Source organism: Mixophyes fleayi, chromosome 1 (assembly GCF_038048845.1).
Source record: "Mixophyes fleayi isolate aMixFle1 chromosome 1, aMixFle1.hap1, whole genome shotgun sequence".
Classification (NCBI taxonomy): domain Eukaryota; kingdom Metazoa; phylum Chordata; class Amphibia; order Anura; family Limnodynastidae; genus Mixophyes; species Mixophyes fleayi.
In genome coordinates this window covers 224,936,385-225,080,563 of record NC_134402.1, presented here as the reverse complement: position 1 = coordinate 225,080,563, position 144,179 = coordinate 224,936,385, and positions in this window count along the sequence as shown.

Here is a 144,179-nt window from a genome sequence, read left to right as displayed (position 1 = left end):
ATATGGAAATGCCACAAGTCCCTTTCCTCTTTGGGGGTAGATTGCACCCTACACTTACATAGAAATTTTTAAAAAGATGTTATCGGCATCATCTTCAGCTTCATCCTCACCCTCATCAGTGTGTACGTCATCATCACAGACTATCAATTCATCGCCGCTTGAATCCGCCATTAGAGAACAGTCAGTGCTTGGATGTCTTGGATGGTGAAGGCCTTCCTCGTGGAAGATGTAGTTCATTTTTATAAACATCATTTTCTCCACATTTTTGGGAAGTAACCTTCTACGGCGATCACTGACTAAGTTCCCTGCTGTGCTGAACACTCGTTCAGAGTACACACTGGAGGATGGGTAGCTTAAGTATTGCAAAGCAAGTTTGTACATGGGTTTCCAAATGGCCTGCTTTTCTTCCCAGTAAGGAAAGGGACTGTCTGACATTTCCATATCAACTACCTCTTGAAAGTAATCCTCCACCATCCTTTGCATGTTTATACTCATATTGGATGGAGTTATGGGCAAAGTGACACATTTTTTTGAAAAATCCTTCAAACCAGCCCAGATGTTAAATTGTTCTGGTCTGCCCCCTGTGTCTTCCCTGCTTCTTTTTTGGAAATTTAATTTTTTACGAGCAACAGCTTGAGAAAGTGAAGGAGGACACGTCGTCAAGCCGAGGCCCAGTTCAGCGGCCAACTTGCTGAGCAATAGCTCCTTGCAAAAGTTCACATCTCGTTCATTTACAAGTAAAGACTCAATGTAGGTTTTAAACCTTGGATCAAGCACAGTGGCCAAAACGTACTGATCCGAGTTCAAGATCTTAATAACTCGAGGATCATTGTGAAGCGAATTAAGTACTTGATCGACAAGGCCAACATACTTTGCTGAATTGCTTGCTTTCAGCTCCTCCTTCATTTCCTCAAGCTGCTTTTCCAATAGTCTAATTAAAGGAATGACTTGGCTCAAACTAGCAGAGTCTGCACTGACCTCACATGTCACAACTTCAAAAGGTTTCAGCACCTTGCACAGCACTGAAAGGATTCCCCACTGTGCAAGAGTGAAATACATCCCCCCTCCTTTCCCAATGTCATGACTTGTGCAATATGCTTGGATGGCTTTGCGCTGTTCCTCCATCCTCTGAAGCATGTACAGGGTGGAATTCCACCGAGTTACCACCTCTTGCTTAAGTTGGTGGCAGGGCAAGTTAAACTGCTCTTGGAGCTGTTGTAATCTCCTATATGCTGTGGTTGAATGCCTGAAATGGCCTGAAATTTTACGGGCCACCGAAAGCATCTCCTGCACCTCACGGTTATTTCGTAGGAAGCTCTGCACCACCAAGTTGATGGTGTGAGCAAAACAGGGAATATGTTGGAAATCACCCAGCTGTAATGCTCGCACTATATTGTTGGCGTTATCTGAAATGACATACCCTGGGGAGAGTCCGAGTGGTATAAGCCATGCATCAATCACATCTCTCAGTTTGCGTAACAAATTGTCAGCCGTATGCCTGTTAGTGAAGCCGGTGATACAAAGAGTGGCCTGCCTGTGACAAATGTTACGTAGTGGTATACATGCTGCTGCTGTTCCTGCTGGTGAAGGTGAATGACCAACCCAGTGGGCTGTCACAGTCATATAGTCTTTGGTTTGGCCACTTCCACTTGTCCACATATCTGTGGTTAAGTGAACAGTGGGCAGAATGGCATTTTTCAGCGCAATCTCTACATTTTTACACACTTTTTGGTATAGTTGTGGAATAGCTTTACGGGAGAAATGGTGTCGCGATGGAATTCTGTAACGCGGAGACAAAACCTCAATTAACTGTGAAAAACCAGCTGCATTTATTGTGGAGATTGGACGCAGATCTAACACTAACATTGCAGCCATGGCGTCTGTGATTCGCTTGGCGACTGGGTGACTGCTGTCATATTTGCTTCCCCTCGCAAATGATTGTTTCACAGTTAATTGCTGAAATGTAGGACTGCTCATTTTATTAACCTGCCTCTGGGATGACGATTCACCCCCAGCAGCAGCAACAGCAGCAGCAGGACTAACGCTTTCTTCAGAGGAATCAATAATAGTGCAGGAGTCATCCAACCTTAAGTGGGATGCCGGGCTAACTCCGAGCGCTACTGAGGATATTGATGAGGATGGTGTGGTGGGTGTATTTTGTAGCCGTCGGTATGTCGGTGAGCGGAGGGTCTTAGCTGATGAGGGAGTGCTTGTATTCTTTTGGGAAGAACTTTCAGCTTTTCCCAACACTTTGCCATGAATTCTCGCTAAATGGCGTAACATAGACGAGGTTCCAAGATGGTTAAGGTCCCTCCCTCGACTGACTGTGGCTTGACATACACTACAAATGGCTATACAATTGTTGTCTGGATTTGGGTAGAAATAATTCCACACATAAGAAGTGGATTTTTTTGTTTTATGCCCAGGCATGACAATGGCCTTTTTCTTGTCACGTGCCAGAACTGCTGCCACTGGTGCAGGACTTACACAAACAACCTCATCCTCATCAACATCCTTATTAGCGCCCTCGTCGCCTACACAAATCTCCCCCTCATCCTCTTCTAATTCCAAAGTGGCATCCTCAATTTGGGTATCACCGGCTACACTCGGGCTATTAAGGCACACATCAGCAGAATGCTCACGATTAGACATCCCACTGTTGGATGGACTCTCCACAGGGATTGTTGTCATTTGTGAATCAGAGCAAATATTCTCCTGTAATGCCTCACTGTTATCTTGCAGCTCGGCTTTGACGCGTAACAGTAGTTGTGCACCAATTGTAGGCTGGGTAACTTTTTGGAATCTGCCACTAATAGCCAAAGGTGAAGGCCTCATTCTCTCTTTGCCACTGCGTGTGTAGAATGGCATGTTTGCAATTTTTTTTTTATCGGCACTTAAGATTTGCTCAGTAACACTTTTTCGCTCCAACACAGTAAATCTTTTTTTGTTTTTTGTTTTTTGCACTGATTTGAAAACACTCTGTTGTTTGACATTGCCTTGGCCAGATGATGTACTGGGAACACTAACATCAGGACTGGTGACAGAACCTGGTTGCTCATTCTGATCACATGTGGACTGCTTTGAATCCATTCTGAGCGCAAAGCACTTGTAGTGGTAAAAATTATTTAGTAGATACTGCTGACAGATATGACTTTTGACAGCCAGAAATATTAATGCACAATTAGGGAGGACACCCCAAAAGCACTGAGGAGTGCTAAAAATTATTTAGTAGATACTGCTGACAGATATGACTTTTGACAGCCAGAAATATTAATGCACAATTAGGGAGGACACCCCAAAAGCACTGAGGAGTGCTAAAAATTATTTAGTAGATACTGCTGACAGATATGACTTTTGACAGCCAGAAATATTAATGCACAATTAGGGAGGACACCCCAAAAGCACTGAGGAGTGCTAAAAATTATTTAGTAGATACTGCTGACAGATATGACTTTTGACAGCCAGAAATATTAATGCACAATTAGGGAGGACACCCCAAAAGCACTGAGGAGTGCTAAAAATTATTTAGTAGATACTGCTGACAGTTATGACTTTTGACAGCCAGAAATATTAATGCACAATTAGGGAGGACACCCCAAAAGCACCGAGGAGTGCTAAAAATTATTTAGTAGATACTGCTGACAGATATGACTTTTGACAGCCAGAAATATTAATGCACAATTAGGGAGGACACCCCAAAAGCACTGAGGAGTGCTAAAAATTATTTAGTAGATACTGCTGACAGATATGACTTTTGACAGCCAGAAATATTAATGCACAATTAGGGAGGACACCCCAAAAGCACTGAGGAGTGCTAAAAATTATTTAGTAGATACTGCTGACAGTTATGACTTTTGACAGCCAGAAATATTTATGCACAATTATGGGGGACACCCCAAAAGCGCTGGGGAGTGCCAAATATGAAGAAAAAATAATAAACCTCTATCCTCCTCTCTGCACTAGCGATTTTGGTTAGAGCAATTGCAAGAACAATATTGTATTCTCTGTCCCTGCTCTAATTAGCCTATGACTACACCCTGCTCTCTCCCTCTGTCAAATGGCGATGGATTGCTGTGGAGGCGTGTATTTATAAAGTTGAAGTATCGCGAGAACCGAGCCCCGAGATCCGACGACGTCACAATGACGTTCAGCCTCGATTTGGATTCGGAACGGGCGGGAGAGTACCGAGCTGCTCAGCTCGGTACTTGGATACCCAAAGTTCGGGTGGGTTCGGTTCTCGGAGAACCGGACCCGCCCATCTCTAGTTTAAGCCATGGCAGTTTTGGTGGCACTTGCTTGCTTGGTTACTTTGAGGATACTGGGTTTATCTGGCCCAATTCTACCCACTTCACACTGGCTGGTCACCCAGAGGAGCCTTACCATTCCAGGGAAGCCTACCCAGTACCTTTTAAAGTTCCTATATTCACTCAGGAAAATGCAGTTAGAAAAGTAAAACGGTACATTTATTGTAATAAAACATTCACTAGAATATCAAATACAACAGTAAATAAATACCAGGCAGGTTTACCACATCATCTGTCCCTTAACCCACTAGCTTAAAGAGTTAGAGCCACCTGGCTGTCCTGAATTGCACAGTCCATGACCCATGGATTTCTCTCAGCTGCAGATTTATTCTACTGGTAGAGAACATAAACTCAACACCAGCCACCCTGCACCTTCAGGATCAATTGTCAGATTGAATATTCCCCCCAAACTTACCCCCTCCTGGAGTGGCTCCTAATATCCAGGGTCAAATTTATTTTCCTCTTCCCGGGCAAGCCCCTTGCTCTCTCCTTGAATATTGGTGGGTGCTGGACACTTACACAAGACCTGCAGCTGGAGCAAGAGAGACATGGCTGAAAATCGCGTACCGCTGAGATGCCCAAAGCTTGAATCTGACACTGCTGCATGCGCTTGAGCTTGCCTTGCCCTTACTGTACATTGACTATGTGCATCCGCCCCTTCCCCAACCTGTTTCACCCCTGAAATTATAAGCTGACATAAGTGTGATTTGCACATGAAGATGGGGACTAGGGGGTTGGAGGGGGAGTGGAGATGAGCTATAATTCCACAGTGGTTTCCCTGCTGGGCTCCAGACAAATGTCTGGACTAGCTGTTCCATGCTTCCTGTAGAGAAAGGAGGGGAAGAATGAATGTAGCTACTGCCCCCTCACCTAAATCCTACAACTGAATCCCACCCAATCCTTACCCACAACCCACCAGGCTTCAATTTGAGAACAATGCATAATGGCATCATTGCAATGACAACAAACACATGTTTACATTGGGTAACATGGAATGAGGAAGTCTCTTATCTAGGCATGGCTACAATGTCCACTTATCCACATATAATTAGACACTGCATTTATATTCTGGCAAGCTGGGGAACATTAACAGGGCTATAAAAAGTACAGGCTGTTAAACTCCACATTTTGTGATTAAGGAGGGACAGGCTGGTTGACGTGGTTTAAAACTCGTTTCGTTACAGTTAATCCCCTCCTCATAAGAATATGGTGAATAATAAATAAAAAGGTTGTGGCCATATCCTCTCCACCCTTTGGTCATTTATTATGGATGTGATTATGGTGTGAGGTGCAGGATGGAGGGACAAATAAGGAGTCAGGTGACGGATCATAACAGCCGCTGGGAGCCTGGAGTCAATCCCCTTTAGAAGCTCTGCTAGCAGTGGAAATCTCATTGGTTAAGGTGAAGGAGACAAGATTTACCCTGTAGTGGGAACTAGAGTACTATACAGGACCTATAAGCCCGATATAGGCGGGTTAAGGTAAAGAAGTTGAGAGAAGAGTGAGATATGTCATATCCAGGGCAGCTGCAGTAGCTTCCACAGCTTCTTAGCTGGTAATATGTTCTCCTAAAACAACTACAGCAAATTTTACAGAAATTCTGCTTGTAATAATGTTTATTCAAGCATCTCTTGTAAATTAGAGTACCATAATTTAAATAAACAAATTATATTTACTTCATACTTATTTCAGAAAAAATGTTACAGTCCATGTTTGAACAATTCACATTTTGTAAAATGAGTTTTACATTCCTTTTACCGTCTTTTACTGTAAAATCACAACAGTTCTTTAGCTTATCCAGGAAATCTACTTTATCTGCTGTCATATGCTTCATGTGCATTAAATATTTGACGTCAATGTCAATGATTTGCCAGATGTGTATAATTTAGCCAATTTTCATCAACATTTGAATGTGTCATTTGGAAAAATTACCTTTGTACTTATTTTAGTCTGGCATCAATCACTAAATTGGTCACTTTACTATTGTTCCACATAACTAATGTAAAAGAATGACTTCGACATTTATGATTTAAAGTTCTTGTTCAATTGAATATAACAAAATCCAATTAAGAGGGCCACTATAACTGCTGAATAAAAGATGATCATTTAATGAAGCAAATCTTGAAAAAAAATTTTTAAAATTAAATAAAAAATAAATTCATTACTATCTTCTTATTTATACATTTTTATGGAATAAATGTACTAAATGTACATTTAAAAATATGCCTAAAATCTACTTTTTAAAAAATAAATTATAATAGTGATGTGTACAATAAAATAAAGTTGTGTATGTGTTACGGATGAGAAATACGGTGGTATACCGACAACCATTATTCCTTAAAAAAAAAAAAACGAATAGTAAAATAACCACATGATTAAAAAATATACACTTACCTTCACAGTGGCAGCGTTGATTTTCAAAGAGGCTGGCATGCGACGGCTGGTAATTCCGAAGATGCTCCTGTAACAGTTATGTAATGTGTGCAACAATGCAGTAATGTAGGTAATAAAATATGGAGTACTTGCCTTACTCTAGATCAGCGCTGGCCGGCCGGTGGTGTGGAATCTAACGAACCCCCTGGTGTTCGCCAAGAACCGCCACAAGGCGGGATGGGCTTCGTTGCGGAGGATCGCAGGTCGCGGTCCACTGGTCTGCCTCTAGAGGTAAGGATGCGGGAGGTAGCTCACGATCACACTGGAACTGGAAGGTAAGTATGAACCACTCCGTGGTCGGGATAGCCGAGGTCTGGTACACTGGATACAGATAATGCGTGGTACAACAAGCCTGGGTCTGGTACACTGGAGTGGAGATATACACGTAGTCAGCAAGCCTAGGTCTGGTACACTGGAGCGGACATATATACGTGGTCAGCAAGCCTGGGTCTGGTACACTGGAGCAGAGAGTAATACATGGTCAGCAAGCCTGGGTCTGGTACACTGGAGCAGAGAGTCTGGGAAGTCAGCAAAGCAGGTCTGGTACACAAGGAATCCACACAGAAATGCCAAGTCAGGGAACAGATGAAGTTGCTCTGACGCTGCCCAGGCATCAGAGCAGAGGTTTCATAGCTTGCAGATTTGAATTCTGCGCCCTGTGCTGTCATGTGACAACGCTGCCGAGACCTGGAAGAGAGAGAGAATCGCGGCGCTGGAGCGGGGACAGGTAAGTTGTAACAGCTGCATGCCGGCTCTGGATTGTGATGTCACCGAAGACATTTAAAGAGGTATGTTAATTATATGGTTAGGGTTAGGCTTAGGCTGCACCAAACGTCCATTACTTACCTGACGTCACAATCCAGCGCCAACATGCAGCATCTTCAGAATTACCAGCCGTCGCATACCAGATTCTTCGGCAATCAACGCCGTCGCTGTTAAGGTAAGTGTATATTTTAATCATGTGGTTATTTTACTATTCATTTTTGTTTTAAGGAATAATGGATGTCGGTATCCCAAACGTCGGGATACTGTACCCCACCCGAGAAATAAGCTTCCTTACTACTAATGATGTATCAGTGCTACTGTATAGTTTAAAATATTTTTAGTTTAAAATATTTTTTTCCCAATGTGATCATTTCGACCAAGTTAGCGCACTCTGAATCAGTACGAAAGGTTTATATTGCCACAACACACAAAGAGCACCATGAGTAGCAGGTCATTTATATTAGTGTAGATCAAAATTGTAAAAAGAATAATTTTATTTCTGACTGTGGAGTTCAAAGAAGCGTAAGCAAGAGTATTTGAAAAGGAATCTACAACCGAGAAAAAAAAGTGCTTAATTGAAATGTACCCTATACAGAATACAGCTTGCTTTGGAGGAGAATATCAGATTTATAGAGACATATAGGACCTGATTCATTAACAAATACAAAATGAACGTAATGTGCGTTTCTTTAAAAGCACACGTACAACTGGAATATTCGCGTCCATATTCAGGAGCGTATCTGAAGATATGTTAATGAATACAGGTCTAGGTCCCCTCTGCTCTAACAGACAAGACACTGCAGGAAACATCCAATACAAATGTGGAATATCAAGTCTCAAAAGAACAAACAGAAAAAAAATATTCAACTAATGTCACCTGTTAATAATAAAGTCATTACCTCTACAAAACACTAAAAAAATAAAAAAAGGTTGTTTTTTTCTCTCCATAAAATACTTTTATTAGGATGTTCATACTATTTTCTGTACATAAGATACATTCTACAGTTGCTTCTGTTGGCAAAAACATGTTCTTGCATGCATACACAACTGTCATCACTAGTAATCGACTCTTACACCAGACCTGCAGCTGGAGCAAGAGAGACATAGCTGAAAATCACGTACCGCTGAGATGCCCAAAGCTTGAATCTGAAACTGCTGCGTTCCGCCCCTGAAATCGTAAGCTGACGTAATTGTGATTTGCACATGATGATGAATTGGAAGCTGATGCGTTCTGTGGCGTGTGGTTTGGTTCTGGGCATGCGCAGAGTAATTGTACGCATTATATGCAACATATCACCATTTACACTCCTTAGTGAATCAGGCCAAGAGAGAGTGATTTTAGGTATACTCTTGACTAAACTGTGTGCTTGCAATCTGACCTTTTTTCTGATTTTATTTTTACCTTTGCACAGCGCTGCCACCATAATTATAATATACCAGTGCCACCTTTATTTCTTTATATTGTATCTGCTGATAACTTTTGGAATTCCCACACTTATTCAGAATAAGGATATTCCATGAATAATTTACCATTTATATCGGTTGTTTCCCTGAGCTCAAGTGTTATTGTGTGGTTTCTATGACATATATTAGTTTTAAATAAATGTGTTCTTTATTGACATCACGGGCCTTGACAAGTAAGATTTTTTATATACATCGAACATATTAGCTACCAGTGCTGTTATTTGGATTATTGTTTGCAAAAAGGATATGCTTAGTACATAGCAGGGTGCATGCTATACTGTATATACCTACAGGAAATGCCTTGACGTTGGCCTGTGAGTTTATCCCAATATAGCTATATTTTGCACAAAATTCTCCTATTTATATATACTGACACATAGTGATTTATATATGGTTTGTTTTAGAGTGCCGGACTATTTTTTCTTTTGTTTTCATGTACACAGTGGTCTTGGTTGTCCTGGCTGCACTTTTCAAATGATTTTATTAATTTGTACACATTTAATTCATTTATAGAAGCACACTTGTTTTCATTATTATGTATATCATTTTTATTATAATATATACTGTCTATACTCTGAACTTCGTGCTTGACGTGGCAAAAAAGGATATACTTATTGCGGACTAAAAGTGGATTCATGACATACATGTTACAGTATTCTTATGTGTCATGTGCAGAGTATGACAATACCCTCATAAATAACCCATTATCATAATAAATAATTCAAAATAATCATTAACCAAAATCATCATAATAACCTCTTCATCAACATCAACCTCCCCACCATAAATTAAACTTCAACAATACAAATTAACCCCTCCTTATAATCATTAAATCCTTTAGCCATATCATAGCAACCACTTCAACATCATTAACCCTTTTATAATCATTAACTCCCTTGTCACCAAAATTAATTAAGCGTAACATCATTAATAAATCCCATTTATATTCATTAGCACACTTAATCAATACTGCCTCAGCTTCATCAAAAGTACCCCATTAAGATCATTAACACCCTCACAATCAACTCACAATCATCACACCTAACCCTCTCAACATTAACTTCCTACCAATTATAATAATTCTTTCCTCCATCCCCACTTACCTGTTCTTATCCCTGTAATTGTCAGAGGGGAAATGATCACATGTCAGTTCCCTTCTATGTATTTTCCCTTGCACACAGCACATCCTGTAGTCTGGAGCTGGGGGAAGTCCCACAGCTGCCTGTCAGAGGGGAGGTAGGGTCCATGTGCCGCAGCATTAGGCCACTTGGCCCCACCTTAAAAAACGAGATGTGAAAGGATTAAGCTGCAGCTTCTTCTCTTTGGGCCTTCATATAGCCGATACCAAAAGCCTGTGACCAGCCCTCAGTGGCACTCCCAAACGCCTGCCACACTAGGCAGCTGCCTAAAACTGCCTAATGGATGCATCGGCCTTTGTTTGTCCCTTTGCATTAGCAGTAACCATCCAGGCTATAAGCTGGTTGTTATTTTGGGAGAAGGGACGCTGTGAATGTAATTTGTTTATCTTCAATGGGTAATTGAATTTTATGATACAATGATTTTTGCAATGCTGTGAGAGTACAAGCAGCCACTACTGGTATTACATGCCAATCCGTAATTCTAATTTAGACAGGTTATACTATTGCAGTTGTAAGATCTAAAATTCTGACTCAAGTTTGCCTGTGGTGTCAAGTATATCTGGAAGCGCTTCAATCAGCTGGAGAGAATTGACACAGACCAAGTTCTGTATACAAGGAATATTCTCTAATTTATTGATACAAAGATACAAGTTTTTATAGCCTACTGGATAAATGAATCCTACGTCATATGCATACAATAGTTTATACCATTAGTCTATGAGAAGTGCTACTGATTAACTTTCTCACGTATTCTTGAGGTGTTTACTTTCTCCCATACTACTAGCTGAACATGAAGCTACTTATTGTTTTCATATCTTGATACATTCTTCAGGTGTTCTCTATGTCAGCTTAACCTCAAGGCTATAGGCTCACATCTTGTACGACTGCAAATCAGCAGAAAAATGAATAATCTCTTTTAGCAAATAATATTTCTATGCAAGTTACAATAAATGACTGAACAAACGTCTTATGAGGCCTTAACAAAAAATCATATTTAACATTTTCCATCTTTTCTTCAATTTTTGGCCCTTTCTCCTCCTACCTACCTAACCTATCTATAGAACCACATTCTTATTAATCAGGTGCGTATACACATGTAGAAGGCCACATGCATAGAGTTGTTCCCCTAGGAATCTGTAAACTCATCCCCCACTAATGATAAGCCTGTGATCCTCCCTGTCCTAACATGATTTATGAGGAGATGCAATTTGGCAAATGTCCATGTCTAGAAAAGATGGTTTCTTAGTAGGTAGTTAATGAGTCTATAGTAGTTCTGCAGGCCTTGCATGTTCTTTGTTCAGTCTTTAGTAGTTTCGTGTTGCAAACTGTGCAGTTCTTTGGCTTTGTAAGTCCAAATAATTCATGACGCTCATAGTCAGGTCTGGTTTCAGCAGTAATTTCTGTGATCATCAGAGGTTCAGGATTTTCAGTGGTTCCCTTTTTGGAGAGACAACAATCATGTGTCAGTAACTTCTTAATCAGCCATATATTTAGTTTCATTATCACATAAACGATCAACAGGATTGCAAAACCCTTTTCTACTAATGCCAATATTTCCAATATCCAACATCAATCATTACTGACAACTTGATCAATGAGGTTATGCATCTGCACAAAGGCATTTTCAGAGTTTACTCTACTATGAGTGCAAATTGTTGAGCACTCCTTCCCATATGTTTCTCACAGTGGCATAGGCAATTTGTCACTTATCTGTCTATTTCATACTGGGTTAGGGAGGCTTTGATCCCTACTTCAGTCACAATTATTCTGGCAAGACATATCAATACCATAAGACAGTCATTTCTATTTATCAGAACAAGACTCTCCTGATTTGAAGACTTTGCAGTGTGATGCGTGAATCAAGGTGTCTCTTTCCTGTACTTTTACTGCCATGGGAGTCGTCAACAGGACTTGATAAGGACCCTTGTATCTGGGTTTAAGACAGGTTGCAGTTTATGGGTACATGTATAAAAATTAGGGTCTGGAATGGAGGAGAACATTTGAACATTTATTTTAGTTAGTTGTTTCTATAACATAATTCAAAAAATCACTATGTACATGCTGTAGCTGCTATGGAAAATAACAGCCTGTTCTGTTTGCTGTGCCAAACAGTATCTCATATGGTGTTAAACCTGTGTCTTTCCTAGCAGTGTTTTTTACTGAGTGCAGGTAAACATGAGATCCATGGCAGACCTGTTTCAGCCATTATTTTCTGCATTTTCAATTGTAGAGTACCATTAAGGCGCTCCACACATCCCGAACTTTGGGGTCTGTGAGGGGTGTAAAGGGCAGATATGATTCCCATGTCTTTTACTGAGTTTCTAAAATCCTTGCCCCATAAAGTGTATCCCTCTGTCACTTACAATGACCTCTGGTACCCCATATCAGCATATTGCCTCATCCACAATTTTCTTGGCTACTGCTTTAGCATTTGCTTTTCTATACAGCCATGTCTCCAGACAGTGACTAAAGAAGTCGACACAGACTCGCACATTCTCAAAGCCCGAGCATTTGGGAAGTTGTATAAAGTCTATCTGTATCCTCTTATAGGGATATTATGTCTGGGGTGTGGTTTTCCATAGGACAGACTTACCCAGGTTATTCTGTGCACAGATTTAGGGATCCTGCCACTAACGACTGTGCTGCTTGGGCGAACCCTGGTGCTATCCATAACCTGTTAGTGAGTGCAACCATTGCATCTTTTCCCAGATGCACTTTCCCATGTGCTATATTAGCCGTAAAGGGCTTTTGGCAGACACAAACACTGACCTTTACACCACTCTCCTTGCACTTCTTGTGCTCCATGTTTTGCCCAAGTCTTTTTCTCATTCTCTGTTGCTTGTCTCTGCATAAGTTGAAGTGTGATACGGTCAACCTTGGGGTCAGGGGGTCACCATGTAAATAGACTCCCCTTGGAGTACTGGGGCTATGGCGGCTTCTCGTGCGGCCTGGTCTACCAGTCTATTTTACTTAGCTTCGGGGGTAGTATCTCTGTGTGTGTCTTCACCTTCATCACTGTTTGGAGGACAGCTGGAATGCAGTGAACAGTGCCCTGGTATGTTCATCATATTGACTGGTTTGCTTGCTGAACCCATAAGGTCCCTACTTCTCCATATAGGGCAATAATCATGCACAATTACAAACGCATAACTTGAATCAGTGTAAATATTTACTCTTTGTCCTTTTGCATATATGCATGCAAGTGTCAGGGCCTTTAGTTCAGCTTCTTGTGCTGACATGTGACTCGGTAGAGTCTGTTGAATCACTATTTCTGTGTGTGTGGTTACAGCACACCCTGTATAAGGGACAGGATCTATGTAATAGTGTGAACCAGCTACAAAAAGAGTGATGTCTGCATCTGGTAATGGTTTATCTTTAATGTCAGATAAAACCAGAGATTCTTGTTTCATTAGTTCTATACAATCATGTTCAGAAAAATTTTGTGTTTGCATTTTGTTTTCTTCCTGTTCAAGCTGGGATGGAATTCCCTCAAATCCCTAGGGTAACCCCAATATATACAGGTACTTCTCCCATTTTTTGAAACTTGCTGCAATAAGGCAGCAGGATTCAACATTGTGCACTGCTTAAATGTAATGTTACTGGGAGTTAATAGTGCTACTTCATAAGGATAGGCTTCACTAAGAAGCATGTGGAATCCAAGAAAAAGGTTCTTGGTTTCTGAGTTCCACAAGGTTCATACTCATTAGTTGGGGTGTACAGTACAGTGGTTAAGACAGATGTGGTCAGTGGAGCACGCAGGGGGGGTTTCTGGGTCTCCAGAACCCCCCCCCCCCGCTAAAAAAGTTCCCTACATATCGGCACTGTACTATACAGCAGTCGCAGTGCTGTCTAAGAAGCATCCACGGCGGTGCTGTATACAATACAGCACCGCTGTGGACGCTTCTTTGACAGCGCCGCGGCTGCTGTATAGTACAATGCAGCCGAAACGGAGCTGCCGCGCATGTGCAGCAGCTCTCTAGGGGTTGTTGTTTTTTTCAGGGGTGGAGGAAACCCCCCCTGAAAAATTCTCCGTGCGCCCCTGGTGGTAACTTTAATTTTTCTGGAAGAGAAACACTTAGCTTTAATACACTTCTTAACAATCCACATCATCAGTCTTATTAGTGTATATAATAATAATAATAATAATAATAATTAGGATTAGTAACAGTCCTTGAAGTACAACATGTGTAAGACCTGATAACCATCCTCCTATACCCTTGACCCAATCGGCCAGGTACAGCCATGAAAATTATCCTTCTAGATAAGCATCTCCAGTGTGCTCCTTTAAAAATGTATATTTCATGTTTTAATTTTTGTAAGTGTTCATCAAACATTTTCTCTGGATCATCTGCGTCACTAGTTAAAAAGGTGCAACCCTGGGCTTCAATTTACATATTTACGATCAGGCAGTACCCTCCAGACTAAGCTGTCAGATAGTCCAATATTAACCTACTGTCTTGTGTAAATGTAATAATGTGTTGGGCCACAATACTCACAAATACATTTCTGTATTGGGTGTAAACCCCTACAGTCATGTGTTGCTTTTTTCTTAATTTGGTTTGGTTAAACTTTCATATTAGAATTTTCTAATTATGTATAATGATCTTTACATTACTATTGGCGTAAGTCTGGTTCTTCCAGACCTGGCTTTCCTTTCTAGACTAGTACACATCTACAGCCTACAGCAAAGGAAAATAACTTGCAATCTATATTTCTCCTGCTAATATCAATGAACTCCACTCTCTGGTGTCCCTTGGACCTTTAAAAAACTTGTAAAATACATTTTCAGACTCTCCTTGTCTGAAGATCTTAACATATATCCGTGAACACGAGAGGCTCTGGGGCCTCTCGTGCTTCCTTTTTGTCTTCTAACTATGGATTTCTTAGGGAAGGATAAAAGGAAAAGGAGGAAGAAAATACACAATGCGCTCAGAAAGTGTTATATGTCACTTATTTCACAATAGAAGGGATGTCCATTGTGCTGTATATCTTCATATTTAGTAAATCTGGTTGGTAACAAATGTTTTGTTTGTGCTTGGTTTCTGTCACAGCGTGGCACAATATCTATACTCTTATCAAGCACTAAAGCAGCTGCAGCTTATTGCTTTTACGCAGGTGGGTGCTGCTGGTAGTACTGGGTCTAATTGTGCAGAGTAGTATGCAAGTGACCTTAGCTTGCGACCATGTATCTGTGTCAGTACCCCTTGTACATGTACACTGTCTTCATAACAAAATAACGTGAAAGGCTTGTCATAATTTGACAAAGCCAGTGTTGGTGCTGAAGTTACTTCAGCTTAAAATTGGTTAAACATTTGGTTCTGCTCAGAGGAGAGTGTAAATGGCTTACTATCATCCAGAAGTGCTATTGCAGGAGCGCAGATAATAGCTCTTAAAGTCTTAAATCTTTTTCATTTCTGTACAAATATTGAATTCCCATCAATGCATTACTATACCCACGATACAAAGAATTATTTACAGTATATGATGATTATAGCACAGTAAATAAGGGCAGTGAATGTCTTTGCAACACTGATTGACTCAAAACTGTAATGACGATACAAATAAAAAACTTTTGCTTTCTGCACATACAGAAAAACCATCTAGATCATGCATTTGCTATGCGAATAGCACATAAACTCTAATATCTCTTTCCAAAACAAGGTAATCATTACTAAGCAGAGTCTACGTTCTTTAAATCCTTCATTAGTTTATACTTATGTTTGTTGTGGCTGTAGACCAAAACATATTGCAAACTCCTATTCATTGGAAGTTGGATCAATGCAATCTGGATTGACTAAAGGGTCTTTAGCTGGACCTTCTGTTAAGAAAAAACAAAAACTTTTGCATAGAGATTAAAATGTATTCACTAGGAATTACTGTAACTGTAATATGTGTGTACACTGTTATCAGGTAACCAGTGAACAGCTGCTAAAAGCTTAACTGTGACTCTATGCGCTCCATGCCTTGATTTCCTCAAAGGAGCAGTCCCTAATCTCACAAACAGGGAATGTCAAAGTGACGAGACATGGGCGAGTGTTCAAAGCCACTCTTTTCTTTACCTAGTACAGCCTCCTTGAATGACTCCATTGAAATTCAGGAAGAAAAAATCATTCACCACCAACAGCCCCCGAAAATTTCTAAGCATTCAGCCATTTTAAAAGCAACACTGTCTCATAAATCAGAGTACTCTCATTAGACACCACACATTGTGTCTGTAAATCACTCAACATTTTCTCAACAAAATCTCCCGTGACTAAATATTCACACACATTTCCAGATTCTGTGATTTCCATGTTTAAAGTACAAATATATATTCACAATTCTCGCTCACAGATGACATTTTATCTCGTAACATTTCTTTATGGGCACAACAAACCCTCTTGATTTCTGTGAACATTCATCAGCACCATTTTAACACAGATAAAAACATCTTTTAATATCTCTGCATGTAAAAGCTCACTCCTACAATTCTCAACTTCATTAAAGAGAAAGCTATTTTTCTTAACTTCAGAAACTAAATTATTTTGTTCAAATACAGAAACGGCTTGCTGGATCCCAGCCAGCTTTGTTCTGACACTAGATTGTAAGCTTTCGAGCAGGGTTCTCTTACCTCTCTGTCTGTATGTATTACCCAGTATTGTCTTATAAATGTTTGTTCCCAATTGTAAAGCGCTGCGGAATTTGTTGGCGCTATATAAATAAATGTTGATGATGATGATAGTAATAATAGTGATAATGTACATTATTTACCATCTTGTGACGGACCAAAGATTTTAAACTTCTATTGCATCTCTTAAAAAGCCTATCATTAAGCAATGAATGTACAACTTTTTCAACCTTGAAACATGTCTCTTGTAAAACGGTCAAGACAGACAAACACGGATCTCCCTCACACGCAGTAAGACGGAGATAAAACTCACATACAGAGAAAGAAAAATGAACTGCTATCTTCCAGCCTACTGCTGTGGAACTACAAACCCCAGCATTAGACTAAATACAAGTTAGCTTCAACATGTTGTTATCACTCAGCACTCAACATATTTTATCAATTTAACATACATTGTCAGATAACAAAAAAAACAGAGTGCTTCTTATCTCAACACACTGAAATCTTTTACACAGAATATAGGAGGGGCACATTTCACTCACTCAGCTGCGCAGGATCAAACATACATTTTATAATATACAACCTCCTTGATTCATTATATCATTTATATCAGTTTTTGAACAGTTGATTCCTCATTCAGCTTCTAATGCATTTAGCATATCCACATATATTGCAACTTTCCAGATCTCTTAACTTTTCTGTGCCACCTCAAATAATCTCTTGGGGTTTGATCTTAATATACCCCTTTGTTCTTGTCACATTACCACTTGCAACACCTTTGTTTCTCCATTAACACATATCAATTCCTTCTTTGGCTATCCCCACTTTCTTGAAAAATTCCCTGCAGACCTTCTACTCCCCCATTTCTCTAAAGTCCTTGTACATCATATCTATGAGGGAGCTGCTGTCATCTATCTGTTTACTATCTATATTCCCATATTGACAGTATTCTGTTGAGTCCACATCAGGACTCTTATCTAGTTTCTGTGGGTTGTCCTTGCAGTGGACGTCCCGTTCTGTGGACTTCTTGTACTGGATGTCCGTGCTAAATAGCTTCTTTGACAGTATCTGGGACAAAGGTCTTTTGGAAATCTCTCTTACACAATTTGGGCAGATTACCGAATCTCCCTTCTTTGATATATCTCTGGGGATGATGTCTAAAATGTTCACTCAATGTTCAGAACAGTAACTCTCTAAATCCCTCTATTCCATTACATGCTTATTTGATCAATGTCTTATGTGACTTTTATGCTTTATACATCATACAATAGACACAAACAGATGCACTCAAAATTCCCTCATCTTTCAAAATTCTAATCAACAATACAATTACAGTAAACAAATTGGGTTAGTACTGTATTATATTAATCAGATGATACTTGAGACTCACAAATTTGCGTGTCAGGTGCCTCAGACAGACATGAGGTGAATCAGAATAGGAAGACCAACAAGTAGAAATCTGCTGACCACGGATGTTGGGGTTCAATGTCCTGTGAAACCTCCTTTGTCTGTGTTGTAGCCTGCTGGACAGCGAATCTCTGTGGTGACCTCCAAGTTGTAAGATATAAAATTCTGACCCAAGTTTGGCTGTGGTGTCAAGTATATCTGGAAGCGCTTCAATCAGCTGGAGAGAATTGACACAGACCAAGTTCTGTATACATGGAATATTCTCTAATATATTGATACAAAGATACACGTTTTTATAGCCTACTGGATAAATGAATCCTACGTCATATGCATACAATAGTTTATACCATTAGTCTATGAGAAGCACTACTTATTAATTTTCTCACGTATTCTTGAGGTGTTTACTTTCTCCCCCTTCTAAGGACAGATGAGCCTATTATTTTTATCTCAAGGGGAGCTGGAGGTTTTATCTCTTGTGCTATGTCCAACATCAAGGGCACAGCTCCCATACTACGAGCTGAACATGAAGCTACTTATTGTTTTCATATCTTGATACATTCTTCAAGTGTTCTCTATGTCAACTTTACCTCAAGGCTATAGGCTCACATCTTGTAAGACTGCAAATCAGCAGAAAAATGAATAATCTCTTTTAGCAAATAATATTTCTATGCAAGTTACAATAAATGACTGAACAAAGGTCTTATGAAACCTTAACAAAAATTCATATTTAACACAATGCAACACTGTAACTCTGGAATGGCACGACGTAACATTGTTATGTGCTAGGTGTTTTATTAATACTTACTACATCTGTAATTTTTATGCATCTACAAGGTCATTAATAACAATAGCTTAGTCTGAATATATTTTTATAACTACCCTTTGTCTGCTATCCGTCACTCAGTTCTCTATCAGTGTACATACTTTTTGCTCTAATCTTATGTACCCGATTGTTAAATGGAACAGTATTTAATGCTTTCAGAAAATACAAATATATTACATTATTTGCACTACAAAGATCCAGTTTGAAACTTTCCTTCTGATAAAAATTATTCAAAACTAAACCTCGCTAAACCATACACTGTGTTATGAAAATATTTTCAGAATTGCATTCCTCAGAATCTCTTCAAATACTTTACGCACAATTAAAGTAAACCACACAGGTCTGTAATTTTCTGGTTGCAAATTTGTTCCCTTTATAAAGATTAGTTCTACATCTGCTTACTGCTAATTTTGTGACATGACCCATATATGAGAGAGTCCTGAGATGTAAATATAAGAAATAATGGTTCATTTAGCACATGTGAGTGCCATCTGGTCCACATACTTTACCTGTTTTTATCTTACTTGTGCATAACTAAACCAATTCCTGTGTTAGCCAATAAACATTATGTGGTGTGCATAGGCTATTGCTACACAGCTTATTTCCTGATATTTTTTTCTACCTCTATGGGGCGTATTCAATTGTTAGCGTTAACGCTAACAAACGAGCGCTCAAAAGATCTTAGCGTTAATACGGTAATTACTCGCGGAAATTCAGCTCGCTGCTCCCTGAGCTGCGAGCTGAAATTTCGCGAGTAAACTACCATATTAACGCTTTTCGCGCGCAATATTACCGTATAAACGGTAATATTTTTTGAGCGCTCGTTTTTCAGCGTTAACGCCAACAATTGAATACGCCCCAATGAATACAGACTGAAAAAAAATCATATTTAAAAAGATCAGCTTTCTATTTATCCTCTACAATTATTTTTCTTGCTCTATCATTTATTCGCCTAAATTACAAGTTTTATTTGTGTTGCTGTTTACTTTCTTGAAAAAATGGTTTTAATTTACAATTGCCCATTTTTTCCATCTGTTTTTCATTGTCAGCGTTTGCTTAACTGATTTCCAGAGCAATAAAGCCACAGAAGTAGTCAGCCAAAACCCAGAAAGTAAAAGCCAGAGAAGTAATCAGCCAAAACCCAGAAAGTAAAAGCCAGAGAAGTAATCAGTCACAATCCAGAAAGCAAATCCCTGAGAAGTAATCAGCCACAATCTAGAGTGTAAAAGCCAGAAAAGTAGTCAGTCACAATACAGAGTGTAAAAGCCAGAGTCTGTATACATGGAATATGCTCTAATATATTGATACAAAGATACATGTTTTTATAGCCTACTGGATAAATGAATCCTACGTCATATGCATACAATAGTTTATACCATTAGTCTATGAGAAGCTCATACTAAAGTCAGTCACAATACAGAGTGTAAAAGCCAGAGAAGTAATCAGTCACAATCCAGAAAGCAAATCCCTGAGAAGTAATCAGCCACAATCCAGAGTGTAAAAGCCAGAGAAGTAATCAGCCACAATCCAGAGTGTAAAAGCCAGAGAAGTAGTCAGTTACAATTAGTGATGAGCGGGCTCGGATTTCGCTAATCCGAGCCCACCCGAACAGTGTGGATCCGACGGGATCCGAGCACTGTTCGGGTACTTCCGGCCGCCAAAGCAATCCAAAACGAGGCTATGACATCCAAGTCTCGCGTCGGATCTCGTGAGACTCGGATGTCATAAATTCACCGCTCGCGGGCGCCATCTTCATTCTGGCTGCGATCACTCGTGAGGGAGGTTGTAATTAGGGAGCTCCTGTCCTGCTTTTAAGTGGTTTTCTTTGAGATCCTGTGCTCTGTCCTGCTGATCAGTTTAGTGGTGATTTGTCCAGTTCTCTGTCCTGCTGAGTCCAGTGGTGCTTTGTCCTGTGCTCTGTTCTGCTGAGTCCAGTGGTGCTGCCTGTGTCCTGTGCTCTGTTCTGCTAAGGGCAGGGCCTGATTAGCCAACAGGTCCCGGGGGGCGCAGCGCTGGTAAAGTAAAAAAAAAAATAACTTTTTTTTTTTTTTTTTTTTCGTGGCTGATTCAACCCGTCCGCGTCCCCCCCGAAATTCCTACCTTATGGGGTTTGCTTCTGTGTATGGAGTCCACCTATGACTCCATACACAGTCAGTGACAGGCTGAGCATGAATAAGCAAGCGGCAGCTGACAGCTTCTGCTTAGCTGTTAGTGCGGGCGCGGTGCGCCGTTTAGTGTGGTTGCGTGAGGTAACATCTCACGTGACCACACTAAGCAGACAGATCACGCCCGCATTGCTAGAAGGAAGGAGCACCGGAGCGTCGCACAAGACAGAAGAGGACCAGTCCAGCAATCTTCAAGGTAAATTAAAGTCAAAAGCAGGCTGCGGGGGCATCATTATTATTAATTCTCCAAGGGGGGGGATCATGACTCAGGGGGAGGGGGAATAGGCTGCAGGGGCATCATTATTATTAATTCTCCAAGGGGGGGGGGGATAGGCTGCGGTGGCATTGTTATTATTAATTGTCTATGTGGGGGGGGGATCATGACTCAGGGGGAGGGGGAATAGGCTGCGGGGGCATCATTATTATTAACTGTCTATTGGGGGGGGAGATCATGACTCGGGGGGGGGCAGGCTGCAGGGCATCGTTATTATTGTTTATGTGGGGGGGGATCATGATTCAGGGAGGGGGAATAGGTTGCAGGGGCATCATTATTATTGTCTATGTGGGGGGGATCATGACTCAGGGAGGGGGAATAGGCTGCGGGGGCATCATTATTATTTTATGTCTATGAGGGGGGAGATCATGACTCATGTTGGGGTGGAAAATAGACTGTAGGGGCAACAATATTATTAATTGTCTAGGAAGGGGGGGAATCATGACTCAGGGGTGGGGGGGGGATAGGCTGCAGGGGACATCAACATTATTAATTGGCTAAGGGGGGGTTAATTAGCTGACTCTCAGGTGTTAGTAGATGTCAGTATATGACTGTAAATAATTTTCTTATATTTTATTGCCTATATGTGCCTGTACTAGGGGGTAGTTTTATTTCGTCATAATGGAGTGTTGTGTTGGAATTATTCAGGGTTAGTTAACATTTTGCATCATAATTAAATTTTTCACATTTTCAATACAGGACCCCAAGGTTCCAGAAGGCAACTGACAACAACGCTTCAAGAGCAAGCAAGGGCGAACATCAGGTAGTCTACGCTGCAAGATCAGGTAAGAGAGAACAGCATAATTTGTCTATCTTTGAATGTGTAATTTTACTGTAGTGACATTTTAATGTGTTTGCAGAGATTCATTAAAGAAAGTAAGTCAAAACAATTAGTAAGTTTTCTCCTGGACAAAGCCATGTTCCAATGCAAGGGATGCATATTAGTTTATTATTTTGCACATAAGTTAAATACTGGCTGGTTTTACATGTAGCACACGGATACTTGTTAGCTTTATGTTTACACAGCACTTTGAAGTTGATCTAGGACATGCCCTACCCTAACTATAAGCCTGTCCCCACAGTTTAACTTACATCCCCCTCCAATGCAACATGGTTTTGCTGACATGCAAAGTTACAATTTTTTTGGGATTTCCTTTCCTCAATTAATTAATATTTTACAATTTTGTGCATATATATATATATATATATATATATATATATATAAATAAATAAATAAAACACACACATGTATGTACACGCACACACAGTGGTGAAGTGGGCTGAATCCATACCTCCACTTCTACTGCCTTAAGTGTAAAACTGTTCTAAGTTTCCACTTTGAACACTGTGTATAAACATAGAAATATAGGTATGGGTTGGGGCGGGAGGCGTGCGCATGCTGGGGGGGGCGGGGGGGGGGGGCAATCGATGTGTTAGCCTGGGGTGGCTGGAACCCTTAATCAGGCCCTGGCTAAGGGCATTGTTATTTCAAAATTATTAAAAAGTTATAAAAAAAAAACAAAAAAACTTATACAAAAATAATTAAAAAAAAATATAAAAAAGTCTCTAAATTTTTTTACTGCAATATATGAATAGGTACACTGTTCCTGCAATCAAGAAATATTAGTACTGCAATATATAAAAATACGTTATATAGTTTATATAAACTACGTTCACTGTTGCTGCTGTACCAAAAAATAGGTACTGCTATTTCAAAGTCAAACTACGTTCACTGTTGCTGCTGTACCAAAAAATAGGTAATGCTATTTCAAAGTCAAACTACGTTCACTGTTGCTGCTGTACTAAAAAATAGGTACTGCTATTTCAAAGTCAAACTACGTTCACTGTTGCTGCTGTACCCAAAAATAGCTACTGCTATTTCAAAGTCAAACTACGTTCACTGTTGCTGCTGTACCAAAAAATAGGTACTGCTATTTCAAAGTCAAACTACGTTCACTGTTGCTGCTGTACCAAAAAATAGGTACTGCTATTTCAAAGTCAAACTACGTTCACTGTTGCTGCTGTACCAAAAAATAGGTACTGCTATTTCAAAGTCAAACTACGTTCACTGTTACTGCTGTACCAAAAAATAGGTACTGCTATTTCAAAGTCAAACTATGTTCACTGTTGCTGCTGTACCAAGAAATAGGTACTGCTATTTCAAAGTCAAACTATGTTCACTGTTGCTGCTGTACCAAAAAATAGGTACTGCTGTATAACTCCAGTCCAGTGGTACTCTCCTGTGCCGCAGATAATTTGTAAAGGCTTTGCCGAGTGTGTGGTTTAGGGGTACGCTCTCTTGTGCTGCATATAATGGAGTACCAAAATTTGGAGGATAAAGTCGGGAAAGATCAAGAACCACTTCCTCCTAATGCTGAAGCTGCTGCCACTAGCCATGACATAGACGATGAAATGCCATCAACGTCGTCTGCCAAGGTCGATGCCCAATCTCCTAGTAGAGGGCATGTAAAATCCAAAAAGCCAAAGTTCACTAAAATTAGCAAAAAAAGAAAATTGAAATCATCTGAGGAGAAACGTAAACTTGCCAATATGCCATTAACGACACGGAGTGGCAAGGAACGGCTTAGGCCCTGGCCCGTGTTCATGACTAGTGGTTCAGCTTCACCCAAGGATCTAAACCCTCCTCCTCCCCCCCTCTAAAAAATTTAAGAGACTTAAGCTGTCATCAACAACACAGCAAACAACTCTGCCTTCTAAAGAGATGGCATCACAAATCCCCAAGGCGAGACCAAGGGTGTTGGTGGTTGCGAAGCCTGACCTTCCCATCACTGTACGGGAAGAGGTGGCTCCTTCCACCATTTGCAGCACGCCCTCTGCATATGCTGGAAGGATCACCCACAGTCCAGTTACAGATTTGGCTAATGAAGGTGTCAATGTTGTACACCGGGAGGAGGATATTGATGTAGCTGGCGCTGAGGAGGAACTTGACGAGGAGGATGCTGATGTGGTTATCTTAAATGAGGCACCAGGGGGGAAACAGTTGTTGTCCATGGGATGAAAAAGCCCATCGTCATGCCTGGTCGGAAGACCAAAAAATCCACCTCTTCGGTCTGGAGTTATTTTTATCCCAATCCGGACAACAAATGTATGACCATATGTACCTTATGTAAAGCTCAAATAAGCAGGGGTAAGGATCTTGGCCACCGAGGGACATCCTCCCTTATATGTCACCAGAAGAACCTTCATAATTCAGTGTTTAGTTCAGGACCTGTGGCTAGGACTGTCAGCAGTCCAGGGACACCTAAATCCCTTGGTCCTGTTGTATACACACCACCAACACCCTCCTCGTCAACTTCCTCCACGATCTCCATCAGAGATAGTCCTGCAGGCCATGTCACCAGCATGACTGAGTCCTCTTCAATCCGGGATTCTTCCGGGGAATCCTGCAGCGGTACGCCTACTACTGCCGCTGCTGCTGTTGCTGCTGGTAGTCGGTCATCTTCCCAGAGGGGAAGTCGTAAGAACGCTACGTCTTTCACCAAACAGTTGACCGTCCAACAGTCGTTTGCCATGAGCACGAAGTACGACAGTAGTCACCCTATTGCAAAGTGGATAACTGCGGCCATAACAGCTATGTTGGTGTTAGACGTGCGTCCGGTGTCCGCCATCAGTGGAGTGGGATTTAGACGGTTGATGGAGGTATTGTGTCCCTGGTACCAAATCCCGTCGAGATTCCACTTCACTAGGCAGGTGATACCCGGGATGTACAGAGAAGTACGAACAAGTGTCCTCAGTGCTCTGAAAAATGCGGTTGTACCCACTGTCCACTTAACCACGGACATGTGGACAAGTGGTTCAGGGCAAACGAAGGACTATATGACTGTGACAGCCCACTGTGTAGATGCATCGCCTTCCGCAGCAACAGCAGCAGCTTCATCAGTAGCAGCATCTCCACAACGGCTGCTCATTCCAAGGCAGGCAACGTTGTGTATCACCGGTTTTAATAAGAGGCACAATGCTGACAACCTCTTAGAGAAACTGAGGGAAATAATCTCGCAGTGGCTTACCCCACTTAGACTCTCCTTGGGATTTGTGGTGTCAGACAACGCCAGTAACATTGTGCGGGCATTACATATGGGCAATTTCCAGCACGTCCCATGTTTTGCCCACACCATAAATTTGGTGGTGCAGCTATACCTGAAGAGTGACAGGAGTGTGCAGCAGATGCTTGCGGTGGCACGCAAAATTGCTGGACACTTTCGGCATTCTGCCAGTGCCTACCGCAGACTCGAGCAACATCAAAAAAGGCTGAACCTGCCTTGCCATCACCTCAAACAAGAGGTTGTGATGCGCTTGAACTCCACCCTCTATATGCTGCAGAGGATGGAGGAGCAGCAAAAGGCCATTAAAGCCTACACAGCCACCTACGACATAGGCAAAGGAGTGGGGATGCGCCTGAGTCAAGCGCAGTGGAGACTGATTTCGGTGTTGTGCAAGGTTCACACTGGTACACACTGAAGGGGGCGAGGAATCAGAGGATGAGGATGAGGACGACATCTTGCCTCAGTAGAGCCAGTTTAGTTTTTACAGGGAGAGAAGAATTGCTTTTTTGGTGTGGGGACCCAAACAAACCAATCATTTGAGCAACAGTGATTTGGTAGGCCCTGTCGCTGAAATGATTGGTTTGTTAAAGTGCGCATGTCCTATTTCAACAACATCAGGGTGGGTGGGAGGGCCCAAGGACAATTCCATCTTGCACCTCTAGCAAACTCTTGCAAACTGCCATCCTGTCTGCCACTGCACTGCCACTCCTAGATGGGCCACGTGTTTGTGCCGCCCACTTGTGTCGCTTAGCTTAGACATCCAGCTACCTCGGTGCAACCTTTTGGCCTAAAAACAATATTGTGAGGTGTGAGGTGTTTAGAATAGACTGATAAATTAGTGGAAATGAATGTTATTGAGGTTAATAATAGTGTAGGAGTGAAAAAAACCAAAAATATGGGTTTTAGCACTTTTTATGCTTTTTTTAAAAAAAATCAGAACCCAAAACCCAAAATCAGAACCAAAACCTTTCGTGGGGTGTTTTGGCAAAACAAATCAGAACCCAAAACCTCAAGCTAATCAGAACCCAAAACACCAAAAGTGGCCCGTGCACACCCCTAGTTACGATACAGAAAGTAAGAACCAGAGAAGGAGTCAGCTAAAGACTGGGAGTAACAGCCAGAGAAGTAGACAAGCAAAACCTGGATCAAACATAGTTGTCTGTCAGGTGAAACTTGAGTTGCTTGGTCAAAGTTGCTGAGACACGATCAGGGCTGGACTGGCCACCTGGCACTGCTGGCATTTGCCAGAAGGGCCGATAGTCAGTTGGTCCAGTCCGGTCCCATGCGCAGCGATCATGTGAGTATTTGTATACTCACATGATCGCGTCCAGGGCAGTCAGAGTCGTACAGCCTGTCACTAACAGACTTCCTGGTGGCTGGCTCCTCCCCAGAAACCAGCCGCCAGATGAAATGTGCCGCGCGCAGCGCTGCATGTCCTGGCCGGGTCCTGCAGCTGTCAGAGGAGCGGACAGCAGAAAAAGGCAAAGACAACGGAAATGAGTAGAGACATGAAGGTGAGTACACTAAGGGAGGGGGGGGGGAGGAGAATTGTACATAGAAAACGGGGAGAAGTGAAAGGATGCCACTGGGGGGGGAGTTAGTGTTCCCTTTGGGCCATTTCTGTGTGTACCATCAAATATCTTTGTCCGATGTATCTTCTATCCTTGCTAGTCCCAGTATATGTTTATATGGTTGACTGCAGCCATGCAAATATATGCATATTGAATATGTGTAATATATTAATATTTTATTGTGAATATATAATGAATTTATGAGGATTTTACAACCTATGATTATTTTATGTTCAATTTACAATACAGTTTGAAATAACCTATGTAAGTGACTTATGAAACTGAACATGTTTGTCTTTTGCTGTTTAATTAGATGTCCCCTGAAGTTATATATTTGTTTTTAGTTAATTGATCTATTATTTCTGCTGGACACAGTGCATTGTGGCTGTTCCCCTTGAGATCATGGTAAGTCTACATCCTCTAACATGCCAATGCGAACCCTCGCTATGTAAGTTTTCACAACCTGCCCAATCTGTATTAATCAGAACGATCTTTGGTGATTATCTGTCGCCCGCAAACACTGCAAAGTTGAAAATCCAAATATTGGAGTAAAGAGAAACTTTTTTTTTTGAGACACAATGGACCTTTAGGCCATGCTGGGTAGTGCCAACCTGTCTGCATGTCTAAGTATAAGAGACTATACCACTCAGGGGATGGGGGGAATAAGAGACGGGATGCCACTTGGGGGGGGGGGGGGGTGAGAAGAGCCAGGATGCCACACGGGAGGAAGAGAAAGGATGCCACACAGAGAACGAGGGGGGGATGCTGTATAGTCCATAATTATTCCTAATGAATATATAAACTCACAGTGTATACAAATATAATTTAGTGGTGTTAATATGTTCACTCTCATAATATGATTTGGGGACACTACTGTATGGCATAATATGATTTGGGGGCACTTTTGTGGCATAATATCAACTGGGGGCAGTATTGTGGTATAATATCATTTGGGCGTACTATTGTACGAACTGGGGCACTATTGTGGCATAATATGATTTGGGGGCTATTAATTGAAAGTGGGGCTGTTTGGGAAAAAAATAACGTCTATTTATTAAATGTGAATAGGAATTATTTAATGGCAGTGATGGTCGTGGGAAATAGGTATATTTCTTAAACATAAATGCGATTTAATTTATTGTTGTGGTTGTTTGGAGGGAAGTATATAGGTTTATTAAACGTGAATACTAGTATTTTAATTTTTAGACTGGAGGGAGGCCTAATTATAAAACATGGGTTGCATTGATTAAACACCAGGTCTGGTTGGAGGTTTCTAAATTACATGTACCCATTTTTTTTTTCAAAATAGGGCCTCCAGCATTCAAGGATCCAGACAAGCAGCTACTAAAGACACCAGCAGCCACAGGTGGTGAAAGTGACAAAATCACTGGTGGGGAATTCCCGAATTTTGGTGACTGTCTCATTTAGTGAGATTTGGTCCGACTACAAGGACAGTTGGGAGGTAAGTACCACTTCACACTGTACTGCTTGTGAAGGCAGAGCTGCGTGCAACTAACAGTATTGCACACAGTATTGCTTGTGTATTTGTCTAACATTTTGTCTAATATGAAAACCATGTTACATAATAGGGGCTCCCTGTCTTAAATACCCCGTGCCCCCCAGGCATTAATCCAGCTCTGGTTAGGAGGAGGGAGCGGATAGCTGCTCCCAGTCCCTGGATAGGACACAGCCTGCAGAGCAAGCCGAGGAGCTCTAAGTCTCACAAGATGTGGTAATCTCGTGAGACTAAGAATTTCCCTGCTCACTCTATAGGAAGTTCCCACCCTGATGGATGTCAGCAGCACCAGAAGTATAGATAAGTACAGTGGGCTGGGGGTGTCATAATGTGCCTGGGGGGATGGCGTGATGTGGATGGGAGGGCGTGATGAATGTAATGTTTTATTATAATGTATGTATCAATGTCCCATGTTGGCCACACCCACAACACAATGTGGCCACTCCCTTTTCGGCGCCGCTGAGCACCCAATTTCTTTCCTACTGTGCCTCAGGTGGGCCTGTGTAATTTAAATGCCAGGGCTGATTTTTAGTCCCAGTCCGGCCATGGACACGATAATATTGCAATAACAAAAGTGAAGTGCGAGGAGTTTGCACTGAGTATTCTTGAGACTTACTTAGCCAATTACAATGATTTCCATGGGATAAACAAAGAGAAAGATATCCAGCTTTAACAATTCCAATAAAATATAGATACACAGTATAACCAATAAACACAATGAAATGTATTATTTATTTATAATCCATCTCTCTTGCTGGTGCTGAAGGACGCCCCCATAAGTGCAGAAACATGCAAATCTGCATGGGTTCATATGCATGTTCGCTCTTTCTGGACATGTGTAGATTTAACGCAATATACTGTTTACAAACTGGCATTGTAATCACTCCGTAGCACCCATTTTAATACAATGTCAATGAACCAAAGGACTCTATGCTGGATTGGAGAAATACATTTTTAGTAAATTCACGGTTTCCTTTTAAGAGTGGACAAATTGTTAACTCCATAAACAGGAGTCTGGTTAACTCCATATTCATGCAGCTAATATGGGCTATAACACCATTCCCACTAGCAGCACAGACCAATTATTCATTTCTATTCATTTTAAGAGCACATTTGGCCTCTTTCAGCATGGAATGCAACTGTAAGTGTAACTTGAGATTCAAAAGAACACACGCAGGTGTATGTGTATGTACGCCGTATTCAGGAGATGCGTCCAGGTCTGAATAAGTAGCAGTTATGTCTGCTTGACAATAGACACACCCATCATACACTTATGTCTAACTTGTGAACATGTAGAAAAAAACTCTTATTTTATTTGTTACAAAAGGAATTGCATGAATATGAAGCATCATTTAAATTTGAATAACAGCTAATACAGCAGGAGCAACTTTTCGACATGCATACAAAAAAAAAGATTTTTTTCTAACTTTGCAACAACATGCTCATCAAATCCTAATCAACAAGAGAACAAATACTAAAGTCTCAAATCTCTATTTGCAAGAGGTACGCTGGTTCGGGTGTTCGTCATCATCATTATCTGCTACTTACAACTACCACTGATCCCCTACAAATAAAAACTCCTTTTCAGACTCATCTACGACTACATCCCAGTCTGAAGCTGTACTCAATTGACCGAGCATGCCTTTCATCATCATCACCATTTATTTATATAGCGCCACTAATTCCGCAGCACTGTACAGGGAACTCACTCACATCAGTCACTGCCCCATTGGGGCTTACAGTCTAAATTCCCTAACACACACACAGACAGACACACACACAGACTAGGGTCAATTTGTTAACAGCCAATTAACCTACCAGTATGCCCTTTGGTGTGTGGGAGGAAACCCACGCAAACACAGGGAGAACATACAAACTACTGACAGATAAGGCCATGGTCGGGAATTGAACTCATGACCCCAGTGCTGTAAGGCAAAAGTGCTAACCACTTAGCCACCATGCCAGGCAAAGTTTATTGCTGAAATAACAATCTGATGGTGTAATACTGAATATACAGGAAAATGCAGAAATAAATACCGGGTAGAAGGCTGATGTAGGTAAGGGGTAATATGGAGAGATCCTGGCAGCATGAAACCACAAGCACAGCAGAGGGAAGGAACAACAGGATGGGATAACAATAACCAGCAAAGACTGCTGGGAGAGACAGGTTTAAGAAGGGACACACCCAGGTGCAAGTAATAATTGCAGGGCAGGTTAGCCCCTGATACAACCAAGTAAGGCACAATAGCAGCACCTCTGGTGATCAGAGGTACTGCTGCAACATATAAAATGGAATACAAATAATAAAGTCCAAAAGTCCAGGAGGCAGGTCGTTACACTATGTCACTATGTTACTATGTCTGTATATTAGGATTGTGTATACTAACTTCTAAGAGATTTGGCTGCATTGGTTTATGTGTGGATCGCTGCTAGTGGTTATTACTATTTATAGTATAAGTCTGACTTTGTACACATTATAATCCCTGTTGACTACACCATGTTTTCCCATCACATCTGTAGAACAGATTTGATTTCAGAAGACTTCAATAATGAGGACACGTTGGTAGAATTGATGGATGAGGATTTAGAGTCAGTATTTCACAAACTGGAGAAGATCCTTATCAAGGAAAATAAACTTTGGTGGGAAATAGTAACTTTAGAGCACTATATGGCTAGTCACAGTATTCCTAAAGAACTTAAAATAAATCAACAACTGTGACTGGATCACTTATAAATAACTTCTGGTATAAATTTATTTAAAGGAAATAGCACAGGGCGCTTATTTATATAATTGTACATGCACTTATTTTTTATTTTCTGTATATTTTGGTTAGGGAAATCTTTAATTTCTGAGACATGGGGAATAAATTTGTTTCTTGTTTAGCCTTGCCTTTCTGGAGCTATAAATATGATACAATAAGCCTTTGTGGATGGAGGTATTTTGTGTATTGTGATGTGAGGAAATGGCTTGTTTGGGGTTTGTACCTTTCTTTGGGAATGTGTACTCTGCATCTGTCTGAAGAAAGTATTCAGGTTAATTAGACCCTTTGACTTGCTAGCAGATTTCCTGGCTCTGAATTTAAGATGCAGTACATCATAGCAAGGTTTTAAGATATCACAGATAAGTGTAAATATTGTTACCTTTGCAATGGATGTAAATCCATGTTTGTGTAAACACATTGCATCCTGATTCTAAAAAAGGCCTGTGTCCAAATCAGTATAAAAAGCATTGTCTAGTACAATTTCATCTGATTTTATCTGACCTGATCACTGGTACCTTTAACCAGTGTAAGTGCAAATAAACATAATTTGCTTCTAAGACCTGCTTGAAAATATTTTCCATGCTGAAAATCCTGTGACCTACAGATTAGACCCAAAATCTAATCCGTTTTTGGCTGTTTCTGAGGTTTGGACCCAGCTTTTCCGGTACCACCACTCTTCCTGTTACCCTGCAGCCCTGGTCAGTGTGATAGACCAGGGAGGATCCATCCACAGCAACCCTGATCCATAGTAAGAGGTCAGGAGTTCTAGCCCAGGTACACCAGTAACTGGATACACTCGCATCGTCAGTTACCCGGAAGACACCCGGTACTGGATGACGTTAAGAAGTCCAGTGGTGGCAGCATTTGTAAGCCCCTCCTACTGAGGCAAAAGAGCACATTTGGGATAACGAAAGGGAATGGTGGCAAAGTAAGCCCAGCCGGTTCCCAGCAACAACAGACAGGGTGGCATAAGCGGTCCATCCTGTCACAACAACCCTGTTTTGATATTATTATTATTATCCTTTATTTGTTAGGCGCCACAAGGTTTCCGCAGCGCCGTACACAGTACAAAACAGTCGACTATACAGGGTGAAACAGTACAAAACAATAAACAAAAATACCAATACTTCAGAAACTCCAGGCTGGCTGATGCAAAAAACAGAGCAGAAGAACAGGTAGGGAGACATGAGGGAAGAGGGCCCTGCTCAAGTGAGCTTACATCCTAAGGGAGGGAGAACAGAACAGGCACAGGGGGAGCCAGATAAGGTAAGGGGGAGAGCGTGTTGAGAGCGAGAGGCGGGGTTATGTGGATGGTTGGTATGCTTTGAGGAAGAGGTGGGTTTTCAGCGCACGTCTGACGGAGCACAGAGTAGGAGAGAGGCGGATGGAACGAGGGAGTTCATTCCAGTGAAGGGGGCAGCGCGGGAAAAGTCTTGGATTCTGGAGTGGGAAAAGGGTGATAAGAGTTGAGGAGAGGCGTCGATCGTTGGCCGAGCGCAGGGAGCGGGCAGGAGTGTGAATGGAGAGGAGGCTAGAGATATAAGGGGCAATAGAGTTGGAGAGAGCCTTGTAAGTGGTGGTGAGGAGTTTGAAAAATAATTCTGTAGGGGAAGGGGAGCCAGTGTAAGGCAAGGCAGAAAGGGGAGGCAGAGGAGGAGCGGCGTGAGAGGAAGATGAGTCTTGTGGCTGCATTGAGTATAGAGCGGAGGGGGGAGAGATGGGAGTGGAGGAGGCCGGTGAGGAGGAGGTTGCAGTAATCCAGGCGGGAGATGATGAGTGCGTGGATGATAGTCTTAGTGGCATCCTGAGAGAGAAAGGGACGGATGCAGGTGATACATCATCTATAGAATTTAAAAGGAAATGGGCATCTATTTTACAACAATATTCTTTCTCACGTATAGAGCTAGATGAAGAAATTCTTAGTTTACAGAGTCTCATTTGTCCATTTAAGGATTTAAATAATGTTCAGAATAATATCAGAGCTAAAGTCAAACATTCACATAAAGAAATAAAAAAATTGGATATGTAGAATAGTGTTGGACATTTTTTTTTGTCAAGAGAAAAGAGATTATAGAGATATAGACCCTCTTAGATCTACTTACAGTACAAATTACAACTGTTATAAAAATATTGGACCTCAAGAATGCCTACTTGTTATAACTTGATCCCTCTTTTCCCAAAGCCAACAATAGATATGAAATACTGAATGATTTGGAAGACTCCTCCCCTTTTTTTAGAGCAGGAGAGGAGGAACAAAAGGAATCCACAATATTGGAAATGGAGAAAACACTGATTCCAATATGACAGTTAAATGCTAAGCATCAGGTTCCTATTGAAAAGAGTAGATCTAATAAGGTTCTAATAAAGAAAAAGAGAAAAGAGGTAAAAAAGGTGAGAATAAAATCAGGAAAGCTATTAAAAGAAAGGAAAAAAAGAGAAAGAAAACAAAGTATATTAATAAGGAATCTAGCGAAACATTTGAAAATGAACAGAGATTTTCAATCTGAGTTCCAAAGTATTGACTGAAAGCGAAACATCTTTATTAAAAAGAGGCCTGAAATTCTCACCTACCTCTACTGTAGATCATTTTGAGATCTTTATTGATCCTCACAAATTTATTAGAAAACTCTCATTGAAAAGATATTTCAGGATAATGGAAAAATAAAAATCTATAATGAAATCTCCCTCTGAGGAACCTACTGTTGCTGAAAATTCCACCTTTAGAAAAAAAAGTCCAATTTCTACTCAACACATATTAAGGGCCCCTACATAGAAACATTTAGTAGATTGGTTCTAGATGTTTTAGAAAAATGTCTATTGGGAAGAAAAAGTCTATTGCCCATAATATTTCTCTAAAAGAAAGAAAAGTTCTGAGAGATCTTCAACAAGATCTAAGCATAATTATTAAGCAGGCAAATAAGGGCGGAGGTTTAGTAATCATGGACTATGAGGCTTATACATCATAAATAGACAATTAAATGACAAAAACATATCAAATTAAGACATGATGCCACATTTAAAATCAAAGGGGAATTTCATAATTTTGTTTATAAATATTCAAAAAATGCTCTGAACGATGATGAACTGATGTTTTTAAAGGTAGAGAATCCTACTACTCCTTATATTTATGTATTACAGAAAATTCATAAAAGTGTTTCAAAACCACCCGCTTGACCCATTATCTCCAGGGTAAATAGTATCACATCAAATCTTTCTGCTATTATAGATCATTATCTACAACCATTGGTCATTGAGAATCCATTATATCTAACGGACACCAAATATGTATTAAAATATTTAGATACTAAAAGGTGGCAGGAAGGATGGATTATGGAAACAGCGGATTTTACCTTGCTGTACACCTTTATTGAACATAATAAAGGAGTAGAAGCTGTCAAGCATTTTTTGAGTAGCAAACAAATGAAGAAAAAAATATATAAGAGAGCGCTGTATCCACCAGTATAGTGTTTATTATTTTAAAAAACAATTATTCTAAAAAACTCAGAGAATTATCTGAATATACAACAATTACACAAATATTAGACACAGTGTAACTTGGACTTACACTAAACAAATATGAACAATAGATCAGTGGAAGTCAATCACCTGACTAGCAAAGAGCACCACCGTTCACTTGGAAGAAATTTAACATGCAAGCATAACAACTGCAGCAGTATTGATTAAATTGCACTTAACTCTAGAAGAGAGCAATAATAAAACAATGGTGCAATAAACACATGTCCCAGTGGTGATCCGTTTGGTAAACACTCCCCTCGCTAATAGTGGACACTGTTAATAAATAGGTGTATTAACATGCAAAAGTGTGTGCCACGGAGAAACGCGTCAGGTGATTTTTTTTGACACATTTTATCTTAGGACTACTTACAATCCTAGAACCCCGGGTTTTAGTTTTTTTTTGTATTTGTATGCTGATTGAGTGGATCGTTATCGGAACTTTCACCTTTCATTCCCCTCTATGCACATTGGACATCAAGTGGAACAAATGCCTGTGAGTTATACTGCCCATTGTTAGAGCTGCAGACATTTTTGCATGACAATTTATGTTTATGTTTACTAAATGAGTGAATCGTTATTGGAGCTTTCATCTATTATTTCTCTCTATGCATATTGACTGATAAGTGGAACAAACAGCTGTGAGTCACAATGCTCATTGCTAGTGCTGCAGACACTTTTGCATGCTAATACACCTATTTATTCACAGAATCCACTATCAGCAAGGGGAATGTTTACCAAACAGATCATATTTGTTTAGTGTATGTCCAAGTCATACTGTGTCTAATATTTGTGCAATTGTTGCATATTCAGATAATTCTCTGAGTTTTTTAGAATAATTATTTTTTAAAATAATAAACCCTATACTGGTGGATACAGTGCTCTCTTATATATTTTTTCTTCATTTGTGTGCTACCAGATACAGATATCTGTGTATAGGGAGCTGTGGTCCACTATTTACTGTTATAATATCTAAGGTTCTTTAGTGCCTGATAATTTGTATATATTTTTTGAGTAAGTCCGATTATTCAGAAAATTTACAATCATTCATCTTGAAAGGGATCCAATTTATCCTCAATAATATTTATTTTTACTTTCAAAAAAAGACGGGGATAGCTATGGGTACCAGGTGTGCCCCAAGCTATGCCACTTTGTTTATGGCATATTGGGAACATCTACATATTAGCTTGGGGGCAAACATGGTATCCTGGCAAAGATATATTGACATATCCTTGTTATTTGGAATGAGAATCTAGAATCTCTGGTTGTCTTTTGTTCCTAATTGAACGAAAATAATTGGAATATCAAACTAACATACAATATTAGCAAGTCCACAGTGTGCTTTTTGGATCTTGAAATATATATACATCAAGGTAGCATTTATTCTAAATGTTACAAAAGCCTACAGGTATAAACACACATATATATAAGGATAGGCAACATCATAAAAATTGGTTTTTAAGACTTAGGGCTGGATTTACTAAGCTGCGGGTTTGAAAAAGTGGGGATGTTGCCTATAGCAACCAATTAGATTCTAGCTATCATTTATTTAGTACTTTATACAAAATGACAGCTAGAATCTGATTGGTTGCTATAGGCAACATCCCCACTTTTTCAAACCCGCAGCTTAGTAAATCTAGCCCTTAGAAGAAATTGTACGTAACAAGAAATGTTTATGAAACAAATAGAAGAAATTAAACAAAATTTTCTTATAAGAGGATATGATATCAAAGCCTTAGAGGAAGTTAAAACAAACGTTCTTGAGAAAAAAAGAGAGGAATTATTGCATTCAGAGAAAAAGTTTAAATAGTTACACAAGGGTTTCCGTTTATTACTAAATATAATAACAACTACAGAAGTGTAGAAAAAATATTTCAGAAACATTGGGACACTTTATTAAAGAATCATATTTTAGCGGAGATCCTTCCTAGTAACCCTAAATTAATTTATAGCAGGTCTTCAAATTTAAAAGACCATTAAGTGAGAGGAGTACACCCAGAACGAAAAATGGGCACGATCAAAAGTAAAGGGTTTCATAGGTGTGGTCTATGCCACACCATTAAAAATAATCCTAAAAGCAAAATCACAGAAATTGCTGCCAATGATCAGACGTTTACAAGTCATAACTTTATTACATGTAATTCAACAAATTTAATATATATTTTAGAGTGTAAATGTGGATTGATTTATGTGGGCAAGACCATAAGAACGCTGAAGAAAATAATTAGTGAGCATTTTTATAATATTAAGAAGGGGGTGGAACCCCATTCAGTATAAGCCCATTTTAAAATCAAACATCAGTGCATTGAAAAGGATATTATTAATTTTATAGGCATTGACTCCATTTGACCCACTTGGAAGTATAGAAACATTGATGCTAAACTATTTCAAATAGAGATGAGATGGATCTTTCAATTAGAGAGTCTGACCCCTAAGGGTCTTAATAAAGAGTTTGAAATCAATATTTTCTTTAGATTTTATATGTGAATATGTCATTTTAATTGGTTGTTTTTATTATTTTATATTAATGATATGACACGAAGATATCGACAATATCAGAAGGTAAACACTCATGGGAGATAATAAATTTGTCCCAATATAAAATAATATAGTATAGAATGTCAAATATGTATGGTTTAGTTTATTAGAATATTACATATGTGGGTCTATCTTCTATGAATTAAGGTATGAGGATAACGTGTTTTACTTATGGGTTACGACTGTTATATGTATATAATTATAACCAGATGTGATATAATAGATCCAATTAGAATTCAGCAAATTTACCGTAAATATAAAGTTTGGTTCCTATAATAAATTACAACGAAACGTGATATATTATAATTGAATTCTCGTTATAATCCAGAATGAGACTTGGTATATCTAATGAATTATTCCGAGACGTGATACATCAGAATTTAAAACAGGAAGTAAACAAATATCTAATATGAGGCTTTGGATGCACGATCTATTGTTATACCTAAACCAGGAAGATATTGCGTACTATAGTGATACGTCACTTCCGGTTTCACATCTGGGGATTAAATCAATATTCTTCATTTAGAAATCATTATGATAATCTTTAGTACGTGTTGTAAGATATATATACACTTTGCCATCACAGATTTGGGGAAATAGATTTACCATAATTTCAAAGAGCATTCTATCACTTCCGGTATCGGGGTGTTGTGGAATGTGTGAATTGTTTGAAAGTTCATAAGTATTATGTTATGTTAATAACATATGTTAATGTTTTCTTATTAGATATAGTTCTTCACAGCTAAGATTCTATATACATCATTAGAATGTTATTTTTATGAATTATACATGATTGTAATCAGGATTTCTGATTGGAGGAAGTTAGTTTAAATATGACCTTTGCATACATCAATCTACTCTCCTTGTAAAAGACCTTATCAGTGGTCGAAACGCATTGGTGGATAAAGATTGACCATTATAGGATCTTTAAAGGGGCTGTCCTACAATTAATAACTTGAATTGATGCTGTTGGACATGGAGTGAATTCATCATCCCGGGACATTCAATACATCTACTAGATTCATGATATGCTCATATAGCTTCCATTTCTGGTAGAAGCACCCTTAAATAAATTTACCAGCTGTTGTTTTTATGTTTATCTACATGTTTGTGTTTTATGCATTCAAATTGGATGTGTCTTTTTAACACACTTTTAAGACACTTTTTTATTTCAGACCACACTCCCTAGGGCATCCAGTCCTGTGCTGAACAACCCGGGGTTGGTATGTCATTATGGAAGGGTGTGCTGCGTGTCCCCCTGCTACAGTGCCAACCACCCTGGCTGGTTTGCCTAGTGCAGGTTGCATGAAAATCAGGGGGACCCCACACAAATTATTCCCCAATTTTTGCGCAACCAGCAGTGGGCTGGCACCACTAAGGTTAATAATGGACGGACCTGGGGACAACATTTATCTAATTTTTAACTTTTGACAGCCGCCGACATCTGCGGCTGTACAGACAGGCAGAGTAACAGCGATGTGTTTACTAATCTTGCAGCTAGAAAGCAGCGTGTTTTATCTAGTGATTTTTAAAGCAAACTTGGGAGAGTTTGCTTATTCGGAGCTTCATACATCTGGAGACTTGTATAGCTAGAGTGGCAAACAGTCGGTACTTCAATCTCTAGCGATTCTTGAAGTAGCGATTCTGACAGAAATCTGGCAATTTTACATCAAATCTCAGGTCGGCGAGTTTCAACTCTCCCGAGAAAATCGCAGGATTTACAAAATCGGAACTTGATATATTTACCCCCATGTGTCTAAAAAGCTGCCCAAATCAAAATCTTTGCTAGGCAGTTTCCCTTCCATTCCAGGATGTTTTTATTTCTTCACTCCTGATCCGGTTGACGTATCTCCATCATGTCATTTTGCATAGGGTTCAGACAAGTGATTGTCTCCAAACCCTCTTTCTGATGTTGCTGCAATGTCCTCCTAATCTACTTTTTAAAACTACTGTATACTGCACGGACACTCCAGAAAATAAATAACCCCAGTTGTTTTACATGTAATTTTTTTCTCTGTTGATGAATTTATTTCCATTAGATTTTGAAGTGACCTCAGTCACTGATTTTGTGGTGTGAACTTTAGTGATTTTCTAAGCTTGATATTTATTGCAAAAATATAATCCATTTTTATTCTAATTCAACCATGTTTCATTTGGGGTCTGTTCTTCTGGGCTTTTTAAAGATTGTAGACTTTTCTGGTATGATACCCCTAACTTTCTCATCCTTGTGTAAAATATTTTAGTATCTTTGTATATTTTTTTTAAAGCCTCTGAGTGATCACATAATTGTGCATTAAACCAAACTGTCTGATCTCTGGCCATGTTTTTATTTCCTTAAATATCTTTTTCACTAGTTTAGGTTCATAGTTCTTTCCTTTGTCTCCTTGTTCTTCATAATCTGATATTATAGAGCAATTCCTCCTAATCCGTTGAAACTGCCCACTTGGAATGTTGTGTTCCCATGTCTTTTGGTAATCAGTGGTGGAAAGAATTTCATTATTACAGTCCATCTCTATCATAATTGTTTTAGTCTCTAAATTATATATAATTATTATTATTATTATCATTTATTTGTTAGCCGCCACAAGGTGTCCGCAGCGCCGTACATAGTACAAACAGTAAACCATACAGGGTTAAACAGTACAGAACAGTAAACACAAAGTACCAGTGCTTCAGAAACTCCGGGACAGACAAATGGAGTAAGGACGGAGCAGAAGAACAGGTGTGTAGACACGAGGGAAGAAGTGCCCTGCTAAAACGAGCTTACATCCTAAGGGAGGGTGGACGAAACAGACACAAGAGGGAGCGGTGATACCAGGGGAGAGAGGGAAGAGCGAGCAGCGTAGGTGAGGGGTTAGGTGGATGATATATATATAGATTTAGAGATCTATAGGTTGAGTTAGAAACATTAGAAGGCACTCCAGTCCCCCCCAAAAAATGAAAAAGACAGTTGTTGCCAGTGCTTATCCTTAACACTGTATATCAATGTGTATCTATCGAAATGAAAACATGAGATAATAGTTCATATTTTGATCAAAACATTTAAGCCTGTATTCCTGCATCAAGAGCAACTCACTGTATGCAGGTCCTACACTGACCTATATGCTTTAGACACCATTAAAATGCAGTTAAACTCAGATGCACTCACTTTCTAGGTATAGGGACTTACATCTAGATCTATGCCCCTGAAAAGGACATATGCCAATAATTGGATAAGAATCTAATATCTATAAGTTCTAAATTGACTAAATTACTTAGAAGTATGTATTGGGCTAAATATCCCATTACCAAATCTTAATTTAATAGGCCCCAGTATTAAATTAAATAGCCCCACTAATAAAACAATTGCCCCACAATCACCCCACAAATAAAATAGCAACCATTAAATATTTACCCCCCTAAACTCCACCATTAAATTAATAGCCTAACTCCCACCCATGTACTATTAAGACAGCCCCCTCCCTTCCCTCATATCAGACAATATATTAAGATCGCTTTATTCTCTCACATATTATTAGGGATGTGCACCGGCGACTTTTGAGGTCTCGTGTTTTGTGTTTTGGATCCGGATTTTCGTTATTTTTGAGGTTCGGATTTGTCTCGCAAAACACTTGACGAAAGGTCTCGGTTCGGATTTAAGGTATTGGATTCGGATTTTTTTTGAAAAAAACATAAAAAGTTTAAAAATCAAGTTTTTGGGCTTATTTTCACTCCTAGGCTATTATTAACCTCAATAACATTCAATAACAAGCATTTCCACTAATTTACAGTGTATTCTGAACACCTCACAATATAGTTATTAGTTCAAAACGTTGCAACAAGGTATCTTTCTGGACTGCGTAGAGGAGTGGGTCACCACAATATATATTAAAAACCCTGAACTTTTATGATTCGCACCAATAAATGTACCTGGACTGCGTAGAGGAGTGGGTCACCACAATATATATTAAAAACCCTGAACTTTTATGATTCGCACCAATAAATGTACCTGGACTGCGTAGAGGAGTGGGTCACCACAATATCTTAAAAACCCCGAACTTTTATGAATCGCACCAATAAATGTACCTGGACTGCGTAGAGGAGTGGGTCACCACAATATATTAAAAACCCTGAACTTTTATGATTCGCACCAATAATTGTACCTGGACTGCGTAGAGGAGTGGGTCACCACAATATCTTAAAAACCCTGAACTTTTATGATTCGCACCAATAAATGTACCTGGACTGCGTAGAGGAGTGGGTCACCACAATATATATTAAAAACCCTGAACTTTTATGATTCGCACCAATAAATGTACCTGGACTGCGTAGAGGAGTGGGTCACCACAATATCTTAAAAACCCCGAACTTTTATGAATCGCACCAATAAATGTACCTGGACTGCGTAGAGGAGTGGGTCACCACAATATATATTAAAAACCCTGAACTTTTATGATTCGCACCAATAAATGTACCTGGACTGCGTAGAGGAGTGGGTCACCACAATATCTTAAAAACCCCGAACTTTTATGAATCGCACCAATAAATGTACCTGGACTGCGTAGAGGAGTGGGTCACCACAATATATTAAAAACCCTGAACTTTTATGATTCGCACCAATAATTGTACCTGGACTGCGTAGAGGAGTGGGTCACCACAATATAAATTAAAAACCCTGAACTTTTATGAATCGCACCAATAATTGTACCTGGACTGCGTAGAGGAGTGGGTCACCACAATATCTTAAAAACCCTGAACTTTTATGATTCGCACCAATAATTGTACCTGGACTGCGTAGAGGAGTGGGTCACCACAATATATTAAAAACCCTGAACTTTTATGATTCGCACCAATAATTGTACCTGGACTGCGTAGAGGAGTGGGCACTGGGCACCACAATAAAATATATAAAAAACCTCCAACAGATCTGCATTACACTACACATACGGCTGCTCCTCCATCCTCTCCATCATATACATGTTGGAGTTTTAGCGTGTGACAACCTCTTGTTTTTGATAATGTCAGTGCATTTTGAATATTTTTCAATTTGCCCCACACCACTGAATGTACTTTATCTATGATACGCAATATGCATCTATCTATCTTGACTGCGTAGTGTGGTGGCCCCGGTACACAATTTGGTACCGAGGCCACAATATAATTAAAAAACCCTCCACGTGTCTGAATTCCACCAAACAAGTATCTGGACTGCATAGTGGGGTGGCCCCGGTACCCAATTTGATACCGGGGCCACAATACCTCCTCCAAACATGGTACAGACAATTCGTCATTGAGATCCCAGACAGACAGGGTCAAAGTGTTATTGTTTGACTTTGTAAACCCAAAAAACTGTCCCTGTTGCACATAGTCGTGCAATGAAGACTGACTTTTTCATTTAAAGGCACGATCTTTCAAGTGTAGTGTTTGTAAGTCTAAGTCATATTATACTTTTGGTAAAATTGGTTTATTTTGTTCCTCTTTATGGTAATTAATTAGTAATAGAATTAAAGTATGAAATAGAATTAAAGTATGAAATAGAATTAAAGTATGAAATAGAATTAAAGTATGAAATAGAATTAAAGTATGAAATAGAGTGGTATAGAGTTGTAGTGTGGTATAGATAGAGTGGTCCACACAATATAATAATAAAACCCTCAACTGGTCTGAATTCCACCAAACAAGTATCTGGACTGCGTAGTGTGGTGGCCCCGGTACACAATTTGGTACCGAGGCCACAATATAATTAAAAAATTGGGCATCAACTGTCACCGTTGTTTAATATCTGATACACCTAAATATGGACTGCACAGTGGAGTGGCCCCGGTAGTAAATTTGGTGCCGGGGCCACAATACCTCCTCCAACTTCCAAGTGTAGTGTTTATAAAGACAGACAGCGTCGAAGTGTTATTAGTTGACTTTCTTAACCCTAAAATTGTCCCTGTTGCAAATATTCATGCAATGGACAGTTACTTTTCTATTGAAAGACTCAAGCTTTCAAGTGTAGTGTTTATAAAATATAAACAACAATACAGTAGTTTTAGAGCACGTCAATACCTCTTGTTTTAAATTATGACACGGCATTTTACTTTTGGTTTAATTTCTTGAATTTTTTTACATTTGGTTTTACTTTTTGAACATGGCAAACGACTGTTGATTGGTCATATAATGCAAAAAAAAAAGTTCCAAGATGGAATTGTCCTTGGGCCCTCACACCCACCCTTATGTTGTTGAAATAGGACATGCACACTTTAACAAACCAATCATTTCAGCGACAGGGCCTACCAAACAACTTTGGCTGAAATGATTGGTTTGTTTGGGCCCCCACACCAAAAAAGCTATTCATCTCTCCCTGTACAGACTAAACAGGCTCTACTGAGGCAAGATGTCGTCCTCATCCTCAACCTCTGATTCCTCTCCCCCTACAGTGTGTACTTCCTCCTCATCACACATTATCAATTCGTCCCCGCTGGACTCCACAACCACAGGTCCCTCTGTAGTATCTGGAGGGCAGTGCTGTACTTCATTGAGGAATTGATTATTCATTTTTATAAACATCATTTTTTCAACGTTATGAGGAAGCAACCTCCTTCGCCGCTCACTGACCAGGTTCCCCGCTGCACTAAAAACTCTTTCCGAGTACACACTGGAGGGGGGACAACTCAGGTAAAATAGAGCCAGTTTGTACAGAGGCTTCCAAACTGCCTTTTTTTCCTGCCAGTAACAATATGGACTGTCTGACATGTCTACTTGGATGGTGTCAGCAAAGTAATCATCCACAATTTTTTCTATTGTGACAGCATCCAATGCAGCGAGAGTAGACATGTCTGCAATGGTTGGCAGGTCCTTCAGTCCGGACCAGATGTTATCAGCATCCCCGCCAGTGCCTCTTTTGGGAAAACTGAGCTTTTTCCTCGCAGCCATAGATGTGGAAGAAAATGAGGGTGGAGCTGTTGGCATGTCACGGTCCTCTTCAGAGGACAATCTCCTGACCAGCAGGTCTTTGCACCGCTGTAGACTTGTGTCCGCCGGAAACAGAGACACAACATACGCTTTAAACCGAGGATCGAGCACGGTGGCCAGAATGTATTCCTCTGACTTTAAAAGAGTGACCACCCTCGGATCCTGGCAAAGCGTACGAAGGGCTACATCCACAAGAGCTACATGCTTGGTGTAATCGCAATGGCTTACCAGCTCCTCCCTCACTTTCTCCAGCTGCTTCTGCAACAGCCTGATCAGGGGAATGACCTGACTCAAGCTGGCAGTGTCGGAACTGACTTCTCGTGTGGCAAGTTCAAATGGCTGCAGAACCTTGCACAACACGGAAATCAGTCTCCACTGCGCTTGACTGAGGCGCATCCCCACTCCTTTGCCTATGTCGTAGGTGGCTGTGTAGGCCTGAATGGCCTTTTGCTGCTCCTCCATCCTCTGCAGCATATAGAGGGTGGAGTTCCAGCGCGTCACAACCTCTTGTTTGAGGTGATGGCAGGGCAGGTTCATGCTTTTTTGATGTGCCTCTAGTCTGCGGTAGGCACTGGCTGAATGCCGAAAGTGTCCAGCAATTTTGCGCGCCACCGCAAGCATCTCCTGCACACCCCTGTCACTCTTGAGGTAATGCTGCACCACCAAATTAATGGTGTGGGCAAAACATGGGACGTGCTGGAAATTGCCCATATTTAATGCCCGCACAATGTTACTGGCATTGTCTGACACCACAAATCCCCATGAGAGTCTAAGTGGGGTAAGCCACTGGGAGATAATTTCCCTCATTTTCTCTAATATGTTGTCAGCGTTGTGCCTCTTATTAAAGCCTGTAATGCACAATGTTGCCTGCCTTTGCATGAGCAGCCATTTTGTAGATGCTGCTACTGATGCAGCTGTTGCTGTTGCTGCGGAAGGGGATGCATCTACCCAGTGGGCTGTCACAGTCATATAGTCCTTCGTTTGCCCAGAACCACTTGTCCACATGTCCGTGGTTAAGTGGACAGTGGGTACAACCGCATTTTTAAGAGCACTGAGGACACTTGATTGTACTTCTCTGTACATTTTTGGTATCGCCTGCCTAGTGAAGTGGAATCTCGAGGGGATTTGGTACCGGGGACACAATACCTCCATCAACCCTCTAAATCCCACTCCACTGATGGCGGACACCGGGCGCACGTCTAACACCAACATTGCAGTTACAGCCGCAGTTATACGCTTTGCAATAGGGTGACTACTATCGTATTTTGTGGTCATGGCAAACGACTGTTGGACGGTCAATTGTTTTGTGAAAGACTTAGCGGTCTTACGACTTCCCCTCTGGGAAGATGACCGACTAACAGCAGCAACAGCAGCAGTGGCAGTAGTAGGCGTACCGCTGCAGGATTCCTCGGATGAATCCCGTATTGAGGAGGACTCAGTCTGGCTGCTGACTTGGGCTGCAGGACTGAATCTGATGGAGATTGTGGAGGAAGTTGACGAGGAGGGTGTTGCTGGTGTGTATCCAACTGGACCACGGGATTTAGGTGTCCCTGTACCGATGAGGGTCCTAGCCCCAGTTCCTGAACTAACCACTGAACTATGAAGGTTATTCAGGTGACGTATAAGGGAGGATGTTCCTAGGTGGGCAAGATCCTTACCCCTGCTTATTTGAGCTTTACATAAGCTACATATGGCCATACATTGGTTGTCTGGATTTGGATAAAAATAACTCCAGACCGAAGAGGTGCATTTTTTGGTCTTCTGACCAGGCATGACGATGGGCTTTTTCATCCCATGGACATCAGCTGTTTCCCCCCCTGGTGCCTCATTTACAATAACCACATCACCATCCTCATCATCAAGTTCCTCCACAGCGCCAGCTACATCATCAATAGCCTCCTCCCGAGCCACCTCTTCCCGTACAGTGATGGGAAGGTCAGGCTTGACAACCACCAACACCCTTGGACTCGCCTTGGGGATTTGTGATAATTTCTCTTTAGAAGGCAGAGTTGTTTGCTGTTTTGTTGCTGACAGCATAACTCTCTTCAATTTTTTGTAGGGGGGGGAGGAGGAGGAGGGCTAAGATCCGTGGGTGAAGCTGAACCACTAGTCATGAACACGGGCCAGGGCCTAAGCCGTTCCTTGCCACTCCGTGTCGTAAATGGCATATTGGCAACTTTACGTTTCTCCTCAGATGATTTAAAGTTTCTCTTTTTGCTACTTTTTCTTAACTTGGGCTTTTTGGATTTTACATGCCCGGTACTACGAGATTGGGCATCGGGCTTGGAAGACGACGTTGATGGCATTTCATCGTCTATGTCATGACTAGTGGCAGCAGCTTCAGCATTAGGAGGAAGTGGGTCTTGATCTTTCCCTACTTTATCCTCCAAATTTTTGGTCTCCATTATATGTAACACAAGATACTGCAGAATGTGTGAACTTGGTAATATTGCAGTACCAATGGACTTATACTGCTGGATTGGTTTTGCAAATTTGGTTATAATTATTATATATTTTTTTTTTTTTTAAATTTTTTATTTTTTTTTACTTTTTTTTAATTTTTAAAAAACTTGGGAATAGTGGGGAAAAAACTATGCCCTTAGAAGCACAGAGCACAGGACACAGCACCACTGGACTGAACAGGACACGGCACAGGACCCAGCAGCACTACGGAACTCAGCAGGACAGAGCACAGGACACAGCACCACTGGACTGATACTGCAGAATGTGTGAACTTGGTAATATTGCAGTACCAATGGACTTATACTGCTGGATTGGTTTTGCACATTTGGTTATAATTATTATATATTTTTTTTTTGTTTTTAAATTTTTTATTTTTTTTTACTTTTTTTTTATTTTTTAAAAACTTGGGAATAATGGGGAAATAACTATGCCCTTAGAAGCACAGAGCACAGGACACAGCACCACTGGACTGAACAGGACACGGCACAGGACCCAGCAGCACTACGGAACTCAGCAGGACAGAGCACAGGACACAGCACCACTGGACTGATACTGCAGAATGTGTGAACTTGGTAATATTGCAGTACCAATGGACTTATACTGCTGGATTGGTTTTGCACATTTGGTTATAATTATATATATTTTTTTTAATTTCTAATTTTTTATTTTTTTTTACTTTTTTTTTATTTTTTAAAAACTTGGGAATAATGGGGAAATAACTATGCCCTTAGAAGCACAGAGCACAGGACACAGCACCACTGGACTGAACAGGACACAGCACAGGACCCAGCAGCACCACTGACCTCAGCAGGACAGAGCACAGCACACAGCACCACTGGACTGATACTGCAGAACGCAGAACATAGCACAGCACAGAACAGAACTAAACAGCACAGAACTAAACAGCACAGAACTAAACAGCACAGAACTAAACAGCACAGAGGACCACCTAACACACCCTCCCTCTACCCTGATCAATGCCCGAGTGAAGATGGCGGCGACTAGCGGGGAATTTATAGGATCCGAGTATCGCGAGATCCGACAACGGGATTATGAGTCAGAGCCTCAGTTTCACTTTTGAATTTGGCGCCAATACCCGGATCTGTCTCGGATCCGACTCGGATCCGCAACGTTCGGGTGGGCTCGGATTTCATAAATCCGAGTGCGCTCATCCCTACATATTATGGCAGCATAAACCCCTTTCCTCACACATTATACAAGTATGCTAATTAAATGCATGAGAATATATGAATTGAGTCATATGAGATTAATAAAAATATATAAATGTATAGTGATATCAAATAAAAAAAGGATACATGTCTAAAATATTACCATATACCATAATGTGTTCCTAAAGCATTATGGTACAAAGCATACTTACCTACTTTCTTCAGCTCCCTTCCGGGAGCCAGCCAGTGGAGGGGGGCGTGAAGGGGCGGGGTGGCCGAAATCGCGTCATTTCGGCCCCGCCCCCTGTGACGTCATGACGCAAATTGCGTCATTTGACAGCGGGGGCGGGGCCAAACGCCGCGATTCACCGGGAATCGCGGCGTTTGGGATCTAATTCTGCCCACTTCACTAGGAAGTGGGGCACTTCCTAGTGAAGTGGGCAGAATTCGGGAGATTGCCACACTCGCCCGGGAGTCCGGGAGACTCTCACAAAATGCGGGAGTCTCCCGGACATTCCGGGAGAGTTGGCAAGTATGGTACAAAGGGGTCTATGTATTATAGGGTTAAAGCCCATTTCTTTGGAAAAACACATGTCTATCAAGGGGTCTGTCAAGGGGTAAAAGCAGCGATAGAAAATCTTTCTTATAACCCATAATAGTAAATAGAGCTCTCTAAACCTTGACACCCTAGACAATAATAATGTGGAGGAAAGGTTATGTGTAATGCAGAAAACATGAGTGAGGAAGCATGAAAGGAGAAGGGTGTCTAAAGAAGAGATGAGTGGATCGGATTCTGAGAAATGCTATTGATTCAATATTTGGAGTTTCGGTGTCTCGCAACAAAATCGGATCTGAAAATGAGGCAAAGCGTCATTTCTGGGAAAATGTCAGACATTGCGAGTTTTGGATCAATATCTTTAATATATAGCTCTCCCTCATGTTTTCATCTGCCATTTTATAACAAACAGCATGTAGGGAGGAGGTTAGCTGCAGTGCTTTGCTTTGAAAATAGTGTTAAAACTGCAGACTACAGCTTTAGACAGGGTGAAAGAGGGACAGAGAAAAAAATATATTAGCTGTGATTTTTTTTAATGCAGTTCTATAGGGATTAGTGAGCTAGAATATTTTGCTGTTCAATTGGTGTTCAATCTGTTAGAGAATGTAGACGGAGTAGTGGCTACTGGTGGTTATTAATGCATAAATAGTACTATATAGAGTTAGACATCATTCTGAACTAGGTAGTATTGAATGGGGGAAAACAGTGTGCTTTTGCTGTATGACTCTTAGCAGCAAAACCCAAAATCAATTAGATTTATTTCTTCTAAAATTTACAGTACTGGCAGTAGTAGTATTTTTACTGTTATGACCTCTACTAGTAAAAAAGATTATGCGGGAATAAAGTTGTTGAAAGCATCCTGAAAATCCAAACACTATTTGTCAAATTCAATCTCAAAGAAAATATCAGCTCTTTATGTAATGAGCAGGAGTAAGAGAAGTTTCTGATGAATATGGTGATTTGTCTAAAAAAAGGAATATAGCTGACATTCCACTCACCAACCGCAGTGGCCAGACAAGGCTCTTGCACTGCCACAATCTCCTCACTTTCTACCACGTTCTCACCTCCCACTGACTTAGCCAACCGTCATGCACACACTCATCCATACACGCTGCAGTATGCAGCCAAACTGTGTTCCTGAATGACTCTATTAAATAACCACTTATTTATAAGTAAATTCAATTATTTGAAAGCTCTGCTCTTGTAATGGGATGATGTGATGTCATGCGCATACTTTTGTGCATGTGCATTAGGATTTATGGGAAATGCATGGATTTGCTGAACAATATGGCAGCGCCTACAGGGTTGCAAAAAGTTGCACCAGCCGAAGGGAGAAATTGGGCAGATTAGGTGTTCTCCTTGCTGTGTAAGGGTTAAGAGCATGAGTGCGGCTACGTTTGCAAAAATGAGATTTCATCTGGCGGGACAAGATTATTTAAATGAGATAGAGCTATGGCGATGATGCAATTACAGGAGCACGCCACCTTTTTCATCTTGTCCCACCAGTCCCAGTTCCAGTCCACCACCAGTACATTTTCAGGTCACCTTAGGGACCTATCGCCAACCAACCATACTAGGTCAGAATCTGCACTTGAGCTTAGTCAAAAGGACGAATCGAGATTTACATTTTAGTCTCAAACCACATGTAGATACTGACTGCTGTGCCACTAGGGAATGCATTATTAAATCATCATTGTATCATTTATTAAACTGCCATGTATTTTCTCCGCTACTCTGTCAAGTTTAGCAGGCCAGTTTGCTGCAGAATTTGGCCAAAATTGGTGTAAATTAAGACAGTTGTGAAGAGATCATTAGAAAATAGACTGTATGTCACAGATCTGTAGAATATTTAGTGGATCCCTGTTCTCTGTCAATGAATGGTACTCATTCAGGAGCGTGGAGTCTAACGGGTAGGGGGTTTTCACCAGTGACCCCCGCAAGGAGGTATGGGCTTTGCTGCCCCTATCCCGCAGGTCGCGGTCTCCCAAACGAAAGACAGAGAAGTGGTGGAGCTTGAAACTACAGGTTTTGATAACTCAAGGTAACGGCAAGAGAATCACTCGTACAACAACAGTTCAAACAATCAATGAGAATGGTTTAGAAATAACTGGTTTATATTTGGTAACCCAGGGTAACAACAGGAGCATCATTGATACAGCAACAGTTCAAATAGTCAAAGGAGATGATAGAACTAGCTGGCTTGCAATTTAGTAACTCAGGGTAACAACAGGAGAATCACTTATACAGCAACAGTTCAAATAGTCAATGAAGATGATAGGACTTGCTGGCTTGCAATTAGTAACTCAGAGTAACGGCAGGAGAATCATGATACAGCAGCTCAAATAGTCAATGAAGATGATAGATGAAACTAGCTGGCTTGCAATTGGTAACTCAGGATAATAGCAGAGAAATCACTGATACAGCTGAAGTTCAAACAGGGCAGACGTGGAATAGAACTTTAGCTGATCCATACATGATAATTGTTACTACAGGTGAGTTACTGGTTACAGCGACAGTTCAAATATGCACATAATAAGGAAGGAGAACTTAGCTGATCCGTAAATGGTGATTCCGATAACAAGTGAGTTACTTGTACAACGGCAGTCCCAGCGTAGAAGCAGCGATGGAGTTGAGTTGGCTGATCCGTGGATAGCGATTCTGGCAGCAGGTGAGTTTGCTTGTTACAGCGATAGTCCCAGCATGGAAGCAGTAGTGGAATTAAGCTGGCTGATCTGTGAATAGCGATTCTGGCCACAGGTGAGTTTGCTTGTTACAGCGGCAGTCCCAGCGTGGAAGTAGTAGTGGAGTTGAACTGGCTGATCTGTGAATAGCAATTCTGGTAACAGTTGAGTTTGCTTATTACAGCAGCAGTCCCAGCGTGGAAGTAGTAGTGCAGTTGAACCGGCTGATCGGTGAATAGTGATTCTGGTAACAGGTGAGTTTTCTTGTTACTGCAGCAGCCCCTGCGTAGAAGCAGCAGCGGAGTAGAGCTGGCTGATCCAAACAAACGAAGCAAGGCACAACGGGGGAGATAAACCAACAGGAGCCTAATCCCATAGGAAGAGTATGTAACTCAAAGAACAGGCAGTCAACAGAGGGACCATGGGAAGTTTAAATAGCGCTCCATAATCCTATGCACCAATGGTAACCAGTAGGAGGTAACAAATAAGGGCAACAGGCAGCATATGCGCAGAACCAACTACATAGGAGCCTTGACACAAACTAATAGCCACGATCACCGCTTCCAGGAAGGAGGTAACAACGTCGGCACTTATCTATGGGACCGGCGTGTGACACTGTAAATTACTGTAAATAACTTTTAATGCTATAAATAGTATTATATGAGCAAAAACAACTCAAAATCACATAATTTTACCTATTTTTCACAATTTTTAATTAAATCCAGAAAACCAACAAAACCAAAACCTTTCAGGACTTTTGGGCAAAACCAGTAACTATTCCAAAACACAAAGGTTTTTTAGAACCAAAACCACATCCAAAATAAAAACGGGGGTCACCGCACATCTCTAATCTAAAATGTAGGTGTGGCATCATGTGGCATGGTTGCTAAGTAACATCCATCAACAAAGCAGATCATGAAAGATATTAAATTAATTGAACTGTGGTTTGCCTTTATCTCTTAGAAAAAGACTAAGCAAGAGAAAGGTATTGTAAATCATATCAATAAATATAACAGAATCAAATTTATTACTCATTCCATATTATCCTATACTTCAATGTAACTTAATGAACCAAATAGGTCATCCATAAATTGATATGACAATATTTAAAGATTATGACACATTTTAAATAGATATAATCAATAAGTTTACTGTTAGAAGTATGGGCATTTGAAACTTTTAAATCAATTATTATATATTTCAATAGGAAGAAAAAAAGTTAACTTCTTCATTTAGTCCTTTGGGGAATATGATCTGCAAAGAATATATCTAATAACTTTCATGTTATAGAACATAGATTTCCAGATTGCTGCCCCTCTGTATGACCTTTTGAAGCCCCCATCTTTGGAGATTCCTGGATGAGCTGTTATTTTTCAGAAAGTGTCAAGCAAAACTGTTGTTTTTTTGCCTTCAGATGAATCATCGGCTGCATTCTTAATGTTATTATAATGTTCATGGGTTCTTCTTTGTAGTTCTTTACTTATTGTTCCTTTGTACAACAGATCACATGAGTTGCCCAGGGCACATGCAACTCCTTTAGTCTCCAGATGATGAAATGCTTTTAGTTTAAAGTCTTTTTATATAAAGAATCTTAAATATATTTTATGTTATGCTTTAAGCTCTCCACAAGGAAAGGTACCTGCCAAATGTACTCCTCTATTCAAGTCATGTTTTCCCGTTACAAATGGCTAGGTACCAATTTATCTTTCAAATGTCTGCTTTTTTTAGCTGTAAGGCTTACTGTTAGCAGAAAGAAAGCATTTTTACAAAGTATTGTCACTGCAAAAAATATGGTAATGTTTATCAATAGTAGTGTGTAGTGAAAACCTTTGTGATTTATTAGAGAAGTTCTGCAATGTAGCAGTTGGGATTTTCACCCAAAGGTGCAAGATCCTGGAGGGGAGTTGAAGTGGCAGGAGGGGGAAGGGCAGTGAATTATCAGCAAGGCCAAAATTACTTGATTTGCAGGGAATTACTTCTCTGAGGCACCATCTGGTCCACTTCACTAGAAAGAGTGCAGAACCAGTGAGAAAGGCCTGCCCTCCTGGGGGTCTGAGAAAACTACCCAAAATACGTGAGTCTCCCAGACATTCTGAAGAGTAGACAAGTATAGCAGAATTAACATAATAGCAAGGGTTCTAGCTGCTACAAATTATTATAGATGAGACATATTTTCACATATTTTCTTTATCATCATTATCGGCATTTATGATATGCATATTTATTAATGTATTTATTCATTAACTTTGCACATATAGGACTTTCACAGATATTTAGGATATTTCTAATAGTGTTACTTTTCCCCCACAATCTAGCCTATTTGCTGTGTTTTCGTTTGATTTTGTGCACATTTAATTATATATAAATAACCTCATGTTTATTTTGAAAATGTAAGTGAATCATTGGTTTAATGTAGTTTTTTTTATCCGTGCCATCAATCAGGTGTTTGTAGCTAACCTAATAAACTGATATGTGTTTTTCTAAACAAGCACTAAACAACATAATGAGATGTGTATGTTTTATTTGTTCTTTGCTTTGCGTCTGTTTAATGTAACAACTGAAATAAATTCATGCCGATATAATGAAGCGTATAGGGTAAAACTCTCACATATTGTATTATGCACTACGTGCATTTTCATTCAGTTTAATATTTGTTTATTTGCTAACAGATTATGGTTTCAAGATGTTCCTCAACTCCTGGGATTGGACTTTGAAGTGTTGGATTCATTTAATAGTTCATCAAGGCAGTTGGCTGATTTGACCATATAACTTTTCTATTTTCCACTGAATTTTTAATATATGTCCCAAAAAAGTAACACACTTTCCTCTGCTTGAATTTTGTTGTTGAAAAGGCATAGTGTTGCAAAACGTTGTGTTACTCATGGAACAGAAAATAAAACTGGAAGCACAATTGCAACATTGGACTGCTTTACTAGAGGATCTAGTTTCAGATTCAAATTCCTCCCACCACTTTTGTAGCTGGTAGAGAGAAATAATAGTTTGAAACAGTAGAGGTCAGTCCTTGCTTCCCCTCTGCTGACTTTATTAAAGTGGAAGGAAGCAGTCATAACCACTAGACTAATCCTCAAAATTCAGTTAGTAGATAGTGCTGACCATTTACTAGTCAGAGTGCTGGGAGCTTTATGGTTTGCATTATATTGCCACCAAAGATCCAAGGTTTGCATTATAGCATCACTAGAAATTTGGGACTCTACATTGTGACTTAAAGATTTGGGGCTTGGCATAGTCACCAGATTTGCAGTTGTCCTTTTTATAACCACCAAGATTGTAAGTGACCTTGCATAGGCACTAGAGATTTGGAGGTGTCCATAGAATAAGAATAGAATAACCAGTGTAGAATAACATAGAATAACCAGTAGGGATTTGGAGGTGTGATAGCATAGCCACCAGAGATTTCAAGATGTCTATATCCTAGACACCAGAAATCTGTGATCTACATTGTACAGCTACCAGATATTTAGGGTCTATAATATATAATGGTCATTTAGATGCACTCTGTATTTTGTATTGGAAGATAGAATGTTCTATGTGTTGTCTTGCTATCACTAAAATGCTCACTGTAACGTGTAATAATCACTAGAATGATCTTCTAATTGTTAATTAGAATTTTCCCAGTATTGCACACAGGTCATTAGATTGTTCTCTATACTGTACCTTGGTCATAAAAATGCTCCCTGTATTGTATATGGGTCATCAGAATGTTCTTGGTATTGTATAGTTGTCACTGGAATACTCTCTGTATTCTGTGCTGGTCATTAAAATAGGCGCTACATTGAATATTCATTAGCAGAGCCTGCTGTGTATTTGAATATAGTTCTTTAAAATATCAGTTTTTCACATACTTAATTGACTGTATAAATAATGCTGAAAATTAAACCACTACCACATGTTTTTGATCACGTCTATTCATGAGGCATACATCAAACATCTTGCTTTTTTTCATTGTCCCAGGATGGTGTCCTTCATGGCTCTTTATGAATCAAGCTTGCAGCAACACTAATCCGGAAACTTGATACAAGCACTGAGGTCAGTTATGAAAACTATTTGGGAGAAAAGCACATATGGTAACTCTAATGCCTCTATGCCTAATGTCTCTAGGACACCACCGCAAGAGCACCTTTTACATGGCATGACCTAGTCCACCAACTCCAGCCAATTAGAGGCTAACACATATTTTAATCCCCAGCTAAGATGGGCTTATACTTGGCTTGAAGAGGACAACTCATCCAAATGAAGTGAAGGAGGTTGCCGATGTGGACTCATACAGATAATTTTATACATCATCTTTGCTCTTAGCAGCTAGCACAATTCAGCCACAACAGTTTTAGGAGCTACATAAGTTTGCCATATATACCCAGCATTATGGTTACTTTAGTTAGCTGTTAATGCTATCACATTTTTAGTGTTTATTTTTGAATTGCTCATAATGTCAACTGCAAGAATATTTCCCTAATCCCTATTTGAGCAAATTCTGTTTTTATCACTATTCACAATTCACTAATGCACAAACAAGTTAACTTGCACAGAGATGGGTCTTTACAAATGGCATTAAATGCTGATCTGTGCAAACCTCATAGTTTCCAATAATTTGGCCTTCCTAGCTCAGCAATCAACCCCTTGTCCATCAGTTAATAAATGTAGAAAATCTCCGAAAAAATTGGACTGTTGGGGGTCAATATTGCATTTATTTTGAAAAAGAGAAGTCAACAGTTTTGATAATAAATATCTGCATATGTATGGTTTAGTCAGCGCTGAGCTCACTGGGATTGCGATAACAGCATCTGGAGGAAATGAAAATAGTTTTAAATGTGTTTCACATGTATGATGTGCTTCATCAGTAAGATTATGGTTATTGTGATAGTAAACAATCATCTAGTAGTACAGTTAAGCAAAGAAAGATCACTTATGGCACTAATATACATGAAAAATAACTTGTGTATGGAGTATACACACATTATATATGCATATATACAGTATGTAGTTTATTGTATATATGCATATATTTGGATTTAGCAGCTAGAGAGATAACTATAATTCTCTTATGAAAACAAATCAGCCTTAGATGTCAGAAAGAGGGCGGGGCCTAAATCGACCACCTAAATCGCCCCGGGTACAACAATTTTCTATATTCGCCCCTGTTGAGAACAAGTTACATAGCATGAGAATGATACAATTCGGACTTCAAATGGTGGTAACAAAAATTACCATTTTATTTGTAAAACCTAAATACAAGGGTTCTATGAAGACTTGGGTAATTTGCAGATGATGATCATGAAGACATGCAGAATAGTAACTGTCAGCAACATTCATTAATACAAGCTGCATATGCAATAACCAAAGTCTCTATTAATAGTAGAATTGAGGCACAAGAATCAACAAAGTCCAAACATATTTGGCCACTATTGGCACAGCTTGTCACATATGATGGAGCTGATAACAGTAATCAACAATGCCGGCCAGGTAAATAACAGTTGCGGATCATAGGGTTCATCATAAACAGTGAGTGCAGAGATCGTGACAGCCCAACATACAGCAGCAATGAATACACAGCAGCGATAAGTAGCAGCTTACTACGGATTGTGGAACAGGTAACAGCAGTCAGCTATGCAGGCCGAACAGTTAACAGGTGTAGACCATAGTGTTTACCACGAGCAGCAGATAAACTCAGTTTCCACGGGTATGCATCCCAACAGAGACATCAGAGTAACAGATATGACTTGAAGAACCAGCAATGCAAGAATGAAAGGAGAGGCCTTATAAAGGGAGGCTGACCAATGGTAAACCTGAACAGTACACAGGTGTAGCAGACACAGGTGCAGACCATGGCTAATCGTCTGCACTAGAACAGGAATTAAAGTGACAGTCAGTGTTTAGAGGCTCGGGTAGAGGTACCCGGGAAGCAGAGTGTGACAAGAATACAATTCAAGCTATTTAGTCTCATCTATAAAGCCCTCTTTAATGCCTCTTTCTCCTACATCTCCGACCTTTTCAAGAAATTCTCTGCTACACGCCCATTCAATTCTGTCAATAACATTTGACTCTCCTTCTCTTCTATAATCACTTCCAAATGCTGCCTTTGGAACTTTAACTGTGTTGTTCTTTGGAACTCTCTTCCCCATCTGACTAGACCAGCTCCCAACCTCCAATGTTTGAAGCGCTCCTTCTTTACTCACCTTTTCCTGCTTGCCTACCCTGACTCATCCAAAGACAATTATCTCCTCATGATCCCCCTATCCCTTCCATTCATTTTCAACTAGTGTATTGTCTTCATTTGCTACCCTGCCCCATCTTAAGCCATTAGCTTCTCTCACGACAGCTATGCTGAACTCAGGACTGTTGGTAGGTATGGTTTTTAAGAAACAGGAAGCCTTATGGCAGTTGCACTTACAGCTGTAATAGAATACAGGATTCAAGTGTCTGAAATAATGCTACATATATAGATGTACATATTTAATATAAAGTCAAGCATTGGGCTGCTCTGATAATCAAATAAAAAATGTTAGATGTACAGTCAACATGGGAGAAGCTGTCACAGGAAAATTAAATAGAAAATAATTTATTTAATATATTTGAGAAATCTGCAAAATGTTCCCTTAGTAATACTTTCCAGTTAATTAACTGGCATTCAAAGTATTATATAAGATATATTAAAGAGAAGTAAAGAGGTAATGAGCCTCACACTGATGATTTAGAAGTCTCACATGCATAGACAAATAAACACTGGTGGGAGGCTTTTCTTGTTTTTGAAAAAATACTCTAAAATATCTGCTCTATTTAATTTGTCAAAGGTCATTTGCAGTGTATTAAATTATGCCTTTGTGCTTTAATTTGTTAAGTTCAGAATTAACTTAAAAAAATATTATCCCAGAGTGCTTCAATATATAACAGCAGCCCAAATCACATCAACAGGAAACCACACTCTTAAATACACATAAAAACAAACAAATAGATTAACAGGCACTAGAATATGTCATACAAAACAGTCCAGATAAACATCAGAGTCCGCATAAATATCTTCTCAACATCCCTCCTTTCCTCTTTACCGTAGGTTTTTCATTTAGTGCAAACCAATATGAGAAGGAAATATATATAGCGAAATATATCACAACATAAGATTCTCTGTGACACTCCAGGATGAATTCTTCACCACGTGAGGGAATTGTCACCAAAGAACTCAAACTAAAATAAAAGATGCAATCACTGTGTCACGATTCTGATGCCAGAACGGTAGATGAACAGGATCCTGCCGTAATCTAGATATAACACCCCAGCAAGGCACGGAGTCTAACAAGGAGATGGTATTCACCAGGGACCAGTCGCAAGGCGGTTTTGGGCTTAGCTGCTTCCCCTTGCAGGTCGCGGCCCTTGCTAGGAGTAACTATGAGGAACTTCTTAGAGGAACAAGCCTGATGGGTCGGCAATAGCAGAGTGTCAGCTCTGCAGATGACTGGTTACCACTGGAATGGCGGCAGAACACTCAGGAGGTGTTAGTTCAGCAGTCAGCAGATTCCACATGAACAAAGGAGTAGCACTTCGAATAGAGTGTCAGCTCTGCAGACGGCCGGTTACCACTGGAACGGCGGCAGAGCACTCAGGAGGTGTTAGTTCAGCAGTCACAAGATTCCACAGGAACAAAGGAGAAGCACTTGAAAATAGAGTGTCAGCTCTGCAGACGAACAGGAGGACAAGGAGCCACAACAGAATGCTTAGAAAACATAAAAAAACAGGCATACAATGCCGTGCGCACCTCTCAACTTTCCCACCCATGGGACAAACATGTCCACAGCGTGGATGCGGGACAGACACTAGCATTGGGACAGCCCTGCTGAACTTAGGACTGTTGGTAGGTGTGATCTAGAAGAAGCACTCTACCACATACTTCTTTGGTACCAAAGCCAGCCCATTTTCTTCTCATCTTATTTCCTATTGACTCACAAGAGTCCTCTACTTCCTGCTGGTTAATACAAGCCTGCTGCTTTAAGGAACAAAAAGAATTATGGCAGTTGCACTTACAGCTGTAAAAGAATGCAGGATTCAAATATCTGAAATAATTCTACAAATATAGATGTACATATTTAATATTAAGTCAAGCATTGGGCTGCTCTGATAATCAAATAAAAAATGTTAGATGTACAGTCAACATGGGAGAAGCTGTCACAGTAAAAAGTAAATAGCAAATAATTCCTTTCATATATTTGAGAAATCTGCAAAATGTTCCATTAATAATACTTTCCAGTTAATTAACTGGCATTCAAAGTATTATATAAGATATATTAAAGAGAAGTAAAGAGGTAATGAGCCTCACACTGATGACTTAGAAGTCTCACATGCATAGATAGATAAAGACTCGGAAGGTTTTTCTTGTTTTTGAAAAAGTGCCCTAAAATATCTGTTCTATTTAATTTGTCAAAGGTCATTCACAGTGTATTAAATTTTGCCTTTGTGCTTTAAGTAGTTAAATACAGAAATAAATCGTGATTCTAGAAATTCTTTATCTCTACATTTCAAAGAACATCATAATTGTTCTGTAGATGGGATAGCTTATTTTTGTGTTGTCAGACAGATTAAGGAGAATTGGAGAAGTAGGAATCGGGATATTATTTTGGCTAGATCAGAAATGCAATATATATACAAAATGAAAACCCTTATGCCTTCTAGACTCAACAGTGACTTTGAACTTAAATGGTTTCTGTAGTGTCTGATTACCCTATGGTGTATATACATATATATATATTAGTTTGATTTGTTCTATTTGAAATGACCATGGAGGGTGTAATAGCTGTATATTTCCATGTTGTGAGCGGTAATGAGGTGTTCATCTCGTTATAGTTACCGCGCACTGCATGGAAATTAAGTATCACTATTAAGTACCCCTTCCCCGCCCTCTCTAGCTGTGCATTGAGCGTACTGAGTTGCTGTGTTTTCTGTACTGTGCTGTCTCCCATTGTATTGTGATTTTGTTTGTCTCTGTACGGCGCTGCGGATGTCTTGTAGCGCCTTATAAATAAATATTAATAATAATAATAATAATCACCTTTATGACTGTTAGAATCCCAAGGCGGATCGATCTTACTCGAATGGTTACCATGGAAATCCATCTACCTATTATTTCTAAGGAGTGGAGTTCTATGAGGTAGCCTGGGTCACGTTACCAGTTTGGTGAGATGCGGATGATTCTAGAAGTTATGGAGGTTATTATATGTGGACGATCTTAGAATTTATGGAGGTTATTACATTCTGTATATGGAGGAGTATTAGAAATTATATAAATTTAAGATCAGTACCGTGGAGATTACTATATGGCCCCTTTTTGTAATTGAGGGGCTTGTAACAGTGACCTATGGATGTTTATGTCCGTTGTTTAGGTAGCCAGGTTGCTTGCTTGACTAATGTCATTGAAGAAGTCTGAATTTCATGAAGTGAAGTAAAAACAAAGAATAGAAGGAAAGTAAGACAATATATATTGATGTCGGGTTTTGAAATAGGTTGTTTTGAGGGAATTAACCAGTGTAAATGATTACCATGACAACCCATTTTTTATTAAATGGTTAATTTGTGTAATGCCATGTACGAATGTTCTAATTGACACATTATGTAGTTATTAAGATTGTATTGACATCTGTCATTATTATCCTATTCTTTGATTATGTGCTATTATACTTGTATTAGGATTGACAATGTTATAGCTGGTACGTGGTGAAGAATTCATCCTGCGGTGTCACAGAATTAGTTTGTGTGTACTAAGTATAAGGTAGAGCCCAGATGAATGTAAAACCCTCCTGCAAATCGCTGCAAATCACTCTATTTTGGCGGCGATTTTAGGCGCAAAGCTGGCGTATGTATTAAGTAGTGTTTTTTAGTTTAAATTAGAAATCACCATGGATCTCGAGCGAGTTGCAGCGGTTTGCCTAAGACAAGTAAAGACTCAACTTGCCCGTGTTTAGTGTTCAATTCACGATTTTCAAGTCAAAATTCATTTCTGATTGGTTGGAAGTTTTAAGTTGAACACATGCACAATTTCGATCTCACCAACACTATAAAAAGCAGTCTACTTCCTTATTTAAGTTGATAATTGTTTAAGGCATTGTGACAGACCCAGGCCTTATATTGGGACTATCGTGCCAACCCGGTCTGTCATCAGTGGGCCAACTGAACAATCATGGTCCACTTTGTTATTAAATACCGCCTGGTGGTCGGATCTGCTATTGCTGTGGTGTCCAGAGAGGGAGGTGGGCGCAGCTCACAGGAAGTGTGAAACAGCTGTGAACCCTGTGACATCAAAAAAGAGTGGAAAGGGTTAAAAAGAGGAGGGTCAGGACCTTAACTAAATCAGGAGGTTAACTCTCCCTGTTTGCTAAATACTGTGCGAGCAATTCTTCAACACAGTCTGAATGGCACCATCACCGCAGGTGGGAGACTTCTGATGTCATGCTCTACTTCCACCCCTGTTACCACCCAAACTCTTCACACCACCAATCACAAGAGGACAATGAGCGGGGGATTGACCCAGGGAGGTGGCCAAGATCGGGTGACTTGTAAGAAGAACTAAAAGGAGATGTCTGTGGAGGGGGCATTGTTGGAGAATCTTGAAAGAGCAAGGACTTGGACTGATTGAGAGTAACCTTATTCTCTCAGGGCCAGGAAGGAATGCTTGAGAAGCAGGAGCTTCTTGAGACAGATCAGACAGTGTACCTTTAGCACTGATTCTGTCACCACTCCATCGGGAGACACTTGCAAATTCTGGGGAATGGGTGAGCTTACATCGGTAAGGAAACTAATACCCAGGGTCCCACCAAGTTGGTGGAGAGTTGGCTGAGCGGCTGGGATCAGGATGATACACAGACCCACCTTACGGATCAGAACCCCTGACCCACTTGGATTGTCAGCCGTTGATTTTATTACCAGGAGTTTGGGCCTGCTAGGACTCTGTGCTGGGAGGTAACCTGCTGGGGACTTTTTTGGGTAGTTCTTACTTGCACTGGTGATTTTCTGACAAGTGTTATATTTGGTGGGGGAACAAGTTTCTCCTTGGGGAGCACTGTTGTATTATACTAAGTGTGTGCACTTAGTAAATTAAATAAATAAATAAAAGGGATTATTATCATTTCCCTGTCTCCTTACCTGTGTGACCTGTGAACCTAGAGGACCGGGTATCTAGTGTCCAATCCCGGTGTCTTCACAGGCATATAGACAAAATAGTGGAAAGGGCAGGAGATTGTGAATTGTTTGAAAAGTGTTGTAAGTCATAAGTGTTTTTTTCTTGCGCTGTTTTTGTTTACCTGCCCTTGTTTGTCTCATAGTTTGTGTTTAGAGGGGGGTTTTTTTTGGGGGGGAAGGGGAGTTTGGTTGTTCTATGTTTTACAACTGTGTTTTGTTTTGGTGGTTAGGATGGTGAAATGAAGGGGAGGTGAGGAGTCTAGGGAGAGTGAGGAGGAGAGAGAGGAGCAATTAGCTGAGGAGGAGCAGGAGCTTCAGCATATTTTGGGAAAACTAAATCTGGGTGCATTGTACGCTGTAGTTTTGAGGAGAAATGTATGTACATAATATAATCCCTGTGTATAAGTGACTTTTGGGCACTCTGGCTACCATTTCTAAGAAAAAGCAGCTGTGGACAGCACTCTATGATGCTGTGAATGCTGTTGGGCCCATGAAAAGGTCCATTGAGAATTGCTGCAAATGGATCCCCGACATAAAATAGCTAGTTAAAAAGAAACCGTCAGAAGAACAACTGCATAGACTGGTGGTGGCCCGCACTAGTCATACCATACCACCTTTATGTGGAGGAGTATAAACAACTCATCCCTAGAGTGATATGTCAGAAGTACAGACAGGCTTTTGTCCCAACCTGAGGCTCATGAGTAATGTCTAGATTTAAATTTTTTATCCCTTTATGGCCAAATTATAATATTCCTGTATCATGTAAATGTAAGACTTTTTTTGCACAGTGAATGCAGAAGCCTAAAACATATTAGATAAGGTGCTATTAACAGGTGGGTGTCATTTATTTTACAGCGGTTTTTTTTGGCAGCAAACAATATTAATATCAACATCTCCAAATTTAAGACACACAGGTTCCTCTAAAATGCAGAGAGCTCCAGCAGCTGCTTGCCAGGAGGATGAAAACTCCTTAGAAGGTAAATCCACCTATACATTTAAAAATAAAAAAAATCATAACAACCTAACACTATCATTGCACATTTTCCTGTAACCCAAAACACCTGTAAATGCTTTTGTAGTGGCAATGTGCATTCATTTTTGCTTTTGTTTAATTTGCCAAGGAACATCACAAGGTTATCTAGCAACCGAGTCCAATGTTAAAACTGCACAGACAGAGGCACCAGACACATCAGCTCAACAAGACATCATTTTGGAATGTGCCAAGAAATTTCCAGAAAATGAGGAGTGTGTGAAGGCTGCACTGCAAAGCATTCGCCAAACACCACAACCCAGCCAAGCAGAAACAGCAACTGCGCCTAATTTAGCAGATGCAATCCAGCATTTTTGTGAGGCATAGTTTAATTTTACCCAATTCTATCAGGACTTAATTTGGGGCATAAAGCAGAAGCTGGGCAAAGGTTTTAAATATTTGCACTACATACATGACGCACAACTCGGGACGTGCACATCTTTTGATAGGATAGATGCTAACCTCATCCAAATGAACACTGTAATTAACATTCTGACTGGGGCCGTTAGAGACTCTCAGGCAATCTTGTAGCTGCCTGTGGTCAATTTATGTCACGCCCACCTGTGCCCTTATTTTCAGGTGCTAGCAGCACCCGTACAACACCAAATTCTTCCTTACAACATAAAAGTGTCCGGATCAGGGATAGAAGATGGCCATACATAAGCCGAGCCAATGACCTTGGGCACGCAGCAAAAAACTAAAAACTAAAACATATTAGTTAGTGGTGTTATTAAAAGCCAGTGTGCCTTTTTTGTTTATTTTTTACCAGAACTCATAAAAGTGCAAATTTGCATATGTTAGAATTTATTTATTTTTGTTTCTGTTACAAAAAAAGTTAACTTCATGAACATTGGAATTAGCAGTGGTGATGTATGTAAATATGTTAATTTTTAATTAACTGAACTTTTACACCAATTTTGTACTTGCAATTATGCTATGAGGTTTAGTTAAAAACACATATACATACCATTTAACTGGTACAAGAGATTTCACTCACATAGTCCTGTGCTTATGATGAACAATCTACAAGAATATATAAAAATACAACAATACAGTGGAATGGTAATTACTGAACAATTACACTTAATAGAAAACCATACTCACCTGAAAAAAAAATCTGAATGATCCTTTCTTTGACCTGCCTCCCCTGCTTCGTCACTGTCTACTGCCGGTGGAAGGGTTATACTTTGGCTTAGTGCCAAGTTATGCAGCAGACAGGACAATAACATGATATTAGCCACCTTACCTGGGGCATAGAAAAACACACCATCAGATTTATCAACGCACCTGAAACTGGTCTTCAAAAGGTCAAAGGTATACTTTATCACCCCTCTAGTGGATGTGTGCGCCTCATTATATCTGTTTTGTGCTGGAGTCTATGGATTCAACAGACGTGTCATTAACCAGGATTGACACCCATATCCCGAGTCACCTAGAATGACACATAAATACATATACTTAAGTAAATTAACACCAAAACAAAAATTAACACACTATTATTATCTCTCATACCCAGTAGCCATCCCTCCAGCATTTCACCATTCTGAAATTTGTGCTAGAGTGCTGAATGGCACAGGATATAGGCAACATGGCAAGATCAATTATAGCCTACAACACTCATGAATATCACAGATCACCTGTGCATTCATAGAGCATGAGGGATGTCTGGTGATATAGATTTCAGAATCAGATATAGGTAGGCAGCATTTTGTTAAGAAGACTTAACACTAATTTTAAGTGCCTGGCAAATGTGGCCTGTGTGAGTCCTATAACACATGAGCGCACAGACTAAATGTTAGGGCTTTCCTGAATCCTGTATAAGCTTTAAGAACTGATAATGTAGCAGAGATCTTCACTTATAGCAGCCACCTTTCCCATAGAAATGGATTTTTTCACAGGTACTCGGATGCCCACAGGACTTACACTCAGAGTTGTAGAAGCGTATATCGAGAAACGGGTAGGAAAGAGTTTGAGGCTGGACCGCTTTTACAAATAAAAGGGATTAAACTACAGAAATAGGATGAAGACACAAAAAATAGAACACTTACATAGATCATATTGACTTTATGCCGGGGAAGGCCAGAATAAGGATAGCTTCTTAATTAGAAACTAACAATTTCCAATAACATACAGAGGTTTTATCCACATTCCCCTTTGGGGTTACACAGAGGACCAGAGGAAATTCACACCTGGGTCTCTATCATAGTCTGTTCAAAAATAGTCTAAGAATTTTATACATTCCATAGCTTTTCTCTGACACATCATAGACATAATTTCCCATTCAATAAACAGATCATAATTTCTCACACAGTTGCATTTCATATATGACAATACTAGACCCCATATCCAGGAAGATACATGATTATGAAAGCTTCCATGTAAAACTCTTATCTATAACTGGCACACCTTAGGTAGCTTCTGTCCCTGAGTTAAGATTGGTGCAAATAAAACAGAAACATGTGGGGAGGGAGGGGCATGACTCGGAATCCAAAAGTGGTGGGTGTATTTCTATAGAGCTCCACTCCAAGGATCTGGCAAATTCCTTTTCCTCACAGCACTACTGCCGTTATTGCTCCCTCAACCCCAAAGAGCCACTTCCTGCACTGCCTTCACACTGTGTGGGTTCTTTGCTGTGGGCCCAAGTGCTTCTGATATTCTGTCCTGCGCTCTAGGCCTGACCAGAGATCTGTCCTTGTGGTGACTGAGCTCCTTCACCACCGTTTGCTTCATGGATTGGACGGAAGACTGACTATATTGGGCGGCATGACTGTTAACCCAGCCTCCTGATAGAACTTGTGCTTCTTGGTCACAGTGTCCCTGCGCTCAAGAAGTGCTTGAACGTTAACATGCTCCTGTGAATGGCACCCACAGGTACACTTGTCTATTTTTGAATCCGATATCCCCACTACGGTGGGAGGAGGACTATCAGTTTTTGCCTTGTGATGTAGAGTCCCTTTATACAAACATGCCTCATGAGGGGGCATACAAGTGGTTAAATATTTGATGGCAAGAAATGTGAATCTAAGTCAGATACAACGTGGGTATATTTGGATTCTATTAAATTTTATTTTATCACACAACTATTTTATTCTGTATAATCGCTATAAAAGGGTTTTAAAAGTATTGCTATTGCAACACTTTTAATACCAACAACGAAGATATTGACAAAACATTTCCGATTACAATAACATAAACAAAGGTAATAAGAGTGGTTCACTAAGCGCTCAAAATACAATCAATATTATAGTAAGCAGTATAACGCGGTATTGATGTGTAGTGTTGGTATACTGAGCAGGTATGACAGTATGTGGGTTTTCACATGACAAAGGATAGTGTGTTAATCCAGCCAATGGGTAGGTGACATATGGAGTGGTAAGAATGCCAGGATGGGATAAGGGGGTGTACTGGGGTATAATGTGGGATGTAATGCAGGATATAGGTTGTCTTTTAGCTGATGAGTGCTGCTAGACGGTGATATGTTGGAGGGATAGTTTTAGGATATGAAACCGATAAAATCAGAAAGCACTGGATAATGATATTGACAACTGAAAAAGAAATAAAAAATTAAAAAGAAATCTTAAAACTGAAGGATAAAGTCCCAATATGGTGGAATCTGCAGGACTGGTGGGAAGCCTAGATGTTCTCTGCAGCTGTTGTGTCAGTGAGTGATGCAATGATGCCTTTGCACATGGGACTCAGTGGTATGTATTGCTTTTGATGCTCCCTGCTCTTTTGCGGGGTATGCAATTACCTTGATGGAGTGTTGATCGTGTTCACCGATTGGAAGATAGATCTCCTCTGGTGTCCGTCCGCTGTTGCGGTTGATGTCTATCCCCCGGTTGGTCGTGGTGTCGCTGTGCTGGTGCAACAGCTAGATGTGTGTCACTGATAGTCTCCTTATTCAGGACGCCGTACGTGGATGCGAGGCCGCAATCTTCCCTGGTATGCCCGGTCATGCAGAATGCAACGCATGTGCGGATTATGGGTTCGTCGGAGAAGTGAAGCTATGCATAGTGATTTACGTTTCAACAAACTTTATTCACAATAACAGTATTGCACTTACATTCAAATAAATGATAAACAGCAATATAGGTGTAACTGGCAAAGTGTCAGTCTCTGATGTGATTGGTTTCACCAACGCGTTTCGTCCGATCAGGGACTTTTGCAAAGAGGGGATGGGTGCCCTCGGGTGCGCCTGCTATATATCCCGTGATAGCAGATGATTGGTTGCGCCATTACTAGTGATGTTAGGTATTATCTCATATAATATGGATTAGAATTTCAATACAAATGAATTATAACCTATGTTATAATTATCCCTAATTCCCGTTATTACAGTCGCCGCCTTCTCAGATCCAGCTAGATATGCTTGAAATCTGCCTTACTTATCTGCCTCAAAATATTGAGTGTTTTTATCAAACAGAAATTTGCGTTTAGATTTGTCCAGGAGATAGTCCGACCATTCTCCTTGCGCCATCAACCAAGCATGTTTGTTTGTTGTTAAGCGAGAAGTAAGATATAATTCTTCAAGGCGCTGGGCCTCCCTTTCCAAAGTATTTCCCTGTAATCTGGATTCTCTCTTAAATGAATTGACACTTGAAATAAAAGTTAGGATTCTAGAGTAGAATTATTCTGTAACAAACGTGTAAGCCATGTTAACTTATTGTGACCATATGAACCTGCTTGGATCATTATTTGCAAAAGGAACAATTTAATCAAAAGACCCAGGTCTAGGAGGCTATAACCATACATGGAGGACAAAAACAATAAAAGAGGTAACAGCAAGGAAGCCAAAATTTCATTGTTGGAGTGGAGATCTGAAAATAATTTGCTCCATTTCAGTGGATCGTGACTGTATATTTCTAATAGGGGGAGCTTGTTTCTCTTGAATATTGACATATGCAAATTAAAACCAAGGGCTAGATTTACTAAGAATCGAGATAGGTGGCGATTTGAAACCGCCACCCTTCACCAGCGGTTTAGTGGTCCAAATCGCCGCATTTACAATAGGGCGTTTTGAAGCTTCGATTTAAAATGACTGGCGATGTGTGGCGGACAACCAACCAATTTGTCCAAACCGGGGGGCAGTTTGGGTGAAACCGCCATCAAAACCGCCATCCAAAAGACAGGAAAAGACAGTTTTAAATTCTGCTTCAGAAGGGTTTGATATCTTAAGCATGCTGTTTGAGCTATTTTGCCATTCAGAACATAAGATAAAGCACCATTGACATTTAAATTATTTAGGCAATCATTATTTATCGATTATGGGGCAAAATTAATAAATATTAACTTATGAGGGGAAAAACAATTTTCATTATATTAAGGGAATAAAATTATTTAATTATTACAATATTCGGATAATATATTATGATAAATTGGGCAACGTAATTATATTCAGCATTAACAACCAGTTAATAATATTATACATTCACATTTCCCACATGATATAAATGTTACAGTGTCCCCTTAAAAAATCTGTAAAAAAAATCCCTCATAAGTTAATATTAAATTAATTTTGTCCTGTAATCAATAAATAGTGATTTCACAAATACTTAAAATGTCAGTGGTGCTTTCTATTATGTTCTGAATGCAAAAATAGCTGAAACAGTATGCTGTTTGCTCAGTCTCGCCATTCACAACCACCTCTTTCATTTTGGCCGGTTGGATGGCTGTTTTGTGGTGGTTTTGAAAACCCCTGCTTAGTAAATCTGGTGGTTTGTATGTTCATCATTGTTAAAATCACCATGGCGGTTTGTAAAGTGATGATTTTGAGAAAAGTAATTTCTGGCTGCTTTAACAGCGGTTAAAGCGTCGGTTTGAGCAAAACCACCCTTTAGTAGATCTAGCCCCAAACGTCTTCTGATACTTAAGTTATAAAATTCCAGAGACTTTATCTGCTATAATAACAAAATAGATCTGTTCCTTTATGTGCACTATTGGGAGGTATTGAAATCAAGATCTGACAAGTTCCTATACTGCAATCATGATGGACTTCAAATGATTTTATTTTATTATTTTATTATATATATACTCTATGTATTTGTTTTTTTTCTATTCTATACAATAAATGTGTAATGTTTTTATTAGAAATCCTGGTGAGGAAGTAATTTATAGTGCCATCCAAACGTCTGTATAAGGTGGCTGCGCTCCTTTTTTTTGTTTTTTTTTGTTTCTTTAGCACAATTTCTGATTAGGGCAAAGCTGAAAGATCATCCAGAAGAAAGAAGTGGGGAAAACAATTGAAGATTCTCTCCAGCCCAATATCTTTCATTATCTTACAGCTGAACTAGAGCCTTTCTCACATATATCTTATTCTCTGGCATCCCTTGAATAATCTTATCGGCAGCAGGAAGACAGCAGACAAATGCTGACAAAAACGTGAGTGCTTATGGTAATCTGTATGACATTCTTGTCAACATCCTGGTCATTACATACTAAACTGTACCTTCCAACAAACAAGATTTCTTAGATCTTGAGAGAAACCTCAGGGAAATTGAGAAGTAAGAAGTTGCAACATCACAGGCAGACATTTTTACTAGATTGATGGTTCTGGAGGAACAAAAATAAGTCCTAGAGGAATTTCAGACTAAGATCCATGACACTGTTTCTTTACATGCGCAAGAACTCAGATCTGACTTGAGACATCTAGATGACCTAGACAACCCTTGTCGGCACAATAATCTTAGAATTCGGGGTGTTCTTGAAGATATCCAGGTTCCAGGCATCATTGATGCTGTAACAAAAATCTTCAATCAGATTATGGACACTGACCCAAACCCTGTTGTGGTTTTTGACTGGGCACATAGAGCTCCTTGTCTGAGAGGCCTACAAAGTGAAGCACTGTGAGACATAAATTTCAGTCTACATTACCACACAATTTGGGAAGAAATTCCATGAAAGGCTAGGAAACTAGAGGCTATTGAATTCAAAGGTGAAAGAATTCAAATATTCCAAGATCTTTCCTGGAGTACAATTGCGCTGCTTGCTTAAACCTCTGACAGATGTTCTCAGATATAACATTAAATTCCACTGAAGCCTTCCACTGAGCTTGCAAGTTACCCATAATGGGAAAAACTTTGGGTAACCAAAAAGTTCCTTAAGATGACTGAATTCAATTTGGCTCCAGACTGGACCCTCCTGCTTTACTACTCAGGGAGCAATGGCAGATGATTAGACTAAACAAATTATGTTCGGAACCCAGGTATAAATCCGGAACTGCAGAACTCACTTGATTCGCTGGTTGGTGAATTCCCTTTCATCATTAAGACTCTGCCATTTGAGTAATATTTCTCTCACTAATCATCCATTCTAGTCTAATCTCTTTATTTGACTCCTGGGGGTAAATGTTTGAAGCTGCGAGGTTCCAGTAGGTTCGAAAAGTGGAGATGTTGCCTTTAGCAACCAATCAGGTTCTAGTTATCATTTAATTAGTACATTCTACAAAATAATAGCTAGAATATGATTGGTTGCTATAGGCAACCAAACCCACCGGAAACTGGTAGGTTGATACATTTACCCCCTATTATACTTCAGACTTCCCACATAAATCTTGACTGTTCTCAGCTGAAAATTATTTTTCACATATTCTGGTTCCACAACCCAAGGCCGTGTGGTTAACCCACAATCACTACTCCTAACACTTCAGTATCTTATTTGCTTGAGTTCTAAGATGACTCAATTTTATTGTGATGGTTGACTTTTTGGTTATTTGACTCACCCACTACTACACAAGTTCATGGAACAGTTTGGAGACAATAGTTTTGTGGTTTACTTGTTGCACTGCTTTTCATTCTCCAGACTTTACTATGTTAAATCTCACCATATTATATCACTTGAAATCTATCTAACTCATTGCATTTGATGTTAAATTATTGGTGGCATCATCTTGTTGCTAATAATGTAAAACTACTCTAAACCACTTTTGATCAGATTCTTCTGCTAGATAATAATAACGTTTGTAGCATATTTCTGTGTTTAGCATTCTGTGTAAAGATCTGTGTAGGTAGAAGGGGTCTCCCAAGTCACTCCTGGGGGTAAATGTATTAACATGCGGGTTCTTCAACACCCACGAGTTCAGCGTCTTCGGCGATTAAATTTAAAGCGGCACTGCATTGTAAAGGGAAAACTTTCCTTTACAATGCAGCGCCGCTTTAAATTTAATCACCAAAGACACTGAAATCGGGGGTGTTGAAGAACCCGCATGTTAATACATTTACCCCCTGGTGTACATCCTCCACATAACCACAGAACTAGCGAAAAAGACTTGGGTGCAGGCACTGCTATTAGAGAACACTGAGTGAGAAACACACACCAACAGAATGATTGATTAAATATACACACACACTGTCACGAACACGCTGCCAGCTGCCGTGACTTTGGGGGTGTTTGCTGTATGAGGTCACACGATTCCAACCCGCAGTTTCTCTTTACCTATCTCACAGGATATAGACCTACTGAATCGCCCCCAAACAGCATTCAAACCTCACACACTTCAGATTTGCCACCACCTATTGAATATGGGCAAAATGACCCTAATATACTGGCACACAAGGCTTCTGGCTGCTCACAGACCAGCTAGACCCACACCAGCGAACAAAGGGTTGACTCTTCACACCTCTAGACTGTTACAGAAATGTAAATGCAAGCACACACTAAGCTTGTTAATTAAATGTATCAACAAATCACACACTGGCATCCAAAAGGATAACTTGGTCGAGCTATATTCTTCTTAACAGGCTAATGGATTCGCTAGAGTATCAAGGATGCAACATATTCAATTATAGATTTAATATACAAAAGTACAGGGCATTAGATATAAAAATAATTATTAAACAATTAATAGATTGGGATAACATACACAAGCAAAGCAGTTTAAAATAAAAGAGGTTATATTCAGAGTGTTACTTACATGAATTACATACTCTGTGCCATGGGAAATTGGCAAGGAAGATGGACAGCTTATCAATGTGAATTGATTTTCCAAAAAGTACGACAATTTGTTGTAACTGGTGTCAGTTTTTTAAAGACACTTTAAAACCTGTCCCCACCCCCAGGGGTTGTGTCTGTGATACTTTTTTCAATCACCATTTGCATGTTTACTACCCGATTCTACTATGTGATCTAACTTTTCTGTGGAGCGTCACACAGACCCAATTTCATTATTAATAAATCCCTTATGAATCTGTCCATCTTTTGATACCAAACATGAAGAAATTTTGACAATGTGACATACTGTCACCCGCCGGGTCTTCGGTTCACTTAAACCGAGATCCGGCTCACTTACCTCCCTGTGGCGTTCTCACTCCGCCATGGCCGGCTGCCATCTTAGCCGGGTCTGCGCCTGCGCGGACCCGACCTCAGTCTTTTCACCTCTTCCCCCCTCCTATTGGCTCCCTGTCTACCAGCCCCTATTTCAGGCACCTTCCCCTTCCTCTGCCTGTTCTTGGTCCTCATTTTTCCCTGGGAGCTCCTGGAGGATTTTCCTCCTGACGTCTCTGCAGTTCTCCCTGTCCTGCCTGTCCTGCTGTCTGCTGCTGTCCTCCACCATTCCAGTGGTAATATTCGCAGTCCACAGATCATCTCTACCGCTTCCTGGCGTCCGGTCCTGCTGTTCGCTGCTCCAGTGGTAATATTCTGCAGTCCACAGATCATCTCTACCGCCTCCTGGCGTCCGGTCCTGCTGTCCGCTGCTCCAGTAGTAATATTCTGCAGTCCGCAGATCATCTCTACCACCTCATGGCGTCCTGTCCTGCTGTTTGCTGTTTATCATCCACTCTTATGGTAATACGCTGCAGTTCTCAGACCATTGTATATCCTCCCTTTCCGCTGGGCATCACATCTGCGTTGCTGAACTCTGCTGAACCTGCCACTCTCCTGAGAGCCGCGACCTGCGTATCGGAAGCTGCTAAGCCCATACCCTCTTGCGGGGGTCCCTGGTGAAAACCAGCCGCTGCGTTAGACTTTGCGCCTCTGGTGAGTAACCGCAATTGGTAAGTTCTGGGTCCGAGAACCCTAGTTGCCCATGACAGCAAGAGCAGGCCATGATGGATCCCATCACGGAACCTTCAGCCAAAGACCTACATACATTTTACAAAGATATGTGATTTTAGCTGTTCCTGGATACCACCCATACCAGTCGTTCACAACCCTGGTGTGATTTTTGCTCCTCAGTATGGAGTTACACCAGGATTTCCCAAAATTTGAACTACGAATACATTTTCCTTGGAAGCTCATAATTCTATATACCTGTATAGGCCTTCAAAATGCTGCCTTGGGCTGCAAGGCAGCAACTGTGACCGTCCCCAACTGTGACCGTCCCCACAAAGTTTATTCAGGAGTCCAAAAACTAACTTGTATCAGGATATATCTCACAGCAAGAGCCCTTTGAAGCTGCCATAGATGACACTCCTATCTTCTCACACTGGAATGTGCAATTACACTTACAACAGACTTTCTGTCTTCACATTTTACACTTTAGTAGCTGGATTAATTTGATATAAAATATTTACACTGCAGTTATGATTTATCCCTTATAAATAACTGTAAGTTCTCTATGTTCACGACACAGACACACACACACACACACACACACACACGTATATATATATATATATATATATATGAATCTATTTCAAATAATAAGAAATAATGTCCAAATGCCCAGTTGCTATTATCCAATAATACGGAATATAGACAGACCGATAGTTCCATTCAGTATTGTAATGTTTAAAACAGTGTGGTGATCCAATTACCTTGTATCAGGATTAGTGTGTGGTAACTAATATCTCTAGACGGAGACACTGTAACTCCCAATCATACAGTCTCCGATCTTCAGCGTGTTTCCTCACTGTTCAGCTGACTTGCCGAATGAGTTGGTCAGCTGATCCAATGCTATCCACTGTTAGGTGGTGTGGATATTGGTATGCTAAGCGATGGATGTGTGGAATTAGAAGGATAAAGAATATCATTATGAAACTAATATATTATATTATAACATGGTTTTGTCCAGGAGACTGAAATAAGATACCTCTTCATTTAAGATCAGGCCCATGGTTACTAACGTGACCTAGGGATCATAGGAGCAATGATTGTTTAATCCAGAGATATATATAAATCAGACCTCTGTGCATATAGGGTCTCCTTGAAAAACTCCAGATATATGGATGAAACACGTTGGGGGCACCGCATAGTTATATTGTATTAATATGTGAGAAGCTATTTTTATCAGTCATTATGTAAGTGCAGTGCAGTTTCTTTATTTTGAATAAAACAAGCTTTTAATAGTTTCACAATGATCTTCTTGTCACGGTTTGGGACACTCGATTCTTGGATCTCCCCAACTTGCCGCTATTCCCAGCAGGGAGTAGTGCCGACGGATGGATGGTATTCACCAGTGATCACTGCAAGGTGGTTTGGACTTAGCGGCGTCCGCCCACAGAGGCTAGTGTTGTTTGAGCAATACAGCCTGTAGTGTAGTGTCACAAACATAAGTGCAGCGTGAACAGTCCAGCCGGCAGGGTCACGGAGACAAGAGCAGCTTGAGCAATACAGCCTGTAATATAACGACACAATGAAGGGAGTTGAAGCACGAACAGTCCAGCTAGCAAAGTAAAGGAGACAAGTGCAGCTTTGGCATTTGGGCCCGTAGTATAGCAGCACAGTGAAGAAAGGTGCAGGGTGAATAGTCCAGCCAGCAAGGTAATGTCAGAGCTACACCCCAATAGTGTAAGTTATCAGCTCTGGTACCTGTGAAACAAATGGGTTATCGATCGATAGAGAAGAGACACACTCAGTTTTTTTTAGGGCTGAATGAGAATCAATTCTGACTGCCCCCTAGTCAGAATGCTTTATTTATACATGAAAAGTGTGTTTGCAGGCACATTCGTTATCTAGAAATTATTGCATTTTCTCAAGAGAAAATTAGACATAGTCTCAACAGAAAGAGTCTATACATCTATTATTTCACTTCTCAGGGATGCTGCTGTAAATGTCCAGGCCTGTAACTCCTGTAACTCCTTATCTTCAAGGACGGTCCATAGCCTTAGTCTCCACCACGGCCTCTGGGCGTATTGCCAAGCTCAGCATATTCACATGAGAAAGAAACAGAAAAGCTGGTGTCAATATCATATTCAGAAAAACAAAGAAAAGCATCTTTTATTTTACAAGTTTGATCAATATATGTACTTTTTACCATATTAACTTTCACAGATCCTCCTTTTTATCATACTTTTAAAATGCTACCTGTCTTTTTATGTCTGTGGATTACACCTGCACTTTGCCTACTTCAATGAATGGAATCCCTTCTGGACCCTAGACGCTGGTAAAGATACATTCAGTCAAAGTCTTATAATCCACATACATTCATCTTATTATGGTATGACAATAGGAGGTATCCGGGGGGGGGGGGCTTAGTAATATAAATCAGGGGTAGATTAGGTATAAAAATATGCAGTGCGCTCGGCAAGTGTCTTAGTCACTTATTTCACAAAAAAAGGGGGATCACCTTTTGTGCTGCAAAGTTTGAATAGGAAGGTGAGGGTAAGGTATCAACATAGCTGAAAAGGTCTGGGGGCGCAAAACATTTTGTAGGCAATAAAGCAGTTCCATAAGCTGAGTAGTAAAATGATTATACATAGTATCAATACTGGGTGTATGAGCATATTTAACATTGCAGATACTGTGGGGGATGCCCCTGTGAATACATCCCACCAATGCTTTTCCAAATCCTCCTTTAATTTGGTAGCCATGCCTCTTAGCTCATTTCCTTCAATAATAGTTACCATTTTAGCATGATTATTGGTATAATTTACCTGTTTAAGATGATCATTTAGTAACTTGGTTTCATTAATTACCCTCACTATCATCCCTATATCTAGGGTCAGTTGAGGTAATGTTAAATCATTATACATGAACATTTTGTCCACCTATGTCATTTTATCTTTATAGAACATTAGCAACTTTCCTTGCCATTGTAAGTGTGTTACATTTATTAAGCACCCTGAGAACGGGTAAGCTAGTCCATAAGTTTGTGTTATTGCTTCATCATATGTGATGAGGCAAACCATCTGAGGAGCCACCTCTATTAATGTCTCATATTCTTTTTCTTTTGGATGCAATGTCCATATACAAATGCTGGTATTATGCTGTAGTAAACATGGTTCAAAGATAACAGTCTGTTGTGGGCATACTGGTCCCATGTCCGTGTCATCACAGAGGTCTAAATTATGTGACCTGTATTTGTTATCAATATAATGTCCCTTAAATTCAGGTGTCCATAGGTTACCATCCTGCAAAATCATGGGCATAACAATAAATTTACATACTTGAACTTTTGTTTTTATTGTATATGTTTCTAGAGTCCCTGCACAGAAGGTTCCTTCACATCTTATTTTTCTTCCATCTAACTTTAACCTTTCTTGGTTTGTCAGATTAAATATTTTTCTATAGAATAATATGTTTCCAGTCATAAGCTTTGCTTGTGCAGTGTCCTTCTGCTGCTTTTGATACAAATATTGCAACGTACACTGGGTCCAATTTATAAATTTCGTAATGTTTACTTGTGTACTCCAGCTATTAAGTATGGTTCTATTGTATATCTGCAAAAACTCTTTATCCCACTGTATGTTTTTGGTCAAAGGGTTGAAGACTGTGGGCATCCAGTCAGCTTGCATATGAACTATTTTACTGAGATCTGCTCCTGCTTTGCTAAATTTCGTGTCTATGACCTCAGTGTCTATTGTATTCATTATGCCTAATCCCGTTCCTGTAGCTCCTAACAAGGTATCGTACCACTCCCGCTTGCACTTTTTCTGACTATCTGTCGGGAAAGTAATGTTCCACCTTATTATTGTTCTTTGTTTTCTTGTTCCCATCATTAGACATGTAGATGGGACCCTTACAATTGTGTTGGTTACCACCTTAGGCTGTGATTGCAAAATATAAAATCTAAGCCTTAACTCTAAGGTGGAATTTTGCATCTGTGTATTATTGGCACAAACTATTACTCTATCTTTAAAGTTTGTAGCATTATTGGTTTGGTTATACTTTATAGTATCAGTTCTATTTCCACACTGATCTATTTGATTCTTTGCCTCATCACTTTCTAGCCATTTTAAAAAAGGCTGCTCACAACATTGAGTTTCATTGGTACCTTTTAGCTCAAAAGTACTATTTAATTCTGCTGCCCAGATTATATGAGTGTCTGTATCTCCTAAAATTTTGTACACCTTTCCACCTTTTATTTTTACACTAAATTTGCATATAGTCATATTGTTTTCTGGTAGTTCTTGGTGTATGTAACCTCTACCTGTGCAAACTGTCACATTTTCTTGCAATAGCCCTGGAGCAGCAGACAGTATTATAGTCACGTGATGGAAAAACAAAACACATGTGTAGGCTTTGTGTTGCATTCTGCACATATCAGGTGTCATTCCTGTATATTACCTCAGCTAGTGGTCAGGATTGGGATATGGTGCTGTAGCTTTCTTGCAATGACTAGCATATATCCAAGATCCTTTTCCTTCCAGTTTCACTGAAGTGGAGGTAATTAGTAGGACTTGGTATGGTCCTTCAAATCTGGGTTCCAAGGTCCTTCTGACGTGCCTTTTTACGAAGACGTAATCTCCTGGCTTCAAACAATGGGTACCAGACAAGTTATCTGGATCTGGAATGGAAGAGAACACTAGACCATGCACTTTAGTTAATTGTCTTTGTAACTCTCCCATATAAGTCACCATATTGCCATAGTTATGTTCCTTCTGTTGTGGAAAATAGCACCCTGTTTTGGGTGGTCCACCAAACAATATTTCATAAGGGCTCAACTTAGTTTTTTTTTTTGGGGTTATTCTTACAGAATAGAGAGCTAAGGGCATACATTCTACCCAGGATTTACCAGTTTCTCTCATAGCTTTCTGTATTTTTAATTTTAGTGTCCCATTCATTCTGTGCTGTTGCTCCCCTTTTTTTTCCACTCTCCCTTTTACGTGGGCATTGCTTGTTTCTGTAATTGTTTCAACACCTGCAAGTCTATTGGTTTCCCTCGGCCTAGGGTGACCTCATAGTATATGGCTACTGCTTTTAAAGCTGCATCCTTGGCTGCTTTATCTGCTAATCTATTACCTTTTACTTCAAACGTTTGCTCCTTAGTGTGTGCTTTTACCTTTAAAATAGCCACTTCTGTAGGGGCTGCTAAGGCCTCAAATAATGCTTTTATGAGGCTTGCATGCATTATTGGCTTACTATTTGCCCCCAGGAAGTTCCGGCTACGCCATATGGGGCCAAAATCATGTGCTACCCCAAAAGCATACCTGGGGTCTGTGTATATATTAACTCTCTGCCCTTCAGCCATAATACAGGCATCTATTAAGGCTTGCAGTTCCACCTCCTGTGCTGATTGCCCTGGGTCTAAGGCCTCTTGGACGAGTATTTGCTGTTCAGTAGTTACAGCATACCCTGTTTTGGGTTGCCCCTCGTGGTAGTATCTGGAACCATCTACAAATAAGATCATATCAGGATTTGTTAGTGGCTCTTCAAACACATTGGGAAGCCCTTGATGCTCAGAATCCATCAAAGTTAAACAGTCATGAGAAAAATTTGTAGTGTGATCTGAGCCCTGCGCATTAAACTCCTCACTGAAGTCATCATGCTTATGGCTACTTTCCAGACTACTACTCCCCTCTTTTAAATCCTCTTCCTCATCCTGTGGTAACAGGGTGGCTGGATTTAAAACTGTACACCTTTTTATGGTTAGGTTACTCGGACTTAATAATGCAACCTCATATTTAGTAAGTCTGGCAGTTGACAGATGTTTGGTTTTAGCTTGATTTAAAATTTCTGTTACTGCATGCGGTACTTGTAATGTGAGGGAATGGTCTAACACTATATCCCCCACTTTGTCTTTTAGCAGAGCAGCCGCAGCTACTGCTCTTATGCATGAAGCTGAACCTCTGATTACAGGGTCTAGTTTTCCTGAGTAATACCCCAAAGGTCATTGTTTACCACCATGCTCTTGAGTTAATACACTGTGTGCAAAGCCCTTCTGCTCATGAAAGAATATACAAAGGGTTTATCATAATTTGGTAACCCCAGGGCTGGTGCTTGTAAAATGATTGCCTTTATTTGGAGAAAAACATCAACCTGTTTATCTGTAAGTTGCAATGGGCCCTTGTTATTACCCTTGGTGGTTTCATACAGAGGGTCTAATAATGCAGAGATGTTGGGTATCCATTCTCTGCAATAACCTACCAAGCCTAAAAATGCTCTTAATTTTCGCACTGTAGTGGGCACAGGAACATCTTTTATAGCATTTATTTTGTCTGCTGTAAGGTATTTTGTTCCTTTTCCTATACAGTGTCCCAAAAAGATTACTTGGGATTGTGCCACATGCAATTTATCCTTGCTTACTTTACATCCTACCTTATGTAAAAACATAAGTAGTTTTATTGTTTCTGTTTCACATTGTTGTTTATTTGTTGCACACAATAACAAATCATCCACATATTGTAACAACCTTGTCTCTGGGTACTGTGGCTGCCATTGCTGCATTACTGTCTTTCAAACCATCTGATATAAAATTTGGTTTAAAAAAAACCAAAAATAAACTTAAACACTATTTCATATTCAACTTCAATGTTAGTCCATTTCTCCTTTTCCCTTTAAAAACATCTCACCTTCTTCGACATACAGAAAAACCACCTAGTTCATGCATTTGCTATGCGAATAGCCCATAAACTCTAATATCTCTTTCCAAAACAAGGTAATCATTACTCAGCAGAATCTACGTTCTTTAAATACTTCATTAGTTTATACTTATGTTTGTTGTGGCTGTTGACCAGAATATATTGCAAACTTCTATTCATTGGAAGTTGGATCAATGCAATCTGCATTGCCTAAATGGTCTTTTTTGCTGGAGATTTGTGAAGAAAAACTTTTTCATAGAGATTAACATTTATTCACTAGGAATTACAGTAACTGTTATTAATTCACATTGAACAGCTGCTAATACAACACTTGTTTAAAAGTTTCTCTTTGTAGCTTAACTGTGACGCTATGCGTTCCATGCAATGAAAAACTGATTTCCTCAAAAGGGCAGTCCCCAATATTACAAACAGGGAATGTCAAAGTGACGAGACCTGGGCGATTGTTCAAAGCCACTCCTTTCTCATCATCTCTTTGTAAACCAAATATTCACACATATTTTCAGATTCTGTGATTTCCATGTTTAAAGTACAAATATATATTCACAATTCTCGCTCACAGACGACATTTTATCTTGTAACATTTCTTTATGGGCATAACAAACCCTCCTGATTTCTGAGAACATTTATCAGCGCCATTTTACACAGATAAAAACAGCTTGTGATATCTCTCCATGTAAAGCTTACTCCCACAATTCTCAACTTCAGAAACAAAATTACTTTGTTCAAATACAGAAACGGCTTGTTGGACCCCAACTTTGTTCTGAAACCAGTAATAGTGATAATGTACATTATTTACAGTCTTGTGACGGACCAAAGATTTTAAAACTTCTTTGCATCTCTTCAAAAGCATTACATTTGCAACTGTACAGCTTTTTCAACCTTGAAACATGTCTCTTAAAACGGTCAAGACAGACAAACACGGATCTCCCTCACACGCAGTAAGACGGAGATAAAACTCACATACAGAGAAAGAAAACTTAACTGCTATCTTCCAGCCTACTGCTGTGGAACTACAAGTCCCAGCATTAGACTAAATACACATTAGCTTCAACATGTTACTATCAATCAGCACTCCAGACATATTTTCCCTCTTGAAATATTGAAGCAATGTTACATACATTTTCAGATAACAAAAAAACAGCGTGCTTCTTATCTCAACACTGAAATATTTTACACAGAATAAGGGAGGGGCACATCTCACTCTTTAAGCTGCGCAACATCAAACATACATTTTTAGTACACAACCTACTTGATTCATTGTTTTAGTCATTATATCATTTAGCTTGTGATACATTGTTCAAGATAACCTTCTTTTAATGACTGCTTGTGTTGTCCTTTAATTAATTTTCTCCATTTGTCTGCTTTTAATGTCCCTTGCTTAGGAAATCCTGCCGCCTTAAAAACTTTTTCCATGCCTGTAGTGAGGGAGCTAACCCCATGCTTATAAGCATATTCCCAGGGGGTATACCCCCAATAATTTTCTGAATCCTTATCGGTCCTAGACTCTTTATTACCCACGTCTGGGTACACCTTATGTCTTTACTCTTAGCGGACCGTCAGATAATTATATCTTTATCTTTATTGTTTATATAAAGGCAGGATTACCAGGGGGACAACAAATCTGTAGGGTTTAATCCCCTTCTTATGTTGCAGACTATCTTTATGCAAAGTACAAAGAATAATATTGCTATTATGCAGCAAAATATTATCATTCCTTCCAAGCAATCTGGAAATATCCACTTTACACATTGTTATAAATAAACTGTTGCCTTGAGTTATTTGTGGTGTCGTTTTAACAACTTTTGCCACCTGTCTAATTTTAGCGTGCCTGTTTCTGGAAAACCTGCTGCTTTAAAAACTTTATCCATGCCCTTTATGAGGGGTGAACCCCCTCTCTTTTTGGTATATTCCAGGGGAGTGTAACCCCAGTAAGACTCTACCTTATGCCCGGTTCCAGACACTTTATTGCCCATACTGAGCAGCGACTGGATGGTCTCTTTACAGAACCGTCTGCTTTTGAGTCTTACAACTGTATGTTTTTAAACTGCTTTATCTACCAAGGAGATAACAGGTCAGTGGCACTACGTCCTCTCTTTATATTTAGAACTATTTTAATCAACAGGGCGATGAACAATATTGCAAGTATACAACAAAATACTGTTATCCCTTCTGTACATTCAATTTTCACCCATCTAATGTGGTCTTTGCACATCTCTATTCCGCTCTCTCATAGCCTGTGCGCCACACTTGTCCTATATCGGATATATCTGGTTTATTTCGGCTATTAATTATTTTATAGAACCGCCCATACACTCCAGCAAATGTTAACCTAGCACTTCTGTCTGTGCGTGTGTGTAGAGCACAAGGTATTATGTCACACAATATCCAAGAGTTGTTCTCTCTTGCTAGGACTACACTGCAACTCATCTCTGCACCTTCTTCATTTGACATGACTCTTACATTTCTTAACAAGTACTTTAAACATGCAATTTTCAACAGTTCAACACAATTTCAACTTTATACTTTATATAACCTCTAAAGGGGTTATTCTGGTCCAGAGCTTGGGATCTTCGTCAATCCAGACGAGTTACCCCCGGACTTGTTACCTACCCCACTTCCACAAGGACAGAACTCTAAGAGTAAAAATAAAGCTTTTTACTCACCATATGGATTTTGTCCTCTGTCCTTGGGGATGAGGTGGTCCCGTGTGCCGGAGGGTCTGGATATATTAAAGATCCCGGATGAGCCCCCACTGAAACTGTCAGAGCTACACCCCAATAGTGTAACTTATCAGCTCTGGTACCTGTGAAACAAATGGGTTATCGATCGATAGAGAAGAGACACACTCAGTTTTTTTTAGGGCTGAATGAGAATCAATTCTGACTGCCCCCTAGTCAGAATGCTTTATTTATACATGAAAAGTGTGTTCGCAGGCACATTCGTTATCTAGAAATTATTGCATTTTCTCAAGAGAAAATTAGACATAGTCTCAACAGAAAGAGTCTATACATCTATTATTTCACTTCTCAGGGATGCTGCTGTAAATGTCCAGGCCTGTAACTCCTGTAACTCCTTATCTTCAAGGACGGTCCATAGCCTTAGTCTCCACCACGGCCTCTGGGCGTATTGCCAAGCTCAGCATATTCACATGAGAAAGAAACAGAAAAGCTGGTGTCAATATCATATTCAGAAAAACAAAGAAAAGCATCTTTTATTTTACAAGTTTGATCAATATATGTACTTTTTACCATATTAACTTTCACAGATCCTCCTTTTTATCATACTTTTAAAATGCTACCTGTCTTTTTATGTCTGTGGATTACACCTGCACTTTGCCTACTTCAATGAATGGAATCCCTTCTGGACCCTACTTTTTACCATATTAACTTTCACAGTAACAAAGACAAGTACAGCAACACAGCGGAGACAGGTGAAGCGTGAATGGTCCAGTCGGCAAGGTAACGGAAACAGGTGCAGTTTGAGCGGTATAGCCGGCAGTACAGCAACACAGCGGAGACAGGTGCAGCGTGAACGGTCCAGCCAGCAAGGTAACAGAGGCAAGTGCAGCTTGAGCAGTATAGCCCATGATACAGCAGCAGAGCGGAAACAAGGTAACAAGGACAAGGAGGCGCTGAGGATCCAAAGTAAACGTACAAGAGACAGACTTAGTTTAATCAGGCAGGTAACTTGATCAACAGGCACTGAGGAGAAAGAGGAAGTGCCTTTTCAAGTTTGGAGCCAGAACTGAGAACCAATGGGAAACATGCAGAGGACATAAAGGCTTAGGGTCTGCGCGTGCGCAAAACCAAAGCCTGAACGCCAGCGGTTGAAGTATGCTTCAATGGGGAACAGGTGATCATCTTGGTCTCGGTTGTGGAAGCCGAATAAGCGCCGTGTGACACTTCTTTATCCTTCTAATTTCATACATTCATCGCCTTTGAGCATACCATATCCACACCACCTATCAGTGGATAGAATCAGATCAGCTGACGCTGACCAACTAACAAGGCAAGTCAGCTAAACAGTGAGGAAACACACTGAAGATCGGAGACTGTATGATTGGGAGTTACAGCGTCTCTATCTAGAGATATCAGTTACCACACGCACTAATCCCGAAACAAGATAATTGGACCAGCACACTGTTTATAAATGCTGCAATACTGAATGGAACTATCGGTCTGTCTATACACCATATTATTGCATAATATCAATTGGACATTTGGACAGTTTTTCTTATTATTTGGAATAGATTCATCTGAATCCTATATCATATATATATATATATATATATATATATATATATATATATATATATATTCCATAGACAAAAAACCTTTCCAATTACGGTTCCTTTTGAAACTCTTCAACTCAAACTGCAAAAAAAATAATAAATTAAGACGATTAGGGCAGAAACCTTAGTGTTCCTTGCGCAATACAGACATGGTTGCCATCACATCCTGTGGTTAGCTGCAGATTCAGCACTATCATGGAGTGGATTGCTGTCACTCACAAAATGGTGGAGCTGCTAATTCACAGATTTGTGTGTTCACGGGAATACACAGATGATAGTCCCCACAGTCATCCCTCTTAGTCCTGATTTATGAATGGTAATTTATATAAGTGTGTATGCAAGTTTGGAGCTACATACTTGAGCCTGATTTGTGAATGTACCGAGATTTGGCTGATCAGAACCTCATATTGAGGATTTAGTATTTACTAGTGCATAACTGAAGCTTGAGCATCAGTACTCTTATTAACTGAGAATTTGGTAAACCAGCTGATTACTTCTGCAATAAGACCTTATCCAATCGAGGACCTTTCATTTTTACCACAGCTGGACTAATTTTGGTTCATTAATTTTCTCTGAGCAATCATAACATCTGTGTCTATCTGTATATGCTGATTTGAGCACTCGCTGCAAAATTTAAAATACTTTGTATTGTTGGCAATCCGTTTGCATGAAGTTTTTACTTTATTAATAAATACATTCAATATCCTTTATTATTATATTAAAATAAACTAGTTTTTATTTTTCTTTAGCTGTGGGAACATATTCTTATTTTATGTATATACCCCTTGCAGATTTATTCTGGTGCTCTCTGTGCATTCAGTTAAACTACTCAGCAGTTTACCGGGAAATATTTTATTAGTTAAGTCTTGTTGGCTTTATGTATCCTTGATTTGTTGTTAAAAGTCAGCTTAGGCCTTCTAAGGGAATGTAGTGCCAAACTTTGCTCACTGATAACCAAACTAAGCAGAGGCTTCACTACCATTTATATGTATTTCAAATATATTATTTTGTAGTTTTTTATGAAGTTATTCTACTGTAGAGATGGCGGGTTCGGTTCCCCGCGATCCGAATCCATCCGAATTTCGCCTATCCGAGTACCGAGCCGTGCACGCTCGGTAATCTCCCGCCCGTTCTGTATCGAAATCGAGGCAAAACGTCATCGTGACGTATTCGTATTACTGAACTCGGTTCTCGCGAGATTTGAAAAAGCATAAATACCCGCCTCTACAGCAATCCATCGCCATTTGACAGACTGAGAGAGCAGGGTTAGGTCTCAGGCTATATTAGCGCAGGGACAGAGCAATAATTGTACACATTATTGTTTCAATTCTATTCTATACAATTCTAATATTAATACCAATTGTACTAGCAATTGTTAGAGCAGTAAGAGAGGAGGATAGAGGAGGCTTTTTTTTAAAAAAAAATTTTGGCTCTCCAAGTGCTTTTGGGGTGTCCCATATTCCCCAGTGTTTTACAGTAATTTTTCTGGCTGTCAAAAGTCATATATGTCAGCAGTATCTAAAACAATATTTTGCACTCCAAGTGCTTTTGGGGTGTCCCATATTCCCCAGTGTTTTACAGTAATTTTTCTGGCTGTCAAAAGTCATATATGTCAGCAGTATCTAAAACAATATTTTGCACTCCAAGTGCTTTTGGGGTGTCCCATATTCCCCAGTGTTTTACAGTAATTTTTCTGGCTGTCAAAAGTCATATTTGCCAGCAGTATCTAAAACAATATTTTGCACTCCAAGTGCTTTTGGGGTGTCCCATATTCCCCAGTGTAAAACATTAATGTTTCTGGCTGGCAAAAGCTATATTTGTCAGCAGTATTTCTACAATTTTTTGCACTACAAGTGGTTTGGCTCATTAAAATGGATTCAAAGCAGTCCACACATGAGTAGAATCAGCAACCAGGTTCTGTCACCAGTCCTGATGGTAGTGTTCCCAGTACGTCATCTGGTAAAGGCGATGTAAAAGTACAGTCTTTTTAAATCAGGAAAAAAAACACACACCAAAATTTTTTTTACCGTGTTGAAGCGAAAAAGAAGTGTAACTGAGGAAAAGTTAACTGCTGATAAAAAAAACAATTGCCAGCATGCCATTCTACACACGCAGTGGCAAAGAAAGAATGAGGCCTTCGCCTTTCTCTGTAAGTGGCAGATCCAAAAATGTTACTGAGCCTTCTTCTTGTACAGTCACTCGTGACCAAGCAAGACCAAGTAATTTGGAGTCTAAAAGTGGTGCACAACTACTGTTATGCGTCAAAGCCGAGCTGCAAGAAAACAGTAAGGCATTAGAGGATAATGTATGCTCTGAATCAGAGATGACAACAATCCCTGTGGAGAGTCAATCCACCAGTGGTATGTCTAATCATGAGCAATTCTGTTAGTGTACCCATAATGAAGGGCCCTTTCAGCAGTTCTGCTGATGTGTGCCTGAACAGTCCGAGTGTAGCCGGTGATAACCAAATTGAGGATGCCACTTTGGAATTAGAAGAGAATGAGGGGGAGATTTGTGTAGGTGACGAGGGCGCTAATGAGGATGTTGATGAGGATGAGGTTGTTTGTGTAAGTCCTGCACCAGTGGCAGCAGTTCTGGCACGTGACAAAGAAAAGGCCATTGTCATGCCTGGCCATAAAACAAAAAAATCCACTTCTTATGTGTGGAATTATTTCTACCCAAATCCAGACAACAATTGGATAGCCATTTGTAGTGTATGTCAAGCCATAGTCAGTCGAGGGAGGGACCTTAACCATCTTGGAACCTCATCTATGTTACACCATTTAACGAGAGTTCATGGCAAAGTGTTGGGAAAAGCTGAAAGTTCTTCCAAAAAAATGACAAGCACTCCATCATCAGCTAGGAACCTCCGGTCAACGACATCCCGACGGCTACAAAATAAACCCACCACACCATCCTCATCAATATACTCAGTAGCACTCGGAGTTGGACCTGCATCCCACTTATTAAGGCTGGATGACTCCTGCACTATAATTGATTCCTCTAAAGAAAGCGTTAGTCCCACTGCTGCTGCTGCTGGGGGTGAATCGTCAGCCCAGAGGAAGGTCAAGAAAAAGTGCAGTCCTACATTTCAACAATTAACTGTGAAACAATCATTTGCTAGGGGAAGCAAATATGACAGCAGTCACAAAGTCGCCAAGCGAATCACAGATGCCATGGCTGCCATGTTAGTGTTAGATCTGCGTCCAATATCCACAATAAATGCAGCTGGTTTTTCACAGTTAATTGAGGTTTTGTATCCGCGTTACAGAATTCCATGGCGACACCATTTTTCCTGTAAAGCTATTCCACAACTATACCAAAAAGTGTGTACAAATGTAGAGATTGCGCTGAAAAATGCCATTCTGCCCACTTTCCACTTAACCACAGATATGTGGACAAGTGGAAGTGGTCAAACCAAAGACTATATGACTGTGACAGCCCACTGGGTTGGTCATTCACCTTCACCAGCAGGAACAGCAGCAGCATGTACACCACTACGTAACATTTGTCACAGGCAGGTCACTCTTTGTATCACTGGCTTCACTAACAGGCATACAGCTAACAATTTGTTACGAAAACTGAGAGAGGTGATTGATACATGGCTTATACTGCTTATACTCTCCCCGGGATATGTCATTTCTGATAACGCCAACAATATAATGCGAGCATTACAGCTGGGTGATTTCCAGCACATTCCCTGTTTTGCTCACACCATTAACTTGGTGGTGCAGAGCTTCCTACGAAATAACCGTGAGGTGCAGGAGATGCTTTCGGTGGCCCGTAAAATTTCAGGCCATTTCAGGCATTCTGCCACAGCATGTAGGAGATTGCAGCAGCTCCACGAGCAGTTTAACTTGCCCTGCCACCAACTTAAGCAGGTAGTAACTAGGTGGAATTCCAACCTGTACATGCTTCAGAGAATGGAGGAACAGCGCAAAGCCATCCAAGCGTATTGCATAAGCCATGACATTGGGAAAGGAGGGGGGATGTATTTCACTCTTGCACAGTGGGGAATCCTTTCAGTGCTGTGCAAGGTGCTGAAACCATTTCAAGTTGTGACGTGTGAAGTGAGTGCAGATTCTGCTAGTTTGAGCCAAGTCATTCCTTTAATTAGACTATTGGAAAAGCAGCTGGAGAAACTGAAGGAGGAGATGAAAGCAAGCAATTCCGAAAAGTATGTTGGCCTTGTCGATCAAGTACTTAATTCGCTTCACAATGATCCTCGAGTTATTAAGATTTTGAACTCGGATCAGTACGTTTTGGCCACTGTGCTTGATCCAAGGTTTAAGACCTACATTGAGTCTTTGCTTCAAAATGAGCGAGATGTGAACTTTTGCAAGGAGCTATTGCTCAGCAAGTTGGCCGCTGAACTGGGCTTTGGCTTGAAGATGTGTTTCTCAAGTTTCTCAAGAAGCTGCTGCTCGTAAAAAATTAAAGTTTCAAAAAAGAAGCAGGGAAGACGCAGAGGGCAGACCAGAACAGTTTAACATTTGGGCTAGTTTGAAGGATTTACAAAAAAATGTGTGACCTTGCCCATAACTCCATCCAATATGAGTATTAACATGCAAAGGATGGTGGAGGATTACTTTCAAGAGGTCATTGATATGGATATGTCAGACAGTCCCTTTCCTTACTGGGAAGAAAAGCAGGCAATTTGGAAACCCATGTACAAACTTGCTTTGCAATATTTAAGCTGCCCACCCTCCAGTGTGTACTCTGAACGAGGGTTCAGCACAGCCGGGAACTTAGTCAGTGATCGCCGTAGAAGGTTACTTCCCAAAAATGTGGAGAAAATGATGTTTATAAAAATGAACTACATCTTCCACGAGGAAGGCCTTCACCATCAAAGACATCCAAGCACTGACTGTTCTCTAATGGCGGATTCAAGCGGCGATGAATTGATAGTCTGTGATGATGACGTACACACTGATGAGGGTGAGGATGAAGCTGAAGATGATGATGATAACATCTTTTTAAAACTTTCTATTTAAGTGTAGGGTGCAATCTACCCCCAAAGAGGAAAGGGACTTGGGGCATTTCTATATCACGTACCATCTTGAAAAGCTGCTGTTTGGGTAATTTCTCATTAAGGTTAGGGTGTCATACACAGACTGACCCCAAACTGGCTTTGTCCATTTCAATTAATATTTTACAGTCTATAACGGCTGAATTTTTTTGTATTTTCTACAAGTGGAGGGAGGCCTAGAGAGACAGAAACCAAACTGCCTTTTTCCATTTCAATTAATATTGTACAGTCTATAACGGCTGAATTTTTGATATTTTCTACAAGTGGAGGGGGGGCCTAGAGACACAGAAACCAAACTACCTTTGTCCATTTCTTTACATATTTAACTATAAGTGTAGGGTGTAATATACATCCAAAGATGATGCCTGCATTGCCAATATGCATAGATGGAGAGGAAGACAATCTGGTTTGTGTGTAGAATTAATGAAGGCCTACCAAGAATTAAACTGTTTTTTTTTTATAATTTATTAGCTTTACAATTACATTACTTATCCAAGAAACAGGTGGAGCACTAAATTTGGTTATTTTATGCCCAAAAACATTGATTTTTAAGCAAAATAGCAAAACAAAACCAAACAAAACCAAAACCAAAGCCAAAACACAACGGTAATCCAGATCCAAAACCAAAACCCAAACATGGGGGTCAGTGAGCATCTCTATTCTACTGTCCCTTTTTAAGATACAGAGACCCTAAACTACGATAAAGGTAAACGAAGAAAATGTACTACTACTGTATGTGTGTATTCCAGTGAACACACAAATCTATGAATTAGCAGCTCCACCATTTTGTGAGTGACAGCAATCTCACTCCATGATAGTGCTGAATCTGAAGCTAACCACAGGATGTGATGGCATACCATGTGTATATTGCGCAAGGAACACGTCCATTAAGGTTTTAAGGTTTCTGCCTTAATCGTCGTAATTTCAATGCTTTTTGCAGTTTGAGTTGAAGAGTTTCAATCGTTTTCTTCCATTGTAGATTGTGTATAAGGAACCATAATTGGACATGTTAAACCGTAAGGTTTTTTGTCTATGGGATTTCATGGCTTTTTGTAAAGTGAAAATATTGATAATAAATGTATGAATTTCACAGCAGTTAAAAATAGTGGAAACTAGATGGGCCAAGTGGTCCTTCTTAATCCCTAATAAACAAGAGTGTTTACATTGCTCTACTATATTGGCCTCTACCACCTCTGTTAGATGCCTATCCCACCTGTCCCCTACTGTTTTGATAAAGTAATTTTTCCTCCGATTTCCTCTAAACCTAGTACCTTCCATTTCCAGTGCATGTCTTTTTTTCACATATCCCCAACTGATTTGAAACTGCATGCACACGTCACCGCCGATTGTACCAGCTTTAATCTCATGTTACCTCCTGTGTACCAGTGTCTCTCATTTGACACCCCATTCTCACCAGCTCTATTTTCACTTGTCACCCCCTTTGCACCAACAAATCTTTCAAATGTCAACTCCTGCGCACCAGCTTTTGTCACATGTCACACATGTAAGTATGTGCAGGCAGGGAGTCATGGGATGAAGTATGTATGTTCTGGCAGGCATTTGTACATATGTATGTTCTGGCAGGATTTGGTGCATATGTATGTTCTGACTGGCAGTGATGGGATGAAGTATGTATGTACTGGCAGCCATTGATGCAGTATGTATGTTCTGGCAGACAATGGTAGGGTCTATCTGTCTGTTGTGGCAGACAGTGGTGGGGTACAGAATATATGTATGTATATGTTCTGGCAGAAAGTGATGGGATGCAGAATGTATGTTCTTGCAGGCAGCAATGTGGTGCAGTATGTATATAAGTATGCTTTGGCAGGCAGTGATGGGGTGCAGCATGTACATATGTTCATTATAGCAGGCTGTGATAGGGTGCAGTATGTATGTCATACTTGCCAACTCCCGAAAAAAACAAGTTTCCGGGAGAGGGGGCATGACTGGAGGGGGCCAAAATGACACGATTGGCCTCGCCCCGCCCCCCCCCGCCCTCCAAAATGGCGTGAATCACCGAGAATCGCGTCATTTGAACCTGGGATGCGGGAGAAAGGCCAGCTCGACCCGAATTTCGGGAGTCTCCCGGCAAGTATGATGTATGTTGTGACAGACAGTGGTGGGGTGTAGTATGCATGTATGTTCTGGCAGTCAGTGGCAGCGTGCAGTATTTATGAATGCATGTTCTGGCAGTCAGTGGCGTCATGCAGTACGTATGCATGCATGTTCTGGCAGTCAGAAATGTGGTGCAGTATGTACCACATTGTGCTTATGTGCTTTCCACCAACACCTGCAGCACTGTAATCATGTCCCCAGTCCTTAAACTTGAGTCCTTGTTGATGCTGGTCACCAGTGAAAGCAGACAGACTTTTACAGATATTCTGACAGAAAAGCCATGATTAAACCAATGAGTAAAACACAGCCCACAGCAGGCAATGAAAAGTGGGTGTGTATAGATTATCTGCAGCTTCTCTCCAGTACATGTCACTTGTAACAAGGGACATGTTAGAAGCTAATGTCCAGATACCTCACATCTACTCTCCGCTGTGATTATCACTGAGTGTGATCAGTACAAGTACCACAAAGCACTTTTGAATAGATTAACTGATGTCACTGAGGGCCGGGAGGTTTACAATGAATTCACTAACAGCTGTCTCAGGGAGAGATTAAAATCTCAATTGAGAGCAGTGCCTGGGCTAATAGTACTACAGGGTGCCCATATTCCCAAAACACTAACCAGCCCCCTTGTGGCTAGAAAATGTGGGTAATTTCTTCAGCTCAGAGATGAAAATCCCTTAGCCAGAGACTCAGCCATGTTTCTGCTCTTAAGTGAAGCCAGTCTGAGTACACCCAGCACAAACTTCTAACTCTATCTTTAAAATGGGGTATATTTTACCAAATTGTAAAAAAACTATAGCTTTCTCAAAATTTTAAACCCTCAAAGGCACCCCTCAGCCCTAATAGCTTTCTTATAAAACAAACCCCAAGTCTTTACACTGAGTTACGCTCTCCCCAAAAAAAAATAGAAAAACAGTGACTTTTGCAAAACAGGAAGTGGAATAAAATGGTGAGATTTTGAATTTTAGATTATTCTTAATTTGTCATTTTTTATTCTTTTTTCTGAAATTTGGCATTCGGCACCTATGGACGGTTCTTCATTTGCATGTCAAATTTCAGTTTAATAGCTTTAATACTTTTTAAAATGTAGCCCCTCAAACACTATGCCTCCCCCTCACAGATTTCTAATGGCAGAATGTCATTTATTAGATGCAACCTTAATATAAGGGCACAACTGTGCAGTAAGAGTGCATAGTGGACGTAATGTGTACAGTCACGGTCAAAAGTTTTGAGAATGACACAAGTATTGGTTTTCACAAAGTTTGTAGATTCAGTGTTTTTAGACCTTTTTGGAAGATGTTGCTATGGTAAAATTACCAGCATTTCATAAGTGTCAAAGGCTTTTATTGACAATTACATTACATTTATGCAAAGAGTCAATATTTGCAGTGTTGACCCTTTTATTTTTAAGACCTCCGCAATTCGCCCTGGCATGCTGAGAATCAACTTCTGGGACACATACTGACTGATGGCCGCCGATTCTTGCATAATCATGTCACGGACTTACCTGATCCCCGCCGCTCCGTCCAGCCGCACTTCCGCATTCAGGACCATGTGACCGCACCCGGAGGCGGTCACATGACCACAACCCTAGAGGCGGGGATTTTGAATCCCCTTCAGTATAAAAACCTCACTCTGACACTCGATGAGTGTCAGAGCAACACTTACCTGTTCCTGGCTCCTGCTCTTCGTGGATTGCAGTGTCTTCCTGTTTCCAGTGTCTCCTGTGTGCTGATCTCTGCCTGTTTGACTTCCCTGGCTCTCCAATCCCTGTGTACCGACCCGGCTTGCTGACCATTCTCCTATTCTTGTGACCCGTGTACCGAACCTGGCTTGTTGACTCCGAGTTGCCTTCTGATTCTGCCTGACTCCATTCCTGTGTACCGAACCGGCTTGTTGACTCCGCTACCACCGCTTCACTCCGCTGTACTACATCTTGAGGCGAACCTGGGGACCGCGACTTGCGACTCCTGGCAGCGAAGCCCACCCCGCCTTGCGGCGGTTCTTGGTGAACACCGGGGAGATCGTTAGACTCCGCACCTCAGGTAAGCCAGCGCTAATCAAGATTAGTAATATAGTATCCAGAATCTGTTACAGTTTGCTCTGACCATGGATACCACAGCTAAAGATCTGTTGGAGCATTTAGTAGGAAGGATGGATAAGCAAGAAGCTAACCAAGAGCAACTCTTAAAATTCCTCAATAGTCTATCCACTCGCTTGGATGTTGTCCAGAACACCCTAGTGGCTGGTGGATCACCTGGGCCGGCAGTGGCCCCTGTACCTCAGGCCGCAGCAGCAGCTTCTTCCTCGCAGCTACGGTTACCTAACCCACCTAAGTTCGATGGAGACCCTAAAAATTGCAGAGGATTTTTAAATCAATGCTCCATACAATTCGAGCTTCTACCTGGGAACTTCCCCTCCGGAAAAACGAAAGTGGCCTATGTGATTTCGTTATTGTCCGGTCAAGCTTTAGCATGGGCTTCCCCCTTATGGGAGAGGGACGACCCCATTCTACATAACTTCAACCTCTTCTTGTCCACCTTCAAGAAAATATTTGATGAGCCAGGAAGGGTGTCCAATGCCGCTTCCGGCTTACTACGTCTCCGCCAGGGAAACCAGTCTGTGGGGCAGTATGCGGTCCACTTCAGAACCATGGCCTCTGAACTTCGCTGGAATGATGAGGCTCTAGTAGCTACATTCTGGCAGGGCCTTTCAGACCGAATCAAAGACGAGTTGGTATCCCAGGAACTCCCTACGTCTTTGGACGACATTATCTCCCTCTGTGTCAAAGTTGATTTGCGTTTCAAGGAACGTAATTCCGAGAAGGAACAGTCGCGGAGTAGCATGATGCGCTTGGCCCCCAATTTCCAAACCCCTGTTCTTCCCCCTGAAGAGCCCATGCAACTTGGGAGGACCCGCCTATCAGCCGAAGAGAGGGAGAGGAGATTTCGGAACAAGTTGTGTTTATATTGTGGAGAGAGTGGCCATCTTCTGAGTTCTTGTCCCAAACGCTCGGGAAACGACAGGGCCTAACGAGTTCTGGAGCTGTGTCGTTGGGCCTCTTTTCTCAGTGTCAGTCAGTTCCCAATAGTAATGATTGCCTGTCTATTCCCATTTCCCTTCAGTTAGGACAAAAGACCTTCCCGCAGTCGGCTCTTCTAGATTCCGGAGCCGCAAGAAATTTCATTTCTGCCACAGTAGTTAAACAATTCGCTATTCCCACACAAGCCTTGGAACAACCCATCTCTCTGATGGCCATTGATGGGGGAAGAATCCCTGAGGGGTCCATCCTGGTACGCACTATTCCTCTTCTACTTCAGATAGGAGCACTTCATCGGGAGAAGATTTCTTTTCTAGTAATACAGAGATCTACCAACCCAGTCATCCTAGGACTTCCTTGGCTTCGTGTCCACTCTCCCACCTTGGACTGGAAATCTGGTCACATATTGTCCTGGGGACAGTCCTGCTTCTCTCGCTGCCTACAGAGAGTGGTTCCCCCGAATAGTCCCAGACGTACCCAAGAATTTCCTGTGACTCTCCTGCCTGAGCCATACCAAACCTTCTCTGATGTTTTTTGTCAACAAGAGGCCACTAGACTTCCCCCTCACAGAATCTGGGACTGTGGCATTGATCTGATACCTGGTAAACCCATTCCCAGGGGCCGTGTTTACCCCCTTTCCCTCCCGGAATCTAAGGCTATGGAGGAGTACATCCAAGAAAATCTAAACAGGGGCTTCATCCGCAAGTCTGCCTCCCCAGCTGGGGCTGGCTTCTTCTTCGTAAAAAAGAAAGATGGGGGCCTCCGCCCTTGCATTGATTACAGAGGCCTGAATGCCATTACCGTTAAAAATCGGTATCCACTGCCACTGATTTCTGAATTATTTGACCGGATCAAGGGTGCCACCATCTTTTCTAAACTTGACCTCAGAGGAGCGTATAACCTTATACGCATTAAGGAGGGGGATGAATGGAAGACGGCATTTAACACCCGAGACGGCCACTTTGAATATCTGGTCATGCCTTTCGGGCTATGCAATGCCCCAGCCATATTTCAGAGCTTTATGAATGAGCTGTTTCAAGACCTCTTGTACCAATCTGTAGTCATCTACTTGGACGACATTCTCATCTTTTCTCAAGATCTAGCATCTCATCGTACTCATGTATTGGAGGTCCTCTCTCGTATCCGAAAAAATCAGTTATTTTGCAAATTGGAGAAATGCACCTTCGAGCAGAGACAAATTCCCTTCCTGGGATATATTATTTCGGGCACCGGTCTACAGATGGATCCCACAAAATTGAAAGCCATACTTGACTGGCCCCAACCTTCGGGCCTTAAAGCCACTCAACGCTTCCTAGGATTCTCCAACTATTATCGTCAATTTATCAAGGGGTACTCCTCTCTCGTGGCTCCCATCACAGCATTGACCCGCAAATCTGCTGATGCTGGTATTTGGTCCTCTGAGGCTATCCAAGCCTTTATATTATTAAAGTCTCTCTTTTCATCTGCACCCATACTTCAACAGCCAGATTGTTCTCGTCCCTTTGTCCTGGAGGTAGATGCCTCTTCTGTTGGCACAGGAGCCGTACTATCACAGCGAGGTCCTTCTGGAAAACTTCATCCCTGCGGATTCTTTTCCCGTCGCTTTTTACCTGCTGAGAGGAATTATGGGATTGGCGACAAAGAGCTCCTGGCCATCAAATTGGCTCTCTCCGAATGGAGACATTTACTAGAAGGAGCGCAATTCCCTATCACCATATATACCGACCATAAGAATTTGCTTTACTTACGCACTGCTCGATGTCTAAACCCTCGACAAGCAAGGTGGTCCTTATTCTTCTCACGCTTTGATTTCAACATCACTTTTCACTCAGGATCTAAGAACACGAAGGCAGACGCCTTATCTCGCTCTTTTGATCCAGCTGACATGGAATCCTCGGAAGATAAGAAATTCATTGTAAATCCATGTCAAGTATTGGCAGCTACACACCTGAAAAAGGGTTGTCCTCCAGGCAAAACATTCATCTTGCCACATCTACGCACCCGGCTCCTTCACTGGGCTCATCACTCACTCTTCTCTGGGCATGCCGGCATTCGCAAGACCTGGGACTTATTGTCCCGAAGCTACTGGTGGCCTTCCTTGCTGGAGGATGTGAAGAGATTTGTTGCTGCTTGTTCCAAATGTGCTCAACACAAGACCTCTAGGAAGAAGCCTTATGGATGCTTGCTCCCATTACCCATTCCTGATTACCCTTGGTCACAGATCTCCATGGATTTTATCACGGACCTTCCCCCTTCCAAATCCTGTACTGTAGTGCTTGTGGTCACGGATCGCTTCTCTAAAACAGCCCACTTTATTGCTCTCAAAGGCCTTCCTTCTTCCTCCTCCTTAGCCGATATTTTTATTAAAGAAATATTTCGCCTCCATGGCTGTCCTCAACATATTGTCTCCGATAGGGGATCACAATTCATATCAAAATTTTGGCGGTCTTTTTGCAATAAATCCGGGATTAAGCTTGACTTCTCTTCCGCATATCATCCCCAGTCCAATGGGGCTACTGAGAGAACCAACCAAGAATTAGAGAAGTTTCTAAGAATATTTATCTCTAGTAACCAAGACAACTGGGTGGACCTTCTCCCTTGGGCCGAGTTCGCCCATAACAACCATTTTCATGAGGCCATCTCTAACTCCCCCTTTTTTGTTCTGTATGGCTGCCATACTAGACTACCCACCTTCTCTCAAGTCTCATCTTCTGAAGTTCCAGCAGTGGACTCTCTGGTTCGTAACTTCTCTGATATTTGGGAACAAACCAAGACAAACTTAAAACAAGCAACTACTCGTTCCAAAAAATTCTACGATAAAAGGAGAAGAATGACTCCAAGTTTTGCAGTTGGTGACAGGGTATGGCTATCCACCCAGAACATTCGTTTAAAGGTTCCCAGTAAAAAATTTGCTCCCAAGTTTATTGGCCCATTTGCTATATCTGAGATTATTAATCCCATAGCCTTTAGATTGAGTCTGCCTCCCTCCTTACGCATACCCAATGTCTTCCATGTCTCCTTGTTAAAACCGATGGTAACCAACAGATTCTCCACCTCATCCAGAACTCCTCCTCCTGCTGTGGATCGGGATCAAGTTGAATACGAGATTAAAACTATCCTAGATTCTCGTAAAGTTCAAGGTGCCATACAGTTCTTGGTGGATTGGAAGGGTTACGGCCCTGAGGAGCGCTCATGGGTAAGAGCCATTGACATACATGCTCCCCGTCTACTTAAATCCTTCCATAAAAAATTTCCTTTGAAACCCTATTAGGTGTTCGGAGTCCACCTTTATGGCAGGGGGTACTGTCACGGACTTACCTGATCCCCGCCGCTCCGTCCAGCCGCACTTCCGCATTCAGGACCATGTGACCGCACCCGGAGGCGGTCACATGACCACAATCCTAGAGGCGGGGATTTTGAATCCCCTTCAGTATAAAAACCTCACTCTGACACTCGATGAGTGTCAGAGCAACACTTACCTGTTCCTGGCTCCTGCTCTTCGTGGATTGCAGTGTCTTCCTGTTTCCAGTGTCTCCTGTGTGCTGATCTCTGCCTGTTTGACTTCCCTGGCTCTCCAATCCCTGTGTACCGACCCGGCTTGCTGACCATTCTCCTATTCTTGTGACCCGTGTACCGAACCTGGCTTGTTGACTCCGAGTTGCCTTCTGATTCTGCCTGACTCCATTCCTGTGTACCGAACCGGCTTGTTGACTCCGCTACCACCGCTTCACTCCGCTGTACTACATCTTGAGGCGAACCTGGGGACCGCGACCTGCGACTCCTGGCAGCGAAGCCCACCCCACCTTGCGGCGGTTCTTGGTGAACACCGGGGAGATCGTTAGACTCCGCACCTCAGGTAAGCCAGCGCTAATCAAGATTAGTAATATAGTATCCAGAATCTGTTACAAATCAATGCTTGGATTTTGTCTGCATTTGTGGGTTTTTGTTTGTCCACCTGTCTCTTGAGGAGACAGATGAACAAACAAATGAAATGGAATTAAGGTCTGGGGAGTTTCCTGGTCATGGACCCAAAATTTTGATATTTTGATCCCCAAGCCACTTAGTTATCACTTTTGCCTTATGGTAAGGTGCTCCATCATGCTGGAAAAGGCATTGTTCGCCACCAAACTATTCTTGGATGGTTGGGAGAAGTTGGTCTTGGAGGATGTTTTGGTACCACTCTTTATTCATGGCTGCATTTTTAGGCAAAATTGATAGTGAGCCCATTCCCTTGGCTGAGAAGCAACTTCACACATGAATGGTCTCAGGATGCTTTACTGTTGGAATGACACAGGACTGATGGCAGCGCTCACCTTTTCTTCTCCGAACAAGTGTTTTTCCAGATGCCCCAAACAATCTGAAAGGGGATTCATCAGAGAAAATTACTTTACCCCAGTCCTAAACAGTCCAATCCTTGTACCTTTTGCAAAATATCAGTCTGTCCCTGATATTTTTCCTGGAGAGAAGTGGCTTCTTTTCTGGCATTCTTGACACCAGGCCATCCTCCAAAAGTCTTCACCTCACCATGCATGCTGATGCACTCACACCTGCCTGCTGCCATTTCTGAGCAAGCTCTGCACTGGTGGTGCTCCTATCTCGCAGGTGAATCAACTTTAGGAGATGGTCCTGGCACTTGCTGGACGTTCTTGGGCGCCCTGAAGACTTCTTCACAACTATTGAGCCTCTCTCCTTGAAGTTCTTGATGATCCAATAAATGGTGATTTAGGTGCAATCTTACTGGCAGCAATATCTTTGCCTGTAAATCCCTTTTTATGCAAAACAATGATGACTGCACATGTATCCTTGCAGATAACCATGGCTAACAGAGAAGAACAATAATTTCAAGCACCACCCTCCTTTTAAAGCTTCCAGTCTGTTATTCTAACTCAATCAACATGACAGAGTGATCTCCAGCCTTGTCTTTATCAACACTCTCACCTGTGTTAATGAGAGAATCGCTGACCTGATGCCAGCTGGTCCTTTTATGGCAGGGCTGAAATGCATTGGAAATGTTGTTTTTGGGATAAAGTTCATTGTCATGGCAAAGAGGGACTTTGAAATTAATTGGAATTCATCTGATCACTCTTCATGACATTCTGGAGTATATGCAAATTGCCATCATAAAAACTGAGGCAGCAGACTTTGTGAAAAATAATATTTGTGCCATTCTAGAAACTTTTGTCCATGACGTTACTGTTGATAAATGCTGGCAGTAATAATGTAGTGATGTTTAAGACTGGGAGTGGTAGTACAGTGCGACTGAATGATGGGCTGGTAGTGTATTGGAAGTCTATGCATGGAGTAACAGTGTAGTGATGGTGGATGTTGGGAATGTTAGTTTACTAATTGTGCATGCTGGGAGGGTTAATGACATAATAATATATTTGAGAGTAATATTGCTGTCTTGTTTTAAGACCTAATACACAAATAAAAAAAAAAGATAGAAAAAAAGCGCAGACTAGGATATAAGGCTGCCCGTATACGGATACTCCTATCCACAATGGAGTATACACAAATACAATTAAACCACAAGCCCGTCACATATGGCGCCTAATACCAAGATGTCATGAGGACATATAATGAGTCCTCTCATATACCAATTCAAATTAAATGTGTGTGAAACATATACATAAAAGCAGTCCAGTATAGTGAAAAGCTTCTAGAGGCAATTTCTTCGAATGGATAGACTCTTTATCATATATTCATCTTATTCCATCCGAATTCTCACGGAAACCCCTTAGGTAAATGCACTTACCGGACATCGGTAGTACAACAGCGTGTAAAGCTCCCCAGCGATCGCTCCGTTGGTTTGATAATCAACTCAGCGTGGGATACTCTGGGTGACTCCTTCTCATGTTCTCATCGGCGAGGAGTCAGAGGGAGTGACCATCCCCCTTGTTTTTTTCCTGTCTAATGATCGGAGTTCTGTGCAGAATATGTAAGTTAGTCACGGCAGGGAGTGGCAATGGTTTTGTATTTGGCAGTAGTCAGAATGCTGCATGGGTGGTGATTAGCTGTGACATGACATGACAAGGATAGAGACCAGCAAAGTTCTGTACACAGAGATGGTGAGTAACGATGTTTCAGGATACCACAGGGGTCCGGTAATTAGTAGAGATTAGCACTACAACATATATGCAAGGTAAGAGTCTGATCACCGCAGAGTGTAGAAATAGCAGCATCAGCGGAACAGTCCAGAAGGTATCAAATAAGTTCTTGACAGTAGTATAGGTGAGATGGCAGTTCAGTATATCACAATGATGAGAATCTGCACACTTGGCATAATAAACAAAGTCTTGTAAAATGATGCGTAAAGATACTTGCAAACAGAAGAGTCCCAAAGATAGTGCTACAGCACTTGGTTGATGAAGCAGTTTCACCCACAGGGAATCCAACAGGAGAGTTCAGGAATGCACAAGGGTCAGAGAATACACAGGAGTCAATGGAGTCAGGCTAGCAAACAAGTTACACTGACAATGAGCAGGTGTTAGTGCTGAGTTTAAATAGAGCAGGTTTGAATGACCCACTCTGAAGGTGAGTCATGTGATCCACAGGAGAACAGAGCAGACAGGGAAAGAAGCAAACCTGGACAGGATTGTTACAGTACCCCCCTCTTAAAGGGTGGACTCTGGAAACCAACGATAATTTTTTAGGGAATCTTTTATGAAACTGTCTGAGTAAACGAGGGGCATAAATGTCTGAAGCTTTAACCCAGGAACGTTTCTCAGGCCCATAGCCTTTCCAATCGACTAGAAATTGCAGTGAACCTCTGGATCTACGAGAGTCCAATAGTTGTTTGATCTTGAGAAGTAGCCGGAGGCGGGGAAGCTGTGACATTTGAAAATTCATTTTGTTCCACCACTTTTAGCAGAGAGACATGAAACACATTGGGAATCCGTAGTGAGGATGGAAGTTCTAATCTGAAAGCTGCTGGATTGATCATCTCGGAGATTCGGTAGGGACCGATAAACTTGGTTACTAGTTTCATACTAGGAACTTTTAAATGGATATTTTTAGTGGATAACCAGACCTTATCCCCTGGAAGAAGTGGAGGAGCAGGACACCTTTCCTTATCCTAAAATCTTTTAGCCCGAGCAGCAGAATTTTCCAGATTACTTTTGGTTTGTGTCCAAATTAAGAGAGAGAAAACTTGCGTAGCAGGGAATCTACAGCAGGAACGTTGGAGATAGGAGTTTGAGAAAAGATAGGTGGTCTGGGATGACATCCATACATGACGAAAAAGGGTGAATTACAAACAGCTTCATGGAAATGATTGTTATGGGAGAACTCGGCCCACGGAAGGAGTTTCAGCCAATCTGCTTGGTGGGCAGACACATACATTTGTAGGAATTTTTCAAGCTCTTGATTTGTCTGTTCGGTCAGGCCATTAGATTGAGGATGGTTTGCCGAGGAAAAGTCTAATTTAATGCCTAACTGAGAACAAAAGGATCTCCAGAACCTTGAAACAAATTGTGAACCACGGTCTGACAGGATATGGAGTGGACAGCCATGGAGGCGAAATATTTCTTTGATGAAAAGTTCTGCCAACATTGCAGAAGGAGGGAGTCCTTTGAGGGGAATGAAATGAGCTGCTCTCGAAAAACGGTCTGTCACCACCCAGAAAACTGTATGAGCTTTGGAGGGAGGCAAATCAGTAATAAAGTCCATATATATTTGAGACCAGGGTACTTCAGGAACAGGTAGAGGAAAAGGAGGACCGAAGGGTCTATGTCAAGGAACCTTATGTTGTGCACATTTAGAGCAGGCAGAAACAAATGATTTTATATCTTTCAAGAGGGATGGCCACCAATAGTACCGGGTCAGGAGTTTTCCCGTCTTCTTGACTGCAGCATGACCCAAGAAGCGAGATAAATGGGCCCAGCGTAACAACTTGAGACGTAGATGTGGTAATATGAAGGTTCTGCCTGGAGGGCAAGTAGATTTATGCACAGGAGTAAGGGCCAAGACACAACTAGGGTTAAAGATGGGATGAATATCCTCGGGAGAATCCTGGTCTTCGGAATGAAAGGACCTAGAAACACCATCTGCTTTTTTATTTTTTGATCCCGGACGGAAGGTAAGACTAATATCAAATCTTGAAAAGAACAAGGCCCATCTGGCTTGACGAGGATTCAGACAACAGGCTGAACGGAGATAAATGAGGTTCTTATGGTCGGTATATATCGTAATAGGAAACAAGGCCCCTTCCAACAGATGTCGTCATTCAGACAGGGCTAATTTAATAGCCAATAATTCTTGATCTCCTATTCCATAGGGGGAAGCTTGGTTGCCTCCTTTTCACAGAAGACATCTGCATACTGTTGGTATTGAGGAGGTAAAGATGGTAACGAAGAGGCAGTGGTTAGATGAAGAGGTACTACTTTCTTCAGACAGTGAGACTGGCACCGTGATCCCCAGGACAAAATTTGAGCAGTATGCCAGTCCAGAGATGTAGCCATGGCAAACCTAACACAAGGGAGTTGATGGTCTTTGGAAGGACTAGGAAGGAATTTTTTTCCTGATGCAGAATTCCAATCTGAAGGGTGAGAGGAACAGTCCGGAATTGAATGAAGCCTCCTGGAATATTACTGCCATCGATGGCTGTAAGGCGTACAGGACGTTCCAATGGTGTAGTATAAATATGATATTTCTCCACCACAGTGGCAGCAATAAAATTACCAGCTGCACCAGAATCCAGAAATGCATCAAGCGGAATAGAGAGATTCCCAAAAAACAGGAAAACAGCAAACAAGAGGTTCTTTTTGTGACAAGAACTGTTGAGGGAAAAATCAAATAGACCTAACGGGGTTCCACCTTGCTCTGTTTGTCCTGAGTGTTTTCCCAGACGAGTAGGACAACTACTGATGCGAAGGGCCTTCCCTTCACAATAGAGGCACAGATTATTTTTAAATCTTCTCTCCCTCTCACTTGGAAAGAGGCGGGATCTACTCACTTGCATGGGTTCTTCTGGGGGCAAAGAGGCCCCTGAGTTCTGGAAAACAGGGCGATGATTAGGACACCGGACCTGTTCCTTTTCTTGAACCCTCTCCTGGAATCGAAGATCTATTTTGACACATAGCGAGATCAGATCATCCAAGGAAGATGGGAGGTCACAGGAAGCAAACACGTCTTTTATTTTTTTAGATAGGCCTTGCCAGAACGTGGCCACCAGCGCTTCATCATTCCAGCGCAACTCGGAGCCCATGGTCCTAAATATGATGGCATATTGCCCCACAGAATGAGAGCCTTGGCGTAGACAAAGAATTCCTGAAGCTGCACTGGAAACCTGACCAGGTTCACCAAAAATTCTTTTGAAGGTTGTCAGAAATTATGTGTAATTTTGCAGCAAGGGGTCATTCTTCTCCCATAGGGGTGAGGCCCAGGCCAGGGCTTGACCAGAAAGGAGGGACAGAATGTTGGCAATTTTAGCCCTATCCGTAGGAAAGTTCCTGGGTAATAATTTGAATTGAATTGCACATTGATTCACGAATCCTCTACATGACTTGGGGTTCCCATTGTACATTGGAGGATTAGGAATTTGTGGGTGCAAGGTAGTTGTGTTAGCAGAAGCCGAAGACTCAGCAGAGGTCTCAGGTTTAAAGGAGGATGCCAGAGGGTTCTGAAAAGAATTCAGACGAGAGGATAAACCCTGTAAGAACTGCATGAGGCGATCTTGATTGGTCTCTTGTTTTTCCACTCTCCCTACTAGATGTTGAAATAAGTCCTTGAGAGAGGAATCGCCCATGGTGTTTATTTTCTTTTATGGTCAGTGCAAACTGTTATGGACTGGAATAATATCAGTCCTAGTGGGCGGTTCCCACGAAGGTCTGGGAACGTGACTTAGCTGAGTCAGGAACATATGATGCTTAGAGAATAAGAACACAAGGCAATGGGTCTGCTAAAACTACTTCAATGAATATGAGCATAGTACGTATCAACACATAATAAACAATGCAGCAAATAGTAATGAGATGTTAGATATAAGCAGATTGTCATATATAACAATACGATGGTTAAGCATTAAACACGGCAGTACTGCAAATCCCAAGGAATATATATATATATATATATATATATATATATATATATATATATATATATATATATGGGACATAAATGCAAGTATCAATAAAACACATAGAATATGTATTGCACCCACTGAGCACAGGAGGAGTCCATGGCTGACTACTAGCAGGGTTCTGTGCACGTCAGAATATGTAAGTTAGTCACGGCAGGGCGTGGCAATGTATTTGTATTTGGCAGTAGTCAGAATGCAGCAAGAGTGGTGATTAGCTGTGACAAGACATGACAAGGATAGAGACCAGCAAAGTTCTGTACACAGAGATGGTGAGTAATGATGTTTCAGGATACCACAGGAGTCCGGTAATTAGTAGAGATTATCACTACAACATATATGCAAGGTAAGAGTCTGATCACCGCAGAGTGTAGAAATAGAAGCATCAGCAGAAGAGTCCAGAAGGTATCAAATAAGTTCTTGACAGTAGTATAGGTGAAATGGCAGTTCAGTATATCACAATGATGAGAATCTGCACACTTGGCATAATAAACAAAAATGATGCGTAAAGATACTTGCAAACAGGAGAGTACCAAAGATAGTGCTACCAGCACTTGGTTGATAAAGCAGGTACACCCACAGGGAATCCAACAGGAGAGTTTAGGAATGCACAAGGGTCAGAGAATGCACAGGAGTCCATGGAGTCAGGCTTGCAAACAAGTTGCACTGACAATGAGCAGGTGTCAGTGCTGAGTTTAAATTAGAGATGGTCACTGACCCCCCTGTTTTGGTTTTGGATTCATTTTTGGATCTGGATTACTGTCATATTTTGGTTTTGGTTTTGGTTTTGCAAAACCGCCATAGCGTGTTTTGGTTTTGGTTTTGGTTTTGCTTGGTTTTGTTTTGCTATTTTGTTGGAAAATCAATGTTTTTTGGCCTAAACTAACCCAATTTAGTGCTCCAACTGTTTTAGAGATAAGTAATCTAATTGTAGAGGTAATAAATCATCCAAAAAACAGTTTAATTCTTCGTTGGTAGGCCTTCATTTATTATACACACAAAACAGATTGTCTTCCTCTCCTTCTATGCATATTGGCAATGCAGCCATCGTCTTTGGATGTATATTACACCCTACACTTATAGTTAAATATGTAAAGAAATGGAAAAAGGCAGTTTGCTTTCTGTTTCTATAGGCCCTCCTCCACTTGCTTACAAAACCAAAAAATTCAGCTGTTATAGACTGTACAATATTTATTGACATGGAGAAAGCCAGTTTGTTTTCTGTCTCTCTAGGCTCCCCTACACTTGTATAAAATACAAAAAAATTCAGCCGTTATAGACTGTACAATATTAATTGACATGGAGAAAGCCAGTTTGTTTTCTGTCTCTCTAGGCTCCCCTCCACTTATATAAAAAAAAAAATATTCAGCCGTTATAGACTGTACAATATTAAGAGAAATGGACAAAGGCAGTTTGGGGTCACTCTGTCTATGACACCCTACCCTTAAGGAGAAATTGGCCAAACAGCAGCCTTTCAAGACGGTACGTGATATGGAAATGCCACAAGTCCCTTTCCTCTTTGGGGGTAGATTGCACCCTACACTTACATAGAAAGTTTTAAAAAGATGTTATCATCATCATCTTCAGCTTCATCCTCGCCCTCATCAGAATGTACATCATCATCACAGACTATCAATTCATCGCCACTTGAATCCGCCATTAGAGAACAGTCAGCGCATGGATGTCTTGGATGGTGAAGGCCTTCCTCGTGGAAGATGTACTTCATTTTTATAAACTTCATTTTCTCCACATTTTTGGGAAGTAACCTTCTACGGCGATCACTGACTAAGTTCCCTGCTGTGCTGAACACTCGTTCAGAGTACACACTGGAGGGTGGGTAGCTTAAGTATTGCAAAGCAAGTTTGTACATGGGTTTCCAAATGGCCTGCTTTTCTTCCCAGTAAGGAAAGGGACTGTCTGACATTTTCATATCAACTACCTCTTGAAAGTAATCCTTTGCATGTTTATACTTGTATTGGATGGAGTTATGGGCAAAGTGACACATTTTTTAGAAAAATCCTTCAAACCAGCCCAGATGTTAAATTGTTCTGGTCTGCCACCTATGTCTTCTTTGCTTCTTTTTGGTAATTTACATTTTTTACGAGCAGCAGCAGCTTGAGAAAGTGAAGGAGGACACGTTGTCAAGCCGAGGCCCAGTTCAACGGCCAACTTGCTGAGCAATAGCTCCTTGCAAAAGTTCACATCTCACTCATTTACAAGTAAAGACTCAATGTAGGTTTTAAACCTTGGATCAAGCACAGTGGCCAAAACTTACTGATCTGAGTTCAAGATCTTAATAACTCGAGGATCATTGAGAAGCGAATTAAGTACTTGATCGACAAGGCCAACATACTTTGCTGAATTGCTTGCTTTCAGCTCCTCCTTCATTTTTCTCAAGCTGCTTTTCCAATAGTCTAATTAAAGGAATGAATTGGCTCAAACTAGCAGAGTCTGCACTCACTTCACACGTCACAACTTCAAATGGTTTCAGCACCTTGCACAGGACTGAAAGGATTCCCCACTGTGCAAGAGTGAAATACATCCCCCCTCCTTTCCCAATGTCATGGCTTGTGCAATATGCTTGGATGGCTGTCACAGTCATATAGTCTTTGGTTTGGCCACTTCCACTTGTCCACATATCTGTGGTTAAGTGGACAGTGGGCAGAATGGCATTTTTCAGCGCAATCTCTACATTTTTACACACTTTTTGGTACAGTTGTGGAATTGCTTTACGGGAGAAATGGTGTCGCGATGGAATTCTGTAACGCGGACACAAAACCTCAATTAACTGTGAAAAACCAGCTGCGTTTATTGTGGAGATTGGACGCAGATCTAACACTAACATTGCAGCCATGGCGACTGTGATTCGCTTGGCGACTGGGTGACTGCTATCATATTTGCTTCACCTCGCAAATGATTGTTTCACAGTTAATTGCTGAAATGTAGGACTGCTCATTTTCTTGACCTGCCTCTGGGATGACGATTCACCCCCAGCAGCAGCAACAGCAGCAGCAGTGGGACTAACGCTTTCTTCAGAGGAATCAATAATAGTGCAGGAGTCATCCAGCCTTAAGTGGGATGCCGGGCTAACTCCGAGCGCTACTGAGGATATTGATGAGGATGGTGTGGTGGGTGTATTTTGTAGCCGTCGGGATGTCGGTGAGCGAAGCGTCTTAGCTGATGATGGAGTGCTTGTATTTTTTTGGGAAGAACTTTCAGTTTTTCCCAACACTTTGCCATGAACTCTCGTTAAATGGCGTAACATAGACGAGGTTCCAAGATGGTTAAGTTCCCTCCCTCGACTGACTGTGGCTTGACATACACTACAAATGGCTATCCAATTGTTGTCTGGAATTGGGTAGAAATAATTCCACACATAAGAAGTGGATTTTTTTGTTTTATGGTCAGGCATGACATTGGTCTTTTTCTTGTCATGTGCCAGAACTGCTGCCACTGGTGCAGGACTTACACAAACAACCTCATCCTCATCAACATCCTCATTAGCGTTCTCATCACCTACACAAATCTCCCCCTCATCCTCTTCTAATTCCAAAGTGGCATCCTCAATTTGGGTATCACCGGCTACACTCGGGCTATTGAGGCACACATGAGCAGAATGCTCACGATTAGACATCCCACTGTTGGATGGACTCTCCACAGGGATAGTTGTCATTTGTGAATCAGAGCAAACATTCTCCTCTAATGCCTTACTGTTATCTTGCAGCTCGGCTTTGACGCGTAACAGTAGTTGTGCGCCAATTGTAGGCTCGGTAACTTTTTGGGATCTTCCACTAATAGCCAAAGATGAAGGCCTCATTCTCTCTTTGCCACTGCGTGTGTAGAATGGCATGTTTGCAATTTTTTTTTTATCGGCACTTAAGTTTTGCTCAGTAACGCTTTTTCGCTTTCGCTTCAACACAGTAAAAATTTTTTTGTTTTTTGCACTGATTTGAAAACACTCTGTTGTTTGACATCGCCTTGGCCAGATGACGTACTGGGAACACTAACATCAGGACTGGTGACAGAACCTGGTTGCTCATTCTGATCATATGTGGACTGCTTTGAATCCATTCTGAGCGCAAAGCACTTGTAGTGGTAAAAATTATTTGGCAGATACTGCTGACAGATATGACTTTTGACAGCCAGAAATATTTATGCACAATTATGGGGGACACCCCAAAAGCACTGAGGAGTGCTAAAAATTATTTGGTAGATACTGCTGACAGATATGACTTTTGACAGCCAGAAATATTTATGCACAATTAGGGGGGACACCCCAAAAGCACTGAGGAGTGCTAAAAATTATTTGGTAGATACTGCTGACAGATATGACTTTTGACAGCCAGAGATATTTTTGCACAATTAGGGGGGACACCCCAAAAGCACTGAGGAGTGCTAACAATTATTTGGTAGATACTGCTGACAGATATGACTTTTGACAGCCAGAAATATTTATGCACAATTATGGGGGACACCCCAAAAGAACTGAGGAGTCCTAAAAATTATTTGGTAAGATGCTGCTGACAGATCTGACTTTTGACAGCCAGAAATATTTATGCACAATTATGGGGGACACCCCAAAAGCACTAGGGAGTGCCAAATATTAAAACAAAATTATAAACCCCTATCCTCCTCTCTTCTCTAGCGATTTTTGTTAGAGCAATTGCAAGAAGAATATTGTATTCTCTGTCCCTGCTCTAATCAGCCTGTGACTACACCCTGCTCTCTCCCACTGTCAAATGGCGATGGATTGCTGTGGAGGCGTGTATTTATAATCTTCAAGTATCGCGAGAACCGAGCCCCGAGAGCCGACGACGACACGATGACGTTCGGCCTCGATTTCGATTCGGAGCGGGCGGGAGAGTACCGAGCTCCTCAGCTCGGTACTCGGATAGCCAAAGTTCGGGTGGGTTCGGTTCTCGGGGAACCGGACCTGCCCATCTCTAGTTTAAATAGAGCAGGTTTAAATGACGCTCCCTGAAGGTGAGTCATGTGATCCACAGGAGAACAGAGCAGACAGGGAAAGTAGCAAACTTGGACGGGATTGTTACACGGATTCCCAGTGTGAAATATAGGGATGTGCACCGGCCACTTTTGGTGTTTTGGGTTTTGGGTTCTGATTACCTTCAGGTTTTGGGTTCGAATGGGTTTTGCCAAAACACCCCCCTCAAGGTTTTGGTTCTGATTTTTTTTTAAAAAAGCATAAAACTGCTCAAATCCACAGTATACACACGCTCTAATTCTTTCAGTGCTTTCACTAAACTTGTCATCGCTTATAAACAGTAGCAGCTGTCACATGTGATATGTATGATTGTATAGATGACCATAAGCAGCACTCTTTAACAGTGCCTTAGAACAAAGTGATTAAGTAGTGAGGGTACCAGCCTTATGACAACCTAAAAGGAACTTTTATTGGCTAAAAATGTTACATGACTCATCTCCCACATTCATTAATGTCACCCGGCATGTCACTGGAGTGACTAGAATAGAAGTATTTATCACAAGTCTACATCTGCCTTTATAGTGTATACTGGTACAGTTTATTGAGTAATTGTTAAAAATGATCGGTTAAACCAGTTTAATTCCTTAAGGAGAAAATATATGGAAATGCTGTATGATTTATTATTTAATATTCCATATAGCTAATTATAAAACATATTCAGTAGCAGTTATTAAGCTGGAAGTTGTGATCGGAATTCACTAGAGATGGGGAAAAAGCAACTGTGAGGTGAGGCATTTGCAGTGTTAATATCTGCAGTAAATGTACTGTGAGATAGGAGTTTATCAGTATGGCTGTATCGCAATAGTATGTTATAAATATGTTCCACCAAGTGAAATGTAATCTGGGCTAGACAAAGCAGCCTGCTGATATACTTTGCTTCCCTGGTAGGCTGCATCATTGCCACTATAGATATTTATGTAGAGTTTTCATGGCACACTATATATTTTTTCACTTTATGCAATGCATAGAAGTTTTTGTGTGCCTGCCAATAATATGGCATAGAATAGAAATTCTGATAACATGTATGGATGAAAGTTATAACAGATGATGTCCCCACATTTCTCTGGTACCTACAGTATCCTTCTATGGATGATCCTCCTTTACCACTGATACTAAAGACCCGTGTGTCCACACAACAATATTCTGTCATTTGGTTACTATTAAAAACTCTTACCTGTTTCTCATGGGTACCCTGCCCGTGGACTTCGTCCATACAACGGGAAAGTTGGACAAATCTAAACTCTAAAAGTCAGCTTTTTCCTCCAGAGCCTAACTTCTCTCCTCAGTCTCATTATCCGAAATGGGAGAGGGAACCAGAAGCATTGATGTGCATATGTAAAATAAAAACAATTCACTTGTTCACTTGCAGTGGAGCGGGGAATAATAGAAATCCGGATCTCGTGAGATCCGACGGCGGGATGATAACATTTTGCCTAGTTCTGAGTTTTGCGTCGGGCGGGAATCCGCGAACAGTGCTCGGATACGGCTCGGATCTGCGCTGTTCGGGGGTGTTCGGATTTCAGAAATCCGAAGCCACTCATCCCTAGTGAAAATCACAGACAATAGTTGTAAATGCAAACAGAGTGTCTTTCTTTAGAACACCAGTCACACAGGTTATAAATAAATACAGTCAATGGTAACACAGCCATCACAAGTTCAAAGGTACAACAGGTAATGTTGGTAAGATATTTGCAGACAGGAGAAAAGCACTTGGTAATGCTAGTAAGATACATTTGCAGACATGAACAAAAGTACTTGATAATGCTGGTTACCAGAAAAAGCAGATGAGCTGGAGACCAGGTTCAATAGGAGAAGTGTAGGCATAAGTAGACAGGATTACCAGGTTAGCCAGGAGGGAGGCATGAGGCACAGGATGATCCACTGGAGAATAAGGCAAAAGAAGGGTCAGGAAAGCCAGAGGTCAGAAGCCGATGATCACAACATACCAGGGAGTAAGCACGAGCAAGGTCAAGCAAAGCCATGACTGGGTTACAAGAGGAGGTGCAAAATGTAGGAACAAAGCAGATGTCAAATGCCAGGAAGAAAGTCAGGATCCAATCAGTCTGTAGGAAAAGGTAGTCTAGTAAAGGCCAAACACAGGTGATCATCATCTAGCTCAGATGATGAGGGCTTAACCCCTTGCAGGCAAGGAGAAACTGTCCAGATATAACAGCATCATCAAAGAGGTACTGCGGGCCTAATTAAAATAAGGACAGTGTCCTAACAACATTTAATAATTATGCCTATTCCCTCCAACCAGTCCTGGCATTAAATTAATAGCTTGCACAACCCTACAATATTAGCCCCACCCAGTTCAACACACAGATCCCACACTGCATAATTTGTTTTTAAAGTATATTAATAGCCTCCCCACTGACACATTGCACTAATAATCTCCACTTCGGAATCACATCAATACACCCCACTCCCATATTACATCAATACCCCCTATACACACACTCTTACCTGCTCTGCAGCCTGACAGACACTCATACACACTCACGCACACTGCAATTACCTTACCACTGCTCGGCCTCCTCCTGTCTGCTGCTTTGCTGCATGTTCTGTAGTTCCTGATCAGAGAGGAAGGGTACAACAGAGCACGTTTCACAACAGGAAGCTTAAACCTGCTATTACTGAATGTTCACCCTGCATAGTTAGCTCACTGCTGGCCCCAAAGGAAGAAAACCAGGCAGAAGCAGAGTGTAAGAAGAATGGTAAGTGGAATTGTATCAGGGCTGTTCTATGCTGCAAATATTTAAAGATGGGATGCGGCAGGAGACCAGGAAGCACACTAATGCTGGGGCTGACCTCCTCTGTGCCAGAACCAGCCACGATAAGCCTGTGCCATAGAGGTCAGTGCCCTGGTCTCCTGCTCTTCCTAGTTACTTACCTAAAAACTGATTTTTTTTTTGTCCAGGACATCATGGGGGGCTGCTAGCCTATTTGGAAAACTCCAAATGAAGCCTATGGCCATTGTACCCCAGTTTATTGGCAAAGGAATGTGGTCTGATTTAGGTGGACTGGGACATACTCTTAACAGATTGAGAGGAAAGATGTAATAGGGCCCGAACAGGCCAGGTAGATGCTGTAACAATTTTTCAAACTCAGTAGTTGTTTCATATCAAAAATAGAGAAGTAATGTGTTGCTTGTCATTGGACAGCTGTGGCTCTGCTGTGATTGGTGATAACAACTTTGAAAATGTTCCCAGATCAACATTATGGTCAGTGACAATGTTGGTTTACTGTTTATAAAGAAGTATCTATCTGGAAAATAAGACAGTAAAGTTATCTACAATCCAAGACCTTTACCATTAATTGTACATTCAGCAGTAGAATAGACTGACAAAGTGAGGGCTAAGTAGGAAATACACAGGGGATGCTAATTCTATATTTGTAATGCAGGTCATTACAAATTTGTGTGATTACCTACTCATGAATGGCTGCTGCTTTAAAATCAAGGCCTTAAAATATAATAACGTGCAAGCAAATAGAATGTTCTCACAGAGAGATATTTCTTGACAGAGTCATATCTGCGCAAACATATTAACATCACAATAAAATATTATTATATTACAATGTCTAGGAACAACCTAGGAACAACCTAGAGCAAGATAAGGTATGAGAAAGCCAGAGCACTGAAATGTGCAGCACAAAATATCACACCTTTTTTCATGCTAACAATCTGATTTATCCAAAGTGCCAAAAGCCCTAATGCCGGTGAAATTGGTAATTTTTGCTTTAATTTCAGAAAAAAAGTTTTAAAAAAAATAAATAAAAAAATAATTAATATTTAAAAATATTTTTTCTTTTTTTCATGCATGCACACAACCACAGAAACACTTTCTGCACTGGGCCATATCTTTTCAATATCATCATCAAGGGAAGATGATTTTGTCAGAAGATAATGCAGAGATAAAGATAATGGAGGGATCAGGTGTATGGATGCACACAGAATAACAGGCTGGCAGGGATCTAGTACAATGTATCAAGCATAGAGGTACTGACCGGTTAGGATCGCATACACGGGTAATCAGACAATGCATAGTCAGCCAAGCCAAGTTCGGTACACAGGTGATCCAAAAAATGGAGTCAGACTGTTCACATGAGAACCAGCAACAGTACTAACAAGAAGAAGGGCACAAACAGGATACAGGAGTCAGATGCTAGAAACAAGTTGCACTGACACTGAGCAAGTGTCAGTGCCGAGATTTTATAGAGAGCAATTCAAAAAGCCCTCCCATGTGTCATGTGACCTGCTACCTGGAAGTGCCGATCGCGGGACAGAAACACAGTGCTGGATCGATGAACAGGTAAGAGCATTACAGCAGGAGCCCCTCACGCTTCTGAAAAACAGATAACTCAAACCCTCCGAGGCCACTGCAGGTTGGGACCCCTACTAGTAAGTTTTTGGAGTATGAGAGGAAAAAGGAGGACCCGGAAGAAAGCCATACAAACACGGGGAGAACATACAAACTCCACACAGATAAGGCCATGGTCGGGAATTGAACTCATGACCACAGAGCTTTGAGGCTGAAATGCTAACCACTAAGCCACCATGCTGCCCAAAATGGATGGTACCACCCAGTTCTGCATAGACTATAGGTCGATTGAATGAGGTGAATGTAACTGAAGTACACCCCATGCCTAGAAGTAGATAAACTCTTGGCCCGGCTGGGTACTTAGATGCATCAAAGAAGCCATACTGACTGCAAGACTTGATAAATGCCAAGTAGGAATGCTGGAGGTACAGTTCCTACTGGGCCACAAGGTGGGCAAAGGTAAAGTGTGATAAAAGCCGACCAGAAACAGGTGCAAGCTATACTTGGCACTGTAGGGTACTATCGCATATTCATGCCCCATTATGGTACTATTAAACCCTTGGCAGATTTGACCACCAAGAAATTCACATGACAAATAGTATGGAAAGATGAGTGTGAAAAGGCCTGCAAGCTCAAGTAGATATTGTCCCAGTCTCCTTTACTAGAATCCTCTGAATACCGACAGTGATTCATTGTGCAAACTGACGCACCAGGCTGCAGATTGGGAGCAGAGTTCAGCCAGGTCTGGATGGTCAAGAACACCCAGTAGCATATTTGTCATGGAAATTGGTGGCTAGGGATATTTCGAACTCCACCATTTAGAAGGAGTGTTTGGCTTGGGGGGCAAGACTCGACTCAGCAGCCTATTTTAAAGAAAAGATGCCTGAGGGCAAGATGTCCCCCTCCCCCCCAGCCCAGCCTGCCCCTGGTGGCGGGGAAGAGGCATTTGACCAGAGTCGACTTACAGTAAGGGCGTGCCAAGCTCGAGCGCATGCAGTCATGTCCTGGTGTCTCAAAGTTACTTTAGTTTCTCTGCTGCATCTCTTGCACCAGCTACAGACCTAGTTCAAGTCAAATACCAAATTAAATACCCTGAGCTGCGAGCTGAAATCCAGCTAACTATTACCGTAATAATGGTAGTAGTTTTAATGCAGCTGGATTTCCCAACAATTAAATATGAGTTTAAAATGTTATGCTTACACCCTGACCTTCTTTACCCTCCTAAACATAGCATAGTGAGCTTAAAAAGATAACAGTAATGACTTAGTGATTTCTTCCATATAGCCCAATCAACAGTACGTAACTAGCTAATACAATTAATACTTTATAATACATGTTAATAAAGGTCATGCGTAAGTTCTGTGACTGGGGTAACATTGGTGACTTTGAATTGTTGGTGACCCAGTTCACTAAATTTAATTGGACTTATGGTGGACTGTGAATGATGAATTTCCTGTGTAAATGCTTATCAGTTAATGCCAAACTATCTTTACTGATGTGGAAAGAAATCCTTTAGTCCTTCTCTTGGTGTGGTTGGTGGTTTATTTTTCACCATGTGTTTCCTGACCTGGTTGCAGACCTAGGAGAGAGGTGTAAGGATTGCCAAGAATGGGAGAATGCTGAAGTTTTGGAGCACTTAAATTACCCAGTGGTAGGATACAAGGACACCTCTATAGAAGTTGGATGATTTAATAATATAGTTGTGGATGTAGAAGCTATAAAACATTTTAAAATATAAATCCATAGAGGCATAAAAAGTATACAGCACGCCTTACACTGACACATGTTGACTGATCTTATATACAGCAAATTTATGGACATATGAATTTATAATCCATTTTATGAATACAGGTTTAGGGCTGCAATATCAGAGATAAATATATTATGCATCTATATCATACTTGCCAACTCTCCCGGAAAGTTCGGGAGACTCCCGAAATTCGGGTCAATCTTCCGGGCTCCCGGGCGAGCTGGCATTTCTCCCGGATCCCGGATATCACAGAGAATCGCATCATTTGACGCGATTCTCGGTGAATCGCGCCATTTTGGAGGGGAGGAGGGGGCGGGGCGAGGCCAATCGCGTCATTTTGGCCCCACCCGCCCCCTCCCGCCCTCAAGTCACGCCCCCTCTCCCGGAATTGGCAAGTATGATCGATATTGTTGGTTATTATTTTGCATGTGAAAAGAGGTTTATGTGTGCACATATTTTGATCTGTATGTTCTTTTGATAAATTAGTCAGTGATTGGACATGTATTTTAATCATATTAGCAATGTATTATTTTGTGTGCTATTGTGCACCATCTTTTTCATCACTATCATATGACTTATTTCTTTAGAGGTGCTAACATATCCTTAATGTGTTTATTTCAGAATTTCGCCTGTCTGAATTTAACAAGGAATGAATCTTAAGATATGTGCAATGATGATTACGGGTGTAGGTCTGCTCTATCCTACTATACAGAACACTGCAGGATATATCAATTACCTATGTGGAATGTAAATTCTTAACAGAACACACAGAAAAAAAATAATTTTTTCATTAATGTCACCCGGCAATAGTATAGGCATTAATGACAAAACATTAAAAATAAAAAAATAAATAGTTTTTTTTCCACACGAAATAGCCTACATTTATTAGGATGTTGTTAATGTGTACTGTACATAAAATACATTTGTACATTTGCTACTGGTTGCATACAACTGTTATAGCATGCATACACAGCTGCTGTCATTAATATGCGGCACTTAGACCAGCCCTGTAGCTGGAGTAACAGATACGGCTGAAAAACAAGTACGTTTGAGATGCCCAGAGCTTGGAATGGACGCTGCTGCGTTTGCTCGAGATTGGCACGCCCGCCCTTACTGTACATTGACTACAGCCAAACTCCCCTTCCCTGCACTGTTTCCTCCCTGAAATCGTAAGCTGTCATAAGTGTCTGTCATAACCATTAGGGTCAGAGGAGTACCCGTACAGTCTGCTTACGTTGGCACTACCTCCTAGAAGGTGCGAAGTCTAACGAAGTGGGAGGTTTGCGCCAGAGCCTCCCAGAAGGGCGCTTGTTCTTCACAGCTCCCTGACCACAGATTGCGATTCTCCTAGGAGGTGATGAGCAAAACTGTGAGGAGAACCAGGACTATAACTGAAGATGCTTCAGATGAGGAGTACCAGGAAGGCTGAGAGATTAGGAGACAATAGAGCAGTGTGCTGATTAACACAGGAGGCTGGTAGCGATGGTAGCAATAACCGGCAGAGCATTACCACACGATGGTGGAGTAGTCACCAAGGCCGTGATGATCTGTGGATAGATGTGCTGGAGACTTCAGAGAACAGGCAGCAAACAGGAGCCAGGGAACAGGACATCTGAACAGGAGAGTAGACCTGGGGGTAAATGTATCAAGGTCTGATTTTGCGAATCCAGCAATTTTCTCGGAAGAGTTGAAACTCACAGATGTATAAAGCTGAGATTTCATGTAAAATTGCCAGAGTTGTGCTTCTGTCAAAATCGCTATTTCCAAAATCGATAGAGATCAAACTCTCGACTGTTTGCCACTCCAGCTATACAAGTCTCAAATGTATGAAGCTGCGATTTAGCAAACTCTCCTGAGTTTGCTTTATAACATGCCAGATAGAACATGCTGATTGCTAGCAGCGTGTTCTGTAAACACATCACTGTTACACTACCTGTCATATTGCCGGTGGTGAGGGCAGCTGTCAAAACTGAGAAAAATAAATAAAAGTTAAAAAAAAAAAAAAAACAGTGGGGTCCCCCCTTTATTCACTATTAACCCTAGTGCTGCCAGACTACTGCTTGTTTTGTGAAAATCGGGGGGAAAATTTGCGTGGGGTCCCCCGATTTTCACTGACTCAGCCCTAGGCAAACCAGCCAGGATTGGTGGCACTATAGCAGGGGAACACGCGGCAGGGGTCCTCCTGTCGTAATGACAAATCAACCCCAGGCTGTTCAGCGCTGGGCTGGATTACCTAGGGAGTGAGGTTCACCAAAAAAACAAGCGGGCCTTCCCTCTAGGGACAACCAGCCCAATGCTGAAAGCACTAGGGCTTTTCCTACACCTCTGGGCGGTGGGTGTAGGGTAATAAACGGCAATTAAAGTATAAAAAAATAAACATACGCCATTTTGTTTTGTGGAGCTACAAGTCCCAGCCAGCCAGGGTGCCATAAATAGTGTGGGCATGCTGATACTTATATAACTACAAGCACCAGCATACCAATGGCAGCCAGGGCATGTTGGCACTTGGAGAACCACAAGTGCCAACATGCCCTGACACCCACGGCTGGTTGCGACCTGTAGTTCCACAAAAGAAAATGTTAAATAAACCACCACTCCATCATTAAAACCCACATACATTTAATAAAAATAATAAACCCACAATAAAGACAGTAAACACCCTCATTTATACCATATTTTTTTTTTTTTTTTAATAAATAATTTTGTATGCAATAGTCCGGCTTGAAAAAGTCCAAAATAAATTTGTAATTCCTAAAGTCCGGCTTGAAATGTCCAAAAAGAATTTGTACATCCAAAGTACCTGCTAATAAAAAAAATACTTTACTTGAAATCTGGGCTTTCGATTCCACTACACATGCAAGAGCCAGCAAGCTGGTCCTTACATGCCACATCTGCAATAATTGGCCTGGCGAAACGGTAACTTAACCATTATTACTCTAGGCCAGGGATATTCTTGTTAAATTGCCATTATAATTAATTTTTCATTGCTGAAATACATGCCTGAGAGGCATGTTGGTGTCAGTAGCTGAGGGGGAGTTCTGGCGCTGTATTGCTAATTGGAGGCTTCTGGGGTACCTTTTGGTAAGTTAGCTCTCAATTTAAAAACACATATGTATGGCCCAAATATATGGGACTCTCACTGTTTAGCGTTAGGATCACCCTTTTAGCAAAAGCGCCGTGGAGTGGCGGGTGGCTTTAACATACATTTGCAAATGTGTGCAACTGAGACTTTTGCATTTTTATTTACAGTAGAAATGGCAGGTCCCTTGCTGGCTATAGCAGTGTGCTGGGGGAATTTTCTCTGTGTTTGTTCCTTTTAGAATAACCCAACCCTTTCAAGCACCTGCTATGAGCCTATAAATTGATTGAGCAACTTCTACTTCTGTAATTGCTGAGATAAGGAGCGTTAAAACAGAAATCAGAACTATCACTGCAATGGGTCTCTCCATGATTAATAGGCCGCCTACAGGCAGAACTAAAGTTTTTGTTTGAAATGTGCCCTTTCATAGCACTTCAATTTTCCAAGAGGAAACAATGGAGCTGTGGCATACCAATAAGAGCAGAAAATAAGGAAAATGCTGCTTTAAGCTACTAAACCAGTCATTTAGTAATGTACCTAATTTTATTCAAACTTAAAACATTATGATTATTACATTTTACAACTCAAGATCCCGCAGAGAATGGTAATGAGTGAAACATGCATGTATTAAAGCCGTTACAGTAATGCTTGTTCTCTGTACAAATGCTCTGAACTCACAATTCAGCCTCATGCAAATGGTTTTCTTGTAAGATAAATGTTTTACTAGCACTTCCAAAATAATTATTTCAATACTACAGTATCTGCATGTTGTGTTGTCATATTTATTTAAATTTTGTGAGATATTACAGCCTTTCTTAGTGCTGTGGAATAAATCAGAGTGACCTAGTCAAATCAAGTTCATGCTGATGACAAGCCGGCAAAGTGTGGACACATGACGCATAGAGAAAAAAAATCTCACCCATTTATATTCAGTATATTTACATCACTGCCTAAAGGGATATGTGTTAACTACATACTCCAAATGATTTGGAACTTATAGCCTGACTGTTCTCTATCATCGTAACCTAAGAATATCTGAATCCTTGCAGGTAGCAGGCGATTTAAACCAATACCTCATACATTAAAGAAGTTAAATGATTTCCTTCTATTATTGACAAGAGAACCTCCATATGTAATAGAGTTGGAGGTGTAACTCCACTTTGCCAGGAAACATGTATCTAGACCCAACAATTAGGTTTAGGTACACCAAGGCCATTTTTAGATATGACTGGCCTGCGATACAGCCTGTGGTGCAAACAGAGGCTTATTTGAATGGGGAACTGCTTTGTTTTCTTTTTTTTAATTGTGAAAGAAAATGATAAAAGCAAGAGATACCAGCATTGTCGTGTACATCATATAGTCCACATCAGTGGTCGAAGTGGGGGGGTGTATACGGTGGTATGTCATACTGCCACATCTCCTCTTAATCGTAAAACTATCAAATTCCATTTACGTACATTGCATTTTCCATACCACTACAATTAAATTCCCATATCACCACTTCTAAGTTTTCGCTCGACCACTGGTCCACATAACAATGGGGTTTAATAAGACCATTGCACAGTTGCGACTCTAATAAAGCAATAAGTGAGGGAGAAAGAAAAAAGAGCAGGGAGGTAGGGATCCCAAAAACAGGGCCAATGACCTAAGACACACATGCGTCGGGTTACTGAAATGGGTTGGAGGAATTGAAGTGGTCGAGCCAAGGGTCCCAAGTTGTTGAAAAGGATCTCAAACAACACTACTCATGTACTCCATTTAGTAGGTGTGGTTAATACCCATGACAAGCATGGGGAAGCAGGTTCTTTCCACTTTGTTGTAATGAAATTGGTTGAATTGCATACATACCTAATTAATTTATTAGTATATCTCAGGAAGACGCGGACGGGTAGGGGGAGAATCAAAAATTCAGGAACGTCTGGTCATTTGTAATAGTGAAAGTAAAATCAGATACGGTAGAGTCCGACAATTCCACCATATATGTTTAAATGAGCCTATTTAGCTGTATTGTCTGCAGCAAGTGTTGGAGGCAGCGGAGTATATACAATGTAATCTAGTAGAGGCCTGATAGCAACAATAGTGAATATTATTGGTATTTTCTTTAATGCAAACAAAGATGGGGATTTAAGTTGCTATCTCTGATTTTGGACCACTTATTCTCCAGTTCCAATTTAGTTTTGTATGAATCTCACCTGCACCAGACTGACAATGAAATGGCTTTAAAGCATGGAGATAATGAAAAAGGTATAATGCTTTGTTAAATCTAAGACCCTTAAGTCTCTCTGAAGTGTCAAGTTAAACAGGGTTTAGTTCAATACAGCTGGAGAGAAAGAAGCGCACTGCTAGTTCCGAGTGTCAGTTTTTCTCTGATTTTATTGTTTACAAAGTTCACATATTTATAGCACTCTGGAAATGCAAGATTGCACTTATCACTAAGCTAGGCCTAGAAATGTTTAACTGTCTTTGCACATGTTTACTCCATACTTGCCAACTCTTTCGCAAGAGTCTCCCGGACTCCCGGGAGACTATGGCAATCTCCCTGATCTGCCCCCTTCCTAGTGAAGTGGGCAGAATTCGGTTCAAACACCGCGATTCACTGGGCTAAAATGATGCAATTTCCGAAGCCCCACCCCCTACACGCCCACCTCCCCCTTGCAGCTCCCGTAACAAAATTATTAAATGTTGGCAAGTATGGTTTACTCTGCAAACTACTCTCTAGAAAAAAGTATTGCTTGTCAGCTATATGCAAAGCTGTGTATACATTCTTCTATAATCAATGTTCTACTAATGAATAACCATTAACATCTGGTTATTTGCAGTTTACAAAGAACGAAATGGCTGCTAGGGTGCAAAATGGCATCAGCTTATAAAACTACATTTCTTAGTTTCTACCTAAAATTTTATGCTGGAGGAGCATGAATCAGGGATGGTGACGCAAAGAAGCCATTAACAGAGGTAATCTTAGAAGCATTTTTGCAAGCAAGACAACCTTTGGAAGTTATCTTCGAAGCCCATGTCGATCAACATTTTCTTCATGAATGTCCAGTGAACTCTATCAAAGGCCTTCTCTGCATTTAATGCCAGAAATAATGAATGAATGTTATCTCTTTTAGCCCAATTAATCAGATTAATGGCTTGTCTTGTATTATTAGCATCTTGACTGCCAGGTGTTAGGAGCACCCAGTGTGTCTTAAGAAAGTGAATATACTGACAGCTGGAAATAGTGCAAAAATAAAATATTTAGTACAACCCTGGTACACACTTGTAGCAGAAAGTGATTATGGAGGTCCAGTGGCAAATGAGCAAAGGCTTAAAAACAGCAGAAACAAATAATTAATCCAATGGAGTTGAAATCCTGGAAGCAGAGGTGATAGCAAATGCACAATAATGAGAGCTAAAAACAATAATCCTACCATTGGTGCAGTAGGTGCGGTGCAGTGCACCAGGGTCCATGGAGATAATGCAACCTGCTGCATCGGGAACTAGCGAGCTGAATGCCCCGGTTCCTTCCTCCCCTCTTGGGTTGTAGAAATACAAATTCCAAAGAGTATCGTCCAGGTACTTAACTTGAAGTAAAGGACAAAACAGTAAAAATCACTGAAATAGCTAGGAAACATTAAATAACCAGCATCATGAGATAGGAGTTACAGGTATAAATTGGCATGCAACAGGTGTTGCAAATAGCTGCCATAGGAAAAATGGTTAAATGCTGCACTGTTGAATAGCCGGTAAAGAGAGCTGCAGCAATCCTGATGAAAGAGAACAAGCTGCACTAGGATATCAGACTTCAGGTCCTCATTCCTAACATTATCCCACCCCTTTTAGAAGGTGGATTCCAGGGGGTATATGCATCAAATAGCGATTTGTCCAAATCGCTGATATCTGGTAACTTTGCATGGAAAATTTATAGTGGCAATGGCTTTAAAGGAAAAACTTTAAATTTACCATGCAAAGATGCCGAATATTGGTGATTTGCAAAAATTGCTATTTGATACATTTACCCCCAGAGGCCTTAAGGAACATCTATTTCCTCTTTCTTTTCTTTTTCCTTTTGTGGAAATTCCTAAGAACTTCTCTTCATAAGAGTGCAGACAAGGCCAGCTTCTTTATGAGCACAAGAGGAAATAAAAAGTTTGTTAACTAGCTCTCTTGGGTCTTTAAGAAATTCACTACAAGAATCTGAATAATCCCCTAGTGGGACAGAAAGACAGGAATCCTACACTGAGACAGCTAGATAGGAGTCCCCCACTGTGACTGTAAGACAGGAGTCCTTATACCTAAAGACATGGACAGTCTTCTCTGGCAGCACTGAAGACTGCGAGGCAGTCTGCTCTAACAGAGTAGATTTGACAGGAGTAATCTCTGGTACAGTAGGCTCAGACACACTAGACTCGGCAGGAATAGTCTTGAGCACAGTAGGCTTGACAGGAGCATCTCGCATACAGTAGGCAAATTAGACACTTCAGATAGGGCAGCCAAACGAGACACATTGGGTACCTTAGGATTAATTATACGCCTTGAATAGGAGGACACATCTGGACTTTCAGAAAAAGAGGACCCATCTGGCCATTTATCGCAAAAAGACTCAGATGATGCCTTGGACTGGAGACATAGGTGGGAGCATTGGCACCTGAAACAGAGACTGGTAAATTGTGTTATGTTCGTCTAGTCGCTATTCAATGAAAAGTGTGGTTCCAACTCACAATGCGATTTAATAGCAAAAAGTAACAGAGTAACAATTCAATAAAATAAGTACAGCCGATTACATACACAGGACGCCCTGGATCCTGCATACAGTCATTCAATCCTGAAGTCTGTGGTCAAGCAGACTGACTGCTGGTCCCAGGGCTCCTGCTTATATACAGTTGGTGTTACATTGAAAGCAATAAAGATGATTTGACATGTTTCCATTGGTTCAGGCTTCAGGACAGTCCAGTATAATACAGGTCATTGGTCAGTTCAAACGATGCCTCCAAGGGTTGGGGTCAGCTCTCCAACAGATGCACACTAATCTTCCCGCCGAAAAGCTGGTTCAATCTGGTCTATTTGCATTACACACACACAATACCATTCTGATCATTTATTCCCTATAATTCATAACTTGCATATGCAAGGTGCGATCTCTTAGCCAATAGAAATGGACTTCTGAGGATAAATACGGGATTAGAATGATACTAGACATGATATGTTTCCTGTATCCTAAACCTTAGTCTCACTAAAGTGTATTTAACATTATTTAACTATAAACTCTATTACATTTGATTATAAACGACTATGTGTTGGAACTCTTTTAAGGTCAACTATTTTTTTGGTGAATGTGTAAGTGTAGATGTGTGTAAACGTGTTTGTACGTGTTGTGGTTAAATACGCCATAGTGTGCTGTTCGCATATTTTCAAACAAGACAGTCAGATTGATGGATATTAATTTGAAACGACTATATCCAATTATTTGACTTCAACACTTTGCACTGGGAACAGAGACTTGTAGCTTGGCACTGGTAACAGAGACTGCTAGCTGGAAAATGCATGTAATCTTGTGAAATTATAGCGTTAAGTTCTTACTGTGATCCCACAGCCGCTTAGCTGGAAAGAAATACATCCAGTATCCACAGGGTATAGAACTGTAATATCCAGATGAACAAAGAATCCTCAACGCGTTTCGTCCATAAGATTAAAGGACTTCATCAGGACAAAAAGTTAATCAATTATTTTATAGTACATCAACTTTCCTAGCTCACAGGGGGAATATTCAATCTATCTATCTATTAATGAATAATGAATAACTCATTCCAATAGATGGTATAATTAGAAGTTGATACACCATGGTGGTTTGAGGGTTCCTATTTGAATATTGGTTATCTATGACACATATCTATGACCAAATTGATGGTACCAAGGTTGTATTTTGAGCAGTGACGTGGCTTGACAAGTAATATTGTCTTTTTTATCAGTTAATTGTTCATTTCATCTGAATTCATAAACACTTTTTAATATTTCGCTACTAGAAATGATTTTATGATGACTTTACTAAATAAAGATGTATTCAACAGTATTTAGGACAATTTAAGACACAATTTTGTCCATTTGAGTGCCCCTTAGGATCATTCCTCTACTTGAAAATACACTCCGGTGCCAAGTCAATTTCAAAAATAAATAATTCTAAAATACATTTAAAAAACAAAAAACAAAACGGACACTCCTCAAATTTAATCCAGTCAGTGGAGACATTTTGAGACACTTACAATCTCTTTATTTATATACTGCTATATATTATGGGCATTGTTATTGTATGTATGAAACATTTAAAAATGTCAAAGTCTTTATTTTTTTCATTTCTTACTTTTGGTGATCACAGAATATTAGGAAGAGGAGGGCATTTGTAGTGTTGGGGATGTGAGTGTGTGTGGGCCAGGAAACCATATCCTAGGGTAAACTACACAAATGTCCATTCTTCTTGGGGTTATACCTCCAAATACCACCTGTTTTTAAAGGTTAGCAAGGGAGTGAGAGGAGTTGGTTAATTGTTACAGTTACAAAATAATTATTTAAATATGAATTTGAGGCTTTTACATGCTCTAAAAGTACTTGATGCGTTAATCTGTGCCTTGTACTGTAATATCCAGAAATATTACACTATGTCAATGTGTTGACAATATTACACTATGTTTATGTTTTTTTGCTATGATTGGATATTGTATCCATTGTTAATTGTAGAAACTTCTCATTTGAATATAAAATTCATTTTGTATTATCACTTTATATCACTTTTCACTGTTGTGTTTATGTGGGAGACAGTGCTGGAATATAGTTTAATATTTCTCACACATCACTTTTCACAATTGGCACACAAGTGTTCTAGGTTTAATCTAGCTGCAGTCGAAAGTGAAGCGCTTGTAAAAGTTTTTCTCTTTCATTTTATACAGACAAAACAAAAAAGTACCTGGCATGCTCTTAGGAGGGGTTTCCAGTTTACCCCCTTCATCCAGGACTCATTGACAGGCTGGTCACACCCTTTGGATGAGTGGGTTCTGAATATTATGATAAGAAAATACAAAATAGAATTTCTTCATGTTCCCAGGGGAATTGTGTGTTGCAAGGGGGTTCATTGTGTGCTGCAAGGTGGGGCATTGTGCTGCAGGGTGGACATTGTGCTGCAGGGTAGGGCAGACTGCTGTGCAGGGGGGATATTGTGCTGCACAGGGGGGGGGGGGGGTTGGTGAGCTGGAGGGGGAGGCAGTGTTCTGCTGGGACAGGTTAAGACCATCTATTCGGATTGCTTGACATTTCCATTTGGACCAGTACAGGAAAGAATATGCCCATTGCTTTTAACAAGTGAATAATACATAGACAATTACTGAAATCATCACAAAAATTGTCTGTTGTCCGCTAATCTTGTCAAGTTTTTTGTTCTGAAATCTAAGACCTGGATACCTCCCTTCTAGAAATCCTGTGTTTGCCCCTGGACAGCAGTGGAGTCTGAAAAGAGTTCTGCATCAAACATCACTGCATCTAGAATGCTGGAGGAGGTAAGGCTTATCATTTTTTTTAAACAAAAGCCAAGTGTGTGATGTCTGGAAAGTGGGTATTTGGAGGAGTGGGTGCGGGGCAGTTTTTTGAAAATTTGCCTAGGGCGCCGAGAAACCTTGCACAGGCCCTGACTGGGGGTAAGAAAATCTGAGGTCTCTCTCAGCACTCCATGTTGCGAGCAAGCAGAATGTTATAGCGACTATCTAAGATGAAAGCATGTTCATCCAAGAGATTGGAACCTGAGTAAGGAAATCTTTGAACTGCTGGTAAAGTAGTTTGGTTTTCCTCAAATATACCTAATGATGACAGATCAGAATGCTATAACAGCCAGAATTTTCTCTTGCCACAAAGTTCTTGAAACGTTGGGCATAGATGCCCTGTTAATCCCACGGATCTTCCAGTGTAGCCTAGCAGATGCTTCTAGAGCAATCTTAGCCTCTACTTCTTTGGACAGATCTTCTACACCAAGGGTTAATTCTTCATCCTAATCGAGAGGGTAGAGAGAAGGTAAAACTTGAAAAGGCAGAATTTATGGCAATTCTTTCATTCTGGTCATGGCGCTGAATTGAGTATGGTTTACTGTCATCGCGACTTTTATTCATCAGAATTTAAAGAGGAAATGTTGGGTTAAGTGTTTAAACACTTAACCTGCAGGGACCTGACATTGCCGCTTTAAATTCAGATTATTAAAAATCGCGATGACAGTAAACTGTAGTGCCGGACAGCTGTTCATTTGAAATCACTTGCTGTCAGCATACTGCTCCATCGGTGATCTGCACAGTCGGTTTAAAGGTAAGTCTATTAATATTTACATTGGTTTTTAACACTTTCGTTTTTTATTTGTAGGTCAAGTGGGTGTCATAATTGTGGTAATCGTATTAACGATTACCACTGATGGAACTCATGGTTCACAGTAGTCTGAGAGATGCTTCTAGAATAATCTTGGCCTCTAGCCCTTCAGACCGATCTTCTACATCATGGCCCAATTTTTCATCTTAATCTCGGGGGAATATCTTTTATAGCATGGAGATTGAGCTGGTCACTGTTGAGACATAAAGGGATCTCAGAAAACGTTAATGACATACTCCTGCAGGTATGGAATATGAACTCTTCTATGGTCTATTATAAAATTTGGAAGAAATTCGTCATGTGGTATAAATTTAAGGTCGATCCAGCTTTGGCCAATATTTCATATATTTCATATATATGTTCTTAATTTTCTTCATGACGGCCTTAGCAAAGATCTCTCACTCTCTAAACTTTAAAATTACCAGTTTCTGCACTTAGTGTTTTTTTCAGATTGTTTTCTGAAGACCTTATTATCAGGTTATTTTCAAGCAGTGAAGATGATTTGTCCCCACATGAGGACATTTGTAGGACCCTTGGATTTCAACGCATAGAAAACAGTCCCACGTGTATATATCCATGCTTAAAACACCATGATCCTGTGCAAATAATAAAGATATAGACAGGGCCGGACTGGGACTAAAAATGAGCCCTGGCATTTAAAGCACATAGGCCCAGCTCTGTTCCAGATTAATAATAATTACAGTACATTTTGCAAAGCTCATTGTTATATGGTGTCCCCATGAGATATTAATGTATTACGTGCAGCTTGACTCTCTATTTGCAGCATAGGGTGCACCAGTATCAGATAATGGTATGCACAGGACTGGCAAGAGAAATTTGGGGCTGGGGTACAGTGAAATTTTGCCCTCCCCCACCCCCACAGGTGCACAGGAAGAGAGATGTATACTGACGCGCAGCGGCGTCAGTGAAGGGGTGTTGTCGCATAATGTTGGGGGCGTGGTCAATATGTGGCGTGGCATAACAAATTTGGGGAGACTCAATTGCTGGTGATGTGATACTGTCACTCACCGGACTGTGAGTGCCATTTCTCCTGTGTTCAGGAACCGTGGCCGTCCGCCATCCTGAGGGTCTGCACATGTGCAGCCCTTATGAAACCTTCAGTACCTGTTGCTTTTAATTAATTGAATGATCACGCAACCCTCCCTATTTAAATCACCTGTGATCATTACCTAGTTGCCTGATCTTGGAGTCTCATTCCCCATGAGCCTCTGAAGGTGTTCCTGTGTTTCCTCGTGTATTCAGCTCCAGCTGATTCCTGTCTACTACGATTGTGGTTTCCAGACCACTTCTACTCTCCTGTGTTCATTGTGTATGCACTTAGCTGATTCCATTTCTGCTACTGCTGTCAGATCTCAGACCGTCTCAACTCTCCTGTGTTCATCGTGTCTGCACTCAGCTAATTCCTATCTGCTACTGCTGCCGGATTCCAGACCGCCTCAACTCTCCTGTGTTCAGCGTGTATGCTCTCCGCTGCCTCCGCTACTACTGCCGGGTTCCAGACCGTCTCAACTCTCATGTGTTCATCGTGTCAGCTCTCCACTGATTCCTATCTGCTACTGCTGCCGGTTTCCAGTCCGTCTCTACTCTCCTGTGTTCAGCGTGTCTCCCCTCCGCTGCCTCCGCTACTACTGCCGGATACCAGACAGCCTCAACTCTCCCGTGTTCATCATGTTTCCAGTTTTACTTACTACTGCTTCCTGAGTATTGCTCCTTTGATTACCGGTTACCTTTCGTGCGCTGCACCAACCTGATTACCGCTTCCATCCTCCAGTGGTCTCTCCTCCTGCTGGCGTTTAGCCGTTCAGGTATCCCTGCACTTCTCCTTGACAGCCTGCTCTCCTGAACCGCGGTATGCATACTTTCCATTGACTTTGCTATTGTGTTGCATATCCGTCTGGACTGTGTTGTGTTCATCTCCGGAGTCTTCCATCTACTGAAGCTATTGTTACTATTGACTTTGTTTCCTATTACCTGGATCTCTATAGTGACTTTGTATACTTCAAGCAGCGCTTGTCAGTTATTATTGTATTGTGGTTATCATCGTGGGATCAAGTTCCGTGTGCCGCCCGTGTATCCTCTGTATTCCATTCATCTCCTCGTGCCCCTCCTCACATATATAAATAGCAGTGGTACAACTTGCTGAACGCAGACCACTGTCTCCTGTTTCCCATTGGCACCAGTTTCAAGTATCCTCTCACATAAGCAGTGGTACAACTTGCTGTACGCAGACCACTGACTTCCCCGTTACCTACTTGCACCTGGAACCCATTCCTTCACTATAGACAGTGGTACAACTTGCTATACGCAGACCACTGACTTTCACTACCTCCTATCTACTCCTGGACATTCCTCCTCACTATAGCAGTGGTACAACTTGCTGTACGCAGACCACTGACTCTCCTCACGTTTACTTGTCCATCTGGTTCCTCGTGTTCATACATCTAAGTCATTACCAGTTGCTACTAGTCATAGACTTTCCTTGAGCATTCTCTCACCATCTGCTGATTCTCCTGTTCCGTTGTCACCATGCTACCAGAGGACCATAGTACCAGCTATATTACTCTGGTAAGAACATCATCTGGTGATATCCTGGGCAAAGACTCCTAGTGCCCGTGACAGATACATGGGTATCGCGCAGCCCACATTGCTGGCAATTACGGTAGAAATCTATGCTTATTTTTCCTTGAGAGAATTTGAGTGATTTCTTTCAATTTTCGGCCGCAAAGTGTCTTGCAGATGTTCACTTTGCAGCTAATTGAATTCCCCCATTATGTATTAAAATGGTGTTGCTCTCACCTACCGGTTATTGCAGCTTTCACAACCTGGTACTGGATTCTTGCATAGATCCTGGAATGTTGGGACCTGTTGGAAAATGTATATATGGAAAACCGAGAAATAAGTGAACATCGTACATGACATAACGCCACCCCTCAGACACATCACGCCACATTCTGCATCACGCTACCCCCCTGCCACATCACCCATCACACCACAATACCCCCCCAGACAAATCACACCATGCCACCCCGCAGACAAATCAGGCTACCACCCAGTCACATTATCATGCCACCCCCAAGGCACATTATCATGCCACACAAGACATATTATAACCCCCCAAGACACATTATGACACCCCCCCAGCCTGCTGTACTTACCTATGCAGCTGACATCAGAGTAAAAAAGAACACCTTGCAGAGTGAGCAGGTAAGCTCTTAGTCTCGTGAGATTTGGAACTCCAGGCCTGCTTTGCAGGCTGCTGGACAGTATATGATGACATACGCTGTCACCACACACTGTCCATGGACAGCTCCCCCCAGAGTTGGATTAAGGCTTTGGGGGGCTTGGGGCACTTAAGACAGGGGGCACTATGGTATAAAATTAAGAGCATAGTATCATAATTCACAAAAGAGAGAGTTACTAACTAATATGCAATGTAGAAAAAATTTACCATTCAGTTGCTTATCAAAAATTCTTAAAATTAGAATTTTGAGGTTCAGGTTCAGTTAGGTGGCATCAATATTATTATTTATTATCGTAGGGAAAATAGTACATTCATAACACAGGGACATACTAGGTAGACTAAATAAATGAAGACTTGAAAAAAATGAAGACTTGAAAACAAAGGGTATGGGGGACCCTGCTCATTAGAGAGGAACAAAAGGAGCGAGTGTTATTCAGATTGGAGATTAGTTGTGAGGGTGCATTAGTGTGAATAGTGTTTTCGAGGATAAGGTCACCTCTAAAAAAAAAGATAGGTTTTCAGAGAGTGTCTAAAGATTTGAAGACTGTGGGAAAGCTGGATTGAGCGTAGTAAGGAATTCCATAAGTGGGGAGCAGCACAAGAGAAGCCTTGTAGGTGGGAATGAGAGGTGGAATTGGACATGGTTGCACAGGGGAAAAATAGATACTGGAAAATGGTAGAAAAAGGTGAGGAGATACATGTGATAATAGGGGCAAAGAGAGAAAGACATATAAAGGGGGCGAAGGAAAGGACAGACACCCACAATGCGAAGACAAAGAGACACAAACACAAAGGGTATAGAGGTGGGGTTAGAGGGTGCACATCATATGTATACAATAAGGCCGTGCACTGTCTATATATGGCATTGTGCAATCCTTTGGGCAGAGGAATGGAGGTGGTCCTGCTGGTGCCACCTATGCGGTCACCCTGACTGACTGTGCCTTGAGCATCTAGTGTGTTTTACAGAACTGGCAGAGCCCCAGAAACAAAAATATACATATAGCAGCCCTGGGTGGTAGTGCAGCTCTAAAACCAACATTTTAAGAATATCACTAACCCCAGCTTACAAACAACCCTGACGGATTATACAGATCATATACAGCTTTAAATACTGGAGACCAATAACTTCATAATAATCAATATCAATAACTAGTTTATTCTGACTTATAAAGTAAAGCAAAATAGATATAACTGTATATTTCAATATCTCAATATATCAGTTAAGTTCAGTGCTAAATAACCATTATAAAAATGAGCTAATCAGTTAATTCTATTCCTTAGTGTTTGCTCATATATAAAAAGAATGCCGTTTCCAGATAGTTTTTGTGCAGTATATTACTGTCCTCTTTTTTTTAAGTTACCTTACCTGTTGTATGCTCCAGGCTTCTTCCTTCAGACACTGCAGGCGGTCCTCAGCAGCATATAGTTCCATCCTGCCATGTACTTGGCACTGGACCGCCGGCTCCTTCACTTTTTAAAATGAGTGCCCAGTTCCTTGACCGTGCCCCCTGTAACTCTTCCCCTCCCCCCCCCCACTCGCGGGTGCACGTGCGATCGCTGGTGCGCCACCTGCTGGAGAAAAAAAAAGTACTTTTTATAAAAAAAAAAAACACTGTTTGCCCCGCCCAATTTAGCCATCGGCCCTTCTGGCATTTGCAAGAAGTGCCAGATGGCCAGTCCGGCGCTGGATATAGACATCTACCCACTGGTAACGCTATGCTTATAATGCAATCATCCCAAGTAAATAAAAACAATATAGCCATCTTTCCACTGGAAACACATAGAAAACGGTACAGAATGTACTTATTTATGCTTAAAACACATCATCCCTAGTAATTATATTTTATACAATTTACTATAAAGATTATATTACTGCAGTGTAAGGAATGTTATATATAAAGGTTTGATATACTCCTTTACTATTATATGCCTGGTCCAGGGAACAGACTCCTCACCTACATATAATTATGTACTGTATATGGGATAATAAACTTCATATTGTGATGGACAAGGATAGTATAAGTCACTTAGGAGTCATACTTACAGAGTTATAGTTTATTCTTATCTATAGTTAAAAGCTTTATATGTTTTTTATAGTTTGTAAAATTTGAAATGAAGATAAAAGGATAGGCTACTACCATCCAGTGTTTTAGAAGTGAACTGCAGGCAATCATCCCAATCATCCTTTTCTGTGATCAACCTTTTAGTACATCCCACTAACACGGTTTATACATTTGTTTTGGCTTATACTAATTATATATTGAGACTCTATATGGAATACTAACTATCTGGGATCGTGACTTTCAATACTCAGGTGCTCCTAACATCTCTGAGCCATATGAGAAGCAGCACATTTCTCTTTAAGAATTTTCCTTTCTCTGTCCTACCACTGGGGGACACTGCGTTACCTTGGGGTATAGTAGGTGGGACTGGAGTTAGGCACTTATAAACTTGTTTGTTCCCCTGACTCCTCCCCCACTATGCCCCTCCTCTGTAGCTGACTTCAGTTGTTGTAAGTGCCTTCTGGAGAAAGGTCACTTCTGTATAGGCTCCTGCCTATACTTAGTTTAGCAGTAGGTTTCCTGTTTTTATTTTTGTTCCTTTTCAGGTGCAGCGCTGGACTCCATGCCAAGACTCAGAGGAGTGAAAGTCCCCGGGATTTCTTCACTCTTGAGTTCCAGCGCAGGTAAGCAGTACGCTTCCCCTGCACCTCTGCCGGCAGTCTACCCCTAGAAAACAACGAGCAAAGGGGCCATTGTTTATTTTAAAGTATGCCTTTAAAGGCAGCTTTATGTGGGGCGCTTATGTGTATTAACGGCCTTATAGACGGCCGAGGCCATGTTTTATTTTAAAGTATGCCTTTATAGGCAGCTTTATATGGGGAGCTATGTGTATTAACGGCCTTATAGACAGCCGAGGCCATGTTTTATTTTAAAGTATGCCTTTATAGGCAGCTTTATATGGGGCGCTTATGTGTATTAACGGCCTTATAGACGGCCGCGGCCACATTTAAACAGGCGGGCGGGAGTGAGGGTGTCTCTGCCTCTCCTCACCGCCCGCAGACTTGCCGGCAGCCTCCCCCCCCCTCCTCCGCCCCTAGATAACGAGCAGCAGTGGGGGAGAAGGACAAGCATCGCGCTCTGTAGAGGCGATGGAGTCAGTGAGACCGCACGCACCCTGGGCATGGCAGCGCGGCGGTTCTCACTTCTAGCAGCTGCAGCCATATTATATATATATAGGCTGAGCGGCGGTGAGCAGAGGCGGACATGTTAGGAGAGGGGAGTACACCTCCCCCTCTCTCTCTCCCTAATGGCGCGAACAGCGGCCATCTTGGATCCGGAGCGCACACATCAGTGCATGCTGTTCCAGACTTCTGCCTCTCATCACTGGGTAATGTAGTATCGTTTTTAATTCTGTTTTTTAACGATTGTCAGCCTGTTTGCCACACAGTCAGGACCTTTATTTCAGGACCCTATGACTGCTGTATATATTATAGGATTACCTATTAGACAATATGGTAGTTTCCTATCCTCCTGTGACATATTTGGCTTGTTGGGTAGATGTACATTAATATGGGAATACATATCTGTAATATTCCATATGGTGACTGTGGATGGACTTTTTCCATAAGTCTCGTAAAGGGAGTTCCATGTATATACATAATCCCTTTTGCTACGTATAGCCTGTGTTCCTAAGTATTGTGGTTAACTTTTATACAGTTTTCCAAATATGTGTTATGTCTGAGGAATTACCTTAGGGGTAATAAACACGCTGTTTTACATTCTCAGCATTATTTATGTGGCACAAAAATAATATACAGTGTTATCCCGTGATAGGCGGGTTGGTCTGTATTGCATTGTGTATATGTGTGCGTAAATCCTAATAGCACACACACATATATATATATATATATATATATATATATATATATATATATATATATATATATACCTGTTTTAGAGATAGAACAGATTTATTCTGTGTCTTTTTCTTGCTGTTGTGTCAGGTTACAATAGGTAAGTCTTCCAGGAGTAGAATACTCGCTGGTTGGCATACTCAAAAAATGTATATATATATATATATATATATATATATATATATATATGTATTTATATATATGTATATGTATATGTGTCTTCAATTTAATTGTTAGACAATGTTATAACCTGTTACTTTGCCTACCATTTCCTTATGTTTTCTAATGGATCAACTGGGAAATAGGAGTGACATTATATATGTGCGAAATGTAATTTTTAAATTATCTTTTCCACAGCTTAGCCCGAATGCCTCGGCACAGACTGCGAGGCTAGGGTCTACAAACAGGGTGCTCCCATTTCGGTGTCAGCTGTTTTGCAGAAACAGGTCTGGTCTAAATCACTGTCGCTTCTGGTGGCCGAACACATTAAGGTGATTTTTAAGTTTGAAATGGTACGTGAGTATACTCTATTTCATGCTTCTACACACGTTTACACTGTGCTGGTTAAGCACCCACACAGCTTATATCTGTCCGCTAACACAGAAGCGGCATTACGCTGTTCAGGTATAAAACCATCTGCACAGAGATGCTGTTGTTCACCATCTTCCACAGATGTAGAGGATTTTATCTTGGACTGTTGCCACAGTCAGATTAAGGATGTTGTTCATTCCTCACCAGAGGATGTCTATATCCATCTTGTTTTACTATCAAGAGGAATGTTCTTGCTGATTACACTTACGAGGTGTATAATCCCAGCTAAAACTGTACCCAGTTTTCGCATTTGCAAGACTTACAGTCTATCCTTGGTTTTCAATTTTCAACCTAAGCTTACTAACACCCTAGTTGGGAAAAATGTTTTTCCTCATATCTTAGACTCGGTGTCTGTCTTTTGTCAAAGACCAGGTAAACAGTATTAGACTGGCTATGTTTTTCACCTCCCATAACTCTCCAGAGTCAATACAAGGGAGGTCCCTGTTGGTGACAATCCTGTGGCTCCTCTGTTCTCTTGTTCTGCTGTCCCCAGCGGGAGCAGACAAAGAAGTCCTCCTACGCAGAGTCGGGGCTGGTAACGGGTTTTATCTAGCGGCTCTCGGACAGAAGTGCTCTAGCCTTTATTCCCATTAAGGGTTAATGGGGTGGTTTGTATTCAGCCAACAGCATCATAGCTGGTAGGCATTCAGCTTTTCAGCTATGATACCTATAGTTAGCCACATGCTTACAGCACTTTGTTCCAATATCGGAACTCTCAATTTGTACTATTACAAATGAGTATCCAAAGGCTTCTGGCGGTAGGTGTGCTTTCTTTGTTTTATGTCAGCGACACCAGGCCATGATGTTTACGTGTTCCATCCGTTGATCTTCTCTGTTGATTTGAGGTCAGGGTTCCACATTCCGAGTCAGGCTTAGCCTTACAGGGGTGGTTATAGTTTATGTGCTGTGGAAATCAGGTAAACATCCTTTGATTTGTGGACATTCCCTGAAGGTGGAAGTTATTTATTACATCCAACGCTTAGCTTTCAGCTAGACGTTTTCAGCCAGAACATTATACTTGCAGCCTCTCAGCAAGAAGCAGAGTTGCAATATTGGGTTCACAGGTGATCACTTTGAGCCTACCCAGCTCCTCGTTTATTCTACCACGATATAAGCGTTGGCTTATGCCTTATCTTCTAGTTCAGGGTTTTCAGTAGCTTATTACCGAAGAACACGCTCATCTCTTTTCTACACAGTTCCAAATTGCTCCTGGCAGAATTTCCTTTCAGTATCAGGAGTTTCTGTTTTGCAAAATAGGATACAAAGTTTCTACTTGTATCTTTGGCTCTCCTTGTTCGTAACATCTCCCATGTCTTAACAGGGAGATTCTTATCAAGGAAGGCTGATTTTTGGGCTTTGGACGTGCATAGCACCCCTTTGCCTTAATTCACTAATTTACCTTTCGGGTGGTGCTTAGTCACATTGTTTTTATTAGTGAGTCAGTTGTTCTTCTTTTACAGAGGGTCAGAAAACCTGTAGAGATTCGGTCTCAAAATGCAGTGCTGTTGCATATTTGTAGCACTCATGCAATTCCCGTATCCTAATGCAGGATAGGGGTCGACCTGTGTATGGTCGGAGGGGTGTTCCTTGTGCCATCCTATGGGCCAAGCTAGACCAACTTATTATTATTATTGTTATTGAGGGCCGAATGCCTTAACAATCAATCCTTTAACAGGTAGAGTGGGTCACCTCAGGGTAATACCTTTGTTCTCTCCTGGTTAGGTCATTGGGCTCTCTAAGAGGGAGCCCAGGTTCTTTTCACATGTTAACCTGTTTTCTCTATCGGTTCTCAATCTAATGACCCTCAGGTGGATTTGTCCATAGCCAAGTTGGGTCTCCCTATAACTTAGGAGGTGATTCACAGCTCCTATTTACTCGTGGGAGTTCAAGAGTTTCTAGGAGGGGGCGCATCCCAGCTAGTCTGGTGGTCTGCCGTATGTCTCGCAAAACAGTGTTCTACTGTTTTAGGGGACTTGTGTTGTCGTCCCTCTTTTCCCGTTTTCAGAGCGGCCTCATCTCGTAGTTCGGCTCTTTTTGTTTTCATCGTCTGGTTTGACGCTGTAGCGTCGGATGGCTAACCTTTTCGGATAGAGAATCCTTACAAGGATACGGTTGCTACCTTCAATTCAGCGGTAGAGATTCTTTCTCAGCTGTTTTCTTTGGACTAGAAATTATATTCGATGGTGTAAATTTCTGGAATTTCACACCTCCCACTCGGGAATCTTTTAAAGAATTTTCTTTACCAGCTGGCTTCTATGGGGTCTACGCCCTTCTTCTTTCAGTGTGCAGCTTCCGTGGCTCTCTGTCTAGCTCAGCGGAAGGTTGTTTTGCTTAAGTGGTTTCTTTATGCTCAGCCCACCCTTGGTTGGTTGTGGATTTCCAGGGAGTCTAGTTCTCGTCATCAGGAGGCTTGCGTTGGCCTCTGTTGACTCTCTGAATTAGTTAAGCTTTTAGCTCATGGTATGAGTGCTTCCTGGTATATATGTCGGGCTTACGTTGTTAGCTCTCTATATGAGTGCTCCCTCAGATATCGCTGAGTTAGTTAAGCCGTTAGCTCATGAAATGAGTGCTCCCTTGTATATCTCTGAATGGTTTAAGCACTGTATCAGTGCTCCCTTAGATATCGCGGAGTGGCTTAAGCTGTTGCATCAGTGTATATGGTGGTCCTTTGTATATCATTGAGTGGATTGAGTTGTTAGCTCAATGCAGGATGTTCTCTTGGATGTCACATCTCGTAGGGGATCTGGGGCGAGAGTGTGTATGGCTCTCCCTCATTTTCTTTATCAGAAACTTAGTGGCGGTTCGAGACATAATTGGTTATGATCATTAGTACCTGCATTCCACTGACACAGAGATTGTAGTTCATCATTCTTGTGCCTCTTCTATTTGTGTAACATTTCTCCGACGGGAGATAGTTTGTGTTCTTGTTCGCACAGTTCCTGTTTAGGAATTTTAATGCCCATTTAGCCTCTCTAACGCTAAAGAGCGTAGGGGGGACAGGGTGTAGGTGGTCTCTTGCCACTGCATCACGACCAACATTCTGTCTGTACCCCTCTGCAGGTTCCAGTGACTTTTACAGTACACTTTCCAGGAGGGTTGCAGCTTTATGTACGCCACAAAAGCGTCATTCAATGGCGCAGTTGTACAGAGTGGCAGCGTCTGTTTCTGTTGCATATTGTTTCTTTGTTGCATGCCTTTGCATTCACAAATGCAGGGTTTTGAACACAAAACATTGCGCACAGCCATTCCAGAGCATTCCCGCCCTTGGACACAGCTTTGGTAGCTCCCCAAGGTAACGCAGTGTCCCCCAGTGGTAGGACAGAGAAAAGAGGATTTTTACTCACCGTAAAATCAATTTCTCTTACTACACTGGGGGACACTGCACGCCCTCCCTTGCTCTGAAAGTAGTGCTATCTTTGGTGTTGCTTTCTAAATTGCTTCTTCTCTCTTCCTGGCTTGGTTATACAAAACTGAAGTCAGCTACAGAGGAGGGGCATAGTGGGGGAGGAGTCAGGGGAACAAACAAGTTTATAAGTGCCTAACTCCAGTCCCACCTACTATACCCCAAGGTAACGCAGTGTCCCCCAGTGTAGTAAGAGAAATTGATTTTACGGTGAGTAAAAATCCTCTTATTGTGCTTATTGCTTTACTAATATTATTTGTGCATAGAAATTTATCCCCGTTGCTCTCAGTTATAATGCCAATTCATGTTTTTAATTATAAAGATCTGCAGTCTATTATGTTTTAATCAAATGTATTCTATAGTTAATTGAACCTATATACATATTATTACATTCAAGCCAAGTGTTGTGTATTTTTTATGTTTTTTTCTTGGGTACATTGGCCTTCGGCTTCAGCAGTGGATCGATGCAAAGCTATATGGTGGTCATCCGTTCTTACCTTCTCCAGATATTATTTGTTGGATATGATATCATCTAGTGATGCACAGTTTGGGAGACAAATTCTATACACAGCGACTAAATAAATTATTGAATTATGCATCATATGACTGTTATGTTTGTTGTGGATCCCCTTTCATTGCTACTGCTTGACGACATACCCTTGTTAAGTCTTCCATGGAGAATTGAAGAGAAAAGAAGCAAATTATATTTACCTTGCTTTCTTTTCCTCAAAATACTCGACATGGAAGCCTAATCTTCTCATCCATGTAGTTTCCTATGTTTATGTTATATTTCAGGAACAGCTTGGGAAGTCTTGGTATTTTCTCTTAGGACCACTTATGTACAGCAATGCATCATAATATTTAATAGGATTTCATTCTCTACGTTTATAGAGATGTTTATTGCTACCTGAATTATTATCTTTGTTTAAAGATGTTCTTTTTGCTACATGAAATATTATTTTTTCAACTTGTTTTTATTTTTTCAGTTACAAGTTGTAATTTATTGAGAGAAAATACATTTTATCCTAGTAGTTGAGTAGTTCTTATTCATTCTACTCACTTCCATCCCTTTTATGACCAATCATTTGCTTTTGCCATGGTTACAATGGTTAATGGCATCCAGTTCGATAAATTGTTGTTTTAGGCTGCATGAAATTGCATGAAATTGCACATTTGAAGTAGATTAGCCCAGATTAACCTATTATACCATTTTAGCAATTAAATCTTCTCTAAGAGCTTGGAAAACACTCATGTTTGGAGATCTCAATACTCTTCACATGTTTATATGACTATATACTCACAACTAATGTAAACAGATAATAAGCTTTTGGGGGTCTATTTGTCAAACAGTGTAAACTAATTAAAAGACACTTACCGTGATTCTGGCGCACTTTGGAGTATCCTTGAAATTTATGATGGTTGCATCGCAGCAGATATCATGGATGACTGCTGCTTTGCTTGATGTATGGTATTTCTAAGCAGTCACCATCAAATAGTATGGTGAGTGCTCCCTACTGCAATCTAACAAGAGATTTTTTCGGAAACTTGCTCCGAAGAGCAGAACTGGACAGCGCAAGTGCAGAGGGATCATGTCAACCCTCCTTGCCACATGACACCTGTCCGCTATTCACACTGCACAGTAGGGTTCCCTGTGCGCATACCCAATTTTTCGATCAGTGCATGCGCACAGGGATTCAAAGCAGGAAACCAGATCACAATCAAGACCGTAAGTGAAAAGCCAGTGTAAAGGTAAGTGGTAAGTGTGAGATAATTGCATGTGATAATTGTTATTATTGTTTTGTTTACTCCCTTCTGTATATAATTGTAATGCAAGCATGACAATACATAATTGCAATGAGTTTAATATATTAATATAATAATTGATTTACCCACTTAAGATGATGTACAGTTTGAGGTCATTAGCCAAGTAAGATGGCTGGTCACTGCAGACTTTTGGTGATACACAAATATCATTATATCTTTCAGACTTTCAGTTATCTACATTTGGGAAGGAGTAATTATTTAAAGTGGAACAGACACCTAGACACAGTGAGGTATCCATATTGTGGGCTGGACCAATATTCATGAGCATGTAGCCAATAAATTTCTTTTGAAACAAGTACCTTATAAATATAAGCCAGACCTCATTATTCAAGCACTGCCTCAGTGATATTGATGTTTCAGGCAAATGAGTAGATTGTCCACTGGTTCAACCCAAACGTGGATGCTTCCGCTAGAGGTATTTTATCATAGAAAAAGTATGTAAATACAAAAACCAACACGCCCATCATTTACCGCTTTATAAGTTCAATGGGAATCTTATTTTCTGTAGTGGTCCAATTGGCCAATAAGAAATCCGAATAAGTGGACACACAAAGAGTGTGTAGAGAAAGTAAATATGTGAGTCAGGATGCTTCTTACAAAATAGGCAAACCGGTGAGCTTATTTTTGAGGAGCAGTACGGAAACTAGATTTCATTTGTGGAGCACAAATATTAAAATGAAATAAAGATGTGGAGAGGACACATTTTGTTATTCTATGCAGAAGACATCATGGCCATGTTCTCTCCATAAAAGAACTTAAATTTTAGCTCTGAGCCTCGGGCTTTTGGGTCTCTTCATATACTTCTAATGGGACCAATTTGCACCTCCATGTTGCACCTCTGTGCATAAGCACATATTTAGTCGCGCATTGAGTAATGTAATAAAATGTATAAAAACCGACCCACTGTCCCCTCACTCTGAGGTTTAATTTAAGCCATAAATGAGGCTACGGGGTTTGATTTTTAAGCAACATTAACATTTTTGCACACATCTGGGTTGTGGGTCCTGAGAGTGGATAGCGCGTGTACATCTTCACGTGCACAAAGCAGGCCACCAACGTATAGATAAGGGTAACTTTATGATATAGCTAAAATTGGAGAGAATCTCTAAAGGTATCATTTACAACAGATGACAATGTATAGCACAATATTGTCCCCAGTTTTGTGTTTTTTTTCCTGTTACTGTGAACTTGGAACTTGGAAGCTTTGGGGCTGGTGGATTAGCATTCATGCACAATATATGGTTGAAAAATGTTTGAATTGTGGTGGGTCAGCTGATTATTTTCTTAATAGAGGCTTACTAAAGCCTATGTTTTAGGGGAGTGACCAGAGTGGAAAAGTGCGCTGATTTCACCCATATCCCCTGCACCAGCAAGGGGTCTAGTTTAAGTGCTTTCGCCGAGTCTGGCGGCATTTCAGCACAGTTGTAAAAAATAGATGTTAAATAAAACTAAAACAAAACGTGGGTACCCTTCTCCCAACAATAGTAACACTTGTGCTGCCAGCTTAGTGCTGGAAGAAGCAAAATCGGGGGGGGATAAACCAGCCCCAGTCTGGTCAGCACAGGGCTGGATTACCAGGGTGTGGGGGTCTGTAAAAAAAGGTGCATGCCTCCCTAGGGATAAGTATATAATATATGTATATATACTTACCTTTTTGTATTCTTACATACACACGCTTGAAATATATTTATCAATCATTAAAAAAGGATACATTGCTGATGGTTTATTAATGATGGAAGTTGTCTTGATAACATACCGATAAAATCAAGAAGAAATGCGTCGGTTGTTTTGGACTGTACTTTCTCCTCTTCTAACCTGCACTGGGATTTCCAGCTACTGGTCATGGTGGTGTCCCATGTAGAAAGATCTGCATGGATTGAGTACTCTTTTGATGATTTTTCATGTACGGGGATTTGTTTGCTTTTTTATTTTATCCGGATTAAATTATTAGAATTGACTAGATTATTTAAATGCTAGCCAGCGTCCATTCCTTTGTGATTATACATTACCCCTGGTGGGAGTGTTATACACTATTTTGGCATCTTCCTGAGTTTCAAATCGTACTGGATATCTCTGAATCTACAAATGAGCACTTTGAATCTGTTGAAGGTGTTTCTGATTATGCTACACTATATCGGGTGCTTTTGTATCTTGTTTATTTTTTAAACTGCCTGCATTGTAATTTCATTGCAATTTCATAAATTTCCACTATGTATGTATGTGTATATATTAGGGATGTGCACCGGCGACTTTTGAGGTCTCGTGTTTTGTGTTTTGGATCCGGATTTTCGTTATTTTTGGGGTTCGGATTTGTCTCGCAAAACACTTGACGAAAGGTCTCGGTTCGGATTTAAGGTTTTGGATTCGGATTTTTTTTGAAAAAAACATAAAAAGTTTAAAAATCAAGTTTTTGGGATTATTTTCACTCCTAGGCTATTATTAACCTCAATAACATTCAATAACAAGCATTTCCACTAATTTACAGTGTATTCTGAACACCTCACAATATAGTTATTAGTCCAAAACGTTGCAACAAGGTATCTTTCTGGACTGCGTAGAGGAGTGGGTCACCACAATATATATTAAAAACCCTGAACTTTTATGATTCGCACCAATAAATGTACCTGGACTGCGTAGAGGAGTGGGTCACCACAATATATATTAAAAACCCTGAACTTTTATGAATCGCACCAATAAATGTACCTGGACTGCGTAGAGGAGTGGGTCACCACAATATATATAATAAGAAAACCATCAACTTGTTTGATTCGCACCAATAAATGTACCTGGACTGCATAGAGGAGTGGGTCACCACAATATATTAAAAACCCTGAACTTTTATGAATCGCACCAATAAATGTACCTGGACTGCGTAGAGGAGTGGGTCACCACAATATATATAATAAGAAAACCATCAACTTGTTTGATTCGCACCAATAAATGTACCTGGACTGTGTAGAGGAGTGGGTCACCACAATATATTAAAAACCCTGAACTTTTATGAATCGCACCAATAAATGTACCTGGACTGCGTAGAGGAGTGGGTCACCACAATATATATAATAAGAAAACCATCAACTTGTTTGATTCGCACCAATAAATGTACCTGGACTGCGTAGAGGAGTGGGTCACCACAATATATTAAAAACCCTGAACTTTTATGAATCGCACCAATAAATGTACCTGGACTGCCTAGAGGAGTGGGTCACCACAATATATATAATAAGAAAACCATCAACTTGTTTGATTCGCACCAATAAATGTACCTGGACTGCGTAGAGGAGTGGGTCACCACAATATATATAATAAGAAAACCATCAACTAGTTTGATTCGTACCAATAAATGTACCTGGACTGCGTAGAGGAGTGGGTCACCACAATATATTAAAAACCCTGAACTTTTATGAATCGCACCAATAAATGTACCTGGACTGCGTAGAGGAGTGGGTCACCACAATATATATTAAAAACCCTGAACTTTTATGAATCGCACCAATAAATGTACCTGGACTGCGTAGAGGAGTGGGTCACCACAATATATATTAAAAACCCTGAACTTTTATGAATCGCACCAATAAATGTACCTGGACTGCGTAGAGGAGTGGGTCACCACAATATATATAATAAGAAAACCATCAACTTGTTTGATTCGCACCAATAAATGTACCTGGACTGCGTAGAGGAGTGGGTCACCACAATATATATTAAAAACCCTGAACTTTTATGAATCGCACCAATAAATGTACCTGGACTGCGTAGAGGAGTGGGTCACCACAATATATATTAAAAACCCTGAACTTTTATGAATCGCACCAATAAATGTACCTGGACTGCGTAGAGGAGTGGGTCACCACAATATATATAATAAGAAAACCATCAACTTGTTTGATTCGCACCAATAAATGTACCTGGACTGCGTAGAGGAGTGGGTCACCACAATATATATAATAAGAAAACCATCAACTAGTTTGATTCGCACCAATAAATGTACCTGGACTGCGTAGAGGAGTGGGTCACCACAATATATATTAAAAACCCTGAAC